Raw genomic sequence first — 122,285 nt, 5'->3', positions numbered from 1 at the left:
TATTGTTCATTATTATCCAGTAATTACTATAAATAATTTGTGCGACCAAATCATGTTTTGCGGCATTAACTGAAAAAGTTAGTAGCGCAAGTGCCACCAGTGGAAAAAGTAAGTGTAGTTCACTGTTAATATAAAAACATTCAGTGTCTGTAGCACCAGTGTGCCCTGTACAGAATATTACTGTAAAAACATTCAGTGTCTGTAGCACCAGTGTGCCCTGTATAGAAAATATTAATGTAAAAACATTCAGTGTCTGTAGCACCAGTGTGCCCTGTACAGAATATTACTGTAAAAACATTCAGTGTCTGTAGCACCAGTGTGCCCTGTATAGAAAATATTAATGTAAAAACATTCAGTGTCTGTAGCACCAGTGTGCCCTGTACAGAATATTACTGTAAAAACATTCAGTTTCTGTAGCACCAGTGTGCCCTGTACAGAATATTATTGTAAAACAATCAGTTTCTGTAGCACCAGTGTGCCCTGTACAGAATATTAATGTAAAAACATTCAGTGTCTGTAGCACCAGTGTGTCCTTTACAGAACATAAATGTAAAAACATTTAGTGTCTGTAGCACCAGTGTGCCCTGTACAGAATATTATTGTAAAACAATCAGTTTCTGTAGCACCAGTGTGCCCTGTACAGAATATTAATGTAAAAACATTCAGTGTCTGTAGCACCAGTGTGGCCTGTACAGAATATTAATGTAAAAACATTCAGTGTCTGTAGCACCAGTGTGTCCTTTACAGAACATAAATGTAAAAACATTTAGTGTCTGTACCACCAGTGTGCCCTGTACAGAATATTACTGTAAAAACATTCAGTGTCTGCAGCAACAGTGCTACAGTCATGCCCAAAAATATGGACACCCTTGGTAAATATGATCAAAAAAGGCTGTGAAAAGTAATCTGCATTGTTAATCCTATTGATCTTTAATTTAAAAACTGGAATGGAAGTCCTATTTGAAGTTCCAGTCATGTCTGATAAATGAATATGCTGGAATTTATTTTTGGATGAGCTAGGATAATTTTTCTTGTAACCCTCCCAAACAACATGTGTTGATTTAGGTGCTATTTGACCATTTTTTTAAGGTTTTCTAACCCGAGACTCAACTATTTTCTGCAGTTCTCCAGCTGTGATCCTTGGAGAGTCTTTAGCCACTCAAACTCTCCTTCTCACCCCATATTAGGACGATATAGACACACGTACTCTTCCAGGCAGACTAGTTTAATAGCGTTTTGTAGGTTTCTCCCTTGAGACGAAGATTTTTTGCTGTAAACAAGCATGCTAACGTGACATGGACGTGTCTTACTGAGTATCTTACTGATAATAATACTAGCCTACTGATGCAAAAGAGGTTCCTGACCCCTGCCAGGGCTGTGCAAAATTCAGAATTTAATTCAGTTCAATTAATGAATTTGAATGGACTTCACCTTACAGGATGTTGAATTGAATTGAAATTGCGAAATTCACTTGAAAAAGTGGAACTGAATTATAACAATTCAGAGAAATTTCTTATCACATATAAGTGAGAATGTGATACGTTACTTTTAACATTGATTTCTCTTTCTAATTGAAGTACAGACACTAACATTAAGCATATATTCACTTAATGTAGAATAATTAGCAATATCTTAATTTCAAAGTAATCAAATTAAACAATTTTTGGTATTACAATTTTAATAATCTGTTTTATAGAGTATGTTTTAATGTTAATTTGTGTGTAAAGTTCATACAATAATAACTTTATGAAATTCATGTTGTAATTATATGTTATATATATTGTAAAGCTTCATTGTTAACTGCACCTTAATTAATTAGTATGAATTTATTTGAATTTCATGGAATTCAAATTCTACTTCGGATTCAGCTTCCTGTTTGCAATCTCAATTCAAATTCAAGGATAATAGCAAGTTAGTTGTGGGTAATTCTTTATTTCAATCTTAACTATTTACTTTCACAGGCATCAGCAAAGACCGTGTGTCCCGGGTGGCTAAATATTATGCTGAGACTGCTGAGGCTCGCCCAGAGAGAAGAGGTGGTGCACGGCACAGTGAGGAGCACAACAGGAGAAGGCAACTCATTGTTGAGCACATCCAGTCTTTTACCTGCAGGGCCAGCCATTATGGTCGGAGAGGAGCACCAGGCCGCAAGTATGTCCCCAGTGACTTGAATGTGCACAAGATGCATGAGCTCTTTGAGGCTCAGAACCATGCTCAGACCAGCTACTCCCTCTATTACTCTGTGTTCTCCAAGGATTTCAATCTTGGCTTCGGTCACCCAGCTACAGATGCATGCTCTGATTGTGTCAAGCACAAGATCAGGATTACAGATCCAAACCTAACTGAGACAGAGAAGAAGATGGAATCTGCATCATTCATCTTGCATCGTCGCAGAGCTCGCATGTTTTATGACCTGTTAGGCAGGGTTGCTGAAGGTCATGTGACCCTCAGTTTTGATATGATGCAAAACATGGTCCTTCCAAAAACCCCAATAGGACAGGCCTATTACTCACGGCAGATGTATCTGTACCTGTTTGGTGTTGTTGTACATCATGGTGAGAACAGCCAACAGGAAAAAGATGATGTCCATCTCTATGTGTGGCAGGAGAATGAGAATAGCAAAGACAGCAATATGATTGCTTCTGCACTGAGTGACTGCCTCAAGGTTCGACTTCAGGACAAAGTCAGCAGATCCAGGGGACTTCGGCTGTTCAGTGACTCTTGTTTTGGGCAAAACAAAAACATGAACATGGTGTCCATGCTCATGGAATTTCGTCAGCTTTTTCCCAACCTTAGCATAGAGCATTCCTTTCCAGTAATGGGCCACAGTTTTCTCCCAGCAGACCGAGTCTTTGGCAGAATTGAGCAGAAGATCAGGAAAATCAACACAATTCTGCTACCACAGGAATACCATGCCATCCTGCAGCAATTCGGCCATGTTCAAGTTTATGGCACAGACTGGGAGGCATTTGATTATAGGTCAGCCTCAAAAGAGTGCGTTAAGGCTCAGAAGAGCTTTAAAATCAGTGAAGCACGCATGCTTGACTTGAGTACCAACAAGGTTGGTGTGAAGACTACTTACAATGGGGAGTATTGTTTTCATAGTGTATTAAAGCGGGGAAAGCGGTGGGCTGACCTTAAACCTGAGTTACTTCCAAAGCGAACCTCTGTGAAAGCAGCAAAGAAGCGCGATGTGCTGGCACTATTAGGAGCAGTAGGTGTGTCTGATGTAGTGAGGGCTTTTTATGATGATGCACTGTATCATGTGACTGACAACGCAGGCCATAGTGATGAAGATGCAGAGAGATCTATACTCACTCACTCACTAACTCTCTGTCATACACACACACACACACTCTCTCTCTCTCTCTCTCTGTCCTCTCACACACTCAAAGCACATTTCACACACTATGTGGTTAGTTTTATGTATAGCGGACAATGGTCCTTCTGTTTACAAGTTTGACACTTTACTGAATACCAATGTATTATTGAATGACTTGCCGATGAATATTGTTATCATTATTAGTCATATATAGTGGACAAATTGTTCTACTTGTTACAGGTTTGACACTTTACAAAAAAAAAGGCTTTGAATGTATTTCTAAATTACTTGCCTATTGAGGATTGTTATCATTACTATCATTACTTTTTACAGGTTCGGCACTGAATTACTATTACAGTTTTTTTCAATCGCTAACAAGCGCTTAACCATACTTCAGATACTTTTTCTAAACTCTTAACACAGACTCACACCTACAAAACACAATTGGCCAAATGGATAATTTTCTTCTCAAAAACACATTTTGTTAAATATATACTAAATCTTCATTTCAAAATAGAACACATCTTTCTCTGCACACACCAACTTTACCAAAACACTGGAAATCTTACTCAAAATTAAATTATTCTGTCAAAGAATAACACTTTCACCTCACAAGGTACATGCAGTCAATCAAAATACTGGCTATTGTTGACATTACAAAAACTGCATAGACTTTTCAGTCTCAGTTTTACAGGTATTTGCATGCAATTGACTGTTTTACACTAAATTTCTTGGTTAGGAACTGTATGTCCAAATGTACAGTAATGTTCACATTCAAAAGCATTCCAGTAAAAAGCTATTTTTTTCCTTTACTGTTTACTGCAGGAGGTACAGTAGAAACACGGTATGATAGAACAGAAAGGTTTGACAGTAGTGCTTACAGTGAACAAAATATCCATGAAACACATAAGAGCACTCTGAACAAAAAAAACAACAACAGCAAAAAGCCCAGATAAAAAAGAGGGGGTGGGGGGTAAAATAAAAACAATCTCTCACTGCTCCTCTGACTAATCCTGCTCCTCTCACTGCTCCTGCTCCTCTCACTGCTCCTCTCACTAATCCTGCTCCTCTCACTAATCCTGCTCCTCTCACTGCTTCTCTCACTGCTCCTGCTCCTCTCACTGCTCCTCTCACAAATCCTGCTCCTCTCACTGCTTCTCTCACTGCTCCTGCTCCTCTCACTGCTCCTCTCACTGCTCCTGCTCCTCTCACTGCTCCTCTCACTAATCCTGCTCCTCTCACTGCTTCTCTCACTGCTCCTGCTCCTCTCACTGCTTCTCTCACTGCTCCTGCTCCTCTCACTAATCCTGCTCCTCTCACTGCTTCTCTCACTGCTCCTGCTCCTCTCACTGCTCCTCTCACTGCTCCTGCTCCTCTCACTGCTCCTGCTCCTCTCACTGCTCCTCTCACTGCTCCTGCTCCTCTCACTGCTCCTCTCACTGCTCCTCTCACTAATCCTGCTCCTCTCACTGCTCCTCTCACTGCTCCTCTCACTAATCCTGCTCCTCTCACTGCTCCTGCTCCTCTCACTGCTCCTCTCACTGCTCCTGCTCCTCTCACTAATCCTGCTCCTCTCACTGCTTCTCTCACTGCTTCTGCTCCTCTCACTGCTCCTCTCACTGCTTCTCTCACTGCTTCTCTCACTAATCCTGCTCCTCTCACTGCTCCTCTCACTGCTCCTGCTCCTCTCACTGCTCCTCTCACTAATCCTGCTCCTCTCACTGCTCCTCTCACTAATCCTGCTCCTCTCACTGCTTCTCTCACTGCTCCTGCTCCTCTCACTGCTCCTCTCACTAATCCTGCTCCTCTCACTGCTTCTCTCACTAATCCTGCTCCTCTCACTGCTCCTCTCACTGCATCTCTCACTGCTCCTCTGACTAATCCTGCTCCTCTCACTGCTTCTCTCACTGCTCCTGCTCCTCTCACTGCTCCTCTGACTAATCCTGCTCCTCTCACTGCTCCTCTGACTAATCCTGCTCCTCTCACTGCTCCTCTCACTGCTCCTGCTCCTCTCACTGCTTCTCTCACTGCTCCTGCTCCTCTCACTGCTCCTCTCACTGCTCCTCTCACTAATCCTGCTCCTCTCACTGCATCTCTCACTGCTCCTGCTCCTCTCACTGCTCCTTTCACTGCTCCTGCTCCTCTCACTGGGCCTGCTCTTCGCCCTGGGCTCCTTGCTCTTACTCTTCCTCGTCCATACATTACAGTGATTGTCTTTTTCTGTTTCTGTTTCCAAAAATACCACTCTTCAAAGTCCTCATTTTATTGTATAAGTGTCAATGTAAAAGAAAAAAATAACCCCTGCCATTGAGTCTAAGCCAGATTGGAATCAGTTGTGGTTGGCCCAATTTACACAACATAAATCATCCAAGATATATTGTTTTTTAACTGATATCATTGCAGAAGCAGAGGTTTTTATACTGTATCTAAGGTTTGGAATATTGTTTTTGCTATTGTGGGATGTTGTGTGTTAACATTTGTAAATGCTACAAAAAAGATCCATAATTTTGTTGGGAGGTATAGTTTGTCTGTTCAGAAAATGTAAGAATTGTGGAAATGTGTTCAATGACTCCATATTGTGTGAAAATGACATGAAATGTGTGAATGGTATGGCCACAGTAGACAGATGCTGTGCTCATTGTGTTTAGAGTTTTGAAAATGTGACAACTGCTTGGACAAATGCTTGTTAGCGACTGAAAAAAACTGTAACCTAAATGTGTTACTAAATTATTTGAATGTAATGTTAACATTGTTGTAGGTTTATTTAATTGGTAGTATATGTATGCGTGTTATTTTTAAATTATTTGTTTTATGTGGTGGACAAATATTTATTTTATTTACATTTTATTATTTATTTGGCTGCTATTTATTTCATGAATTTGCTTTTATTTTATTTATATTAATTTATAGTATGAGTCCCTGTTGTCATATGTTGTGTGTTCTTTTGTTGTTGTTGTTGTTGTTTTTTTATAAAAAAGACATAAAACCAACAATTAAAAAAAAATGGATTTGTAGCATTTTGGAAAAAAATATGGATTTGTAGCGCTCACACATCTCTGCACACACCAACTTTACCAAAACACTGGAAATCTTACTCAAAATTAAATTATTCTGTCAAAGAATAACACTTTCACCTCACAAGGTACATGCAGTCAATCAAAATACTGGCTATTGTTGACATTACAAAAACTGCATAGACTTTTCAGTCTCAGTTTTACAGGTATTTGCATGCAATTGACTGTTTTACACTAAATTTCTTGGTTAGGAACTGTATGTCCAAATGTACAGTAATGTTCACATTCAAAAGCATTCCAGTAAAAAGCTATTTTTTTCCTTTACTGTTTACTGCAGGAGGTACAGTAGAAACACGGTATGATAGAACAGAAAGGTTTGACAGTAGTGCTTACAGTGAACAAAATATCCATGAAACACATAAGAGCACTCTGAACAAAAAAAACAACAACAGCAAAAAGCCCAGATAAAAAAGAGGGGGTGGGGGGTAAAATAAAAACAATCTCTCACTGCTCCTCTGACTAATCCTGCTCCTCTCACTGCTCCTGCTCCTCTCACTGCTCCTCTCACTAATCCTGCTCCTCTCACTGCTCCTCTCACTAATCCTGCTCCTCTCACTGCTTCTCTCACTGCTCCTGCTCCTCTCACTGCTCCTCTCACAAATCCTGCTCCTCTCACTGCTTCTCTCACTGCTCCTGCTCCTCTCACTGCTCCTCTCACTGCTCCTGCTCCTCTCACTGCTCCTCTCACTAATCCTGCTCCTCTCACTGCTTCTCTCACTGCTCCTGCTCCTCTCACTGCTTCTCTCACTGCTCCTGCTCCTCTCACTAATCCTGCTCCTCTCACTGCTTCTCTCACTGCTCCTGCTCCTCTCACTGCTCCTCTCACTGCTCCTGCTCCTCTCACTGCTCCTGCTCCTCTCACTGCTCCTCTCACTGCTCCTGCTCCTCTCACTGCTCCTCTCACTGCTCCTCTCACTAATCCTGCTCCTCTCACTGCTCCTCTCACTGCTCCTCTCACTAATCCTGCTCCTCTCACTGCTCCTGCTCCTCTCACTGCTCCTCTCACTGCTCCTGCTCCTCTCACTGCTCCTCTCACTAATCCTGCTCCTCTCACTGCTTCTCTCACTGCTTCTGCTCCTCTCACTGCTCCTCTCACTAATCCTGCTCCTCTCACTGCTTCTCTCACTAATCCTGCTCCTCTCACTGCTCCTCTCACTGCTCCTGCTCCTCTCACTGCTCCTCTCACTAATCCTGCTCCTCTCACTAATCCTGCTCCTCTCACTGCTTCTCTCACTGCTCCTGCTCCTCTCACTAATCCTGCTCCTCTCACTGCTTCTCTCACTAATCCTGCTCCTCTCACTGCTCCTCTCACTGCATCTCTCACTGCTCCTCTGACTAATCCTGCTCCTCTCACTGCTTCTCTCACTGCTCCTGCTCCTCTCACTGCTCCTCTGACTAATCCTGCTCCTCTCACTGCTCCTCTGACTAATCCTGCTCCTCTCACTGCTCCTCTCACTGCTCCTGCTCCTCTCACTGCTTCTCTCACTGCTCCTGCTCCTCTCACTGCTCCTCTCACTGCTCCTCTCACTAATCCTGCTCCTCTCACTGCATCTCTCACTGCTCCTGCTCCTCTCACTGCTCCTTTCACTGCTCCTGCTCCTCTCACTGGGCCTGCTCTTCGCCCTGGGCTCCTTGCTCTTACTCTTCCTCGTCCATACATTACAGTGATTGTCTTTTTCTGTTTCTGTTTCCAAAAATACCACTCTTCAAAGTCCTCATTTTATTGTATAAGTGTCAATGTAAAAGAAAAAAATAACCCCTGCCATTGAGTCTAAGCCAGATTGGAATCAGTTGTGGTTGGCCCAATTTACACAACATAAATCATCCAAGATATATTGTTTTTTAACTGATATCATTGCAGAAGCAGAGGTTTTTATACTGTATCTAAGGTTTGGAATATTGTTTTTGCTATTGTGGGATGTTGTGTGTTAACATTTGTAAATGCTACAAAAAAGATCCATAATTTTGTTGGGAGGTATAGTTTGTCTGTTCAGAAAATGTAAGAATTGTGGAAATGTGTTCAATGACTCCATATTGTGTGAAAATGACATGAAATGTGTGAATGGTATGGCCACAGTAGACAGATGCTGTGCTCATTGTGTTTAGAGTTTTGAAAATGTGACAACTGCTTGGACAAATGCTTGTTAGCGACTGAAAAAAACTGTAACCTAAATGTGTTACTAAATTATTTGAATGTAATGTTAACATTGTTGTAGGTTTATTTAATTGGTAGTATATGTATGCGTGTTATTTTTAAATTATTTGTTTTATGTGGTGGACAAATATTTATTTTATTTACATTTTATTATTTATTTGGCTGCTATTTATTTCATGAATTTGCTTTTATTTTATTTATATTAATTTATAGTATGAGTCCCTGTTGTCATATGTTGTGTGTTCTTTTGTTGTTGTTGTTGTTGTTTTTTTATAAAAAAGACATAAAACCAACAATTAAAAAAAAATGGATTTGTAGCATTTTGGAAAAAAATATGGATTTGTAGCGCTCACACATCTCTGCACACACCAACTTTACCAAAACACTGGAAATCTTACTCAAAATTAAATTATTCTGTCAAAGAATAACACTTTCACCTCACAAGGTACATGCAGTCAATCAAAATACTGGCTATTGTTGACATTACAAAAACTGCATAGACTTTTCAGTCTCAGTTTTACAGGTATTTGCATGCAATTGACTGTTTTACACTAAATTTCTTGGTTAGGAACTGTATGTCCAAATGTACAGTAATGTTCACATTCAAAAGCATTCCAGTAAAAAGCTATTTTTTTCCTTTACTGTTTACTGCAGGAGGTACAGTAGAAACACGGTATGATAGAACAGAAAGGTTTGACAGTAGTGCTTACAGTGAACAAAATATCCATGAAACACATAAGAGCACTCTGAACAAAAAAAACAACAACAGCAAAAAGCCCAGATAAAAAAGAGGGGGTGGGGGGTAAAATAAAAACAATCTCTCACTGCTCCTCTGACTAATCCTGCTCCTCTCACTGCTTCTCTCACTGCTCCTGCTCCTCTCACTGCTCCTCTCACTAATCCTGCTCCTCTCACTGCTCCTCTCACTAATCCTGCTCCTCTCACTGCTTCTCTCACTGCTCCTGCCCCTCTCACTGCTCCTCTCACAAATCCTGCTCCTCTCACTGCTTCTCTCACTGCTCCTGCTCCTCTCACTGCTCCTCTCACTGCTCCTGCTCCTCTCACTGCTCCTCTCACTAATCCTGCTCCTCTCACTGCTTCTCTCACTGTTCCTGCTCCTCTCACTGCTCCTGCTCCTCTCACTGCTCCTCTCACTAATCCTGCTCCTCTCACTGCTTCTCTCACTGCTCCTGCTCCTCTCACTGCTCCTCTCACTAATCCTGCTCCCCTCACTGCTTCTCTCACTGCTCCTGCTCCTCTCACTAATCCTGCTCCTCTCACTGCTTCTCTCACTGCTCCTGCTCCTCTCACTGCTCCTCTCACTGCTCCTCTCACTAATCCTGCTCCTCTCACTGCTCCTGCTCCTCTCACTAATCCTGCTCCTCTCACTGCTTCTCTCACTGCTCCTGCTCCTCTCACTGCTCCTCTCACTGCTCCTGCTCCTCTCACTGCTCCTCTCACTGCTCCTCTCACTAATCCTGCTCCTCTCACTGCTCCTCTCACTGCTCCTCTCACTGCTCCTGCTCCTCTCACTGCTCCTCTCACTAATCCTGCTCCTCTCACTGCTTCTCTCACTGCTCCTGCTCCTCTCACTGCTCCTCTCACTGCTCCTGCTCCTCTCACTGCTCCTCTCACTAATCCTGCTCCTCTCACTGCTTCTCTCACTGCTTCTGCTCCTCTCACTGCTCCTCTCACTAATCCTGCTCCTCTCACTGCTTCTCTCATTAATCCTGCTCCTCTCACTGCTCCTGCTCCTCTCACTGCTCCTCTCACTAATCCTGCTCCTCTCACTGCTCCTCTCACTAATCCTGCTCCTCTCACTGCTTCTCTCACTGCTCCTGCTCCTCTCACTGCTCCTCTCACTAATCCTGCTCCTCTCACTGCTTCTCTCACTAATCCTGCTCCTCTCACTGCTCCTCTCACTGCATCTCTCACTGCTCCTCTGACTAATCCTGCTCCTCTCACTGCTTCTCTCACTGCTCCTGCTCCTCTCACTGCTCCTCTGACTAATCCTGCTCCTCTCACTGCTCCTCTGACTAATCCTGCTCCTCTCACTGCTCCTCTCACTGCTCCTGCTCCTCTCACTGCTTCTCTCACTGCTCCTGCTCCTCTCACTGCTCCTCTCACTGCTCCTCTCACTAATCCTGCTCCTCTCACTGCATCTCTCACTGCTCCTGCTCCTCTCACTGCTCCTTTCACTGCTCCTGCTCCTCTCACTGGGCCTGCTCTTCGCCCTGGGCTCCTTGCTCTTACTCTTCCTCGTCCATACATTACAGTGTTTGTCTTTTTCTGTTTCTGTTTCCAAAAATACCACTCTTCAAAGTCCTCATTTTATTGTATAAGTGTCAATGTAAAATAAAAAAATAACCCCTGCCATTGAGTCTAAGCCAGATTGGAATCAGTTGTGGTTGGCCCAATTTACACAACATAAATCATCCAAGATATATTGTTTTTTAACTGATATCATTGCAGAAGCAGAGGTTTTCATACTGTATCTAAGGTTTGGAATATTGTTTTTGCTATTGTGGGATGTTGTGTGTTAACATTTGTAAATGCTACAAAAAAGATCCATAATTTTGTTGGGAGGTATAGTTTGTCTGTTCAGAAAATGTAAGAATTGTGGAAATGTGTTCAATGACTCCATATTGTGTGAAAATGACATGAAATGTGTGAATGGTATGGCCACAGTAGACAGATGCTGTGCTCATTGTGTTTAGAGTTTTGAAAATGTGACAACTGCTTGGACAAATGCTTGTTAGCGACTGAAAAAAACTGTAACCTAAATGTGTTACTAAATTATTTGAATGTAATGTTAACATTGTTGTAGGTTTATTTAATTGGTAGTATATGTATGCGTGTTATTTTTAAATTATTTGTTTTATGTGGTGGACAAATATTTATTTTATTTACATTTTATTATTTATTTGGCTGCTATTTATTTCATGAATTTGCTTTTATTTTATTTATATTAATTTATAGTATGAGTCCCTGTTGTCATATGTTGTGTGTTCTTTTGTTGTTGTTGTTGTTTTTTTTAATAAAAAAGACATAAAACCAACAATTAAAAAAAATGGATTTGTAGCATTTTGGAAAAAAATATGGATTTGTAGCGTTTTGAGAAAAAATAAATAAACTTTGAATTTGTAATCAAAAATATTGTTGTTTCATTTAGCAATCTTTTTTTAACATGTTCAGACTGAGCCAATATACCATTTTAAAAGGATGAATTAAATATTAACAAAATGTATGGGTCTAGGTAAAAAAAAAGTCATTTTCATGAAAATGATTAAAATGGATTTATAGCGTTTTGGAATAAGTACTAGTATCTAATGATTAAGTAGTAGTAACTTTACAATGAATAAGCACTAGTACCTAATGAATAAGTACTAGTACTCAATGGCAAAGAGACTAGTGTCTAAAAAATAAGTAGTAGTAACATGAAAAAAAGATACTAGTACAGCTTATAGATAAATGTTACAAAGGCTTGCCATTCTACATCAGTAAAGGTGGTAACAAAGGGTAACTAACGTCATTGACAGGCGACTGCACTGCCCTGTGTTACTGTTTAGAATGGGAATTTTCTCATGATTTACAAGTAGTTGAAAACATTAGAGATATTGTTAGTTATCAGTTGGACAAAATATATAACACTAGCCTAGTTGTTTTTGGATATTTTAATGCAAATATCTTACAAATTGTACCTTTAAGACACCTTACAATTATTCTAATCCTTACAATAACCTGCTATCTAGATAAATATTGTATTTAGGGCTTGACAGAAAAGAGGAAATGTGTAGCAGCAACAACTACAGTTTAGCTCAACGTTACCTGTCCAGAAGAGGTTGTGTAAGATTGTCGTGTTGTTTGAAACCCGTTTACTCCATCTCTTAAACGCACCGCCAATGTTGACCCTTGTTTTACTCTGTTGTCTGTCTAATTGCATTTTGGCAAATCTTTGAATTTTGGCTTCTACTTCTGTAACAGAATCAAGTTGATTTTCAAATGCAATGTACCAGTCAGAGTTACTAGGTAACGTTAGCCCAAGAGCAATTTTTTGTTGTTGTTGTCCATAAAAAAAACAGCTTGTAAAAGTCACCCAATTAGGGTCCCACACACAGACTAAACACCCATTGGCTCAGCCTGCTGTCGTAGCCATGCCCCAAACTCTGCAAGAGACTGATCTGAGCGCAGGGGTGTGTTTAAAGGGGTTGCACATAGCCTAGTGGTGACTACCCTAAAGTCCACTCTGTAAAGATTCAACACTGACTAAAGGTACTTGGAAAATGCATAATCTAATATAATTATGTTTGAAAACAACACTACTGTGATATACACACAGCCTATTTATATGTATTCAAATATATGAGGCTGTACAGCCATCTAGTGGTTAACCATTACACCCAAGTTACAGGTGAAAAGATGTTAAATGCATACTACTGGTAAATAAATATTTCCTTCAAATTAATATTCTAAAATATTTATTATATGACCCCCCCCCCCCCATAAATTCGTATATTTATCAATATATTTTCTCTGTGATTTCTTTGTCAATCGTTTGTCAACTTCTCACATAACTTTCATTCACAGAGACCACATGTTGCTGCAGGAGGTTCAGATAAAAAAAGGCCTAGGCTATATTCACTCTTTTATGTAGGTATATAAGAGGCTGCAGAAACATCCCCCAAACCATGACACTTCCTCTTCTACCTTTCATTGACTTCTTTATGCACTCTGGGTTCTTTCTTTCCCCAGTTTGACGATAAACATTATGTATCCCATTTAACCCAAATAAATGAAACTTTGCCCATTGAGATTCTTCTCATTATCCTGTGCTTCATGGTCCACCAGCCTTTTGGGGGACTCAAATGAATAAGTGACACAAAAAATTCAATATTCTAGAAACCACCGATTTGGAACAGCCAACTTCTCTTGCAATGGCTGCTGTTGCTATCAGTGTTCTTTTTCAAATTTCTCATTTAATTTTTTTAAATACTGTGCTTCAGAATATATTTATCTCATGAAATATGCCTGAAAACCTCTAAATTTAGGAAATTGTTGGTTGTTCTGTAATTTTGATCATACTGTAAAGTTGCTTATAAAATATGAAAGGTTGTGTTTAAAAAAGTCTATTCATAGTAAAATAAATAACTGAATAATCTTGCTCTTTACTTTTCATACAATTCTGAAAGTAAAAAAGCAAATAAAATACACAAATCTCCATTGTACATTGCATTTTTCTATTAGTATAAATGTCTAAATCAGTCAAAATAATCGTGAATAAATAGAATGATGAAACAAATGAATTTTCTTTTCTTGTATAGCTACTGATGAAATGTTACATTAAATCTTTCTACAGCGTTTAACTGAATAAATCCTATATATTTTGTGAGACACACCCTTTTTACTATCACTTTGATACATAACTTATTTGGTATTTTCCGAGCTTTGGCCCAATATATCACCATATAGAGAGACTAACCTTGCAGGAGGGAAAGAGACCAAACAAAGAGCATTTCTTACACGTTAACCGTGTGGATGGCGTGAAAGTGTGAAACAGTGTGTCACGGTAACCCTGTTGTCATTATAAACAAGAGCAAAGCTAATTTCAGAAAACATCTCGGTTACGTATGTAACCTTGGTTCCCTGAATAGGGAACGAGATGCTGCGGTGACGTCACCACGTATGGGAACACCTCCGGTGTGACGAATGTCTGAAGCCCTATACCATCCCGCCAATCCTATTGGCCAAATGGCGCATAGCACCACCCTACGCATGCGCACGCATGATATACCTGGGTGCAGCGCGCCATTTCGCTCAGATTTCATGACTGAAGATGAAGAAGTTATCAAGGTACGGAACGGCCAGAACCGCAGCATCTCGTTCCCTATTCAGGGAACCAAGGTTACATACGTAACCGAGATGTTCCCTATCATAGGTCACTTCGATGCTGCGGTGACGTCACCACGTATGGGAACGATATACCAAAACGCCTGACGTACCTGATAACTGAGATCCGAGGAAGCATCTGCTCAAGCGGAGAGAACCCGGGAGCCAGGAGCCATCCTCACATCCAGACTGTAGGACTTGATAAAAGTGCTCGATGAGGACCATCCTGCCGCAGCACAGATATCATCCATAGAAGATCCACTGAGAAAAGCTTGAGAAGAAGCCACAGCTCAAGTGGAATGAGCCTTATTTCCTAAGGGCGAAGCGAGTCCGCGCGCCTCATAGGCCAAAGAAATTGCCTCCACCAGCCAATGGGACATGCGCTGTTTTGGAACCGCATGGCCCTTACTTTTATGTCCAAGACAGACAAACAGCTGGTCAGATTCACGCCAAGGGGCTGTACGATCCACATAAGTCTTTAAAGCTCTCACAGGGCAAAGACTTAGATCTTCTGATCCAGCCTCAGCAGGTGAAAAAGCTTCCAAGAACACTTGCTGAAAGCGAAAGAGGTTAGATGCGACCTTAGGAACATAGTTAGGCCTGGGCCGCAGCAGCACCTTCACAGAGCCCGGTGCAAATTCCATGCATGAGGGTGAAACAGAAAGAGCCTGTAAATCCCCAACTCTCTTGAGGGATAAAGCCATGAGAAGAAGTGTCTTCAGTGTCAAGAATTTATCCGATACGGTCTCCAAGGGCTCAAACGGATGCCCTGATAAACCTAGCAACACAATGGATAAACCCCATGAAGGAACTCGCACAGGGCGGAAAGGCCTCAGCCGTCGCGCACGCTGTACGAAACGAGAAACTAGTGGATGACGCCTCATAGAGGCACCGCCTATGTATTCGTGGTAAGCTGAAATGGCTGCCACTTAAACCTTAAAAGTGGCTGGTGTTACGCCATCCGAAAAACAATCCTGGAGGAACTCCAGCACTGAAGCCACTGGGCAGTAAACTGGATCCACATACGATTGCCACACCAGGCTGTAATCAGTCTCCACTTGAAAGCATATAAGCGTCTCGTAGAACACTCAAAAAAATAACTCTTTGAACGAACATAAAAAAATCATGGAAAGGATTTCCACATGATTAATTTGCTTTATTTCAGCATTATGCAACTCTGTTACTCCAATTAATGTACTTACGTTGGGTCAACTTAATTTATTAAGGTTGATTCAACTTATTTACTATGGTTGGGCAAAGCTTAATTTAATAGTGTCAGCCCAACTAATCTGCAATTTTTTGGACAATGTTTTTAATAATTAAGTTCATTTTACAAAATAAGTTTAAGTAAACTTAACAAACCTTAATAGAGTCAACAAACAACAAATGAGTTAATTGTACCTGAAAATGTTAAATAATGATGACATAAAATTTGAATAATGCCATTTTAGGAATGCCACCAGCTCAGGAGCAGTTGATTAATGTTACTTTTCATTCAAACCTTTCTATAATTACAGCTTATAAAGCATATCCCAAACATACTTAAATTACAAAGCAACATTTCAAACTGTTTGTTTCTTTGTTTTGTTCTAAAACTTATTAGCACATCTTAATTGCTATAAATTGTATTACTCATCTACCTATCTAATGGTGCTACACTTCTCCAAGAGGGTGACAGAATAACAATTACCCATAATACACTGCAGAAATCCTCAGCCAATGAGATGCAAGTCTGTGTTGGTTTCACTAATATGTTACCTTTACGCAAAAATGTTATGTTGGCTGAACAAATAATTGTTAAGTAAAGCTGACAATACACACTTTTTTGTTGAATGAACTAGATTAAATCAAGTTCACATTGTTAAATAATTTTTTTAATTAATCCTAACATGAACGGATTAAGTAAAATTAGCAAAGGTGAAAGTACATTTTTTTGAGTGAAGCTGCTCTAGAATTCAATATAGTCTCAGTAGTTTCAACAGAAAGACCGGGACATACTAATGCACTCCGCTCAGTGGCCACGCCCACAGTTTCCACAGATCCGGCCTCGGGTGCCAAATCAGCCCCTGTGCTTGTGATAATAAATCCTGTCTGAGGGGAATCTCCAAGGAGAGCCCGCTAGCAGACTGATCAGATCCGCAAACCACGGCTGCGTGTGCCATCTCGGAGCCACCAGCAGCAGCTGTTCCACTCTGTCCCGCCGTATTCTGCATAATACCGCTGGGATCAAACGAATCGGAGGAAAAGCATACAGACTGGTCCTGGGCCAGCTGTGAGCTAATGCATCCACGCCCAAGGGAGATGGGGGGCATAGGGAGAACCATAGCGGGCAATGCGTAGTCATGTTTGACGCGAATAAATCCACTTTCGCTTGCCGAATATCCGCCATAAAAGATTCACCGTCTGGAGGTGTAATCTCCATTCTCCCTGTTCCAGAGCCTGTCTGGATAGCATATCTGCTCCGAAGTTCAAACGTCCGGGGACATGAACAACTCGGATCAACAGAAATTTTCTCTGAGACCAGAGAAGAACATGTCTCGCCAGCCTGCACAGGGGGCGAGAGCGTAATCCTTCCTAATGATTCAGGTATGAGACAAACGCTGTGTTGTCTGATCTGAGCAGCACAAAACGGCCGATCAGCAGTTTCGCGAATTACTGGAGAGCCAGAAAACTGCCAGTAATTCCAACCGGTTTATATACCAACTGCGTTGTGCAGCTGTCCACACTCCATGGGCTGGTAGCCCTTGACAAACAGCTCCCCAACCGGTCAAAGACGCATCCGTCGTGACGGTCTCTGGGAAAGCTCAAATCCCCAGCCGAACCCCGGTAGGAGAAACTCGGTTGGCATCCATAGCTTTAATGACATCACACAACTCCGTGTCACCGAAATCGTCGGATGCGGAAGACAACGGGGTGAAATATTTCGTCTTTCCGCCCACTTTTCCACTGAAAAGGGCGCATGTGAAGTAACCCCAGACAAATTACGGGGAATGCCGCTGCCAATCGTCCAAGTGGTTAACAGACGGACGCCCTGGAGCCGCAACGGGGCCAGAGCTACATCCATGCATTGAGAAGTACGGGGTCTACGACTTCTATAGCCCCTTTGCTCAGCAGAGTTGACATCTCCTGTCACAACACTGCTATTACCATCAGTCTACCACCGTGGAAAGAATTCAGCGGAAAGAGGCGGGCCTCTAAAAAACGAATTGGTGTATCCGTGACAATTGTGCTTAACACCCATTGAGAAATGCCGGGCAAGCGTTCCACGTGACCCAAAACGATACTAGCAGTCTCAAATTTCCGCTTTCTGCAACGCTGTCATACACATAATGTCCGTGCATGGAAAAGCCTGCGGCATTCGTGCACAGGGGAAGTGTATGCATAAGAGCTATTGCGTCCCGTTGTGTATAATCCTGAACGTGTCCACGGCAGGAATTAGACCAACGAATTGAACATCAGGCTCTGCCGCTAACTAAAACGGCGGCTGTGCGAGCCTTCATAAACGGGTCGTCTGTGTAAGACCCTTGAATCGCCCCTCAAGATCTGAAAGCTGGATTGCGCAGTGTCTGAGGGATTATTATTTATTATTTACGCCTGGCGTCACAGCCCGATCCAATGCTGCTCGAAGCGCTGTTTGCTGCGAGACAGTCAATGTTAGAGCGTAGGGACTGCAGTGAGAGTGTTGGATGCGCATTAGCGGTCCAACAGCACTCTATAGTGGAGGGCACAGTCCCTGGCGAACATGAAGTAAAGCGCATGCGTAAACTTGCTGCGTTTCGTTGTGTATAATCCTGAAGCGTATCCACGGCAGGATTTAATTCACCAAGATAAAAATCGGGCCACGTCGCCATTGCGAGAACGTGGCGGCTGTATGAGCAGTCATAAACTGGCCATCTCTGCCAGCCTTTTGTGCCGTCCCTCAAACTCTGAAGGCTGGATTGTGCAGAGTGTCTGAGGGGGCGCTCAAATGATAGCTCAATCCAATGATGCTCGAGGTGGCTTTGCTGCGAGACAGTCAATGTTAGAGCGTGGGGACTGCAGTGAGAGGGTTGGATGTGCATTAGCAGTCCAACAGCACTCTCTAGTGGAGGGCACAGACCCTGGCAAACATAGAAGGAAAGCGCAAGCGTCAAACTCGCCGCGTTTCGTTGTGTATAATCCTGAAGCGTGTCCACGGCAGGATTTAATCCAACAAGATAACATTAGGCCACGCCGCTAGCGAGAACGCGGCAGCTGTGTGAGCCGTCATAAACTGGCCAAATTCGCCAGTCTCTTGTGCCGTCCCTCAAACTCTGAAGACTGAATTGTGCAGTGTCTGAGGGGCGCTCAAATAACAGCTCAGTTCAGTGACGCTCGAAGTGCTTGTGCTGCGAGACGGTCAATGTTAGAGTGTGGGGAAAGAACGAGAGGCTTCTCGTAAAGAACCGTAATAAGAGAATAAAATTTGCCGAAATAGACACGACTCGATACGTCTAGACGAGACTAGGTCGCGGCGGAGTTTGGCGCGATCCGTTCGGCTAGAGAGGTAGTCAAACGGCATCGCTATATAATAGCAGTCCGCCATGTCACTTAATCGTGGCAAAAAACCCGCGCCGTTCGTGATATGCGCTGATAAGGCTGCTTCCAGGACCTCGAAACCTTTTGGTGGAGGTCCGTGAGAAGGGTAATTTATCCACCGCGCGGATAGCCACATAATAGCACACTGAGGAAGGGGAAGCGCGTTTCTCCTGTCCGCTCGGAGGGAGAGAACCGCTTATGCAGGTCAGAGCCTACTCTGAGTAGAAGCTGCGGTTAGACAACATAGTATAAAAGCAAAACTGCTCTGATTAACGCGCTCGAGTAGGGGAGAGCGAGCAAGTGGAAAACTCCAGTGCATCACTGTACTCATAGTCAAGCCGCACATATCGCCCCTAACCAACACCTCGTGCGGGGCCTCGGCGACCGCAGAAGCGAACGGTGGGGGTTAGACGCGAGGCGACTGAAGAAATAGACTCCAGAGCGCGGATACTTTTCTTATTTTACCATAGCCGTAGGCTATCACAGAGAGAACATGAGAGAGGCTGCAAACGAATCTCTCATGAGTGCCTCCCTGTGATAAACCCATATACGGCTCTTACCTTTCGTTGACTCATCGCGTCCGCGAAAGAGGAGTTAACACTGCTCGAAGAAAATCGCTGGAGAACACGAGATGATAGGGCACAGATGATTCGCTATTCCTGAAGGAATGAAATCTGAGCGAAATGGCGCGCTGCACCCAGGTATATCATGCGTGCGCATGCGTAGGGTGGTGCTATGCGCCATTTGGCCAATAGGATTGGCGGGATGGTATAGGGCTTCAGACATTCGTCACACCGGAGGTGTTCCCATACGTGGTGACGTCACCGCAGCATCGAAGTGACCTATGATAGGGAACTTTAAGTTATCTAACGGTAAAAGGTTTTCGTTTAACAGTTTTCCCGGTAAAAAAAAAAATCATTTTTGCTACTCTACATAGTATGTTTTTATATATAATTCCGAGTTCAGAAGTCACGTGGGGATGTAGCTCAGTGGTAGAGCGCATGCTTCGCATGTATGAGGTCCCGGGTTCAATCCCCGGCATCTCCACTTTTTTTCCGACAATAAATGAATCAAAGAAGTCATATGATGCGATTAAAAATAAAATTCTCTTTGGAGTGTCACAAGCTCTTGGTGCATAACAAATCTGTAAAGTTACAAAGACTAAAGTCTCAAATCCAAAGAGATATTCTTAATAAAAGTGAATACTCGTCCGCGCCCTCCTAAAACGCCCGACATGTCTACATCAAAGTGTAGGGAGATATGTTCACGCAAAGAAAGAAGGCATAACTTTTCACATCTGCCTCCACTGCCATGTTGCGGAGATGTGTGTTTCATTGTGAAAGTGAAACTTATTTCCTTGGCCTTACAAAAAAGGACACAATGAATCAGTGGTTAAGTTAAGCATTTACAACACTGTTCAAGAAAAGTTCAACCTAAATATTCAGATGTGTGCAGCGCATTTTACTGAGGACAGGGACTGTTTCCTGGGTGAGTAGACTACAGTGCTGGTGTCTGTTTCTATTAAGTGTGGTAACAAAAATCAGAATGTGATGTAACCTCTGATCGATCGATCGATCGATCTATCTATCTATCTATCTATCTATCTATCTATCTATCTATCTATCTATCTATCTATCTATCTATCTATCTATCTATCTATCTATCTATCTATCTATCTATCGATCTATCTATCTATCTATCTATCTTTCTTTCTTTCTGTCTTTCTGTCTAGATCAGTGGATGAAACGCTACTTGAGTTATTGGAAACATCTTTCTTTATCCGCTACACTTGCAGAATAGCGCTGCCTGTCCAGTTTAAAATAGATTTGTAAAAAATGTCACCAGTGTATGTCATTCAATCGAGAATTGCAATATTGACTCAGATCATCTATCTGAGAGAAAACTGGACAATGCAATAAAGTTTTTCGCCTGTGTAAAAACACCAAGGGAAGGAAGTCGCTGAGAAGACATCTGTTAATGTCACTGATTAAACCCACTGACTGAAAAAAAGACACGTTGCTGTGTGTTTTTCAAAGCGTATACTATGTGCAGATATGCATATAAGCTCAAGATATGAATGCAACTGGTTTATTTACACGTTAAGCATTTTCCTCTCATATAAAGGCAGCTCTTAATGCACAGAGACTTCAGATCATCAGAACCTGAGGATATCCTTGCAAAACATGTTGCAGTGTTTACATAGCCTACAGCTTATCGATTAAATCACTTTAAGATCGCGATCTCAATTCAAACACCGACACGATCTTATTCCTGAATGACAACGATTCAGTTATGTCTACTATGACAGCGTCAGTGGAGTGTGAGAAGCACGGTTTGTCACTGCCCATTAATGCATCATTCAGTCTGCTGCTGATCCAGAAAGAGCAACAATCTTTTCAACCACACATTATTATTTATGTGTTACAGATGCTTCCTTTACGTGCAAGCAGCGCCGACGGCCCCAGTTTATTATTGTTTCATTTTCACAGCACGTTAAACATCACTCTCTTACTTGATCTGGACCAACTGTGCATCAATTGAAAGTTTAAAGACTCTAGCTTCGATATTTGACCAATTTTTTTTGTTAAAACAGTGACACATATTTTGTAATTTATGTCAGGAGTGCAAAATAATAAATCCGTATTATTCCACATTTTGAATAGAAATTCACCACTCATTCATATTCAGTCACGTCAGCAACGGTTTATTTGTTTTGACATAGACTCACTGAACCAAAGATGCATATCTGCGGAGATATATGGATATATTTACTGATGTTTACTTCATATTTCTTCAGACAGAATCGTCATTTCTATTCATTTTCCACTGATTTACGCGATCTGATGATAAATAACCTCTCCCAGCGCTCTCTCTGTGTGTTTGCTTCCATGAACTAGTAGGGATGTGCACATCGATGCTGCAGTATCGATATATCGATACTCAGAAGCTTCTATTTTGGTATCGATATTTTCTGCAAAGTAAGGATACTTAATTATATTTATAATTTCTTTATAATTAAATGTTTTAAGCAGTATGTGCAGGCCAATTGGGACGGTGTGTGTATGATATAAAAAGAAAAGGTCTCGCTGACGTGGTGGTATGACATTAACACAGATCGGTCTGCGGCACAGTGCAATGTACCATTCACCATCACAACACGGCATGCACGGTCGCAATTTGCGTGAAACATGACAGCAGTACCGCCGGTCCCTATACGCAGAATATGCAGTCTGTGTGGGGAACCAAATCCCAGAGGGGGCACCATCCCAGTTGCTCAAAAAAACAAAAACAAAAAAACATCTGCACCATCCTCTCATCCGTGCTCCTGTTCGCTCGCACCAAATGTTTGCGGCTGAATGTTCATAATTGATGGATGGACATCTATGCCTGGGTAAAGGGCTCACATGGGCTCAAACACAAATTTGAAGCTCAATAGCATTTGAGAAGAAAGACTTGCAGTCATAAAACAATTGTAATGTGTTCATTTAGGTGTCTTTTTTTTTTTCAGGTTCCCTTACAAAAATTACTCATGGTTTTTTACAATAACACCACAAATCATGGATCTTGTAGCCATGGTAACTGTAAATTTTATATATATATATATAAAAAATTAAGATTATTTTGAAAAATCACATACACTTTCGATACACAGTATCGATATTGGTATCGGTATCGTTAAAATTTTAACAAAAAGTATCAGTATCATATCGCATGGAAAAAATGTGGTATTGCCCATCGCTACCGTGCACTCGAGCTGTGACCCAGACAGTCTCTGATTGGACCTTCGGCTTGTCAATCTGACAGTCCAAAAACCAGACAGCGTCAGATCGTGTCACATGGTTCGTGAAAACTTCCTGGTTCATATCTGCTCACAACAACACTGAAACACCTCTGTACACACGAAATATCCGAATAATAAACTCACGATTACGATAGAAAAGCTTTGTAGGAGATTTTATTGAGATCTGGGGCATTTTTATAAAAAAAAAAAAAAAAGTAAAATCGTAAATGCTAACTTGTGCAGCGATAAAAAAGGCTATAAATAGCATATTTTTACAATAGTAAACGACCAAATTCCACCCGTGATCGCTAAAGAATAATGATAAAAGAATAATGCGGATGTGTCATACCTTGCGGAGGTGTGAAAGACTCGTTTGGTGAGAACAATAGAACCATGAAACGCGGAGTTTTAAGAGACAAAAAAACACAGACAAAGCACACAGGAGTGTTTACATGTGAGATCTTACAGAGCTAACAAGTGCCATAAATCAATCAGATTAGCCTTCTCTAAAAGCACACATGACCACTGTTGGGTACGTTACTTTAAAAAAGTAATTAGTTATAATTACTCACTACTTGTTCCAAAAAGTAACTGAGTTAGTAACTGAAATACTCTATAATAAAAGTAACTCGTTACCAGGGTATTTGCGTTACTGTAAATAAATAAAAAAATTGCCAAAGAATTTGTATTTTTTTTTTTGCAGTTTTCACAAGTCAGTTGAAATGAGTAGAACAGACAGGTGTTCATACATAACTTTCAATATTTATTGCACGTCAACAGACAGCAAGAGTTTTATCCTGCACTTCAAGTATTATCTTTGTAAGAAAAGTGTTTTTGGCCACTAGCCTTTTATATATGCGTGTGTCACACATTACATGTAGGCTACACATTACATGCACGTTCTTGCCTTTGACCACAATCAATTTTCATCAGATTGCTCCTGACTCGCCATTTATGCTGCTGTTGCGAATCTCTGTTAGCTGTTGCGTGCGTTTGTGTGTGTGTGTGCGTGTGTGTTTGGCACTGCAGGCGCGTGTGCCGGCATGTGTGTAAAAACACTGGCTCTGATTGGCTACCATGAAACACATGACTCTGCCTTAGCCAATCATAATCGCTTATCTCGTTATCAATTAACCCACCTCCTCACTCGCTGTGTGAGCCAGGGGTGCGTTCGGATTACATAGTTTATTAAATCAATTCATAGTAACGCACCGCATTTAACGTCCAGTAATGTCAACGGCGTTGTAACGACGGGAAAAGTAATTAGTTAGATTACCCCGTTACTGAAAAAAAAAACGTCGTTACCTAACGCCGTTTAAAAGAACACTGCACATGACATGGCCTTAGAAAATATTTCATAAAATTCAGTTTTACAGATTCGATTATGAAATTTCTAATGAAGGTTTGGAAGACTTGTGGCTTCAGCTACACTGTATTTCTAATATCATATCTTACATCAATTCTTTTTTTAATACATTTAAAAAATATGTTTTTATGTTTGAGCCTATATATCTCTATTATCATATTATATGATAATAGAGGCGGGCAGAATTCGCGTCTGCCCCCCCAGTTGAAAAATTTGAACTTTGGTGTCAATTAACCAATCAGGAGCCTGCTCAGGAGTCACTCATTCAACATGGAGGAACGACGGATGTTGTCATTGAGCAGTCAACCGGAGCTTTATGACACAAGTATCACACACAAGTTCATATTTCAGGAATAAAAAGGACCTCGCTTGGAAGAGTGTGTTGTAAATATACATTTAACTTTTGAATCACATACATGTTTATCGACCCGCGGCCTTCCCGCTGTTTTTTACAATTATTTTCCCCCTAAAATAGCCTACAGCATTTTTTCGCTAACAAGATAATGCGTTTATTCAGAGGACTTGTGTGGGAAAAAGTGGAAAAGACCAGAGTGCTCGATCAACATCAGCCATCTTGCAAACAGACAACCACTAGCACTTGCCCCTCACACAAGAAGCGTTCATTCAGGAGACTCCAGTAGTGAAATAAGTCTTTATGAAATGGGACAATGACTCCTTCCATGATTTATTTTTTTAAATGTGAATAGAGCGTCAAATTTGCATCTACTGCTTCTAGTTTGCTGCTTGAACATTTTGAATGCATTTGCACGTCTAGAGGGAAATAGATGTGAGTAGAAAGCAAAAGTTTGAAGTGAAATTGACGGGCATCCGAGGCGAAATCCACTTCTTGTGGGAGGGGCAAGTGCTAGGCGGTTGAAGTGTTGCCAGATGTACAATAATTATCGTATTTGTACGATATTTTTTACCTCTGTACGATGTACGATCAATAATGAAAAAAATCCCATAATGTACAATAATTTCAGAATTCTATTAAAGTTTAAATGAGGGTAGTTGCAGTCATAGGCCTTCTTTACTCATACACGAAATCGGCTCATTACAGACACTCTAAATGCGTTCATGTGCACCTCAGGGTGTGTTAAGAATGCAGGAGAGTGCCCTGCTTTAAAGCCAACGAGCACTATGTTGCGGTCCATGACAGCAAGAACCCCTTCAACATCTGGCAACATGCAGGATTCCAATGACAGCGGCTCAGATGTGGAGTTAACTGCACAACGCAGCAACAACTAAATTCCTTCTTCACTGGACGCGACAAAGCAAGTGTTAAAAATCATTTTAATATGTTTTAATATGCACCGCGATGCAGAAAGTCACTGAAAATAATGGGATAGTATTTTGTCTCACTGCTTCCGTCCAACAATACGCCTTGTTATCTATTGTGGTAATTTGCAGGTCGTGTCAAAATGTTGTTGGTTTAGAATAGATAAATAACTCTTTTGACTCGTGTACAATAATTTTGTTCCAGATATGATCATTTTGAACTGGTACGATACTTGGACATTTCCAATCTGGCAACACTGGGTGGTTGTCTGTTTGCAAGATGGCTGATGTTGATCGAGCATTCGGGCCTTTTCCACTTTTTTTTGTATTTACAACACACTCTTCCAAATGAGGTCCTTTTTATTCCTGAAATATTAAATTATATGTGAGATAATTGTGTGTGATAATTGTGTCATATAGCTCCGGATGACTGCTCACTGACAGCATCAGTCGTTCCTCCATGTTGAATGAGTGGCTCCTTGCAGGCTCCTGATTGGTTAACGCAGCGCGAATTGCTGCCAAAGTTACAATTTTTCAACTCGGGCGGTAGATGCTAATTTGCCTCAAACACTTAAATGCACAAAAAGCACCACTCTATTCGCGTTTGGTGTGAACACAGCATAACATCTCCGTTACACGCTTGAGGTAATTCAGCCAATAACAACACAATGGACAGCTGGCCAATCAGAGCCACGTCGCTTTTCAGAACGATTGGCTTTGTAAAAATCGACACGTTTCAGAAAGGCAGGGCTGAGAGGAGAAACAATATTGTACATTATGTGGAAAATAATGTGTTTTTTAATCTTAAACCGCATAAACACATAGCATTGCACCGATATACACAAAATAATGTTCCTTTTACCAATGTCATATGACCCCTTTAACAGGTAGTTTCCACTGGAGACTATAATAAAATCATACCCTATAATAATATTTTAATTTAAACACTAACTTACAATTTTACCCTCTTTGAACACTAACTTCAACTGAAACTACAATAGGTTTTCATTTTACATATTATTTTCAACCAACGGTGATCCTATAACTTCCAAACATCCAAAAATAAGACATTCAAATCCTCGAGCTAGCAGCTGCCACTTTGCAACATGAAGCCTTTTTTGTAGTTAAAATAACTAAAACAGTCATTAATGGCTCTAACACCATCATGGAATGCAGAATAGTAGAATAAAGAAACTATTCTGCAAGTAAAGCTATTTATGCATTCCATAACATATAAAAAAAAAAGAGTAGCACCACACCTGTTTAAAAATCATGGTTCCACTGGGGCTCGAACCCAGGACCTTCTGCGTGTAAAGCAGACGTGATAACCGCTACACTATGGAACCCTTCTGCGTCGTTCTTGAAGAACGCTGAAAATGAAAGATCATTTCGTCAAACGTCACAGACAACATCTACTCTGATATTTTCTATAAATCGTTTACTACTACATAGTTTAACAAAACGATTAACAATGCTACATTGTGCCTAACCGCACGAAATTAAGTCGAAGAAAGGGTACTTTCATATTAAAGGCACTAAGCGCGTTGTTGGTTTCTTTTGCATTTAATTAATTCATTTTACCACACAATGCTACGTGCGCATCTGTTCAAAGTCAGAAGCACAAACAACATCAGCAGAAACTGAGCTGCAGTAAAAAAAAAATCATTGCAGATCCGCAGTCGCATAAAATGCAACCACACAGACAGCATTCTTCCGCTAGAGACACCAGACTGAAAGATCACCGCACCAGCTTTGTCTGTCCATATTATTATGCAGTAACTTATATAAACATGGCGGTTTGTCAGCATGCATCATCGCGATATGATCATCTATATACAGATTTCAAGTCGTAGTTCATCTCTTCGAAAGGGAAAAATCGGGATTTTAGGTTATTATACTAAGGCATTATATATACATTATATATTTTTAGTATAGGTTACAATATAGCTTATTTGAAACGTTATGCATAAAATATCTAAAAAGCCAATATCGGGCACTGAAAGAAACTGACTGAACTAACCAAGAAAAAAGCGTCAGAAAAATATGGGATACAAGGTAGGCATGATTTTTATATTTGTCTCATCCGCGCAGCATCTTTTCTCAATGCATTTGGACCTTTTGGGGATTCGTTATCAAAAATAAAATTAGCGCTTAATGATCTTGACTCTTTAGGCGTTCGGTGCATGCATAAAATAAATATATTAACCTACACGCACATTACTCAGTTCCCTTTTCCTTACGCCCCCGCACCCCCCACCTTTTCCTCTTTTCTTTTCTATTCTATATTTAGGACTGTTCTTCGTGTAATTTGAACAGAATGCGGTTGCAGTAATCAGGCCTGATTTTTTTTTATTACATGAACATCCAAACTTATAAAGTATCATTAACTATTATTTATAGAGTTTGTTTGTAACCATAGCTTTGCATGCATGTTGTCCAATTATTATATATTTGATTAAGGACACGATACAATGCGAACAACACGAACTAAATCTAACAGTTTAGATCATTTCTTGAATAAAAACGGTAACGTTAAATATATTAACTAATCATTCTTTTGTAAATCCATGTACAATTATTTTAGTATGCAAACTCTTGCCTATTAAGCTTATGACAGTATATTTTAGATTAAATATCCTACAACAATCTATAGCATATATATATATATATATATATATATATATATATATATATATATATATATATATATATATATATATATATATATATCTTACAACAATCAATATTATAAGTGTATATATGTATGAATGTATGTTCTCACATCACATGATTGGATCTATAGTTGATCTTTTCAGATGAAGGGTATATTAAAATAACTTGACATTCTCCACCAGAGTAAATACTGTGTTTATAGTATCTCTTATCGATGTAAAATGATGCTTTTTGATGCAACAGTTCAGTCATCTGCCTCCATTCTTCAGATGCATCTAAAGGTTAACTAATCATTGATTGTTTCATGTTTTCAAGAAATAATTATATTTTAATACCCGTTTCAGAAATTGCAAACTTGTTTCTCTATCTATAGTTATCCATAAATGTACCCAAGGATTTATTGCTTGATCATCAAGTTCAGTTGAATTAAAAGACAGAATAACATATTACTGATTTTTGAAAATACTTAGTTTTTTAAACTATGGCTCCATTTCTCAAAACTCCAGACACAAACATAATAATTAGCCACATACACGCCAAACTACACACAGATGTGAAAAATGTAAAACACTCCTGTGTGTTTTTGATTGTTCAGAGTGCAGTGGAGCACAGGAGTTTCTCACAGCAGTCACACTTACGTGCATTTGCACATGTAAACTGAATATACAATACGTACAAATATAGTTTTACAAACTGATGAATTTTACAGTTATGCAACCAAACTGAATCAACACTGAACTGACTTGAGCTGTATAATGACTACTGGTTAGAGCTGTTTTAAAGCAGAATTTGATACAGTCTATATTTTATAAAGCAATTTTCAAATAAAGTTGACTTTCTGAAAGAGGTGTTGTTAGTAGTCGAGATGTAGAGAATGTTCAGTTTTGCAAAAAAGTTTAAAGCTTGTCATGTGCTTGTGGTTTAGCAGACTTGGTCTAAAGATTTAAAGATTAAATGGTTTCATTAAGTGTGCCTCAAGTATCACTTGTAGTGTCGAAACTATAAAAAAAAAAAAAGTAAATATATTTTAGATATTATCAATTTTATAATTTAATTATAAATGTAACCTTTTCTTGACTTTGCTACAGCTTCCGGTTTGAACGAGATGTTTCCTGGAAATCAGCAGCAACATGTACAGTATATAAACCACACGGTATTAAAGAGACACAATGTAATTAACATCAAAATAAATTTACAAGACCAAGTATATTTTTTTTGCACGTTTATTTACATTAAAGGCAAAATAGCTAAAATAATAAGAGCACAATAGATCTGAAACTTTAATCTGTTTAAATATCATTTAGAAATTGCAATGTCTTCTAGTCCTTTACTTAGGAAGGTGTGCTAAATACTGATTAATGCAACATAAAAAATACTATACATATTTATATATGTTACTATTGTATTACGGGGTGTCACTTTAATAAACTTTTACATTCTCCACTGATTATATAATAGTAAATTTTACAATAACATAGCACAACAACAGTAACCAGTCATAATGATAAGCCTATATACTCACAATATAGATCATAACACAGTCTCTGAGGTAAGAAGTGAATTATCCTTCATCTGAAAATGCGAGGCAAATGTTGTATCACAATAATTAGGAACCACAGTTTCCACAAATCCCTTCACTCGATTGGGATGTTCTCTTTTATTCTGGACAGCAAAGGCAGTGGCTGTAACATCGAGCGTATGTTGCAGTATCAAACACATATTTATACTGATTTCATCAGGCTCCGAAAATTTTTCAAAAAGAACACAAAGAATGGCTTTCTCAGTTGCAACTCTTACGTCATCAGAACAGGGTGTTCAACACCACCGTTTCCGTGTAATAAACGTTAATAAATATACCATTTTTGTCAGGCTGAACACGGCCATGGTGTTTTTGTCAGGTGATGGCATCATGTCATGTGATACTGTCACATGATATTAATTAGCTTCTCCTTGTAAGACTAATGAAAGCTGCTTAATGTTTTGTAGTGGCTTTAATTTTTTAAGGTTGAAAGCCATGATTTCATAGACTTACATTTTAAATACTACATTGAATGCCGTGGACTACCCTTTTTGCATTGAGCCGAATATCCCAGGTATTAATTGATAAGCCTTCATACATCATGTTTATATACCATTTGGTTACTGTCAAAATTATTAAATATTCCCTTTATTCAGGAAATACTTATTCAGATGATAATATTCTTTAAATGTTATTTTTTAGGCCAACCCCACTGAAACTACCACCATTTATTAAACTAATTTGTATGATCCCTTTAAGGTTTTGGCTGCAAGAGAATCTAGATATTTCAAGCTGAGCTGCATTACTGAACTCGGTTAGCTTATATGTAGGGCAACTGAAGTTATTTATAACAGCAGTTTACATATTTAACCCAACAGTTTAACATATTAAAACATCACATCAAAAGAAGTCCACTATAATCAGAAATTCTCTTGTTTATTGAACATGCTTTTTCCTTCACACTAATTTAATCACTGACCTGAGCTGACAGGGACTTCAAAATATATATTTGACCATTTTAAACTATTTTCTACAGTCTTCCCTGCAAACGAGCTTACAGTGGCCCTTTACAGGCCCCCCACAGGCTGCACAGGCCCCTTAGCCCTCACTTAGCCTATACTATTAATCTACAACAGGGGAGCCCAACTCTTGACCTGATCAAACACACCTGTATCAACTAATTAGGATCTGAAGGAGCACTTGAAAATTACAGACAGGCTTGTTTAATCAGAGTTGGAACTGAGCTCCGTAGGAAGTTAGATCTCCCGAAACAGGATGCACCCCTGACCTATAACAATACATCTGTTTTCACTTTAGATTATTGTCAGCTACTATGACTAAAGTCATTGGGAAAATCAGTTATCATACATCTGAAATGGATGCAGTCATCACGTAACTAATGTCTATATTGTCAAAAATGTACAGTAGTCAAATCAATGGATTGATTAAAGGGGTCATATGACGTTGCTAAAATTAACATTATGTTATGTATTTGGTGTAATGAATTAATGTGGTTTAAGGTAAAAAAACGCTGTGTGTATCATATTGTGCTGCTTAAACAAAACCATGTATGCATTTGTGATCAGAGGAATGACAAACAAGAAGCGCTACTCTACACTGCTTAAAACTCATGTCCTTGCAAAGTTGGAATTGCCTCACTTTATAGAACAGCCTTTGTGCACAGAAGCATCGTAGGCTACTGGTTCAGGAAACAGTGTCCATAAAATGCGTGTTAGAATGAGTAATTTTAGGAGGGTATTGTTGACTCCTAACTTTTATAAAGAATTTCTCTTTGGATTTGAGACTTTAGTCTTTAACTTCTTTATGCACAAAGAGTATGGAATTACATTTAGTTCAGTAATAATGAACATAACTGAATAAAACTGAAATTAACTTTTTCAGAAACGATCAAACATATGTCATTACAAAAGAAGAAAAACACAATAAAAATTTAAAAAAAAATGAACTCAGTTGCACAAATGTCACAGGCTCTTCAAATATGCTTCATTTTTGTAAACGTTTTTCAAAGATTAGTTTTCGCTGATCGTAGATTCTGAATTCATTGCCACAGATTTCGCTTTTGCTTCGCAGTTTTTCGTTTGGAGTTTTGACACAAACCTCTTGTGGGGGCGGGATTAACAGTGATCTACTCTGATTGGAAAGTGAGCTTTTGATGGACAGGTGCTCTTTGACCGGGAAGTACATACCTCACTCAATGGCATGTGCTGCGCATATTGAAAGCGCTCACGGTGATTAAATCTGGTCTCTACCGCAAAAATTGTTTTTGACAGACAAAGTGAAAGTTTATTTTAAGCTCATACACAGGTTCTACCTTAAAGAAGTTTATTCAAAGATTTAAATCTGACATTGATCTTACATGCTCTTTTTGTTCGAGTTCTGAAGAAACTGTACACTTATTTTGGTCATGTCACTACACTCAGAAACTTTGGGATGACATTGGTGTGTTTGTCAAGTTAAGATTTTGCCAAGCTTCTCAGTAAATATGAAAAACATTATATTTGGGTATTATGACTCTGACCCCACAAATGAAAATATCAGTTTTGTTATTAATTTAATTTCTTTCCTAAACAAATTTCACATTCACAAATGCAAATTCATTGATTTGTATGCAATACGTCGTGCTTTGTATTAATAAATATGTAAATAATATTTGTCCTTTGATCATCTCAGTCTGTAAAGATGAGCCCTCAGGAGACACCTTGAGAGTCCACCCTCCGCTTGTCCTTCAAGGCAGCTTTCTTTTACTGTCTATGTTCAGAGCGCAACAAGACCACGCCTTTTTTACTGTCTATGTTTGGAACGCAACAAGACCACGCCTCTTTTACTATGTTGGGAGCGCAACAAGACCACGCCTCTTTTACTATGTTGGGAGCGCAACAAGACCACGCCTCTTTTACTGTCTATGTTTGGAGCGCAACAAGACCACACCTCTTTTACTGTCTATGTTTGGAACGCAACAAGACCACGCCTCTTTTACTATGTTGGGAGCGCAACAAGACCACGCCTCTTTTACTGTCTATGGACCATTCCAAACATAGACTGTATAAAAACATGGACGTAGTGTCAGTGACGTCACCACTAGACTCCTGAAGAGAGTTTTTGAAGCCTAAAGTGTGTAGAGGGAGCCGTCGCCATCTTGGCAGCGCATCACTGTGCGACTCTCCCGGACAATCGAATATGGGCAAAAGGGCGGGAGCTGGTTGCTGAAGCCATGCCCTCCTAGCGCGACGGCTGTGACAGCAGTGGCAATTCACCTGTCACTCAAGTGGCCACGTCCTTAATTATGCAGAACTTTAAGGCTTAATATAATTTAAACGGATGAGTTATAAAAAAAATTCACCCCCCTCACAGTTGTCACGAAGGGCAAATTTAGCAATATAGACCAAAATCATTTTTGCACCAGGCTGAAAAAATGTTTTTTTTTCTGCTGTAAAGTTGGGCATTTCAAGCGGCCAGTCAATGAATTGCAGTTGTAGTCACTTCCTTATTGGCTTCACTAGAGAAAGCGGGAGGTTGTCGCTCGATTCCAATATGCCTGTCTGTACTTCCCGGTCAGAGAGCACTTGTCCATCAAAAGCTCACTATCCAATCAGAGTAGATCACTGTTAACCCTGTCCACATGAGAAGTTTGTGTCAAAACACCAAACGAAAAACTGCGAAGCAAAAGCGAAATTTGTGGCAATGTGAAAATGAAGCATATTTGAGTTACGTTCAGTTTTATAAAGTTAACGTTAATTTTTATTGAAACAAATGTAATTCCATAAAAGAGCTGGTGCGCTCCAAAGAGAAATTAACAATTGAAACCGCATCATGTTGGGCAACCAAAGTAACTCAATATAGCATTTTAAAGTGAAAGTGAAAGTCTTGACATTTACCAAGTTTGGTAAACCCATACTCAGAATTGGTTCTCTGCATTTAACCCATCAAAGTGCACACTTTGTGTGCAACTTCATATATTTAACCCAACAGTTTAATTCACATCAAAAGGAGGCTACAATGTAATCCACTACAATCAGAAATTCTCTAGTTTATTGAACATGCTTTTTCCTTCACACTAATTTGATTACTGACCTGAGCTGAACAGGACTTCAAAGTAAATATCTGACTGTTTCAAACTATTTTCTAGTCTTCATTCAGCTGAATCAATGTACATCTAAAGTGCATCTAAAAAAAATTAGAATACCATGCAAAAGTTCTTTACTTTTTGTAATTTATTCTAGATTCACTGCACACAAACGGAAATATTTCGGGAGTTTTTTTTTTTTTTGATTACGACTTACAGCTTAGGAAAATAAAAAAATTCAATATCTCAAAAAATTAAGAATATTTTCTCAAAGATCAATAACAAATATTTACAAAACAGAAATGTATAATATCTCCAAAGCAGGTTTAATTACTAAATACTTAGTTTGGGCTCCTTTTGCACAAACTTGATGATTGTCTTCTGGACAACTGTTAAATCAGTAGTCTTTCCCATAATTGCGGTTGCATGTTCTAAACTAGCCCAAGAGGTGCACCTAGTATGTATTTCTACTCAAAATTGATCAACCTAATCAAGCTCAAAATTTAATATTTAAATTTTTTGAGATACGGAATTTTTAATTTTCCTAGGCTCCAAGTCGTAACCATCAGAATTGAAAAAAATAAAGACCTTTTGCATGGTGTTCTGAGATGCACCTGTATATGCTTCTATGTATCTGCCAACTCTTTTTGCAGAGGACATCCTTTTATTTGCTAATATTGTCTGTGATTCATTATCCAGATCCCAGGAGCTGCCATGGATCGAGTTAGCCAACTTTGGCGGTTGAGGCGCCGGGCCCGTCGAGGGGCCCTGTGCATGGCGCTGTTCTGTATGACTATGGCTCTCCTTTACACCTTTTGTGCTGAAAATAGCATACCTGTCACAGATGCCATTTTCGGGGTGAAGGCGAGAACTCGAGCTCAGCCAAGAACGCACACAATTGTTAAGGTACTTCAAAGAGATTTGTTTCCTCACACAGCCTTCTGCTACACTAGAGTGAAGTTGGAATGAGTCCTTAAGCCTGGAAATCAGGGATTTAGCACATCTGGTTCCATTGTCCCAAAGTTAAAGTTTTTTTTTATACATTTTTGGTTAAATGCCTGAACCAGACTTAAGGTCTGTGGTAAAGACAAGCTCAACTTTTGCAGTTTGTTTATAACCTACCGTAAGATTTTTACTACTGGTGATTGATAAACATTGTTTATTTGCTTCAATTATCGTAAACAAACATGTAAGAATCAAACTTTTGTTGGTCACAGAGCTTATTTTATATATTTTTCAGAGTGTAATCCAATAGACACTGGAAAAATGCTATTGGCTTTTTATCAAGGGAATCATGTGTGATGCTAACTTCTGGGCTGGCCTACAAAATTACTTAATTCCTGCAAGACTCTATATAGTCAAATGTAAATTGCATCCTTACTGAAAGTAATGTTGATGTATTGAAGGTATTGCGGGGAACAGGAGGGTCAAAACCCATGTATTCTGACCCTCAAAAGCTTCCAGGTGTTATTCCTGGAGATCCTCAAAAGCCTATTCCCATCCTGTCGTCTTCTAACTACTCAATGGAGAGCGGTACTAAGGAACGCAACCTCAGGGGCAAACGAAGAGAGCATGGGCTATTTTACTGGCTTCTATCACAACCACTGAGGCGTGCTTTAGAGACTATTTTTGGAGGCCGACGGAGAGGAGATTTGGGAGCCACAAGTGTGGATACTGTTATTTTTGGGCCTAATGGAGCACTCGGAAAGGTCTGGAATGAAGAGATGTCAAGTAGCATGCTAGGAAAAAGGCTGAGGAAGGTGGTCCAGAATTATCAGGTGAGGGGAAATCAAAGACACATAAAATCCTTTACTATATAAAAACACAGTAACAAGCGTCAAGGACTGCAACTGCTGTTTTCTCTATTTTACATATATAGTAGAGCTTTATCCTCAGAGTATTGATAAATCTATACCAAAATTGTTAAATCCATTTTACATAATCCTTTGAGGATGAAAATCTTTTGAGTATGTAAAAATACAAAACTGTACCTAATAATAGGTGTTACTTGCAACAAATATGATATCTAACTAATTATAATATTTTTTGTTTTAGGCAATGAATAAATATGGAGTTCGTTACTCTAGACCTGAGAGTGCAGCACGCCGTTCTAAACTCAGTGGCCCTGAACTTCTTTGTCAAATCAAGAATACGGTTCAGATTGCAACTTTAACACCAGATATGGAGCCCTTTTCTGGGTTTCCTTGGGCCTCTCAGTTACCTCCACAGCAAATTACTGCTAATATCGGTCCGTTCAAGACCTGCGCAGTGGTGTCATCTGCAGGTTCTCTCAAAAACTCTGGATTAGGAAAGGAAATAGGTAATACCTAAATTTGCATCCATCAATTTAAAAAAGAGATTAGATTTCTTATGTATTTACATCACCAGACATTACCACAGTTATGTAACAAAGCATTTTGGCTTAAATTCATACACAAAATTAAATCTATTAAAATAAATATATATGTATGTATGTGTGTGTGTATATATACATATATGATTGATTTAATTATTATTTTCACTACAATCAAAATTATCGGATTATTGCTAAAAAAAACCCTCCTGAATTCTAGATGAACATGATGCTGTAATGCGGTTCAATGCTGCACCAACAACAGGCTTTGAAAAAGATGTGGGCTCTAAAACAACAGTGCGTCTGATCAATTCCCAGGTAGATTCTTTGATAACTGTTGAAAAGTTAAAATAACATGCAGTAATAAGCTCCTAAAAAACTAAATGTCTGATTATATTACAGGTAATGTCTTCTGAAGATTACCATTTCCTCTCCAGTAATTTGTACAGTGCTGGGATTTTAGTGAGCTGGGATCCAGCCCCTTTTTCCTCTGATTTACGGGAGGTAAGAACTCACTTTTCCATTTTCTAGCATTTGGGATGTTCACAAACTTCCAAAATTTCATGCTTAATTAGCAAGTTGCAACACAATGGCTGTAGCTTTAGTATGGTTTTTGTATGGTCTGGACTGTGTGGCCAGCCGTGGATAGTTGTAATTCACTGACAGCCAATCAGATCGCACCATTTCAGCTGAAATTATGTCACAGCCAATCAGATTTTTCTTTTTCTTTTTTTTTTTCATCTGGGTTTACAACTAAATAATAAGATTTAACAAAGCATTACAAAGTATTTTAAATGTGTGTCTTGTATTTTTGGATTACAAGACAAAGAATTATGAATAAATTATTGATATAAAAATAAATACAGTAAAATAATAGTAGTGAAACATTACATGGTTGTATTAAAACATGAATGGTTATATTAAATGGCTTTTGAAATGTATATAAGAGGCATTTAAATTTAACTCAAACTGGGTTAATATTCAAGTACTGAATGAAAATTGATTGAGTGATGGAATAATTTAAGTCATACTTAAGATAAATTATCAATTAAGTGTTTCCAAATCCATAGAAGCTGTAAAATATTAGTCCTAAAGGGTAGAACACCGCATTCATGAAGCAATTAATTCTTCATTAATTTTCAGCTGTATTTTTATTAAATGCTTTAAGCACTTTTTAAGATGAGTAAATATAGATCCAAAATAATTAAGTAGAAAGAAAAATAGAATTCTGACAATAAATAGACATTACAATCTCACACAGAAAAATGAAAAATCCAAATATAAAGTATATACATAAGTTAAATATTACTAAGGGGCAAAAGAATATAATTTATTTCTTTTTTTCTGACACCCATCTCTGTCTTTCCATGTCATAAAATGCAGACTCTTTCAACTCTTTCCAGGTCATCTCTCTCTGCATGCCCTGAGGTTGGTTAATGGAAAACACTTTAGCAGGGCAATGAACATATTTCCCTGTTATGCCCGGAAAGCCTGTGTGTATGTGAGGACTGTTTGGACCCAAGAGGGGAGGGGGGCAAGGTCGGGAGGGAGTTCAGTTTCCTGACTGCCTGATGGATGAAGCTAGGGCTGCACGATTAATCGGATTTTAATCTCGATAATGATATCCACCTTTCTCGGTTAATTAAAAATATTCGTCACGATATTGGCCGGCTCGCTTATTTATCCTGAAACGTGTTTTTAATTTGCCATTTGCGTTATCTTGCATTTCTAACAAGTCTTCACTAGCATTCATGCTTGTGGTTGCCAGATGTGTAAGCCCCAAAACTTGCTCACTGATGCCGGAACAAGTGCTGATAATGATGATGATGATGATATGAAAACATACTTAGTTTAGCATTTATTTTGAGCACATAGTTTAGCTTTCTCTAGTTTTTAGTTTCTCTCCACAGCAAAATTGTGCTTGCATGAAAGTGTCATATAGACAATGTGTGTTTTTTCACAAGACATTTTTACTGTTTGTGTTACCAAATGTGCCATGATCAAACTTTCACTGAGAGAGCATGTGAGTGGAGTGGAGCGGGGAACAGAGTGATAATATTTCCTTAAGAGCGCAGAGCACCTTTCTGAAGATTCCGCTCTTCTCGCTCAGCGCTGCTCGCTAAACCCAGAATGGCCTTAGGTGATTTGCTTGTTAGAGAGCGAGAATCTGTAGAGCTTGAGAATAGAAGAGCAGTTATGGAGTTCAGATATTGTTTCAACGAAGTTGCAAGCCTTATACATATTTGTAAAGTAAAAATCAAAGTTAAGAATGAGCAGGGAGAAGAAACTGAGAGGGAGTGTGGGGAGACTGTTAAAAGTTAGTAAAGATTAATATTGGAATCTGAAGCGGCCCATTGCCAGAAAGCACGAGGATGTGCTACGCAAAAAAAAAAGAATAAACAGGTAGGCTAAGGTTAGCTATATTCGGTTGTAGTACGGAGCCCCGATCATAACACGCAGACAAAATCACGGTCACAAATTTAGATTAGGCTATTCTGTTTTATGCTAGGACTAGCCAAATTTTTTTTGTTTAGTCGAAATTGTGGCCACAAATTAAGTATTAAATTACTTAATTAGTTTAAAAGGATTAATCTATGCTTATCATGAAATTTATTTATTTTATTATCATTTAGTTATTTAATTAGTTATGAAAGATAATATATTACCCTCTAGTTAGGCTATTTTAATTAGTTATGAAAGATATGAAGCATAAAAACATACAGGCCTATGTTATAAAAATGTGACCTCTCGAAAAACAAATGTTAGAAATAACGAATTAAGCCCATTTTCTTTTAAAGAGCCACCCAGATGGGAAAGCAAAAATTACCTGTATTACAGTGTATGATGTAGCTGTCCATCAGTGTAAACAATGTGCAAAGTAATTAAACCAAAAAGTACACGATTTATAAAGTTATTGGCTTCTAAAGTAAGGAGTCATCTCTGAATCGCTGAAACAAGTCGTTATAGATTTCAAATCTTTTGCCCATCTCTATGTACGTCACTAGGAACACTTTGCATAATAACCCCCCCCCCCCCCCACACACACACACACAGACGCTCTGGTTGGTGTGAGAGCATCATGTCGAGGAGACAGTGTGTTTTTAATTGTAAAGGCATGTTTATTTTTTTTTCACTGCCAAAGAATGAAGATCAGAAGAACCAATGGCTAAAATTCATTTTTACCACAATACCAGAGCAGTACAACAAATCCCTTTTGTTGTGTTCACAACATTTCACTGATGACTGCTTTTCTAATCTCGGTGAGTACAGCGGGATTTTCAAAGCGTTTGGCCATAAAAGAGGGTTCATTACCAACTTTATTTAGAACAACGAACATCTCCTAATCACAACGCGAAGTATGATTATGAAGTTATGTGTCTGTTTTCTCCCGAGCATCTTATCAGTATAGCCGCGTTTCCACCGCAGGAACTTTACCCAGGAACTAGGGACTTGGTCCGGTACTTGGTGTGTTTCCACCGCAGGAACCAGGAACTAAATAAAAGTTCCGGGTAAAAAAATGCCCCCCAGAAAGTCCCTGCTGGCGAGGTAGTACTTTTTTAAAGTTCCGGAACTTTCGGGGGCGGGACTTTGGCGCTAAACATGCTGATTGGTTGAGTTCACGCAGCATTGGTTGAGTTCAACCACCATTTATTCGGATCAACATTTTCAAAATATTACTGTTATTGTGTCATGAAATGTAATTTTAAAAGTATTTCAGGCGAGAATGTAGTTGTTTCAAACTCAAATCTGTTGTTTATTTATAAAGACAGCGCCTATTTAAAAATGTGTTTCGCCGATCTCGTAGACGGTGAGCTCCACTCGATCAGCGGGAGCTCAGTCCTCATGTATCCGCAGAGAGCAGCCTCTCCTGGGATAGACCTTCTGATATGCGCCGCTGGCTCTGATGTGTCTTTAGTGGTTAAACATAAAATATAATTCAGCTGCGGGGTAAATCTAACAAGTTTTCTTTGGTCTGTATTCAATTTATCTATATGTAAAAATGAAAATAAAAAGGCAAGTCTATATAATATTTCTTTCATTGTAATGGCTGTATATAACGTTACACTTATCCCTGAACTACATTTCTGCAGCTGTTATTATGTTTAAATGAAAATGAAAGGAGGCAGTGGTATTTTATATCCTATTTCGTTTTATTGTAAATATACTGAGGGGAAAATAACAGTAGCCAAAGCGATCTGAGTTCACGCAGCATTGGTTGAGTTCAACCACCATTTATTCGGATAATTTTCAAATATTACTGTTATTGTGTCATGAAATGTAATTTTAAAAGTATTTCAGGCGAGAATGTAGTTGTTTAAAACTCAAATCTATGGTTTATTTATAAAGACAGCGCCTATTTAAAAATGTGTTTCGCCGATCTCGTTGACGGTGAGCTCCACTCGATCAGCGGGAGCTCAGTCCTCGTGTATCCGCAGAGAGCAGCCTCTCCTGGGATAGACCTTCTGATATGTGCCGCTGGCTCTGATGTGTCTTTAGTGGTTAAACATAACATATAATTCAGCTGCGGGGTAAATCTAACAGGTTTCTTTGGTCTGTATTCAATTTATCTATATGTTAAAATGAAAATAAAAAAGGCAAATTTATATAATATTTCGTTTCATTGTAATGGCTGCATATACACATTTCCCTGAACTAAGTACATTTCTGCAGTTGTTATTATGCTTAAATGAAAACGAAAGGAGGCAGTGGTATTTGATATCATATTTCATTTTATTGTAAATATACAGTAAGGAAAATTGGAGTAGCCATGACGAGCAGACTAAAGTTATCAAGTACGCTGCTGTTTATAGATTTACCGGACTTGCGTCGTCGCAGACATCACACTCCCGAGACGAATGCACAAAGTCTGAACCAACTACCGAGGATGCACGTCCAAAATCAGCGTACTTTTTTTTTTTATTTTTTTTTTTTATCAGCGGTACTTTGTTTTGAGAAACGCGCGCAGACCTACGTCACCAGTCTATTTGCCTAATCTACCCGGTACTTTACACCGCGGTGGAAACGCAGAAAGCAACAGGTCTGGGGGGAAAAAAGTTCCTGTGAAAAAAAGTTCCTGGTACAAATGTTCCGGGTAATTTCGGTGGAAACGCGGCATATGTGTGCTGTCTGCAGCCTTTGTTTGTGCTGATCGTCATGTACAAACACGTCATTAAAATGAAGTATAACAAGTGCTGCTAACAGATATTCTGTGATAAAGTAATCCATATGAAAACAATGTGATGTCCGTTTTTCACGTCTCCCTTCATTATATCTAATGTCACCACGCCCCCCCGCTGAACGCGCTATTCAGATTCAAACTGAAGGCCGCGGCTTGAATACACCCACACAGAAGAAAAAGCAGCGAGACTGTTCAAGTTTTTTATTTTACTGTTTGCTTCGCGATGAGAGGAATAAGACATAATTCACCCCAAAAAGATGCTAATGCATTGTTTACCATGGAGGTCTGTGCGGAACAACCAATCAAAACTATGTTAGTTGACCAATCAGAACACAGTATGCTACCGAAAGGTGGGGTTTAAGGAAACTGAATCTTTTGAACAGCTTTGCGCGAACCGTTTGGGAATCTCTGAGAATTGAGGTAATTTTAAATTTATATTTTGACAAAATTACAATGTTTTTTAACCTTGGATGGATTTAAACCTATTGTACAGGACTTATAAACAGTGATAGGAAGCTTAGAATTTTCATCTTACTGGCTCTTTAAATAATTTTATGGCCCGCCGTTTAGACCTAATAGACTGTAAGGTAATAGCCTAATAGTTAAAAATAATTTATAGTAATTTAGTTAGATTGAGTTCTGCTTAACCTAATTAGCTTTTGAGTTCACATCACAAATATATAACTTTTCAAATTGTTGGAGTTAGATTAATTTCATTAAGCGAATTTCAGTTTCTTACAGGTTTTACAGGCTTAGCTGGCACGAATTGGTCAGTTCGTTACCTAGTTTTGGTAGGCCTAAATCATGGAATGAATCCTTTATATTACATAATTATTAAAATCATTATTGCTTAATTAATAAATAATAATAAATTAATACAATAATAAAACCTGGTGAAGTTATAGAAATTAATTTGAATTATATTCGGAGCTCCATAGTTATTAAATAATATCAGTTAAACTGCAGACCTAAACTCACAGCTGTATATAGTAGAGCTGTAGTCAAGTCCGGCTTTGTCGAGTCCAAGTCAAGTCTAAGTCCAGGACTAGTCGAGACCGAGTCAAGACCGAGTCCAAAGAGGTTCGAGTCCAAGTCAAGTCCAAGTCCAAATGTTTCGAGTCCAAGTCCAAGACCGAGTCCAAATGAAAGAAAAAAGGGTCCTCTTCAAGACCACATACTTAACTACTGATAATGTTTGTGATGCGAGAGAAAGCATATCTCCTATTCTAAGAAAATCATTTTACATTATTATTTGTAATGATCAAAAAGCATGTGCAAAGTAACAACTCTGTAGGACAGGGGTCTCCAAACTACATCCTGGATGGCCAATGTCCTGAAAAGTTTAGCTCCAACTGGCCTTAACACACCTGGAAGATTCTAGTGTGTCTAGTAAGAGCTTGATTAGCTGGTTCAAGTGTGTATAATTAGGGTTAAAGCTAACAGGGGCGTTAAACAAGATCCTGGGCCCTATGCATAGGCAGTCCTGATGGGCCCCCATGGCCCCCACCCATGAAAATATCCAGGTAAAAAATGTATATTTCAGATTCATACTTTTCAAGGGCCCTCTCTTCCTTTGGGGCCTTGTTAATGAGTACTGGTTTTACCCCCAGTCCGACCCTGGGAGCTAAACTTGGATAAACAAACAAAGTTTGGAACTGTAAGGTCAAATAATTTGTATGTACTTTATTTTTTGTTGACATTATATCTGTGATCAAAAATGTATATGACTATGCCTAATTGGCACAGTGCACAGACACACGCAAAGCTCGGGATATGACAAATGCGCGCAGCAAGGCTAGAATGGATACGTTTGGGTCTACTGGACAGGCGCACATAAATACAGTGAAATTTTTGTCATACTGTACTAGGGCTTGCATGGACTAGTCGAGCTCTTACGGAAACAATCGACTACTCCAGCATGCATTAACCATAATGCATACAAAGTGTTTGCAAGAACGACGTGAATTTTAGAATTACAATATTGCGTGGAGCTGTTACTATATGACCTTATCTATGTTGCATGTAAAAATAAAATATGTAATGTACTAATTAGGGTTGTGCCTGAAGCCGAATACCTTATTCGGAATGGCACGGATAATGGCTTAAAAAACGAATAACGCTCAAGGAATAATTCTGCCTGAATACTTGGCTAAAGCTGACAGAGTCTGGTGTTTGCTAGATAACAGGTGAGCCAGGGCATCAGCGCCAGAAGTGAATGAATGTAAACTTTATGAGTGAAAAGAGAGCAAATCAAACACCGCATTTTTGTCGCCTCTCTGTGCATCTCTCAGAAATCAGAGCGTTGCAAGAGTAATTTTACCTATAATAATACATCATAGCTACACGTTATATTATTTGTATATATTTAAAAGGCAAATATTGAAAGCTTAGGCTACCATGATACGAATGAATGGAATAAGCATAGCGCGCTCACCAATCAAACAGCAGAGTTGCGCGTCTCAGTCTCTCAAAAACCAAATCAGTTCTCTCTCAAGAGTAGGTTAATAATCAGCTTCGATACGGATACATTGTCTACTTGTCCTACATGTTTGCATCTTTACCTTTTGCTGGTTTGGGCGGAACACACACATCTGTTTAGTGAAGTTCATTAACATTAAGACTTGCTTAAAGTTTTCTGCGTAATGAGAATGTGTGCATTGAATGGATTCAGTCGTGTTCAAATGATCACTAAACGTTTGTCATGACATCTCTCTGCTTGCATGATAAATATTATTTTAGAAATTAATAATTATTTCAGTTTAACACGACATACTTGTTCAGTGATAACTACGAAAAAATATATAAAAAGTCATAACAGTCTTATCAAGTAACTGTACGATGTTGTATCCGAATGCAGATAGGAAATTTTTTTTTGATTTTTACAGATACAAATACTGGCTGTTACATGAAAATGTAAATATGTAATGTCATATATAAAGTTTTTAAAATTTACATATGTAATTGTTGCATAAGGCTATACATTAATACGCGTTTATTGATTAAAAAAAGGCCATCTAGGTGTAGACGTAAATAAAACACAATCTAACAGGTAGAAAATTAAATTAGAAACATCTAAACTTTTCAGGTCGCAGTAAGTGCACCACTGGTCATGCATATCCTTTCCCGGAACAATACTGAAAGCTAAGGCAAGATGGAGAAACAGATGATCATAGTTGTACAAGGATAGCCATTTTTTAAATGAATCTATTAGCAGAGCTACTGCAAGTGATTTTAAGTGCTGGAATTCCATTTATTCTTTGCTGAAACTTCTGCATCATCATGGAGAGCGAGTCATGGTTGCCCAGCTACAGCAGACGCCACTGGAGCGCGAGCGCAGGATACAGAGTGCTTTGGAAATAAGGAGAGCGGCGCGCCTAGCGTTTTCCACACGTTTTCAGTCGCGACATCATGCAAATATGGTTTGGTTTTTTAAGGAGAAATTTTTTATTTTATTTTTTTGCTGGACTCGGTCGAGACCAACTAGAAGACTTGGCGAGTCCAATGGCCAAGTCCGAGACAAGTCCGAGTGCAAATTCAACGAGTCCGAGACAAGTCCGAGACGACAGAAAAATGTCTCGAGTCCGGACTCGAGTCCAAGACCGGACTCGAGTACTACAGCCCAAGTATATAGGCCTTAATACAGAACTACAGAGTACACACTACTTAGGCCTATAAAAATGTTATTGTTAAAAAAATAAAATTAAAAAACTGACCTGAACCAACAGGTAGACCTACAGAATGTAGGCTAGATATAGTCAACAGTAATTTATAATCTAATATAAATGTACGCAAATTTGTTATTTGCAGAAAAAAACTACAAAAGGCCAAAAGGAGATAAATAATTTTTTCCCTCTCCAGCGCCCCCAAAGGTTAAACGAGAGGGTATACGTCATTTTGTCAGCGTTGCCCAGCCCGGATACAACACTCCATGCTACAATACAGTGCGTGATACACTGACGCCAAATGCTCTTAGTAAGATGGAAGGCAGACTTAGGGAGCTGTTGCAGTTAGAAGATGGCTTTGCGCTTACACTAGACATATGGACAAACTGAAGAGGTAACAGCTTTCTAGGTGTTGTGGCAAGTTTCACTGATGAAGTGTTCAATGGTCACAATGTGCTGCTGTTCTGTGAACACCTCAAAGGACACCACACAGCTGAGAGTTTTTTTCCAGAAATATGAAGGTGTTTTACAACGCTGGAATTTACAAAGACGAGTTGTCAGAGTGGTCACCGACAGTGCCAGTAACATGATAAAGGCTTTCAACCTCCCAGGGTTTGAGAAAAGTGCAGTAGAAGAGGAGGAAGAAACATCCTTCAGTGAGCAGAATATTAACGGATCGCTTGCTTGGGCGATTGAGCGACTGAGTGTAGCGCACATCCATAGAGCGGAAAACGTACACTGCTCCGCTTCGCTCACATGCTCTGGTGACAATACAATGGGGAAAAATTAACATAAATTGCAATTGTTGGAATTTATATTAAGAATTTCTAAAGTTTTTATCAGTTTTCATGTTGAAAATGGCATGGCAATGTTAGTTTTCAGTGTGTATTAAGTTTGTATTCAGTGGAGCTGGAAAGGACCAGCTGAGACAAAGGAGACTCAGGAGAGCTTTTGAGAACATATTTTGGGGTGAGGATTGGAGCGTGAACTTCATGGGCAGCACCATATCTAGAAGCGTTAAGTCAGACGTGGTCGGCGGGCTCGAAGTCAGAAGCAGCTGCTGGTTGGCTTGACGGTGAGCTGGTTCTGGGTCGGGGCAGGGCTGTGCACTCTCCAGACACCAGAGGATTCTTTCCCTCCAATCCAATCCTGTGGTGTCTGGGAAGTCCACGGGGCGACAGTAATTGGATAGAATTTTAAATCCAGAACAGAGTGTTGAGCACCACGTCATCTAGCACCGTAAACAAACCCCACAGAACTCCCTTGCATACTCCACAAACGGGAGGTCTCTGCAGGCTAGGGATGAAAACAATGCAATTTCATTGTTGAAGGGAGAAAAACAACAACAACAAAATGATAAATAAAAAAAATAAATAAAAAAAACTCAAGTAGGACCCTGGATTCTGTCAGGCAGTCGTGGTTTTCGTAAAACCGCACGAAGGAGTGGAGACAAAGGAATCTTTTAATAAACATAAACCACTAAAACCATTCCGAAATAACATCAATCCAAGACAAAGACGATAAAGAAACTGAGGGATTATAAAGGGACAGACGAGAAACAAACAGAAACCAACATGTGACAGTTACCATAATTATTTTAAATAAATAGCTTGTTCCTTTTTTTACAGTGTTGTATTAACTTCAGAGTTTAACTTCCAACAGATATTAATTTTTTTTTTATTAATTTGACAAAAACACTAAAACCCTCTGCTCTCAGACACTAGAATATGGAAATACAGCATATTTTACTGTACGTTCTGTTGCAGAATGATCTAAGTTATGTTCTTCCTCCGTATTTTTGACTTGTTTTTTCAGTACAAATGCCTAAAGATTCTTAAATAAAGATACATTTATACAAAATTACATGAGATAAGAAGTATTGTGTGAAGTGAGTTTGTGATTAAAACAAGAACTAATATCTGCCATTTGGCAAAATAATCACCTTAATGTAATTAAAAAATTAATAAAAGGGAAGTTTTAATAACTCTTTGATAAATACTTGTTATTGTTTTAAGTATAAACTCATTTAAAGGCTTCCTTCATCGAAAAATCATAATTATGTTATTAATAACTCACCCTCATGTCGTTCCAAACACGTGAGACCTCACTTCGGAAACACAGTTTAAGATACTTTAGATTTTGTGCGAGAGCTCTCTGTCCCTCCATTGAAACTGTGTGTATGGTATACTGTCCATGTCCAGAAAGGTAAGAAAAACATCATCAAAGTAGTCCATGTGACATCAGAGGGTCAGTTTTTGAAGCATTTTTTGAAGCATCGAAAATACATTTTGGTCCAAAAATAGCAAAAACTACGACTTTATTCAGCATTGTCTTCTCTGCTGTGTCTGTTGTGAGAGAGTTCAAAACAAAGCAGTTTGTCATATCCGGTTCGCGAACGAATCATTCAATGTAACCGTATCTTTTTGAACCAGTTCACCAAATCGAACTGAATCGTTTTAAACGGTTCGCGTCTCCAATACGCATTATTCCACAAATGACTTAAGCTGTTAACTTTTTTAATGAGGCTGACACTCCCTATTACATTTTACAAGACTTAATTTTACATTTGCATCATAAATATATCTTGATTGAAAGATGTTTGATGTTTGTATTGGAAAAAATGACAAAACAGAGGAAGATATTCATTTACTTCTTTTGCTATGCATTCAACTTTTAAAGCTTTGTGCTCTAATTTAAAACTTTCTTAAGGCATCAATTTGTATAAAGGTCAATGAAGAAATTTGTAAGACCTGTAAAATCTGCAGAAACCCTTTTGTGTATGGTGTTTGTAACGCTACAAAACTTCATATTCACGGTAAGGAGGAGGCAGGAACCGGCGGACAATCAAAATGAGAGCTTTAATACCGTATTTTCCGGACTATAAGTCACACTTTGGCTGGTCCTGTGACTTATAGTTAGGTGCGACTTATTTATCAAAATTTATTTGACATGATCCAAGAGAAATTAACCAAGAGAAATTAACTAACAGAAAACATTACCATCTACAGCCGCGAGAGGGCGCTCTATGCGGTAATGACGGTAATGTTTTCTCTTGGTTCTAAATAAATGCGACTTATAGTCCAGTGCAACTTATATATGTTTTTTTCCTCATCATGACATATTTTTGGACTGATGCGACTTCTACTCAGGTGCGACTTATAGTCCGAAAAATAAGGTAATAAAATAAACACAAATCAGAACGGCAGCCCCTCGCGGACAACTGCCATGCACAAACAAAATCAAAACACAAACTAAAGCCCAGGCCTGGTCCTCTCTGGTCCTTTACTGTCGTCGCTCCTGTTTTAGATCTCCTCGTGGGACTCGAGACCGATGGGTCGAGCAGGTGTCGCTCATTTCTCAATCACTCCACCGCCCTCGCTCCGTTCCCACGGCTCTCGGCCCTGCCCCACTCATCACATACCCCCATCGACCCTCGCAGGCCGGGGGATACTCCCGAGACTGCGCTCTACTCATCCGCCCCCCACCCCCCATCCCCCGGGGTTGACCGCTTACAGTGACCTGTGGGGACCTGGGGGTAGGACAGACGGGGCGAAAGAAAAGGAGATGGAAGGATGAGGAGCGACAGAGACGAGAGAGAATAAAAAATAAAAATTCTGGTTCCCAGACGCACTGCCGCTCGGCCCTCCACCAGCTGGGTGATCTCCTCTGAGGTGCCTGGTGGGGCACTGGACAGTGACGGCTCCTCTGGTTTTGGGCAGCCAGCAGGAGTCCCCCGTTCCCTGCTCCTCCCGATTCCATCAGGGATGGCAGCAGGCTCCGGCCCCTGGGCGAACGGCGGCGACTCCTCCGCTCCCTCACGGATGGCAGCCGCCCCTCCACATCACGGGCAGCTGGCAGTGAGCTCGCCCATCCCCGGCAACTCACTCCAGCCCACCGCCTCGAGCGTCCATGGCGGCACACTTCCTCACCTGCTCAATGGCACCGCGGATTCACTACAGCGGCAAGGGATCTTCAGCAGCGCATCGCTCCTTCTCCCGGGCTTCGGCACCAATGTAGCGCTACAATACTTCATATTCACGGGAAGAAAGAGACGGGAACCGGCGGACAATCAAAATGAGAGCTTTAATAATAAAATAAACACAAAACAGTCCAGCAGCCCCTCACGGACGACTGCCACGCACAAACAAAATCAAAACACAAACTAAAGCCCAGGCCTAGTCCTCTCTCGTCCTTCACTGTGGTCGCTCCTGTTTTAGATCCTTCCATCTCCTCCGTGGGACTCGAGACCGGTGGGTCGAGCAGGTATCGCTCATTTCCAATCACTCTACCGGCCTGGATCTGTTCCCACGACTTTCGGCCCCGCCCCACTCGTCACGGTGTTGTTAATGTGTCAAATATTTACCTGTATCTGACTGAGGATCTTCTTGGGTACCAAGGCAAGGGCACAAACAGTGTAGAAACAGTGGTCTCTACAAGAACAACAAAATAGCAAATATTACAAAAAAACACAAATCAACACACACACACACACACACACACACGCATATATATATATATATATATAACAACTATGATGTTCCTATTGTAAAACTGTAGTAATCTTGCTGTTCTTGGCAGATTGATTTTAATTTATAGAGTGATATTCATTCCCATTACAGTAACAATGGATATTTAAGTTTTGTGACATTTTTTAAAAGGTCCTATGACTTGAAAATTTCACTTTCTGAGGTTTTTTAACATTAATATGAGTTCCCCTAGCCTGTATATGGTCCCCAAGTTTCTAGAAATTTGAATCGGTGTAAATTCAGATTTTTCTATCTTTCTCTGCCTTTGAGAAAATGGAAGCTCAAACAGGCTGATCTTGAATCTCCTCGTTGTGACGTTGTAACGAGAATTGTTACCTCCCCTTTCTCTGCTTTGCCCGCCCAAATATTTACATATAATTCAGTCACAATGTCAGCACAGGCGTTTCTAACAGACTTTTATGATATGGATTCGACGGCACCGCCGCAAACAGTGAGTAACAGTGTTCATTAATGCCTGATCTGTGATCAGTGATTTCTGATGGGTAGCTAATCATTCAAGTTCACACAGACTTTCTTTCTAAATCGTTTAATACTGTTAATGCATCAGTGAATCAAGCCAGTGACTAAACGATCAACTTCACGTTGTTTCTCTTAGTAGCATGAAACAAATCTGTTATTTAAATTGTGATTTAACTACAGAGAACGATCAAAGAACGCTCGCTTTTTTCCGGAGCTGTTACACATCGCGAGTATATCTGCACACTTGCCCAAACTGACGTTACAATGAATGACGCTGTTATGCTGCACAACGGAGCTCTTACTGTATTCATGTATTTGCTATTAGCTGTGTTGAAAGCATTTTGTGAGATTAGGTGTTGCAATAATGACGAGATCACTGCATCCACGCGATAAACAGACTCGGTCTACTCAATGCTCATCACTGCAACCTTTCATGTGATGGGGAAAAGATCGAAAAAATTATTATATAATCAACACTTCCACGATTCGTTAATCTCGACAGCTGTAATAGTAATATATATATATATATATATATATATATATATATATATATTTGAGAGGGCTTTCACATGTAATATGTATTTCGAATGCAAAGATGTCAGCCAATCACAACAGTTGTCGTTTACTCAGAGTCTCACAGCAGACACACCCCTTCAAACAGAGCATTCAAGCCAGAGGGCTAATGTCAGGATATAAAAATGCTTTTTATTTCTAAATTTTAAATGTAAAAATCATACTAACAATATAAATACACCTAAGGAAACATTAAAAAGCATTTAAAGAAAAGGAAATAATCCATGTCATGGGACCTTTAACTATGGAATACATGTAATCTCTTTACAAAATTGAAAATAATGGTTACACCCATTCATAATTTCGCTTATAATCAACAGATTATGTCAATGATGACAAACAATACATAGTAAATTACAAAACGAAAGTTACAGCTATGTTCATTCACAATTTGGCGTGCAAACAGATCAGTCTACGATGAATTATAGCAAATAAAACCTGACAGAGTATAGCTTGGAAACTATCAACGTTTACTGATGTGCTGGGAATTAGTTGAATTTAACAACCGAGGCAGATCGCAGCTGTGTTTTATTCTTTAATTATTAATTAAAAAAAAAAAAAATTTGGGGGGGGGGATGGAGAGAGGATAAAAATAGTGAATTCCAATTTCCCGGGGTGCTGAAACATGGAAGAGTGCCACGAGGGGGTTAGTGGCCAAAATAATATTGCATCCATAGGGGGTTAGTGCTACTTTAGGGCTGTTTAACTGGGGTTCAATTCGCCAGAGATGCAATGTTTTTTTCAATGTGTTTTTCTTGGTTTTACCAGCATCTCATTCCAGTACACAGCCATTTATTTAGAAAGTACAAATGTTGTAGCTGGACAAAATAAATATTGGAACATCACTTAGAAACAGTTAATTTCGTAAAAATATATTTTAAGAAATAATTATAATAAATACCTATAATTTATAAGATTGTATATATTTTTTTAAATATCAATTCTAAATTAGAATTCAAATGTAAAATTATAAAATACACACATTCTAAAATACTGTTAAAAATGTTGGCTTAGAGAAATACATTTATTTAAATAAAATAGATTAAAGAATTATTGTGTACATGTGATTGATCACTGAGATACTACTATAGTTTTTTTTAATAGATTTGGTTAAGTTTTTTTTCTGCTTTTTATGTCAATTTTAATTAAAGATTTTGTAATTTTTATTACTTTTTGTTGTTCTTAAAATTTATATTACTTTTTTTACTATTTACTTCAAGTAATGAAAATGTTTTAAATGGTTTTAGTTGAACATGATAACCCTGATTGTAATATACAATAACCATAATTTAATTTCTTCAACTTTATTCAAAACTATTTCATGTTGATCCTAAAATAACATTTTAAATTGTGAAATTTGAAAAAAAGAAATTATATTTAAAAGAATAGTTACATTATACACAATAACTGAAGTTTTGTAAACATTCCAGATTTTTGATCATTTTGATTTATGTATTTGTCCTTTTATTTTTCCTTTCAGTGGTTCAACAAGACAGATTACCCTATATTTAAACAGTATCAGCGATATCGACGCTTACACCCTCAACAGCCATTTTATATTCTGCACCCACGAATGGAATGGCAGCTGTGGCAGCGAATACAAGACAATATGGTGGAGACGATACAAAAAAACCCACCCTCATCAGGCTTGTTGGGTAAGTTATATGGAGTTAGAAAACACCAAAAATTTAACAACAACAAGAAGTTTAAAATCCTATCTCTGTAGGCACAGTTTTAATGATGTCCCTGTGTGAAGTGGTACATGTTTACGAGTTCCTGCCTTCGCGAAGGAAAACCGAGCTGTGCCACTACTACCAGCGATTCAGTGATGCAGCCTGCACCCTAGGTGCCTACCACCCTTTACTCTACGAGAAGAACCTGGTAAAGAGGATGAACAAGGGGTCTGACCATGACATTTACACTCATGGCAAGGTCACTCTCCCTGGGTTCATGACCTTTGACTGCACCAACAGTTCCAATTCCAGCTCTCTGTCAAAGAAATAATCTGAGGGTAAAGTGTTTTACTTGGTGCACTTTCAGAACAGTGCATAACTTAGTCTACAACTGTAACAAGTAAAGTCTGGTTTTTGAGTGAGATCAAGAGTTGGTTCACTGGTGGAAAATAACAACATAACACACTAACGATTGCTTCCTGAAGGGAACTGAATTCACACTGACACAAAATGCTGAAAATAGTGGCAAGTTCTGTATATGTGTAAACTACTCTCCATCATTCGTTAACTTATCCCATAGTAGTAAATTCACACTGTTTGCTGTTAACTTACAGAAAAAGATCTCAATGCCACTTCTCTGCCTCTCATTTGAGATGCAACCACTGAAAATGACTTTCAAGCACTGGCTGACACATTACAGCACTGATATCAAAAGAACTGGAATTTACAATCTAACAAACATACAGATTATTAGACAAGAACGTAGCCAATATTCTGTCCATAAACATGTAGCGTGCAAAACTCTTGTCCAAAGCTGGCCTGCTGATTCCATAATGTGCAGGTTTTCAATTTATGCAACGCAATCCTAACACATCATTCATGCAATATTGTTAATGATTTGCCAGCAGACACATGCCATTAGCAAAATAATGCTTTAAATGTATGTATTTTATGAAAGCTGTATTTCAAGGCCTGGAGATCTGTATGCATTCAGTATTTACACTGTGACGCCTTTCCTCTCACAGCACTCTGTAACCAGTTGTAGGGCCGTGGAGAACGTCCTCGCATGCTTTACTGAAATTGCACTATATCATACCTTTGGTAAACCTGTATTTAGTTGTATTTATGAACTTACCGAGAAGAAAACACAGAATGTGCATGTTTGTCCTGTTTTATACAGATCTGAATTCAGTTTAGGTTCTTAAAACATGAAAGCTAACACCCTTATGCATTTCGAAGAGAAAAAGGTGTTTATTTTTCATAGTATTATTTGATTCTGTTCAGATGAATCCTGAATGATGCGAGACAGGGTCTTTCAATATTCATATATTAATTAGTCTAAAGGTTAACATGAAATTGCTTGTAAAATCATACCTTTGTACACTTCTAAAACAACTTTTTGGTCAGCACAAATGGTTTGATGTTGGCATTACAGTAGAATTGTGAATCTTAAATGTGAATTGAGTAAAAACGTATTATTTTACATTTCAACATTTTAAAGCTTATATTCTCTTTCATGTAAATGGGTAATTTGTAGCATACAGCAGATTAATATTATGAATATATATATATATATATATATATATATATATATATATATATATATATATATATATATATATATATATATATATATAAAAGAGTTATCAACTTAGCATAGAATGTATTTTTGCTCTGACTACAAATAACTGTTTGTAATTTATAAAACTATGCTACTGTCCGCAAACTGGACTGCTTCAAGTATAATTCATCATGTAAAATAACTTTTGTCATGTTTTACATGGGTAAACCAATTCAGACTGATCAAACTAATCTGGGCTATGCACATGTAAACAAATGTTATATGTATAGATGTTTTAAATGTTTCTCTGATGCAATGGTTTTTCAAGAATCTTCCCTTTAAGCATTCTGATTTACTCTCTGTTGAAATTTAAATGCCAAAGTTGTTGTGTACACATACTAATGATTCAAATGAACTGTTGGACTCGATAGACTGTGATAAGATTGTAAAATGAAGCATAATTTAGCAGAACCTTTGTGCTTTTTTGGATAATATGTTACTTGGATGACATCTGATGTCCTTGTTTTACAGCATGATGGGAACAACCACTTATTTATTATATGTTACTGGAACACATACAAATTTATCTTAGTCTGGCTTAAAGGGAAACTCCACCCAAAAATGAAAACTTTGTCAATAATCACTTACCACCATGTTGTTCCAAACCTGTAAAAGCTTTTTTCATCTTCAGAACACAATTTAAGATATTTCGGATGAAAACCGGGAGGCTTGTGACTGTCCCATAAACTGCCAAGTAAAATACAGGTTCAAGGTTTAGAAAAGTCAATCTGCCATCAGTGTTTCCACCCTAACGTTATGAAGTGACGAGAATACTTTTTGTAGGTGAAATTTTTATTTTATTTATTTATTCAACAATTTGTATCCTCTGTGTGTCTCCGCATCACCGTAGAGCCATTTTGGAGAATATCTGCTGAATGCAAGCAGCTTATGCTATTCTGTGTCAAGGATACATTTCTATGTATATTTACACTTTGATTTGAACGAAAACAGAGCATCTGTGCAACTCGACTGACTCAAAATAGCATACGCTGCTTGTGTTCAGCGGATATTCTCCAAAATGGCGCTACAATGATGCGGAGACAGAGGATACAAATTGTTGAATAAAGTCATTATTTTAGTTTTATTCACGTACAAAAAGTATTCTCGTCCCAATCATTATGTTACAATTTAAACACTGATGACAGATGGACTATTCTGTCGATGTCTTTCTTACTTTTCTGGACCTTGATAGTGTAATTTACTTGTGTACTAGTGTAATGGGACTTTCAAAAACCTCCCGGTTTTAATTGAAAAAATCTTAAATTGTGTTGTGAAGACGAACTAAGCTTTAATGGGTTTGGAACTAAATGGAGGTAGGTGATTAATGATAAAATTTTCATTTTGGGATGGGGCATCCTGTTAATGCATGGTTCACAAGGCTATTACTGGCTAAACAAGTTGGACATTGTGTGCTCTTTAAAGGCGAACATGGATATCTAGCTCTGTTGACTTGCTGGTGTAACCTGAGATCTGACTAACAAATCTCATTACGAATGGCACTGATGTATTAAAAAAAAAATCAGTTTGGCTGGTTCACAATTACAAGTGTCTGGAAATACCTGTGTGCCACCATAACTTTGTCAAGCATCACTGTTTCAATTTATATGCTCTATGCAGTTCTGCACAGTAGCATCTTCTAAGTGTAATGTGATCAATTCTATAAGCTGGCAAAGACAAACTTGTTTCCCAAAACAAGAATTAATTTATAAAATAGGCACTTCTGCAACTGGTATCATGAACATACAATGTCAATTATTGTACTGCTTTGACCTTAATTATATTAAATTTGTAAATTAATTTGAAGTATTATTACAATTCAACATGTACATATTCTTAAGCAACATTATATGGCTCCTGGCAAACTTACTGTAATAACCCTGCTTGTCATATTGGCACTTCACTGATACAATTAAAAGACTTACAAACCAACTACTGCTTACACTGTAGATTTTTCTCTTTCTTCCAAGGGTTTCAATATGGTGTAATACGACAAAAACGAATAAATCCTCTCAAAATTCATGGCTACTTTACAGATAGAAAATGAAAAAAACGATTTGGTCTCCCCGTCGGGGAATTGAACCCCGGTCAGCGCATGACAACTATTCGCCCGCGGGGGGCCAGCCGCGAATAGTTGTCATGCGCTGACAGCCAATCAGACTGCAGCAGCTGGCCAAAGAGCGGAAATTACGTCACAGCCAATCAGATTTTTTCATGCATTTATTTGGACCGGGGTTCGAATCCCACTCACACAGGTCTAAACCATTATTTCACTCAGCTTTGTACTTTTTAATCAAACAAAATTATAATATTAAACAATACATTACAGCTGCAAAGTATTTTAAATCTATGTATTTTTTTTTTTTTTGGTTTACAAAGCAAAGGATTATGAATAAATGATTAGTATTAAAATAATAATAGTACACATAACATGTTTATATGGAAACATGAATAAATATAATAATTGTTATATTACACATGAATGGTTTCTATTAAATGGCTTTTGAAATGTAAAGAAGAATAATTTTAATTTAGTACAAACTGAGTAATATTCAAGTACTGTATGACAAGTGATTTATGGAATAATTCGTTACATTTTAGATAATCTTTTGTGTTTCCAACACCACAGAATCTGAAATATTTTAACATATTACTCAAATGAAGTAGAACACTGCATCCTTGAAACAATTTGTAATTTTAAATTGCATTTTCTATAAATGCTTTAAGCACTTTCTAAGTTAAGTAAAAAAGAAAGAAAAACAGAATTCTGACAATATAGAGACATTATAATCTCACACTAAAAAATAAACTGTATATACATGAGTTAAATATTACCAAGTGGCCGATCTCTGGGTTTCCATCTTGTCAAATGTAGACTTTTTAAACTCTTTTGAGGTCATCTCTTTCTGCATGCCTTGAGGTTTTAGGACAACTTTGATGAAAGGTTTTGATTCAAATGTTGACTACTGTACTATGTTACTCTGCATAAATCATGTATAAATCAAGAGTTATACTTGCATTCAAAGTTGATGAAGACGAATGAAAAACAACCTGTTTATAATTAATCAATTAGTGTTTATAATTAAAAATAAGTTTTTCAAGATGAAATCACCTGAAACAAGTTCTTTACTTAAATTCTGTGTTTTATTAAATCAACTCAAACATGTGAAAAAAGTATCTATACATATATACATAAACAAGTATAAGGAAAAGCAAAGCAATGGGATGGGGCTGGGTAGAAGTAGAACAATAGTGACTTAACACAAGTATGAAAATAAATGTATAATGGGTAATAACTATCAGTTCTGATATACATATCCTTTGCAAGAAAAAAAAGAACAAGATCAATTAGACACATGAACACAAGGAAATAATAAAATAAATTAGATTAAACATCACAATTTACAAACAGCTGAAATCTACCAGAATATGCTCCATTTAGAGCACATGTGCTCTAAATGTTAAGGGAAGGATATGAATAACATAAAAACAATGACTGATTAAAAATGTGTATGTAATTGAAAGCAATGGAGCAACATAAAAAAACAACAGATGATTAAAATATGAATTTCTATTTATTTCTCTCTGCTGCCCACCTCTCCTTTTCCATTCCATAAAATGATGAAGCTTGAAATTCCTTCCATGTCATTTCCTGTGTCATGCCTCTGTCTTTGTATAAGGCGAGGACTTTAGCTGGACAGTAAATGTATTTTCCTGCCACTCCTGGAAACCCTGTGTGAATGTGCTTGCTGTTTGGGCCCTGCCTTAGCTCTGTGCGACAGAAACGGCACATTCTTCCCTGAGGTTGAGGATCCGAGAGTTTCCTCTTCTTTTCAGCTTTTTCCTCTACTCTTTGCTTTGTAAGATGCAGTTCACGCTGAAAGAAGTCAGTCTGGGCAAACTCTTCAAAGGCCATTCTTGGATTTGTCAGTCCCTCTGCAGCATAGGCTTTAAACACCTTTGTGGAGCAATAGTGATACCTAACAGGCCCTTGCTGATAAAAGTGATGAACTGATGATCCATCACTTTGGTAGCGGGATTTTGGCTGCCCACATGCGAGACATTTTTTCGTCTGTCTGGGTTTTTGTTGCTGCTGCTGCTGCTGCTGCTCCTGTTGATGTAGCAGTATTTCCTGTACTATTTTCTGTACATTCTCTTTTGATACTTGCTTTTCAGATGCTGGCTGAGAGACCGGAACTGCTGGATTCACAATGGCTGGTGGCAGTTCTACAACTGGAACATGGACAGTCTCGCTTTCCTCAGTTAAACTTTGCCACAGTTTTTGTGTCTCCAAAAGTTTTTCTTGACTTGTGTTCATTGATGAACTTGTGTTCAGCTGTTTAGCCAGGTTTTTCATGTACTGTGCTATGTGGTACTTGGTTGTGGGGTGAAGCAGACTGTTTGGATCTGTGGCAGACCGATGGACCATAGCAGCATAGTCTTGATCCACAAGCTTTAACATGTCTTTCTGTCCATGGTACTTGTCTAGGAGGCTGTCAATAGCCTCCTTCATTGGTGATGTCCAGCGTTTATGGTCCAAGACGAACACTCGTCCACCAGTCTTGATTGGTCCAGTGCGGGCACTCCTTGGTGAGGATTGCAAAGGTATGGGTGGAGTATTTAAGGTTTCTAGAACAGAGGAAAAAGTTGTTATTTTACTCATTTACTAAGATGATGTTGAGGAGAACAAAGTGTAATTTACACTGATATTTAAAATTGTACTCTTAAAAAGTGGTATTAATTTACCCCTTTTAACTGGAGGTCCCATGCTTCCTTGTGACAACATCTGTACCATATGGATTGCAGCAGGTTTAGCATGTGAGATTTCTGGAACACAAAGCAATAATAGTTCCTCAGTTGTTCATGTTATTACATTAAAAAGTGTATGTCTAAAAAAAGATTGTTAACTTACCCATCACTGCAGGAGGTTCACCAGCAGAGAGCAAATGACTGATGGATGATGCTGGTCCAGGGGATGCTGTGTCAGAGAGCTGTGTCCGGCTGGAGGAAGGTGCTGTGTCTGGAGGTTGAGCTTGGACTTGGGTAGGAGTGGGTGTCTGCACAGGAGGAAGAGGCAAAAGAGCAGCTGGTTCACCTCTCTTTTGGGTTCGGTGTTTGTCCCAATCCAGAGGGACTGGACGGCAGCCTGGCTCTGTGTACTCTAGGCCAAACCTCTCTCCAGTGTCTCTGTCAGAGAGATGAAGTGTAGGATACTTCTCCTCCCCAGTCACTTTCTTGGAGGTAGAATTTAACTCAACCATTAGAGCTGGATCAAACACAGCAGGAAGGATGACACCTGGCTGCTTAAGATCCAGCATACGTTGGTGGTTCCACCGTGCCACCCCTGTCATGCCCTGGGCCTGGAACAATTCAGTGGAGACATGAGTCCCTGTGATCCATTGGGCCTGGTGAAAGTGGTACCCTTCTTGCTGTGATGTACCTCTGACAGGAATCCAGATGGGGACTTTGGCGCCTTCACCGGGTACATGATTAAGTTGAAGTGTTCCACCATACCGGTACATTATGCCCTCTGAGAGTTCAGGGTCACTGAGGCAACCACGGAGAATGTGCACTCTCTGTATGCGCCACGTCTTCAGCATGGATGATTTGAAGAGTGGAACATTGTTGGGGTCCATGGCCAGGTGAAAATGCTTTAGGACTTTCTCCACTCTGTCTAGCAGCTCTGTGGGTTGTGGTACTTTGGTCCTGCAGTGCTCCCGTATGTGCTGTTTGGTGGGATTGGCTGGATGGATACCGCAGAAACGATAGGCATCCTGGAGCCTCCCTAGGTCCTCCTGATCCACCACAGAGAAGGCTGCAGAGAGGAGCTGGCAGAAAGTGCTAAACAGAGGGTGATGCTCAGAGGTGCTCTCCCGTGAAAAACGCCTCAGGCAGTGGAACAAGTCCAGCTTCACCACAATGTTATTATTGAAATATGACCGTGAGGCACAGGTGTTCTCCAGCGGTCCAGAGGTGGCCCCAGCAACAATGGAAGGGGTAGTCTTCCAGGCATCCCAGTTTAGATGTTCAGCAGGGATGCAGTCTGGGATCTTAAATGGAGCACAGCAATCCCTAAATGCAAGGCACAAAGATGAAGAACAATGAAATTTATTTGAATGTTTTTGTTTATTTTTAAAAGAAACTGATTTTTCATAAAGCAAAGAATGCAAAAAGCTACCAAGGGTGTAAAGTTTATGCATAATATATAAAAAGCTTTTATTCAATCATGGCTTAAGTATTTATCTAAAAACAAAAAACTACACACTAACGTGTTATGGCCAGTGAGCCTTCATCAGGGTGGGAACAACAAAAACACTCAAGAGTCCTTTCATACAACTATCAATTATTGATGTGACAGTCACCTGATTATGTATTATGGACTGATAACAAGAGAGCAAATTTAAATAATTAATATACAGGTGATGTCACATCAAAATATATTGCATTGTTTAATTACAATTTGATGACATGTTTTCTATAATAATTATTTACATTTTCTCTCTTGTGATTATTAATTGTTTTTTTATACCAATTTTTTTTTTTTATTAGACATGAAGTTGGTGTTCTGCATGGCAGTGATGAAAGAAGATGGCTGTCCGCACCTGTCCATCCAGTGGAAGCCTGCCTTTTCCACTCCAGCATCGTTGTACCTCTTGGCCAATCCCTGGTACATCGGCTCCAAGGACCTCTGAGTCTCAGACTGAACCATCACCCAGGAAACAATCAGCCAGTTCTCATTCATTATTGCATAACTTGACATGACCCCAGATGCCAGCGTTACTTTTCTTGCAACTTTCCTGGTGTGGTCAGACCTGAAGACCCTCCCAAATGTGCCCTGGAGGAGTTTGGACATGGCTGGCTCTTGACGTTTGTACTCATCTAGAAGGCAGTCAGTCAGGTAGAAGCTGGACACGGAGACTCCATACCAGCCATCTTGATCATCATATGACCCGAATGCACGGGTTCCTCAAGAACTGCCCAATGGTCCTCTGTCCATATGTGCCAGCCTCAGCATCCCTGATGCTTTCTATGGCATGCAGGTATGCCAGATGTGCTCGCTCGTACTTGAGGTGCAGTAGCTCATTCACCTGGTTTGCCATATCGGTTGGTGACTTGCCAGTGCGCCTCAGCTCATCCATCACAGATTTGCAGATGGCCTTCTTGTACGTCAGGAATGCAGGCAGAATGTTGGTAAACCGCTTGGGCAGCTTCTCAAGCCATCGTGGATTGTCAGCAAACCAGTACTTCTGACAGGCCTTGCAACAGAGTCGTGAGGACAAGATGTAATACTGACCACTGGTGCCAACAATCACCCGAGGCCTACCCACTCCTGCAGAGACCACCTGTGGATGAGGACATCCATGCAGACATGGCAGGATGTAAGTGTTTCTCAACCTGACCATAATGTGAGCCTCCGGCTTCCAGATGAAAAATGGGTGTAGCTGGAAGAAGTTAGGGGATGGGAGTTCAGACGCCATATCAACAAGCTCAGGTTGTGGAGGAAGACGCCATAGTGAAATTGAGTTCCCTGGGTTACGCACTGGACGAGACCCAGGCCACAGCCCGAGATCCTGAAGCTCCATCCTCATCCACAGCTTCTGGTGTTGAGAACAGCTCCAGCTGCTCATGTCATGGTCATGCACAGGCAGGAGAACAGTAACAGGTGGCTGAGCTGAAGGAACTAGGATTTAAAAAGAAAAATGTATAGGCAAAAATAATGTAATGCCCAGATTATTCTTATAGATTGCATAGTTAATATGGAAATAATGTAAATAAATTACATGATTAAAGCAGAGTTAAGACAACATCATAGTTATAGTTCACAAAATAGAGGGGTTGTCTACATGCTGTTAATTCTTACCATTTTCACTACGGTCCTCAAATGCAAGCACTTTGCTTGCAGAGGTGACAGCAGCACTTTTGCAGAGTTCTGAAACAAAGTGCAGTCTATGTTTTGCATTTGTACAAACTACTAGCATCATGATATGATGGCAAATCTAGGATGTGTTTGTGAAAATGATCCTGACCTAAATCTGCTACGCACTGAGCAGATGTGCAACTGAGCATCAGCCCTACCCTAAAATGGAAACATACCTGGCGTTGACTTATGCCTTACACCCGTTTTCTCCTTTACTAGGAACGTCAGTTCTGCTGGAAGGGGCACAGGTGTCTTCCTCTTTATGCTTGGAGAGGTTGGAGCTACAAGAACACAAATAGACCAATTATTATATTTATGTAACCACACAAAAAAAACAGAATTTGGTAACATGACCTTGATTGGTGTTTTTACCATCAACTGGTGATGCCTGCAATTCAGCACTTGTATAAGGAGTTGGGTTGGACAATGATGGAACTATAAGAGACAAAATCATCAGTCACTTCAAAATTCGCAATATATGTTAGTAGTATAGTAGTAGTACAGTAGGAATTCAAACAGCCATATGTCTCTTTCTCCTGCTTATCATAATTTCACAAATGTTTATGGTACAATTATATACTGTGTAACAAACCTATGTACCTGTAATATAAATGTATGCCATTATTGACATTGCCATATTATTTTTCTCTACCTATCCCTCAATATATGTTATGTATATGAATTAATCTAATGTTAAGAGGGATTCACTCTGTAATGTGCCTTGACACCATCTTAATTGTTAATAAATTATTTAAAATGTAATTGAATTCCTGCAGATATACCATTCTAAACACTACTCACTAGTCTAAGCAGGAGGAGCAATATGACAATGAACAAGCATGCATTCAAGTGTTAGTACCTTAAAACAACATGAATGCAGAAGAAAAATGCACACTTACCATCATCGTGGTTGGAATTCATAGTCCTTAGGACAGTTAGTATAATGCCAGCATACAACCATATTGTTGGAGGAACATGGCCGGAGCATGGCCAGAACGCAAACAACATAACAGTTTAAGTCGAGTTTCAGTTTTGGAGGGCAATTCATCTTACTCCAGTCCTGAAACCTCTTATTTAAAAACCTGTCTTTGCTCCTGGTGACACTCTGGGTATGGCAGCTGCTGCTACTGCTGCTGGCACAGCAACTGGTTACACACAAACACAGAGATATGAATTGAGAGACAGGTAAATAAAAACAAAAGTTAGACCATAGGTCATCATCAATACTGACATTTGGTTTGTGTAATAACAGTATACTTACAGCTCTGCACTTGTAGCTTAGAGGGTGAGATGCTCAACATCGCTCTCTCCAGCTCTTCATCATCATCCATCACTGTTGCACAGACAATCGTTTATTTGCCCAATTTTTTATGAATTAAAAGCATGAAAGACTATTACTGGTCATACATAAATGTAAATTTTTATGTAAAAAACAAAAAAAAAGATTATAAATCTTAATAGAATAACCAACCAATAGGTTTTGCTGGGGCCCTTGGGGTATGTTTAGCAGGTATGGAAGCAGTGGCAGATTGCTGCTTCTTCTGCAGGTATTGCTGGAGCTTGTACATGCGTGTCCCTTGGACACAGCTCTTCTTCATGATGAAGTCTGCGTAGCCATCAGCTCTGCTATCCCAAATCTCCTTCCAGGTGCTCTTGGCCCGGGAACCAAAGCCAACCAGCTGGTCATCTTCTGATGAGGCTGCCACAACACCCACTCCACTGGCCTCATAGGTGAGAAGAGACTGGATCTCTTCAAAACTTAGGGCATAATTAACAAATGACAGTAGACTGTCCTTGCCATGCCCCTCAGCCACAGGGATGCCGGATGCCTCCTCCTTCTGAAGGTTCTTGATGAGATACATAGTGTACCCTACATCATTCTCTAAAAGCCATCTAAAGGACTTCCCTTTATACTTTCCAAATTGCAGTATGTATTCTCCCAGGACCTCCTTCCTGTCAGAGACATCCCCTCCTCTCTGACTGACCAAAGACCGAGCATTCTGCCGCACAAGGTCCTCTCTCATGGGCGCAGACTTGTCCTGCAGAGTGGGGTCATCCTTAATACGTCTGGCTTCTTTAGATGGCTCCTGGAGGAGAAACCCGAGTGGTCCCTTGCGGAACACAACACAGATTCTCCCTGGGAAGAACAGCACTTTCTTCTGCATCTTGATCTACCATGAAATAAAAAAGTAGAATTTTAGGCTTCATTTAATAAGATACTTATACTTTTCAGTACCTAAAAATATCACTACTGGTTTCATTACATTTAATTGTCTGAACAAATCTGAGGTGAAGAGTGAGTGGGGCAGGAACAGTGTTCTATAGATCTCTGAAGACCAGTGTTGGGCAGTAACTAAGTTACTGTTACATTACTTTTTTTTCAGTAACTAGTAGTGTAACTACTTACTAATAATGTTTTGTAATAGTTACCATCCATAAAACAGCTTAGTTACTTTTGATGCCTCAATGCCGTTGATTTAAAATCCAACAATCAAATAATTCCTATCTTTATTTTCATAATGCATGTAATGTCCCCAGTGCAGCAGGTGAGCTTGGAGTATGGAAAAGTTTACATTTAGCAGATATATAGATATATATATATATATATATATATATATATATATATATTGCATTAAAATTATTTTGTAAGGAAAAAATATGTGGCTTTATTTTACTCTGGCATTACATCCCACCAACATCCCTCTGATCAGCATGTGGAGCGTTATATTTCTATAATTAAAAATCTTTTGGAAAAATAAACAGTTTCTTATAAACGTATGTGATTTGATAAAACAAATAAACTATAATCGTATATGTATAGGTAACAGAAAAAATACAATTAGCTTCCAGATGTACATGACAATTAATGAGATTAATACAACACTTCTATTTGAATGTCACTATCAATCACTATTGTGTGTTTTTAATAACTTCTGACTGTGATCCAGTGTGGATTTTGGTCAAATGATAAGGCAGAAAAATGTTGTTAGCAACATTCTAGAAGAATTTTATGGGGGAAAAAGTAATGTAACTAATTACTGTTACCAGAAAGTAATAAATAACAATATTACTAGTGAAATGTATGCTGCACATTGCTTTACATGGAAACCATTCACATGAAATGTAAAAAAACAAAGATAAAAAATAAAAATAAAATCATGCTCATTCATTATTTAGCTTGTTTTTTTACCACAAACTCGAAGACCGATGCTGCTAAGTAATGTATCAGCATAACATAGTAATAAACTGACTGTCAATATTTTTAAACCCAGTAACACAAAATCTACACACATGAATATATAAAATGATCATGTTCTTTCATAACTTCGCTTGCAAATCACCCTTTGATGATTTAACGTTAATAGTAAATAAAATCTGATGGGGTAAAGTTTGCTTATAATCAATAACTAACGTTACATCGCTCAACAAGTAATGGGGTTTAATTATAAAGCATTAATCACAAGCTTTAAAGTATTATACACACATGAAACATGAAGTAACTTACCTTTGATAGATGTGCTGATTAAAACGAGCGAGGCAGATCTTTGTATTTCACTCTCCGAGGCGGAATGAAAATGGCGATTTCAAACTCCGCGCTTGTGCACAAACACGGAAGAGCGCCACGAGAGCGCCAGCGGCCGAAAGTATATTACATCCGTAGTGGTTTAGCACTGATCAGCGTGACAGGCGGGGATACTTACCACTATACTAACGAGGAGTGGCTTAGTGGTCACATGGTCCAGGCCGTAAAATACCCACAGGTATGACAACTGTATTATATTTGTGAATGTATAATGTTTCCTTAGTGAACTATCAGAAGGATGATAATTACCTTTTCTACACCATACAAAGAACTGAAGAGGAAATGGTGGTCTTCTGATGTCATTTCCTGTAAAATAAACATGACATTTTGTTACTGCTTGTCATTACTAGCAAGTCTTCCAGTCAAAATATTTCATTTGGTTTACTAACAGCACAAAAATAGGGCTGAACAAACTATTCATGATCACTTATTAATAATGTAATTATTAACTGTTGCAAGTTTTAATTTAATAAGTTAAAGTGCAGTCACTTTAGCAATATTTCAGCATAATTTTACAGGGGATAAGGGCCCAATGTTAACAGTTTCTTGATGTAAGAAGCACATCTCACACAGAAGTCACTTTCAAAGCAAGCAGCCTTCTACAACTAGAACTAGAAGATGAGGGAAATCTATCTGTTTGAGGACATCTTTGCCCTCACGCTACACCCCCCAAACACATGGATTCGTATTTCATTTCAAGAAAAGAAAATGAAAACACATGCATTCAATGTAATTAAAGTATTTAAAAAAAATTTTTTTTTTAACTGTTTATTATATTTTAATGTAACTTAATCTAAAAGGCATTATCTCCAAGATGATAATCTGTTGAATGATCATGTTCATGCCATACACACTTTATAAATGTTGTTAATTCACCTTTCAAGAGTCTTATTATTTTTATTATTATTATTATTATTAATAATGTTATTATAGATTACAAACCGTATTTCTCACTAGAATGGTAATGCGTCTTGTTACATGGACAAGTGCGACACCCAATGGCAAAACAGTGCTTTAAAAAAGCAGTAGTTTTTAACTTTTAAACTGTCTGGAGAGGACAAAAGAATACTTTAAATGTATGAAATAGCCTCCCCACCACCTTATTGTGCGTTACATGTTTAAAATGTAATTTGACAGCTTACCCTTTCGTAAAAAAAAACTAAAAAAACTAAACATAACTCCCCAGCGATGACGCACTGCAAATGCAACCGATTCAATCTGTAGATCTTACAATATGACTTGCACACAGTAATAACTGACTTATATCGTAAATTCTAACAATATTAGCATTAAATTGGAGTTTATTTACTACACACGTAACAATATTTCGAAGCAAGTGCTTTGAAAGCTAGCTAGCTTGAGTGTCGAGACCTTACTACAAATATGAATTATTTATAGAAATAATTTCTCCTGTCATAAGCGTTATAATTATTTTAGATATACAAACAGGTGTCAACAGTTAGGTTGGATGAAGGTTGGAAACAGGAAGACTAGGCGTTTCTCAATGTCAAGGATACTTCCTTGGTAGGACTGATCCTTCCAAGTCACTTTCTTCAGAGGCTAGGTGAGATTCCTCTTTAGCATACGGAGAACACGTAAATGGAACAGGCTAGCAAGTGCACGTAATTGCGTCATTACGTCAGTGAAAAGGTCCGTTTAAATAAAGCTGTGAATGGTATCATTAAATTACTTTGGACAACTTAACTAGTTATTTCTAAAAGAAATGCCGTTGATGCAACCAATTGTTAAAGGGGGGGTGAAATGCTCGTTTTCACTCAATATCCTGTTAATCTTGAGTACCTATAGAGTATTATTGCATCCTTCATAACTCCAAAAAGTCTTTAGTTTTATTATATTCATAAGAGAAAAATAGTCTGTACCGATTTTTCCCGGAAAAACACGAGCGCCTAGAGGCGTGACGTGTGGGCGGAGCTAAAGAATCACGAGCGCCAGTAGGCTTTTGCATTGAGAGCGTTTGGAAGCTGTGACATTACCTTGAGGAAAAAACCATCATCCAAAACAAACCATGGTTAACAGACAGATTCAGCCGTTTATTTATGATCCAGAATCAGATCCCGAGGCTGAAACTGAACGAGAGCAGCAGCAGCAACGACTCGCTCCGAGCGGGGCTCGAACCCGGGTCTCCGGAATGGGAGGCGGACGCACTAACAAGGAGGCAGAGATATTTTAAGCAGTTTTACTCACCGCCTGCGGTTCCAACACACGATCGTGACCCTTTTTCGTTGGGATTGCATCATCCTTAAGAAATAAACAATACGCAAATCCGTCGTCAAATTGGGCCTTGTTTGTAAAACAAGCATTTTCGAAATGCAGGGAACAAACACTTTCGCAACTCCGTTGATGCTCTGTAAAAATAAACTCCATCCACTGGTCCCTTAATGCTCTTTTTTCTTTGGTAATCTGTGCAGGGTTGTCTTGCCCTGGCAACCAAAAACACACTCCTTTTGTGACATTTCGCGATGCTCTCGCTCTGATCAGTGAAGTCTGTTGTGCTCTAAGTGCTCTACTATACGGGAGCGCGCACTCTTCAGGGAGAAGTGCCCTTAAGACCCATATAAGGAAATTCCGCTCCATCTAACGTCACACAGAGCCATACTCGAAAAAAACTTTCCGAAACTTGTGACAAACCGGAAGGAGTATTTTTGGAACAGAAATACTCCTTCAAACGTACAACTTAATTTTTGAAACTTTGTCCATGTTTAGCATGGGAATCCAAATCTTTAACAGTGTAAAAAACTCAGTATGCATGAAATAGCATTTCACCCCCCCTTTAAATGACAGGTCCGGTTCAGTTAACCATTTGTATTTGTATAATTTACAATATGAACAAAGTAGTTATTTGTACTGGCATTTAAACGTCAAACTTTACTTATATTTACTTCAATTATAACAAATGTTTGGTAAAGTAAATAAAAACCGTTAACGTTCGACATTTTTGAATTTTTGAACTAACGTTAGATAGCAAAGCTGCGCGCATAGGATTGTGGGTGATTTGAAAGCGCGAAGGATACACATATGCATCCTTTCCTGTGTATGGGATATTCTTCGAACGAAGGACTCAGTCCTTGGTTGAAATTCCGAGGATCCTCGACATTGGAACAGTCCTTTGACGGATGTCGATGACGTAGCATCCTCGAAATACTGGCTTCCGAGGATCCTTCCTTGACATTGAGAAACACCTCTAGTGTGCAGGGGCCCGTTCTTCGTACGTCGCTTATTACATCCGAGATCAAATGACACATTTTATTAGAATTTTTTTCATGATTCCCAATTAATTAGATTCACAATTTATAATAGTTGTGCAGTCTTTACATTTTTATTTCAATGTAGAAATTATCTATTCATTTCATTTTATATTGGGACAGATTTGTTACATGAATTTACATTAATGAAAGTTTCTTAAGGGTCAATATCATGTTATCTGCATCTCCTGCGCTCCATCAAGCCCCGCCCATAATATCATCATCACTCAAAATAATGCACGACTCTATTAACTTATCTGTATAGCATGTGTGTAAGACTCTAATACAATTATGAAGTAATAATTTTATGACAAATAAATATTTCAATGAGTAAAACTGGCTGTCTAGTAGGCTGTTATGGAATACACAGCATTTTTATATTAATTTTAAATATATTTTTTTAATGATTATTATTTTAAATTATTGTCCCTGGATCAGTACGATACTCTTGTAATAAAGAAGCGGTGGTAGCAGACATATTTTGAGTATCAGTTCTGGTTGAAACGAAGTGATCTAATCCTGTTTACATGAAATAAGCCTGCTCCTGAGCAGGTTTAAGCTAATGGACATGTTGCTATGACAGCAGCTCAGGGATGAGCTTCGAAGAACCAAACGATCCAAGATCACGCCAAATCGTCAACAATCAAATCCAGCTGTGTTTAAAGAGCACCAATAGGGCTTGGGCGTCGTGACGTCATTACTTGGCGTGGCCGCCACGTTGAATGCTTCCTTTACTGCCACTCGGACTACTGCCATAGACAGTAAAAGAAATGGACACAGCGACCCCATTGGAACTCAATTGAGACAAATGAAGCCCAGTTTTAGCGTTTTTTAGCACTTCCGTTTCTAATGCGCAGACTCAAACGAAGCTTGACGACGTCAGCAACCTGTCTGACAGATGTAAATCTTCTAAGTGGCTGTGCGTGCAAACTGCCATCGTTAATCTTGCAGAGACGGCGAGCTTGAGCGGGGAGTTTTTTGTTGTGAGTGAGCAGGAGTAAGTATTCTGATTAATTGTTTTGTATAATATTTTAAAATGTAACGCCAGTACGCCATATTAAGTTAATTTCCTGCGAGCTTCTCCACCTGTCTGTACGGTAATGCGACAGAGAGCCGAGTGGTTATGACGCAATCGTTAGCCTATTTTTTACAAAAACTGTTTATACGGGGCCATAATGTAACATAGAAGGTAATGGAGCCCTTTATACATTGTCGTGTATCTTTAGAAATAAATAATGGACAAACAGAGTCTTTAAACGCCTCAGATGTAAAGTTATTCGCTGTCAAAGTGACGCCAAAATGAATGGGAGTCAATGGGAATGCTAACGCAAGTGAAGTTCTGCTAAAAGATGGCAGCCCCCACCCGACTTCAACGTCCGGCCGAGTTCCTTGCCCCTTGACTACTGCGCAGTGTTTAGACATACTCCCTCTCATCCGTGTGTCTTAATTTGATGAATTAAAAATCTATTTTAACCAGTTTCAACCGTTGCTGTATTGTGGGGTGTAATAGCGGAACACATAATAGCCATGGGGAAAATAAAATGAGAATTGATTAACTTTACACCGCTTTCCTGCTTGGAGGCGCGACTACGGAGACCATAACATCTGAATATTAATTTATATAGCTTAAGTCAACATTGAAAATAAGGGAAATTTCTCGAGTTACTCATCCAAAATACGGGAAATTACAACATTCATCTTTTTGTTGTTATCCCTCTGCTGACAGCAAAAATTCGTACTATAAAACTGCTGCATTAACTAAAGTTAAGCGATTTGTGAAGCTAGGTCTAACATTACTTTAGTTACAGATTGGCTTGAAATCGTGCTCTCACAACAACCACGCTATCTTAAAAAGCCCAACATCACGCTTAGGTTGCTTTCAAGTAATCAAAACGATGCTTTGAAAACATCTGTTTCGCTGGAAGGACAAGGAGTAGCAACAGGACAACAACATAGAGACTTGACAGGTCTGATGGAGGGGCTAACGGGATATTTTACAGGAAAATACTAAAACCGGAAGACAGCGGGAAAACAGCTCAAATACTTGAGAACCCCGGAAAGACGGGAGGGCGGACAGCTACTAACTACACTTTTGAAACACATTGTTAAAAGTCCATGTGTGAATGGTTGTTAGCACTAAGGGTTACTAAACTAGCAGCTAGGTAACGTTAGAGCGCAGCTTACCGGATTACCGTATACTGTTTTGCCGCTGTTCCGTTTCTATGATTTGCAGCTCCTGAACCCATCCATTTGTGAACTGTACATGAGACTTGACTTGTAGCTTTGGAACTATTTTGAAGTGTAGGCGCTCACAAAACAAACAAGGTAAGTTAGCCGAAGATATCTGTAATGCGTCGGTACTCCACTATTTGTTGGGAATTTCATATGGATCCAAACCGTTAATAGAGCCGATTTTGTCCACATACCGGTCCCTGGCACCCCCATTTAGCGTATCCCAATAAATCCCACAACCTTTTCGCGGTTTTGACATCTTTTTTTCTTTCTACCAACTCTGCTGTTCTCGTTCAACTGGCTGTATGTTTACATTCGCGAAGCTGGCAACATGGCCGCCACGTCCCAGAATGCAACTTGGCGCCCAAGCCCTATTATGGCATTTAAAATGTTCCAAATATTGTTTTAGAAGTCCCCAACAACAGTTCTGCATGCATGTAATGACAAAGAAGACTTTAGTTTTCTTATAATATGCATTTATTTTTTACCTGCTTTGACAGCGATTCTCAAATGATTCGTTTAGTGATTCACTTTTCAAAACCCCGCCTTTACGTGACGTTAGCGAGTATAGTTCATATTGTAAAAGCACAATCAGTCTTTGTTTTCGTTAACTCGATGCAAATGCTCATCCTTGGGCAGATGAAAAAAGTTTGCTTTTGAGTCGCACTTCAGAACACAGCGTCTCGTTGCCATGATGTTTTCTAGTTTTCACTGGCGTCTTGGAGCGCAATAAGTGGGCGTATCATATTCAAATAACTTGACAAGTTGACGTCATCTAGTCAGAGAAAAAGCTTCGGTCTCACTGATCTATAATAAAGATCAGTGTTCGGTCTTCTGACGACTCATAAAAATGACTGAGTCGACTCTTACTTTTGAAAGACAATAACTTTATATACGGTGGACCGTCATATTTCAAACTTTGCAGGATGTTTTTGTTCACTTGGGTCATTGTTACACACTACATGAAAGGTAAATTTCAAAATTCCATGATGGGTGCTCTTTATAAATGACAGAAATATACGTCTATGTGTCGGTTATGCATGGCCTAATTACCCTTAGGAAAATAGTATTTTGGGACAAAATATTACTATAAAAGTACTATAAGACTACTATAGAAATACTATAGCAGCTCTAGGATATTATAGAGGTATTACAGAACATAACATACTTCTGTGATGTTCTGTAATACCTCTATAATATTTTTAAGCTGCTATAGTATTTCTATAGTAGTCTTATCGTACTTCTGTAGTATGTTCCAAATTACTATAGGCCTAGTATTCCTATAAGATTACTATAATATTTTGTCCCAAAATACTATAAGATTCCTATAGTACTTTGTCGTCATGTCCACCACCGAATCGGCTTCATTAGCCTACAACTTACGGTTTGCAAAGATACAATTATTAAATTACTGCAAACCTTTAATCCATCAATATTTATGTTCTATGATGCATTTTCCTTGTTATATGAATAACATAATTCATTAAATAATATATATAGGCAGACACACAGTAATAAGATTTATTCAAATGTTGATTTCGACATTAGTGAACATCACCATATATATGATTTGGAAAAATAAATAAATAAAATTATAAATGAGCATTTCTAAAGACAGTTCATCTTTTACCTAGAATTTCACAAAATTATTAACAACTTGTTTTTCAACATCTTAGTGAAAGTGCACACAGTGAACGTTTCAATGGCAAGAACAAAAACAATGTCCTATTACAGATGGAAAGGTAAAAAAAAAAAAAAAAAAAAGATGTGCAATCTAGCAAGTGCACACATGAACTATAAACAGTACTAAAATGGAAGTGGTGCCATAACATCTCAGTAATTAATCAGACACCACCATCTTTTGTGTGTGCATTTGAGTATGAGAAGTTTGTTTGCATTTTTTTTTTCTTTTTGTGAGAGAAGAGGCATTGACATAGAATGGAAGTGTTAATGTAACACGAAAGGAGTAGATGTGGAAAAGGATGATTTTGACATTAAAGAGTCTGTGAGGAGCCAATAATTTACTGATGAGTTAACTTTAAGAATTTTCTGTCGCGTTTCTGATTAGGCTGAGAGATGCACCGATTTTGGGTGCGCAATACATGATGAATTCTTATCCTGTTAAATAATTTCACCATGTACACAAGTGATTTCTTGCACTCTTCCCTGCTACGCACTACTTCCCGGCACTCACTGACAGCCTCCATGCTGCTAGTAAATAATTTCTCTCCCAGGCCAACACTGTGAATAACACTGCTGATGTATTTCTGGAAGATAGACTCCAGGGCTGTGAATAAGTCCACCAGGGCAGTGCTGGGCACTTTCAGACCCTTCTCTCCTAAGACGAGGTCAGTGTACTGTTTGTCTTTAAGGAAAGTATATCTACTATCAGTAGGAACACGTGTGCTAAGAATTGTGCACTCCTTACAGGGACCTTCAGGATCAGTAAATTTTCCCAGAACCTTGTCAGCGATGTATCCAGCGATGTAGACCAACACATATTCATCATGGTCAAAGACTGGAGATGATCGTGCTGAAGGCTTAGTCAGTAGATCCAGGACAACTTCAGGTGGGCCGATGTCAGACCTCAGGACAGCATCACTGCTCTAGAAATGAAAACAACAAAATATAACAATGACAAATGCACTGACAAAAAAAAAAAACGGTCAAAAATACAAGTTATGATTAGGTCATTATTACGGTCACAAAATCGTTCAAAGACAATACTGTCAATAATTATGTTGTGTGCTAGATTGAAAATCCTCAGTTCTGTCTTTTGGTCTAGACCTGATGTTCTTGGAGAGAGTTGGTACTGGCTGAGCACTCTCCCTCAGAGTTTCCAGCAGTAGACAGCTGGTCCCTGCTGACTCCTCTCCCTGACTTCTCTGACTCACACAAGAGATTCTCTCTCTCCCTGACCTCAGTGCAGTCCATTGAAACTTCTTAAAGGTGGGGTGAAATGCTATTTCATGCATACTGAGTTTTTTACACTGTTAAAGAGTTGGATTCCCATGGTAAACATGGACAAAGTTTCAAAAATTAAGTTGTACGTTTGAAGGAGTATTTCTGTTCCAAAAATACTCCTTCCGGTTTGTCACAAGTTTCGGAAAGTTTTTTTCGAGTATGGCTCTGTGTGACGTTAGATGGAGTGGAATTTCCTTATATGTGTCCTAAGGGCACTTCTGCCGGAAGAGTGCTCGCTCCCGTATAGCAGAGCAATGAGAGCACAGACATTCACTGATCAGAGCGAGAGCGTCGCGAAAAGTCACAAAAGGAAGTGTGTTTTTGGTTGCCAGGGCAAGAAGACCCTGCACAGATTACCAAAAAAAAAAAAACAGCATTAAGGGACCAGTGGATGGAGTTTATTTTTACAGAGCATCAACGGAGTTGTGCAAGTGTTTTTGTTTGTTCCCTGCATTTCGAAGAAGCTTGTTTTACAAACAAGACCCAGTTTGACGCTGGATTTGCACATCGTTTATTTCTTAAGGATAATGCAGTCCCAACGAAAAAGCGTCACGATCGTGTGTTGGAACCGCAGGCGGTGAGTAAAACTGCTTCAAATATCTCTGTGTTGTTAACTGAGCTATCGGTGCGTAAGCACATCAAGTAAACAACATGCGATGTTCTCATCAAACTGCACTTTCCACATGTACAACTTAAAAAAAAAAAAAAAAAAAAAAAAAGAGATGACAAAGTGGAACTTAGTCATTTTCCAAAACCGCTAAGCAAATATATACAGTTTCAGTACATACCACATAGAGACGTTGTTGCTGATGCTGCTCTTGTTAAATTTCAGTCTCTGGATCTGATTCTGGATCATAAATATACGCTGAATCTGACTGTTAGCCATGGTTTGTTTTTCCCCACGGTAAAGTCACAGCTTCCAAGCGCTCTCAATGCAAACCCTACTCGCGCTCGTGATTCTTTAGCTCCGCCCACACGTCACGCCTCCAGCCGGTCGTGTTTTTCCGGGAAAAATCGGTACAGACTATCTTTCTCTTATGAATATAATAAAACTAAAGACTTTTTGGAGTTATGAAGGATGCAGTACTACTCTATAGGTACTCAAGATTAACAGGATATTGAGTGAAAGCGAGCATTTCACCCCCCCTTTAATGAAAGATAGAAGATAATTAAGCGTTATTAGTTCAAATGTAATTGGAAAGAAGGGAGTGCAATAAAGCATTAACGATAATTATCGCGATATAATTTTTCTCGATAAAACGATATCAAGAGTTCAATAAATGTTCGATGTTTATGTGCCAAAAGCGGAACGACTCGAAATGTTCACCTTTATCATGATATGTTCTGACAATAAAGAGTAGTTTAAAACCACAATTAATGCTCTGCTTTCTACAACTTTCACTTAGGAGCAAAAATCTGCCTTTAAACTTGAAAGAAATAAAGATTTGACATTCATCACGATAATTATCGATATTGACTAATATAAAAAAATTTATTGTGATAATTTTTTTTGCCCATATCGCCCAGCCCTATTGGAAAGTAAAACATATTCAACATAATTAATAATTACTCACCACAATCAGTGGCCACTCTACAGTAGCCATGTTCTTCCATAATGCTCTCAGGGTCAACATTGACCAGGGGACTCTCTTGAGAGGCATATGCACTGAGCTGCAACAGAAACATGTCAAGATCTTGTTCACAACTGGTCTTTTCGGAGTTGCTGAACATCAGTCCTGTGGCCACAGCTCGGTATTCACATTCAAACTGAACGCAGTCTGGGTTGTCACGATTGCCCGCACGGGCTGAAACACACACCAACATCGGTTTTCAAAGTAAGGAAATTAGACTTGAGCCAGACTTGGCAATTACTATATATGGATAACATTGAATAAATCACATGTATGTATTATGAATATAAAGTGTATTTAACATACCTCTGATACTTGAGTAGGCCTTTTCCAGGCAGTCTTGATTAAGACGATTTGTTAAGAGGAAGGACACTGGATGACGTCACGCCAATTGTTCCGGATGTTTTTTATGAGGTGAGGTGGATCCCAAAGGCAAAACACTCTGATGCCATCAACACTGAAGAATGGCTGTTCCTTGGTCACTCCAAGGCGATTAAGCATGGCACGGTTCCCGTAGTTGGCCACATAAGGGGTGGGCTGACCTCTGCCCGAAGTCCTCAAAGCCCTCAACCCTGTCAGCAGCTTTGTCATAGTGCAATGCTTCTTTTAATGACATCTCGTCTGTGATGATGGCACACAGCTTCTCGATGGGCTTGGTGGTCTCCATGGCCTACTTCATGGTGGCTAAAACAGTGTTATTGAAACCAGTTTTGAAGTCAACAGCCTGGATGGTTTTTTGCAAAGTGCAGACAGAGGGCATAGAAAACACACAGGGACAGGAAGAAAGCTTTATCCTGATGTCTCCCTCTTCCATTGTTGAAGGCCCCGCTACAGCTTCCTCAGTGCACTGCGCCCATGATGAAGGCCCCGCTACAGCTTCCCCCGTGTGCTGGTCTTTGGAGGGAGGAGGAACATGACTCTGCTTGCCTGACACACACACGCACACACACACAAACTAATTAAATATAATTTCACTGCAGAACAACATTAATAAAATTTCTGATATTATTGCTGTAAAACATAAGAGAAGTCTGAACTTCCATCTTTTAGAAATAGAATCAGTCTACCTGACTATATATATATATATATATATATATATATAATATATATATATATATATATATATATATATATATATATATATATGAAACAGAAATAAATGAGCATCTTACGTTTTTTACGTGGCAACTCCTGGCGTGTCTTCAGAGGTTTACGCTTCCTCTCGACATCTAGTGGGGGAGGTAGGTTAGGGGCCTCTATTTTTGTGGGCACAGCATCCCATTTCAGCCCACCATGGCTGTAAGACAATGACATGATTTGTAATCCTCAACCTAGTAAACTATTTTTAACTACATCAGGACACTGTCAGAGGATGAGGGTCCAGTCATTTTGAATAATGTACTCCCAAATGCTGTACAGGTATGTCAAGTGTAGTAGATGGGAGTAGGAGTTTAGAAAAAGGAGAAAAGGAAGTAAAGTAAACTGCAGTTTAGAATGAGATGAGATGTTAGAAGGTACTTTAAGATGAGCGAGACATTATAGATAGAAGAGCTACATATTTAAACATATTTTCAAAAAAAATTACAGTTTTATATTACACATACACATCAGATGGTCTTTTGAACTGGCTGCTGTGGAAATGGGCACTGCACACCCTGTAGGTCCGATGCAGCTGATCCAAAGGTATGACATGAAGGGATGCATTCCTTAGATTTTGGACCCACCTGGCACACCTGCAATGTATATATATGAAACGTGATGAATTCATTCACGTTCAACATTCAAGTTAAATCACGACATCATTCAAATATTTCCACTTAAATGAGTTATACCTTTGTGCATCCTTTGGAAATCGATGAAATGCCAAATCGCTTCTGGTGGACTGGTAATTTTTGCAATTTATTGCAGAACACTGCTTGCGTTTTGACCACTTGCTCATCTTCTTCACGGTTGTGACGTTCGCGAACGAGCCGATTCTTTTGAACGGCTCATAAACATCAACGATGGGAGCCGTTCTTTCTGTCGTTCTTTTTTCCTATACGTGTTTCACACACAGATGCACACAAATGAGCTCCTCCGCGAGACAGAACAGTTATAGGGGCAGGTGCGCACCCAGCGTGTGATATTAGTTATTAGTTGTGCACGCATATCAGTTTTGCACAGACATTCATTGCAGCCCACTTTGTTATTGTTCATTGACTTGAAGGGGCTGATGTCCTATTTGCAAAGTTGACAGTAGTAATAGTATGTAGACATTTACATTTTATTTATTCTAATTTTATCTACTTTAAATATTATATGTTTTCTATCAAAATGTTCTTGTGTGATAACAATGTTCTTGTGTGGAAGTGTTTGTAGTAAAAGCTGTTTTGCACAGAAATTCATTGCAGCCGGCTTGTTTTTAATGTTTATTTGTGAGTAGGTATTGTATGAATAACATAAGTCAACGTAGCTTTACACACACACTTTGTACTAAAGGTAAATCCAAAATAGTGATGTCACTGTCTAAGCAGAGGCATTTGTGCAACCCTATGGAATATAGTCCACACATAACAAACGAGGTAATAATCAATATTTCAGAATAATTCAAACTCAGATATTGGTGTGTGATATCTGAGTTTTAATTATTTGACTACAAATCTCACCTCATCATTCCTCCCAGTGATTATTTCCAGGATAAACTGAGATGCCCCCAAGCTGGCTTCTTAAAACTGACTAAATATTTAAAATTCTTAATTTTTTTTGAGGGTCTTATAAAACGATTTGAACATAACTTCATTAATTATTTATTTAGTTATAAAAATAACCACACACACACTTGTCCCATTCCCTAGTTTCATGGTTTCGACCTATGGTTTCGACAACGAACTGGCTTGAGATGACATGTGATGAAAACAAAGAAAAATCAAATCTCTCTTGTGAACAGAATCATTTTTATTGTGCCTCATTTCCAAAAACATGTGGTAAATTTTGTCAAATCATGCAAAAAAAAAAAAAAAAACAGTTGATGTATATGTGCTATCAGGATGATAAACAGGTTAAAACCTTCTTTTGCCATTATCATTTTGAGTTAAACTGAGTGATGCAGTTATTCATTATATGAACCTGTAAAAAAAGAAAGAAAAAAGACAAGTTGATTCTTAATCAACAGTATAGCCTGCTGTAAAACCAAGCAATGAATATCAAACTTGAAATGCTTAAAGATGTAAATGTATTTATAGTTTAAACTGAGACAAAAGAACTGACTTAAGATGCATGCATATAAAATGCAGACTCAAGTGTAATACAAGTTATTGAGTATACAAAATAAAAGCAAATTAACACCAAGTTGTAGTTCTGCAAAAAAGTGACTTTACAGATACAATAAATGACTTAATTCGATACTGAACTCAAATAGTCACACTGTTCTCAATACGGTCTGGAGACAGGTAAGGATAGGGCAACTCCAGCTGGCTGTTCCTGTCTGCGATGTCTTTTGCAATCATTTTCAGCTCTCTCTGGACCTCCTCCACAAGCTTGGCAATTGCACCACTGCTGAAGTACCACTCATTATAATGGCACAAGGGCACCTAAAGAGAAATGAATGGCTTGATGAACATCATGCCTGCATCCTATAGTAAATATTCAGTGTAAATTCCATGCAGCGTTACTCTGGAGATTGTGTTATCACTTACAAAGTCAATGGCAGGTTGTGAAAGTAGAGACAGGATACTAAGGACATTGCAAGAGGAGTTCACTTCAGGCAGGAAGGACAAAATATCCTCCTCAGACACTGAGCCTTTGGTCTGAGAAGGTGGACGTGACATGGCCGATGGACTGTTTGGTATCCAGATGTTATAATCCAGCTAAATGTGGAGATGAGGGTTGAGATGAGTTTAGTGAATTTGAATGAGCTAAGCAGCAGGGACGTGCACAGACATTTTGAGGGGCAGGGGCTCAAGTGAAATAAAGGGCACTTCTCATAATTACGTTTTTTTTTTTACTTTTTTTTAAAACAAAAAAGTATATATATTAACACAACACTGACTTCCTTTTAAAAAAAAATAATAAAATAATAAAGTTAATTAATTTTATCTTCCTCAAACTCTAATTTTCAAAAGATGTCTACAAAATAATCAGTTCACACAGAAACCCTGTCTCCTTAGTATTGACTAGGTTCATAGAGCAGCAAAGGAAACCATCCCACAATGTGCATGTTTTGAAAACATTTTCTAAGCTACTAGTTTCAAGTATATATTTAGAATAACCAAAATAACTGCATCAAGCAGAGGGGTGTGTTTTACTAATAATTTGTTTATTTTTTTGCACAAGGCACTACATCATTTTAATTATTTTGGTGTTATCAGAACACATAACACTTTTAAATCAACACAAATATTCACTCTAAACTGAAGAAGGTTGTTGCTGCTATTTTGTTAACTTTGCATTTTGCTGCCTGCCTGGCCCTTAACTGCAAGCATGATTAAAGTTAATTGTTTAAATACTTTTTGTTTCACAAGCAAAATAACTTTTTAGCTTCACACAACTAAGCATCAGAATACTGAATTGCCTTAATGTTTTAATCAAATACATTAATATTATTATTGCTATGCATGTACACATACACAATAACTGATGGTGACTGACAAGGACTTAGTTTCACATTTGAGGGAGGACTGTATCATCACCATCATCAAATAAAACCTTCAAAATCCACATTTAGATGGAGTTTGTTTTAAACCTACTACACTCAAAAAATATCTGTGGCTTAGTAAATATTTAACTTAATTAACTTAATAAAATCTCTAAAAATCTTACTTGATTGTTTGAATTAAGCTTTCCAAAATAATTGAGTAAAAATTCAATAAAAGCCAATGTCATGTATGTATTTGTGTTTGTATGGGATACTATTTTATAAAGGTTTAGAGGAAATAAAAGAAATTTCATAAATAAAAAGTTAATTTATAAATATTGTTATTTTTAATGTTTAATGTTAACTTATTTCTACTCAGTTTTATTTATTAATGTACAGATGCAGTCTCAAAATTCACACACAAATGCAGTGAAGTTCACAGACCGCAAGCCGTTTGTAAATCAAGATATATTTGTGTGTGCATCAGAAATACATTTCTGAATCTTGTCCTGTGCATTTGTGAATCTTGAGTGCATTTGTAAATGTTGTTTGCATTTCTGAATTGTGTGTGTATTTCTGAATTTTGTGTGCATTTGTAAATTTTGTGCACATTTGTGTATCCTGTGTGTGCATTTAAGAATCATGTGTGTGCATGTATGAATCCTGTGTGTGCATATGTGAATGTAGTGTGTGCATTTATCTTTATTGATACTCTTTTGGCTCCATATTACACAGCTCTAGGCTAGTAGCTCATGAGGCATGCATGCTAGCAAAACACAAGTTAACTAAGTTATATTTGCCTTTGCCTAATCAGCAGTAAATTCGAGCATTATTCGAGGCACTGGTATTTTAATCTTTTGTTCATCACCAGCTCCACTCACCTCAGCACAAACCTAGAAAAACACTGTTTGGAGTGTGTCTGTGTATCGGATGTGTGTCGATGTGCGTCGATGTGTGTCGATGTGCGTCGATGTGCGTCGATGTGCGCCGCTGCGTGCAAGGGGGGAAGGGGGGGGGGTGTCAATGAGCGCTTCAGAACTCCTGACCTGATATTTAGATATACTATTCTTCAATAAATATATTTGTTTGACAGGGAAGCTGTGCGCAAACAGGAATATATATTATTTTTTCATAAAAAAAAAAAAAAAAGCACCCCAGAAAAAAGGGCACTTTCTCTCCAGGAATAAAAAGGGCAGGTGCTCAAGCCCCCTTTGATGTCTATGTGTGCACGTGCCTGCTAAGCAGACGCAATAAGCTGTTTAGATAATCTTGTTCAGATTATTAATAACTGAACAAACCTGAGAGAAGTTCACAGCTGCATGAAGTGCTGAGCAGGAAAAGATCACCATGGTAACAAACTTGCACATCTCAGCCGCGGTCTGAAATGACTGTGGAGCTCCTGGAGAACATGTGAAGGGAAAACAAAAATCAATTTAAGCATTTTTGTTTCTCTATGAAGAAGAAAGTAAGTAGATGAGACAGAAATTGTCTCAAAAAACTATAAAACCATTTTATATATATATATATATATATATATATATATATATATATATATATATATATATATATATATATATATATATATATATATATATATATATATCTTATGTTATTGATTCATAATGTTTATTCACCACATGACATTTATAACCTGAACTAACCTTTCCTTGTCATAAAAAAAAAAAAATTCACAATTATTTTGAATTCAGAAATTTTTAAACAGGTGTATTTTTGAATAAATTAAAAGACATGACAAAAATGTGTACATGTGGTTGACCCTTATGCATGAGAACAAAATTCGTAACAGTTCTCTTCTTGAACCTATGTGACTGAGGCCGAGGAATCCCTCTGTGAAAATCTCCCAAATCCAGTTCTGTAGTTCACAGTCATTCTGGATGTCCTCATCATTGCAGTAATACAAACGAATCCAACCTGCAACAAACCTGCATGGAAAATGCAAATCATGTGCTTACTTCAAACCTTAAGAGGACTCTGATTCAGATAATGCAGAAGTACATACCTATGTAGAGCTTCCCAGACCCTGAGTGCATCTTGTGCATAGTAGCAGATAGGTAGTGCATCCAGTCCTCGTGCTCTTATGTCTTCTGGCACACACATTGAGCTGTAGCGGAGACGTTGAGTTGCTCGTGCCATCAGCATTGGTATTGCCTCCAGACCACAGGCAATTGACTATAGAGAAAAGAAACAAAAAAACATGAAAAAATAGGTTAGTTCGTACTGAAAAATAAAATAGATTCTGTCTTTCACTTCCTTTACAGAGTATACAGACAAAAATAAACAAACCAACCTTGTCAAAAACCCCTTTAGTGGTCAGAAGAGTGAATCTAGCCTGAATGTTAATCTGAAGAGTGCTCCGTAAATGAGGCATCAGGAGCTGAAAAACAGAAGCACAATTCATAAGTTTAGCAGCTAAAGCATTTAACCATCTACTAAATGAGACTCAACTCCTTAAAAGTATCAAAATGATCAAAATCAATGAACCATGGAAGCCCTTAAAGCAAACTAAATAAGAATGAGTGTAAAAAAAAATATTTCTTTTTTTAACTGTAGTACCTTTCTAATATTTTATATTGCATGTCTATAATGACAAAAAAAAAATTTGTTTTATTAACATTATTAAGTTATACGCTGTTTATTATTACTTATAAAGCACATATTCTAAGCGACCATATTCTACACCTCTAATCCTACCCAATACTTAACAACTACCTTACTATTATTAATCCAGAGCAAATTAGGAGTTATTGAAGCAAAATTCATAGTTGATAGTTTGTTAATGGTGAGAGTCAGATCTTAAAATAAAGTGTGACCATAATTACTATTTACCAAAGCAAGTAAATAGCTATTTTTTGGGGGGGCTTCCATATTTTAATTCTCAAATAATTAAGAAATCACCCTTGTCCTTCAGGACCGTTTGCACAGGAAAACCAACAACAAGTAAATGGTGTCCCCTAATGGTCAAAGTCATGGCTGCGTGGTTCTGTCTCTGAGCTGCTTTGTACCTGGTGAAGAGGATGAATCTCGGGAAGCTGTCTGAACGTTGCAGTACAGCACACCTCACCAAAAAGATGAGTGCGCAAGAAATGGGTAAGTAGCTGATGGACCTGGAAATCTGAATTACGAACCCACATCTTCGCTAACAACCAATCCGGTGCAGAATCAGAGGGCAAGAAAACAGGATTCTGTGGACCAGGAGCCTGTTGAAGCTAAAATATGGAGATCAGGGTCTTGAATTCAGCATTCAGTTGGTCAATAAAATTCAGACAAAATCTATTTTGAGAAGACATCACATAACTACTCGGAGATTGGTGACAATTATAATAACAAAGTGGTTAAAATTTTTACTTGTATGGCAATGGGCTTTAGTTCTCCTTGTCGGGTGTAATACAGCAGACATAAAGGAGCAGCCAAGTAGGTCTGTTTGTCATTGATAATATTAGCAGGCAGCTGATCCAGTACTTCATAATCCAAAAGAAACACATGTCCTCTCTGTGCAAAATGCATCATGTAGTTACATAACTATAATGTTCTGTTAAAAATGTCAAAATGCTCTGTAATCTTACACTTGGACTCTTGTTCACACCTCCATCTCCTGTCCCAGTGATGAGTCCTCTGGTAAAAAAGGCCTGACCATCTCTGAAGTAACAGACAGGTTAGGTGGCAGGTTATGGATCTGTCTGATCAACAGAGGATTGCAACCATTGAGGCACTGATATCCGAAGAATGCATCGTCTTTCCAATGAGCCTGAACATATTCTATGAAAGAAAAAATAATTAAATTAAAATATAACAAATAATAATCAAATATTCCTACTACTACTACTACTACTAATTCATTGTAAAATAAATTCTATTTGTTTAGCATACTGGCAATTTTGTTCTCCCTTCCATTGAAAAGGAAGAATGTCTCAAGTTCCTGTAGGCTTCTCCAAGATGTTCTTCTTTCAGTTAAACTCTTTATGTAGTGCACATTGTAAACTGGGCTAAAAGACAAGCAGGGTGTCAACATTTCATTGTCAAATTAAGTTCATATGACATAAGATAATAAATGAATATCAGTCTAGCTTGTAATGAGAGCTAAAGCCCTACCGTTGACGGACGTAACTCAAGTTTGGTCCTAGAGCTGTAACACTGGTCATATCTACACAGTGAGGACCACCTTCAACAAATGTGCCCCACCTACAGAAAAAAAATTACATCTTTGTTAACTGTGAAAAAAAGATGGGAGGACAAAAACAATAAACTACATTGAACAAAATTATAAACGCAACACTTGTTTTTGACCCAATTTTTCATGAGCTGAACTAAGATCTAAGACTTATTCTATGTACATAAAAGGCCAATTTCTCTCAAATATTGTTTACAAATCTGTCTAAATCTGTGTTAGTAAGCACTTCTCCTATGCCGAGATAATCCATCCACCTCACAAGTGTGGCGTATCAAGATGCGGATTAGACAGCATGATTATTGCACAGGTGTGTCTTAGGCTGGCCACAATAAAAGGCCTCTCTAAAATGTGCAGTTTTATCCCACAGCACAATGCCACAGATATCAATTAACAAGATAGAGAATTGTTGGGGTTTTGTTAAATGTGAGCTAAAATCATCAAATGATGATTGGATGACAGGGGAGCTCTACAGACTCCTGAAGACATGGAATGCTGCCTTCAGAGCTGGAGATGAGGTGGGCCTGAGAACAGCCAAAAGGACTTATAAATCAGAATGCTGTTCATAGACTTCAGTTCAGCATTCAACACAATCATCCCTAAACAGCTCATTTACAAACTGGTCCAGCTGGGGCTCAACACTTCACTGTGCAACTGGCTATTGGACTTTCTGACTGGAAGACCTCAGGTAGTACGGGTCGGCAGCAACACATCACACTGAACACTGGGCCCCCCAGTGTGCTGAACCCCCTCCTCTTCACTCTGCTGACCCATGACTGCACACCATCACACAACTCCAACCTCTTCATTAACCCTTATGCGTTGTTGGGGACGTTTTCATCCACTAGGGGGTAAAGTTGAGTCTTATTTTGGCCCCAACTTTCTCTGTGTTTGAGCTATTGGAATGATTTTTGGTGACCAATCTTATGTTGAACCATATTTTGGGACAATGCTTTGAAATTTTTCAAAAACTTAATGGTACACTCTGGGCAAATTCACTACCCTTTCGTTATGTTCGTGGATGAAAACATCCACTAAATTAAACTGCTGTAAAAATGTATCAGATAAATATTTTTTGAACATTTTTTTTTGCATAGATTTATTAATCAACCTCAGTCCTGGGGCCTGTTCTTCGTACGTCGCTTATTACATCCAAGATCAAATGACACATCCAAGATGTCATCGTGCTAATCATGATCCGGCTAATTGGGTTCTTCGAACACACCTGTTGTGTATGATTAGTATCGCTGGATTGAGTTATCTGAGATAATTGCGCGTTCATGTAGACAACACATGAATAAAAGGGGATATGTATCGTTACTCGAAACTATGATTTGCAGTGCAGCGATTGGCATGTGGCAAGACGGCAATGTAATGACGTCATATAATTTAAAACGACACCTGACGAAAATCTTGACAAATTTCTGGTCTTTTAAGGAAACAGCCAAGCAAACAAAACTACATAAATGTTAGAATAGATACATGAAACAGATAACAGATACATGTTTTTATTTTATTAGAATTTTTTTCATGATTCCAATTATTTAGATTCGCAATTTATAATAGTTGTGCAGTCTTTACATTTTTATTTCAGTGTAGAAATTATCTATTCATTTCATTTTATATTTGGACAGATTTGTAACGTGACAGCATTAATGAAAGTTTCTCAGTATCATGTTATCTGCATCTCCTGCGCTCCATCAAGCTACTCTTATAATAGCAGTCATCACTCAAAATAATGCACGACTCTATTATCTGTATAGCATGTGTGTACGACTCTAATACAATTATGAAGTAATAATTTTATGACATAAATATTTCAGTGAGTAAAACTAGCTGTGTCTATAGTAGGCTGTTATCTACTACACAGCATTTTTATATTATACTTAATTAATTTTTTTAATGATTATTATTTTAAATTATTGTCCGTTTAAAATTAAAGTATGATACTCTTGTAATAAAGTAGCGGTGGTAGCAGGCATATTTTGAGTATCAGTTCTGGTTGAAAAGAAGCGATCTAATCCTGTTTACATGAAATAAGCCTGCTCCCGAGCAGGTTTAAGCCAGAGCCATATATTGTCGCAACTCTCACTCTGTATGGCTCTGGTTTAAGCTAACGGACCTGTTGCTATGACAGCAGCTCAGGGATGAGCTTCGAAGAACCAAACGATCCAAGATCACGCCAAATCGACAACATTCAAATCCAGCTAACTGAGTTAGCGACATACGAAGAACAGGCCCCTGATCACAACTACCAAATATTGTTTTTTTTTAATCCAAGATTTTAACTCTTTAATTACCAAGTTCATAAATGATGTCACTTATTAGGGTAAAAAAAAAAACACACAAAATTACATATTTTCAATTTAAAAAGTGATTGTGGACTGGATACTTTTTTACCTTTTATTACAGTCTTGGGCATGTCAAAGATTAGTAACAAGATTGACTTTAATGCATTGTTAGTTGTTGTGCAGCATTACATTTTAATATTTTCTCCCTAATTTGTCGTTGGTGGCTGTTTTTGCCCCATTGACTTCCATTATAACAACATTTTTTGATTGCAAAGCCATGACACCATATAATCAAGTATTCTTGATTGTTTGTGGTTGTCCCTTTTGGGAACAGGTAACATTTGTTATTTTTTACAGTTGATCACTAGGTGGGACCATTAACCCTTTAGATAGGCCTGTGCGAAAAAAAGGCTTAGTTTCTGGCTTGTATATGGAGTTATATGGAGTATAACAGCAAATTATAGTGTTTGTGTGTGTGTGTGTGAGATTCTGTATTGTTGGTGGTTTTCCCTGTTGGGGAAATTTCGATTGTCTGTATGTATGTGCTGTACATGTGGAAGAATTGACAATAAAGCAGACTTGACTTGACAAGTTTCACAATTTGAGTTGAATTACTGAAATAAATTAACTTTTCCATGATATTCTAATTTATTGAGATGCACATGTATTTATAATTAAATTTTTTTGATAATAAATTTATATAGAATTCACTTTCAAGTACTAAGATTTGTGTATATAAATCTTTCCCAGGAGAAGCATGTTGCTAACAAGGAGGTCACCTATGTTATTGTGTGTTCGGGGAAGACATTATAGATCACATATAAGTCTTATCTTGCATTATTTCCTGGTCACTTCTTGGTTAGTTGTGAAACAAAGTCTGTGGTCCAGCCAGAGTCGTCACCAATTCTTCTTATTGTAAATTCTTGCTGTGTGAAACCTCCTGTCACTGATTCATCATGCAATGTGAACACAGCAGTAACCGAATGCTACCCCAGATAGTCGTGCCATGTGAAAACAATGGTGATCAGTGTGAACTTAGCCAGCATGTTAAGACTGTATCTTAAGAACTAGTTTGACAAACCAGCAGTTGCCAAGGGGTAATCAGTCCTACTTTTCAATAAAAATAAGAACAATCTACCTTTTCATAACTGAATTAAAGTTATGACCAGTCTTGAAGAAAAACAAAATAAGGAAACTAAATTTAGCCTAAACTTGTCTAAACAGTTCATGCAACCAGCCCGAGGTTTTAAACAGAAATGTCAGTTTTTAAATATCCTTTGACTAGAAGGTGGCGCTGTGCCGAAACTACTCATGTGTCCTCAGGTCATGCTTGTTACAACATATAGCAAGTTTGGTCAGAATCCACTTAGTCTTTGCAGAGATACAGCCTCATATTCAATTTGTGCACTCACTTTAAACTTGTTAACATGCTTTACGAAAACAAACTGACATATCAAAAAGCCTTTCATTACTTTTTTGCCCAAATGCACTTTAGATGATCCTACCCAATTTTAGTGAAAACTGGACAAACTGTCTAGGACAAGTTCGAATAAGTAGATTTTTTTGGGAAAACGCGAAATTGCAAAAAATATGTTACTACAAATTTCTAAATGATCCACGCTCAAAATGGCTGACATGAGAAATTCGGCAAGCCGCTCCAAATCTAACAAGATAAATCTCATGATTTTTGGTCAAACTGTTAAAAAATTATAAACAAAAATGTCAATTATTTATATCTTTTGAACAGTAGATGGCAGTTTGCCAAAACTACTCATGTGCCGTCGACACTGATACTCTTGTGGGCAGTATGTTTTGATGTAAATCAGACAAACTGTATATGACGATTTCGAAAAAAAAATATTTTTTGCATAATTTAATATCGAGAAACCTCTTGACCCATGTGCAGTTTAAATAAGAGACTCCAAATTTGCTATGGTTAATATTGAGACAGTCCTCTTTCTGTGAGCCAAATTTCATAACTTTCCCTCACACGGTTCTATGGGCTGCCATAGACTTCCAGAGTAAAAGAAAAAGAAGAACTAAGGGATTCGATAGGAGTAAAAATGAGTAAATAATTATTTTTAATAAGTAAAAAGTCAGGTTTTACCTCAGAAACTGTTGTTTTTGTTGGAGATCCTTCTCCCTGTGATTGATAAGGATATCTAATGTTTCCTTCTTTTTCAGACATGCTAGAGAAGGGAAACATCACTAAATTTAGATATTAAGTCAAGGAAATTAAAAGGATATTATTACCTAATTAACAAGTGTGAAAGAATGGTGAAAACAGAAACAGCTCACCTTTCTCGTTCCGAAGCTCGATGTAACCATCTGCTGTCCGGATCCATTTATAACAAGGGAAAACCTCCACCTCGGGTTCCTCAGGACTCCGTCTCACCTGCACATCATGACAGTGCCAATCCAGGTCCGGAAAGCCAGGCTGAGGCTCAAGACGGAGTCTTAACAGAACCACTATGCCAATTTCCTCTTTAGGATTGATGACAACTGTGTAGGCCTGTCCCAAAAAGAAAAACACCACGTTTGCATGTGTATCTGTGAGATGGTGTCATTGTCAATGCTGCCATGGTGAATGACTCAGTTTTTTCTCTTATCTAACAGTTATTTGCTATGTTATATCCTAGGCAGGTTTAGAATGGGTTAAAGTGCCTCAGCAGACACTCTAGTGTACTGTAGCTGTTAGAGTATGCTATTTGCTGTTCTGATTATAAAAAGCAAAGTAGACAGGAAGTGAAATGCAGTGAATACAATTAAGTTGTTTTCTCATCTCTTTGTCTCTCTCTGTGTGTGTGTGTGTATAAGTGCATTGGTTGGAGGGTGTGATGTTGTTAAGTGCTTGCTGAACATTGTCACACATTGTCTTTGTAAAGTACACTACTGTTTTCGTAAATATGTTAAAACACTTTTTTAAAGACTCGTTAAATTGGTCAAAAGTGATGGTGACATTTATAATGTAACAAAAAATTATTAAATGCTGTTCTATTGAACTTTCTTTTCACCAAAACAATTAGAAAAAAATGAATGTATCATGATTAGCACAAAAATATTAAGCAGCACAACTGTTTTGACTATTAATGATAATTAAAGATTATATATATATACTTTTTTTATGTGGTTAAAAAATTTACCTTTATAAATTTAAAGGCAAATATCGTGCCTTAATAAAAAGTTATTTTTTAAAACAGTATGGGCTTCTGTTCTTACAGTTGCATTTTATTTGGAAACTTTAAAACATTTATTGAAACTAATTTCATCATGTGATGTCTTCTCAAAATAGGCGATTGTCTTACTGAGTCTGGCAAGAGAACGTGCTCCACTCTGACCGGAGGACTTTCACACAGAGTACCAATCAAAGAGATCCAAACCCTGCTATACGTTCCTGACAGCGGAGATGCAGAGGTTCGAATGGTCACATGAAAGCCATCCATTTCTCAAGCCAGAGTTCCCAAGCATTAAAAGAGGTGACCTATAAATGAAAATTGTATTGTGAACTGGAAACAGCCAGACCTTTACGATATACACACTCACAAAACTGCTGAAAAGAATACATGGCATGGCAGGCCAGTTCAGCTAAAAACAGGAAAGTGACATGGAAAACAATTAGCAAATGAACACACAAACAAAAAAAAACCTAAATAAATAGAAAGCAAAGGCAGAGGCGTGAATATAAAACAACAGAAAAATTATAATTTTGTGGAGGTACTAGGAATATTCAAATGTTATCAACTGATAGCATGTAAACAACCGGTTCAAATTTGCTCCATTGCTGTTCATGCAAGTGCATGAATCAAAAACCCAGAGTGTAGCATATTTACTATTTATTTGTGTATATGCTACATTAAATTAATGCATTACATTTTCTCGTTTCTCTAAATGCTATATTTTTTTTTGGAATGTTCTCCTTTCCTTTTAATTCCTAATTGTGTTCTTTATAAAATGTTAACACTCTTATGTCGTAATTTGCAAATGTTTGCATATTGAAGTGACAAAAACGACATTCCATATTTGAATTGTAAATGCTATAGCCTATCATTTGCCAAAATACACAACTACTTTACATCAAAAAACTAAAGGAACATTACAACAAAATAATTCACACATTTTCTTTGTTTAAATGTTTAAACTTATTTGAAATGCACTTAATAGCTACGCGTAAGTTACTCACCAAAACAAGATCTCATTGGATTATTACAAATGTTAGTACTTTTTCTTCTAACCAGTGCATTATTTTTGAAAATATATCTGGAAGCGGTTAAATGATACGTTCGGTAAAAACAACAACGCAAAAGACAATTAAAGTTGAAGTACAAGTGCATACTTACCTTCCCAGTTTCCACTGAAGACTTGAGTCTAGCGTACTTATGGCACGCGGTTTATCACTTTATCTCACTTCAGCCAATCGCGTGTGTGAGTGGGCTAGTCGCGCTGTCTTCCGCATATATTTGGTGCTTATGGTTATTGGTATTTTTGGTGTATGTCTTTTCTGAAGTGGCGTGCGTAGCCTATGTGCTGTACTTATTCTGGCTTTTCATTTAAATACACTTTAAAGTGTACAGTGGATCACCAAATAATTATGTACCAAATATTTTTGACAAATGTTAAATGTTAAAGGTTTTTTTTTTTTTTTTTTACAGAAATCAGTTAATTGTAAATATAAACGTAAAATAATTTGAGGAGCGGAGATAAAAAACGACGTTCCCTGACCGGGAATCGAACCCGGGCCGCGGCGGTGAGAGCGCCGAATCCTAACCACTAGACCACCAGGGACTCGAGCGGAGCTTAAAACAGTGGAAATTTTCTATGTACAGATAGACAATGTATTTTATTTTCAGTCTTACGCGTTTCGATAGCTATTTGTTTCTTTTTTTCACATATAAAGTAGCAGGTTTTAACAACTAAAACCACATAGAAGTTACCCCTTTAAATTATATACTGTAATGTACATCAGGAAACGGTATGTGTTTTTTTTGTATTTTCTTTTTTTCGAGATTAAGTAAGAATGTTTGCGATTACATTTCAATAGCATTCAAACGCACAGACTAATGTACGTGGCGCAAAGTTTAGCACGTTTTGTACACGTAATCCTGTTCTCCTAAACTATCAGTGAAATGCCACTGGCGAGCCTATTATCGCCTCATTGTTTGAGTTGTGACGCTAGAGAAATGTTTTAGTAACAGGATATAACCATGAATTAACCACGACAATAGTAATATAGTCATATATATAATTCAAGACAAGCTTCTATAAGACCTCGTGGCGCAACGGTAGCGCGTCTGACTCCAGATCAGAAGGTTGCGTGTTCAAATCACGTCGGGGTCAAAATCTTTTTATTCCCCCACTTTTCATGCAATTATAACTCAACGCAATCAAGGAAATCGAATAGCATTTTTTTTTATTGTCCTCTCTTTGTTTTGTTACACCATATAATAATCTGAGCATCTGTTTTTTTTTTTTTTTTTTTTTTTTTTAGAAATAACCAACATTTAATGTTTTTTTTCCCTGTATCAAAACGTGTTACAACAAGCCTTGCAATCTTATGCAGGGAGATAGATTGGTTTAATGTTACTGGACTTTAAGGTATGTGAAGGAAATCTTTAGGAATGAGTTCATCCACAGCAGAGACCCTGTCCGAAGTCCTTCATATTTGCACCACATTTGACAAATGCAATTCATAAACTCCCAATAAAAGGCCTACAATTAAATTAGATGTGTTTTTAAAAGTTCAGCGATTAAAGACAATCTAAACTTCCTTTATACTCTTGCAGTAAAGGAGAACGAAGCAAAAAGTGGTCATTCTGTGCAGATGTTGACTTCCTCTTTCAACAAACATAGTTTCCTGTGTAATAGTCACTCATTATGACACATCTACGACAACACACATGCATTTACACACATACACAAAAGTAAGCAAAAGACAATAAAGTACAGTTATTAGACTGACATTATAAGCAACACCAAAGCATACAAGTAACAAAGCATTTAAATCCAATTTAATTGAAAAATGACTTCACAATACAACAATAAAACTGTATGAAACTGTTGCCACAAGCAACAATGGTCCTACATAAGATGAATTTCTTTTCCAACAAAACTGCTGAAGTTATGAATTCAAGTAAAGGCTTGATGTGCTAAAAAAATGCACATTGTTTATTGCTTCAAAGTTATCACAGGTTGAGAGGATCTTTCAGTTTTGGATTGACCTCACACTACTTTCTGTTGTTCAGAGATAAGAGATCAGGCTTGCTGTAGTTTGGCGGGTTGGCAAGAGGGTCATAACCTAAGCGACTTAACATTGGAGCAAGGCTGGCCATTTCATTCACCACATCAGCAGGGATCTTGCCCACCCATTTAGACAGAGCCTCGGTGTTCACTGGCTTGACTACTTGATCCGTTGACAGTTCCACCCTGCAGGAGAGACAATAAATAATCATACATCCAACGCTGTAGTTAGGAATATGGCAGACAAGGCCTGAGTGCTTGTCTAATATATCACAAAATTAAATTAATCTGCCTTCTAGAGAGAAAGTCTGTAAAATGACCACATCACAAACTGCAGTAAGATCAGACAATTAAAATGTACTTATTCCAGCGGGAGATGTTTTAATGTCTAACACTGGTTCCATTATTATGCTTGCAGATCAAACAAACGAATTCTAATTTATTTGTCGTAACGCTCATATTACCGAGTAGTGAAATATTTACATAGAGAGCACTGAGCCAACTCTTGACAAGGAAATGCATGTACACTCCATTATCTGGAAAAGCTGTAGATGTAAAAGGAAATGGTGAATGAAAATTATTAGCGGGGCTGGACTTGATGGGAACAAAGATGCTTTTCTTTTATATTTTTTTTTTAAGGCTGTATCGATATCGGCTTAAAAATGTATGGAATTACACATGACATGTTGGGTGTAGCAAGATATCATGGTCATAACTTAAAAATTTGTTTTCTTGTTTTAGGTACATTTTTACTTCATGGCTCTAATTTGTTTTAAGACTGGAATTTAACAAATTATGCCTAGAATTTTCTTTCTATTTACAGTCTGGAAGAGTGAATGCTAGATGCCAAAAGTAAGACCCAGATTTTGTTTCTCTCATATTTTGATTTTCTAGCCTCAGACTATGATTGAATCCAGTCAGAGAGTATCGAACATGTATGATATAATAAAATTTTGTATTAAATTACAAAAAACAGTATTAATTACAAAGATCATGAAACTGAAAACAGCAATTATTGTCCCTGTTTTCCCAGATTTCACCAAATGAGTTATTATGCAGATGTGATTAATATCCATGAACCCAGCAGATAATTACTCCCTTTTATATTGTCTTTAGTAGTAGAATTTTTACTATTTTTATTATTATTATCTTATCTTTGTTAGCTCCCCACCCCCTTTTAAAGAAACTCTGAATGACCAAAATTATCTTAAGCACCACCACCAGTAAGTTCAGTTAAATAAAAGTTAAGTAAAATATTGCTTGACTGACTGATGTTAATAGCGTACTTTCTCACACACACACACACACACACACACACACACACAGGAATGCATATTTGTAATTTTCGAAGAACTTCGAAAGTTGCACATGAACCATGTTGCACGAAAAATTAAGAAAACTTGCTTCAGCATGTGTGCAGCTTGTAACTAAGTTCTGATTGGCCAACTGCCATTATTTAGTAAATGAATTATCATACAAAGGCTAGATAATTTTAATACTGAATTTGAATGATAGCTTTTACATAATAAATTATTAATCTAAAGGGGATGGTGATTTAACTGAGGGTATGCTATTTGTATTTATTTTTTTCAACCAGAGGGATGCCATCCCACCACAGCCCCCCTCAATTCACACCCTGGCTTTAGCATTTGATCACTTCAGGTTTAAGAAGTGTTTAAACATTGCAACTACTGATGAACATATTCATTTTTATTTGAATTTTTACTTAGTGGCTTATTTGAAGGGTAAGTTTATCCAAAAATGAAAATTAGCTTAATTTACTCACCCTCAAGTCATCCTAGGTGTATATGACTTTCTTCTTTCAGAAGAATCCAGTCATAGTTTTACACATGATAAAAATGTGCTTAATTCGCTTAGAAAATACTTGTGAATATGGCAGCCATACTACAGAAATGAAAGTAATCAAATGTATATTTTTATCAAAAGGTAAATTCTGTAGTCTTCATTGTAAAGATTAAATACAAATTAATGCTCACCATTAAAGATATAAAAGGTACTTAGTAAAGAGTAGAAACTGTTTTTCTTTGTCTTTTGTTCTTTGATCAACATTACAGACATCAGCAGGAATATTTGACAGGCAGTGCCTTTAAGAGTTTATCTTCAGACCCAATATACTGTTACACAACCTGCGTTCTCTTTCTCAACTATTTAACATTCCAAAACTTACTGTGTTTAACTGGATACTCGCCAAGATGGGTATTTTGACATAATTTTGTATGTATTTTAATGGTTTAGCACAGTTAGCCACTTATTTTGATATTTGTGGCTCACAAGCTGTTTAAGACTGAATACGGCTTGTGCGCTCCACTAATATAGATCAGTGTTAGTCCACACGCTTTTGGTGTAAGCACAAAACCTGCCATGATGTTATTACCTGTGCCGCTGTTAACAAAACGGATCAGCTCAAAACCAGAAAGAAGTCACAGATCCTGGCCGATCATGAGGAAAATCGTCTTATTCTGATCCCTGGCTGACTGATCAGTGCATCTCTAGTTTTTGTGATAAAAATATCCATATCCAAAACTAGCGGTCGACCGATATATCGGCAAGGCCGATGTGTTTGACACGGGACTTTTATTTTGACAGCACTGAGGCTCACATATATTTAATATTTGTATTAAGTACTTATTTATTCGTGAAAAATATTGTCATCTAAAGTATAAGCATGTTTATTTTAGACATTTACTTTTCAGCCCATTGTCAAATGATTTCAAATTTCTTAAATATTAATAATAATAATTTTAAAAATCATATCTGCTTTATATCGGCTATAGGCCCCCCCTGCTTTCCAAGATATTGGAATCCATTATCAAAAAACACGTTGGTCACGTTGGTTTAATCTTGCTTGCACCAACAGTTGTATATGGAAGCAGTTCCAGGAGAAGTACTGAAATCCTCTGACATTCTTCCTTACAAATCCTGATTTTTTGTACTTCTAATTAGTGACCGTAGTTTTGTTTTGATCTCCCCCCTGAGTTTCCACGTTCATCACTATTGAGCGGCAGATGCATAAAACCAACCTCCAAACATCATCTGCCTGGAACTGCTTCCGTGTACAACAGTGAGTGCGAGCTACATTAAAGGGATTATTACGTTTAAAATATGAATATTTTCTTCCTTCTACAAAAATTAATTGATTTACTACAGGAGGCCTTTGTTCACCTCCTGGAGCCGTGTGAGACACTTTTTTTTTATGGATGGGCCCTTTATATTCAACTACATTTGATTGATGCATGCAACACCCGCTGAGTCGCATTAAACATCTTGAAAGATAAAAGCCAATTTTTAATGTAACTCTGACTGGATTTGTCTGAAGGAAGAAAGTCATATACACCTAGGATGACTTGAGGGTGCGTAATTTATGGGCTAATTTTCATTTTTGGGTGCACTAACCCTTTAAGCATACAACATAGTCTATTTTTTTTTTCTTTCAAAAACTTAAAAACACACAAATCCACGTTACCTTTATTTACATGTAAAAGCAGAGACTTTTTTTCTCATCTGAATCTCTTCCACCTTATATATTTACTTCAAGTACCCATGAGATTTTAAAATAAATTGCAATGTTTGAATAATAATTATCATATTTGCACGTTCACGGTTCTCTGACATTGATTTATGGTCACATGATATGCAAGTAAATCAATATGGTACAATTTTATTCTATTCAAATCAATGTGAAAAAGGAATTAGGCCAAAAGTAACCCAAAAGTAGTCTAATTATATTACATAATATATCAAGTGGTATCAATTCAGTGGGTAAATTAAAAAAAAAAAAAAAAAAGTACTAGCCAATGGCAATTCTATGGCCAAGGTTTGCTTAGAAGGTTGCATTCAAAACTTATTTGAGCGTTTAATTTTCAATTAATTTTTTTAATTGTAATATTGACTTTATCCGATATCATCAAGGATTTAATATATTACAAAAAGTGTGACAAATAAAGCAAATAGCTGAAAGCATCAAACTCACTTTGACAGTGAAACTCCACCAGCTTTCCCAATAAGCTGTTCATGGTGAAGTACGGAAGTGTCCCACGGCACATCCAGGAACCGAAGGAGCTTGCGCATCATCTGCTCAGGGTACAGGACCAGCTGTTCATAATGCACAGGCAGACAGTTGCCATTCGCTGCAGCCAGGCACTGGTCATACATCACCTCCACTGCCCGGTTCCACTTCACCAAACAGTCCCGGTAACTCGTCAAGTCAAACCCGGTGATAGTCACCTTGCGGGAAATCATAGAGTGTACGGTGGCCCTGCCATCGCGGAGCATAAGAACAAACTTCGCTTTTGGGAAGAGCTTGGAGAGGTAGGAAAGGGACTTTAGAGTGAAAGGGTCCTTATTGCAGAGCCTCGGAGCGGGCTCGCCATGCCCCACTATGATCTCCAACAGGAAGGCACGTACAGCTGAATCCAGGACCTCATCGGTGATGCCAGCCTCTTCCAGACGGACACGTTCACGTGCGGAGTGACTCCACGTGGCCTGCATGGCTAACAGCCGGGGGATGACGCGGGTCTCTTCTCCACACCGAACGAGAGGGTGAGCATCCAACATAACCCGCATCAGTGTGGTGCCACTACGAGGGACTCCCCCAACAAAAATGAGAGGGGTTTCCTCATTGTATTCTTCAGGGATTTGTAACAGGTCACTTAGGTTTTGGCCAGCATGTAGATTAACCGCCCACCTGTGCTGTGCAGCACGAGAACGAGCAGTTGGACATTCTATCGAGCTGAGGCCAAAATAAAATACTGTGACGGAGCTGATGACCCCGCAGACCAGAAGAACATTGCACGTTTGTTTCCTCATGACTTACAGTTAGAGGAGTTTGTGGTTTGTGGTTATAAAAAAGCAGAATGAGAAAAAAAAAATTGGTAAAACAGACTTAGCAGAAAGGTGAAGAGGGATTTTGGAAATTAGACAGCGAATGCTTTCCAGAAAGGTTCAGGGTGAAAGAATGTTGAAAGGCTTTCTTAGGTAAAGGTTTTTTGGGGGAGGGAAGGGAAGGGCAAATGTTTTCTTTTCTTTCTCTTCAGACCTTTGCTTGGAGCTTCAATAAAATCAGACTTGGTAAGTAAAGTCTTGTGTTCTCTGTCAGCACCATTGTGCCTGTAAAAAGGGGAAGGAAAAACACTTTCAAAAAAATATTTTGTCGGTTCTGTATCAGCATTGGCTACTAGGGTGCATCTCATGTTACATTAAAGGTCAACATTACTGTAAAGCCTCTTTCAAACTGCACATCGGACCCAGCAAATTGCTGGAACATTGCCGGGTCACCTTCTGTGTGAAAGCAAACACTTCCCGGGATTGATTCCGGCATTGAACCCGGGTCGGGGACCTAATAATATTGCTGGGTTCAGTCCCGGAATGAGCACTGTGTGAACAAAAGGCAGATCTAATGCCGTGTCATGGTGATGACGCACGTTATCGCGCGACTCTTTTACCGGCTGTTCTGAAGGAAGATCAACGTTTGCGACAAAAAAATATGTTCAAACTGTAATGAAGCAGAGATCAGTTAGTTCCTTACTTTCCGTGCTGAAGCTGAGATCGTTCGCTTGCATCAGTGAAAGTACAACGTGCCTAGCGTTTTCGACTCATACATCACACGCCCTGATGTCACGTGTCGTTATGGGATCTTTACGGGTTGTGTGTGAAAGCACGCACATATCCCGGGTAATCACTGGCAGTGTGAAAGTGCAAAATCTAGCAACCTGGGAACAATTGGCGAAACACTTTACCCGTGTATTTGCCGTAATCGCAGTGTGAAAGGGGCTTAATAGTATTAGACAATTACAGTTTGCCAATTTGTGTGTTGTAACTCGCTTGAATTGCAAGCCCAAACACAAAGGAAAATGTCCTGTAAATTGTAATTACCGTATTTTCTGGACTATAAGTTGCACTTTTTTTCATAGTTTGGCTGGTCCTGCGACTTATAGTCAGGTGCGACTTATTTATCAAAATTAATTTGACATGAACCGAGAGAAATGAACCAAGAGAAAACATTACCGTCTACAGCCGCGAGAGGGCGCTCTATGCTGCTCAGTGCTCCTGTAGTCTACACTGAGCAGTATAGAGCGCCCTCTCGCAGCTGTAGACGGTAATGTTTTCTCTTAGTTCTTGGTTCTAAATAAATGCCACTTACAGTCCAGTGCGACTTATATATTTTTTTTTCCTCGTCATGACGTAGTTTTGGACTGATGCGACTTATACTCAGGTGCGACTTATAGTCCGAAAAATACGGTAGACAAACAATGTAATACTATGGAAATTATGTTGTATCTTGTAGGTGTCATATCTAGTTTAGGATTGTGTAGATTCTTAATTATACAGGTCAAAGCAGAAAAATCTAGTATAGTGTATCTCAATCTTTTAGAATCAATATCCAAGACGATATAATTATCAGAATGCATATTCTACAATGATGACAAAGCAATTTATTTTTCTTATTTCATTTACAGACAATAATAAAATAAGTTGTTTTTGTTTAAATTAAAACAAGAAATAATGTCAGTTTAGATGATGTTTACCTTGATTTTTAGTGGTTGGCCTACTAATCTACTGGAACATCTAGTTTCCCCTTAACACACAAACAGGTACATATTGGTTACACTGCTACCTCCATGTGTGCAGGTTACACTTCCTACCTCTGTTTGAGTGTCAAAAGCATATTTTTAAAGGGGTCAACTTCAAACTTTGGCAAAACATGCACGTTAACAACAACTTTAAGCAGTAAAGCATCCTGTTGTGGCAAGTATCTGTGGTTACTTTTGTTCTGAAATGCACATGAGGTGTTATTTGTGACACATGCAATGCATGAAAATTTAACACCTCATAATTTTGCACATATGTAAATTACTTAGCTTATTAAATGTATGCATTAAGCAGATGCTTTTATCCAAAGTGATTTACAGTGCATTCAGGCTAACAATTTTTACCTAACCTGTTCCCTGGGAATCGAAACCCACAACCTTGTGCCACTTACGCAATGCTCTACCACTTGAGCCACAGGAATACTACAACTGTAGTAACATTAGAACTACGTTAAGATCAAATTAATGTCTGTATGTACGTGTTGGGAATTAGGAGGAAATTGTAATCAATGTATTAATAATCCCCCTATTAATAGTGAATAAGAACTAATGACTAGTGATGGGCACGTTCGAAACTCTGCTTCACAAAGCTTCGAAACATTTGCAAATCTCAGAAACTCCGATTGTTTACCACTAGGGGTGTTGATCTTCAAAGTGTAACCATGAACTACTTCTGGTTGCCCAGTTAATCATGCGACTTGAATTTACACTAAATTTTACTATAAAAAAAAAAGAAAGAATTCAGGGCCAGATGTTGTTGTTGCTGGTTAAACAAAAGATAACCTCCCTTCTACAAAGATTGCTATTTAGTTTTAAAAACATTTAAAAACATTCAGTACTTTCAACCTACAAATGACATTGTGCATTAAAAAAAACAAAATGAGCTTAAATCCACCTTCTTCTCCTGACTGGTAACACTACTCTTGCCTGTTGGTTTTTATAGACAGCTCTAATGGAAAAATTTAATTAATAAAATAATAACATTAATTATTTAATGAATTAATTGATTTATTAGTTCATTGGGTGTTGAGATTTTGATTATACTTAAATAGAACACAACACAAGCACTAATATTTTATAGTATTTAAGTGTTTATTTACTATATTTAAATTTCTTAAAAAAAGAAAAAAAAAAACATTTGCATTTGTTTTATAAGTTTGGACTGAGTTCTTGATGCTTTTACAATGTTTTCACGCAAGACTGTCCAGATCTTAAAAATGCCAAAGCGCAGTGCCCTTTTTGCCAAGATTGCGTTAGATGTCACGGAAACCTTTGCAATGGAAGTTAAATACAAATAATAATAATAATAATAAAATATTACATATAATTTGGTAGTAAAACAAAGTGCTACACATTTTATTGCTGCAAAGATTAGTACATTTATTTTGAAAAAAAAGTATTGAAAATAAAAATAAACTCTGTAAACATTTGCATTCAGGTAATGAAAAGTTCAACACACACTTGTGGTCTTCATGCTCACTTAAACACTTGGACCAAATACAGGAAATACGTCATAGAAGTAGTCAAGTTCAAAGACCACAAGTGTGTATATTTGGACAAGGTAAATGACTGTTCCTAAACAGGTTTCCACTGAACATGTATCTGTCTTCAACTGGTCCAATAAAAATTTAATCCCACTCCGACTCACGCCATTTGTTGAGCCAGGTAAAACTAATCAAATTACTGCTAAAAATCTAGAAGTACCTTCTCTCTGCATATTAATCAGGAATAGAAGAAATTTGACATAAAAAGGATGTTTTCTTGCGACTTTGGACTTTGTTGCTTACTGGTGGTTTCCCTTTTTTATTGATGTCTAAAAAAATGTATCCTCCCTAGACTTATTTAATTGTGTTCAACACTGGACCACTATTTTTGGTGTCACAACAGAGAGTTTGAATTCCCAAAATGCTCGTGCAGAAAGAATATGTTCTGTGACATCAGATCGCTGCCGTGTTTTTTGTGTGTAACGTGTATGTACTGCAATAATGCAACAAGTCGACAGATTCGTTATTCTGTGTGTTCGGCTCGACGATCATCGCTGTGTATAGGTAAAACAAAGCTTGAACGCGTTTGTAGGTCATATGCATAAATTTGCGCAGGAGTATTTGTCGGAATTCACTGTGAAGCATTAGCTGCGTGGCACGAAAACACGTTTTTAATGGTTGTAGGGGAAATAAGAGGACTGACTCTACCTGACATCAAAGTTATTCGCCAGCACGACTGGCGGCCTGCGACAAGCAAACTATGTGAGAGAAACACGCTCACGACACGTACAAATCCCAAACAACAGATAGTTTGAATAGTTCAGCAAGAAAAGCGAGTGTGTTGTCTCTTACCGTACAGAAAGAACAACTCCTCGAAATCCTTCATTCTCCAGAACCACGTCTGTCTGGTGAAATGCAGACGTGAAGATCGTTTAAACGGAGCTATGAAGCTCTGACTTTGAGAACGAGAGTCTTACACCGCGAGCACATTTCTCGTGAACCTTCGGTGTGTACGCGAGGAATCGGTCATACAATTTCGATACTAGCGAAAAACTAAATTACGGGCAGAGGTCTTAAAATCATACCAGTTACCACAGCGCTGAAGAGGAACGCTCAAATTTCATTGGCTACAGCAAACGTCTGTTGCCAATCAGATGGTTTTCATTGGTTTACTCTTTAATACACGGCATTGCTGTCATAAATCAAACTCGTGTTGAATAAATAATCCGTCTCTATTCTCATCAGAAAAACTGTCAATGAGAATACATTATTATTCAATATATCCATAAATATCTTATGAGATTTACTATAAAATTAAGAATTAAGTTTTGTGGAGGGCCGGAATGAGAAAATCATCAAGTGACACATTACAAATAAATTCACATTGAACTGCTTTATGGATGAGTCTCAGTAAACTTAGTTGTTAAAAGAGCTCAGTGTTGCAGCCACGTACTTATATTCAGACAGTTGGGTCACTAGAGACTGTTTGACAAATGATAAATGGCCATAGTTAACACTAAACGACCAGGTTTGCTTTTCTCAATCTCTCTCAAATCAAACCCTAAAACGGTCACTGATCAAACAGTATGTGCTTAATTAAAGAGAATGATATACATATAAATATCTATTTATATATACAGGAAGGATGCCAGGGAAGAAGTCAGTTTGTCTTAACTACCAAGAATTACCAGGAATACCCCCCGCCCCTCAAATAAATAAATAAATGATCAATTTAACTCCAAAAAATTGATTTAAAAAGCAGACAAAGTCACATATGGTATTTCCTTATCATATTATTGTGCAAAATATATACTATGAAAAATAAATACACTAACACTTTGCTTACAGATCACTTTATAGTTGCAAATATTAGCATTAGCACTGTTAACAAAACTGAGGAAATGTTTTGTTTGAAAAAAAAAAAACTTATACTAAAACTATATATATATATATATATATATAGTTGAGTGTCCAGGGGTGATGCTACTGGTCTGTCTCCATCTCAGGGTCCGCAGATGCATCACCTTCCTTCTGAGGGTCACCAGGCAGGACATCTGTGACTTTCTGTATAAGTTCATCAATCTGTTCTTCTGTCAGTCTTTCTTCGCTCTCCTCTACCATCTATAAGGTTAGGACATATATAGGTTATACATATATTATCCAGTGCTGGCCATTCAAAAACTATCCTTTTCTTTTGTCAGTCCCTTCAACAAACTTATACATGTGCACAGATAAAGCCTGGGGCTTTAAGGTACCAAATTGATCATTTTTTTTTCTTGTAATAATATTGTTAATATTATATAAAATCAGGTAATAAGATCAGGGCCTTTCTTTCGGAACATGCTACACAACTCCTTGTTCAACCTCTTGGACTATTGCAATGCCCTCTTGGCAGGTCTTCCAGCCAGTTCTATCAAACCTTTACAATTAATCAAAAACGCGACAGCAAGATTAATTTTTAATGAGCCTAAAAGAATACATGTCACACCTCTGTTTATCAATTTGCACTGCTACCAATAGCTGCTCGCATAAAATTCAAGGCATTGATGTTTGCCTACAAAACTACCACTGGTTCTTCACCCCTTTATCTAAATGTAATACTTCAGACTTATGTGCCCTCTAGAAGCTTACATTCTGCCAGTGAACGTCGCTTGATTGTGCCATCCCAAAGAAGCACAAAGTCACTTTTACAGACTTTTAAATTAAATGTTCCCTCCTTGTGGAATGACCTTCCCAACTCAATCCGAGCAGCTGAGACCTTAGCCATCTTCAAGAATCGTCTTAAAACCCATCTCTTCCATCTTTATTTGAACCTCTAACTCTAGAACTCTCTATTCTAATTGTAGTATTTAAAAAAGTTTTTTTTCCCATTTATTATACAATTATACAAAAAAAGAGACCTCTAACATTAGCTTGCTCAATCCTTTTCTATTCGATCTGTTTTCTTTATTATATTATTTAAAAGCCCTTGCTATGTGTACTGCATTTAAGCTAACTGAGACTCGTTACAGCACTTATATATCATTGCTCTTTTGTTGATTTTTGATTGCTTCCATTGTCCTCATTTGTAAGTCGTTTTGGATAAAAGCGTCTGCTAAATGACTAAATGTAATAAAATACTCCCGTCAAGTATAAATATTTTTTTTATCTGAAACTAGATTATAATGTAGCAAACATATATATATATATATATAGAGAGAGAGAGAGAGAGAGAGAGAGAGAGAGAGAGAGAGAGAGAGAAGGGGGGGCAAAAGTATAGTGTGACGCAATGTAGTACATATATATAACTATCAATGAAAAATATTTTTAAAACATTTATTAATATGAGTTAATGTTCCTTCAAGTCTAGTTTCTAAACAACAATCTGAATATGCCTTTTGCCATTTAGGGTGTATTTTTATTTTTCAAATATAACATTGCAAGGTTACTGTAAGCCCAAAGTGGGCTGTAGGTCAAAGCAGAATGTTGTAAGACCACTATTGCTCAATGTTTATACATGTAACATTCTGTCAGATTGCACAAAGATATAACATCATTTTTCCTGAGAACATTATTATTATTATTATTTTTTTTAAATAAGTGTTCCTGTGGCTCAGTGGTAGAGCACTGCATTAGCAGTGCTAACTGGTAACTGGTAAAATGTATAGCATGAATGTACTGTAAGTCGCTTTGGATAAAAGAGTCTGCTAAATGCATAAATGTAAATAAGCTGACTGGCAGAATGCAACTATTAAAAATAAGCTAGAAGATTGAAGAAATAACTTGGCAGGAGTATGGACAAAATTCCAAATGGAAAAAAGGAGATATCATCCATAATAACTAAGATTATTGGTTGTGTGAGCTACAAATGATATGGCCAGATGTTCTGCAAGCATCTCAGCTTTGTTGTCTAGACCAATAAAGTCTGATTTTGGCTTCTTGACTCAAGATTTCTTAAGAGAGAAAGAAAAGACTTTCTACAACATTATACACTACCATTAATAATGTAGGGGTTTAAGATTTTCTTCATGATTTTTAAATTAGTCTCTTATGCTCTCTGCATTTATTTGATCAAAAATACCTTTAAAACAGAAATAGTGTTATACTTTCACAATTTTAAATAACTGTTTTCTATTTGAATATCTCAAAATGTAATTTATTCTTGTAATGGCAAAGCTGTATTTTCAGAAGCAATTAGTCCAGTCTTCAGATATCATTCTAATTTGCTACTCAAGAAACAATTTTATCAGTGCAGCTTTATGTATTTTGTGGAATCAGTAAAATAGTTTCAGGTTTATGGTTACTTTTCATCAATTTAATGCATCATTGTTGGGTGTGTGTGTGGGGGGGGGGGGGGGTTTACGTACTGACCCCAAACTTAGTGTGCATTATATCTTATTACTCTCTTAGAAATAGGCAAAGACGTATAGAAGGAGAAAGGTCTCACCAGCTGGATTTCAACAGCAGTCTGAGGTCTGTGGTTAAGGAGCTGCAACTTCTCAGCTCTTCAAAGAGGAACAGTTAAAAAGAACCAGCAGTTTGTCAACTTTTGTAACAGTCTAAAAAAACAGGTGCATTGATACTAGACTCACTATTAAATGCAAAACATCAATTGCAAAACTGCACTGTAGTCTCAAACATCACATGAAACAAATGTTCATAATGCTACATTTCAAACTTAGAATTATAAAGTGGTTGTAATACACTGTATTTATTGTGACACAGAATGTTTGTGACAGGTCTGTAAGTTTTCCAATGCTTGTGTTTTCCACAATAAAACAAGGCATTTCAGTGAAAAAAAGGACGTTTTTTGTAACTCACTTAGTGAGCTTGTGAGGCAGCATAGTGGTGAGAAACTCCTTCACAGTGTCTGGATTCTGATGAGCACACGGCGTCTTGGAGAGGTACTTCAGGGTCTACTGAGGCAGACACACCAAATGTTAAAGGGCATGAGTGATCAACCCTGTCTGAAGATCATGAAGAAAACAACCACTCCTAGACAGAAAATCTCGGTTTGCAAAATGCTTCAAAGCACATCAAAAACAGGCACCTCATACATGATGGTGTTGAGATTCTGCTGTCCAGTGCTGTGCTTATTTTTAACCATCTCCTTTCTTTTTTCTTTCAGGTCTGTCAGCAACTGATAGACCTGGAGGAATAGAGTGCATTTGTACAGTCACAAATAAACTTAACCACAGATGCATTTCTGATAACAAACCCATTGAATTGTACAACATACAAATGAACCAAATTTATCGAAAAAGGTTTCAAATGCATACTGACCTCATAATTGCTTAGCATAGCAGCATTGGCGTCCTTTCTGCAAAACAAAATGTTATTTTGATTTTATTTGAGATTAATGTGCAAGAGTAACAACGTGAGCCGCATATCCTCATCATTTCAGTGTTTTTTGTTTTTTTTTATCACAGCGCCATATACTCTGTATTTTCAACAACAACAAAAAATATTATTTGTTGTTGTTGTTCTTCTTCTGTTGTTTTAATAACAGTTGGTAAACCAACTAAATGTGCATTGTCCACCACCTACTGGACTGGAGTATGGAGCACTACTTGGTTGAATATACTTGGTGCAAAATAAATAAAATAAATAAATAATAATAATATTAATTTATATTTATATATTTTCTCTATATTTTCTAAACTTTGATTTAGTGTTGTATGCTCAATACATAATCTTGTCATCTAACCCTTTTCCTGTTATCTACAGTTGTCCTTTACTATACAGATATTGTATTTATACTATAAAGATATCTTCATCTTATTACATTGTCCCATATCCTCTGCCACCTCCTTTTCACTTCAGTCCCAATCAGCCCCTTAATTTCAGCTTTACTCATCTGTACTTATATTGATCTCAGGATCTTTCAACAACTCCTTTGTCAGTTTGTCAGCTTCCTCATAGCCCCCTTACCTCTGACATGGGCTGGAACCAACAAAAAACTCACCTTTACGACTAAGTGCTTTATGCTATATAACATCTGTTAAGTTTCATTTAAAATATCTTGTCTTGCTAAAGATGTTCCACTTTCTAAACTTTGCTGATAATGAGTCTGTACATATTACACTACTGTTAGGCTGCTTTTCTTCTATCCGTTGTAAGGCCAATTATATAGCTATCAGTTCTGTGGTAAAAACAAATATATGATCTGTTGCTCTTTTTAGTATTTGAATATTGAACTGAGGAATATACACTACTGCAGCAGCTGCTCTACTTGTTTTTGGATCTTTTGACCCATCTGTGAATATTTGAGTCATTTCACTGTATGCAAATCTAGTTCGTTCTTATGTATCTCCTTATGTATGAATGTGTCTATTTCTGGCATTGGGAACAGATGGTATTATTATTATATTATTTAAGTTGGACCTCAAATGAATAAAAATAAAGTAAATCGCTTACACTTCCATCCCGCTTGCCTTGTTGGTTCGACGACGAACAACGATCCGATGAGAAAACGAAGCCTGCTGTTAAACGTTCCGTTGTCGCGTTCACATAAATATATATTTATGTATAACGTTAAACGTTAATCACTGTAAAAATTATTAAATGTTATAGAAAGGTTTATATAAAAATATAATAATATATTACAATATATCTATATAAAATATATTATGTTATGTTTATATAACCTTACAGTATATACAAGTAATATTATGAAATAATATGAAATAATATTAAGTAATTAAATATTAAATAATTAATAATATGAAATAACATTAAGCCTATAACTGTACAGGAGGTATCAAAAGAATATCTGATAAGTAAAATTACCCAAATATTGAAAAGGGAGAAAGAGATGCAAGAGCGAACATACAAATCTCAATATTTCGCAAGCAATTAAGGCGAAAAATAAATAACACATAAGGTTGTAATGTATTATTGTTTTTCAAATTGGGAAATATTACACGTAGTACTTTCAGTGGTGTTAACCTCACGACAACCTTTCCCCTAAATACTCTGTTGATTCGATACATTTACACAGGTATATGATATAATCAAAAAAGACATAAAAGTGAAATACAATACATGAAAGTACAGCTAGATTAATTCTTTCTTTTTTTTGTGGAACTTATCGGACACAGCGCCATCCACCATTTTAAACTGTAACTGCAAAATGTATTCTCTCTTCAGGGAGGCGGTTCTTTAGGCTTCAAAACAGTAAAGGTGATTTGTTCTCTAAAATGATTGACAGCTCCCGATAAATGGCGCTTTAGATTTTGGTTGGTTCGCGAGCATCTAATTAGCATTTTATGGGCGGGGCTTTTGCGTTCCCAAAACAAGCGAGGAAGAAAATCATGTCACAATCAACTGGATGTGCAGCTTTTATGAGTAATTCACTCTCATGAATCGGTGAAAGCACACGGCACTGAATCGGTCCTTTAAATACCCGACATCTCCCGTTTCAGTTTTATTCATAAGCTTTAGTTTTCGGTTTGTTCGTTGCACATAAAGACTACTTGAGACTGTTACAATGTCAAGTTCAGAGGTAAAGATCGCTCGTCTTTTGGAAGTCAGCCTGATTTACTGCATTGTTTGTGTGTGTCACATGCTTTCCAAACCTGTCAGACACAACGAGCGACGATTTACCGTAATTTTTATGTTTATTATTTTGTGTTAAACAGGGAAATAAACTATGGGGTGGTCGCTTTGTGGGAAACGCCGACCCTATATTGGAACAGTTCAACGCGTCAATTTCGTTCGACAAGCGCTTGTGGGAAGCTGATATTAAAGGGAGTAAAGCATATGTCAAAGCTTTACAGAAAGCAGGTCTGGTCACGCAAAACGAGATGGAACAGATTCTTACAGGACTTGACAAGGTGATTATATTATTTACCACATGACCTGACTCATAAACCTGTCTGGTGGCGTCCAGGTTAAATGTTTGTTCATTTACAGTGTCATCTTTCTCATCAAACTTAATTTCTTTACCCTTGAACTGTGATGCTGGTTTGTAAATATTTACCAGGATACTGTACCATAATCTATTACCCCTTTGACAGCAAAACTTAATACATCACAGACAAATATATTCCCTGACACAGACCCCTCAATGTGCACAAAACAATAGCCATGTGACAATGCTATTGTAAACTTCCCTGAAGCTACTGCCATTCAGCATGGCATTCTGACAACATAACTGGCCAAATAGAGGGCACCGGGGCTAGTTGTCACACTTTGAATATTTCATTTCTTACAGTTATTGTCTAAGGAAAAAGATACCGTTCATTCACCAAACATTGGCCATGCAAAATGGCCCAATATTTAAATGATAAAACTGGTATGAAACTGCAGAAATGGTAATGTAAAAAAAAAAAATTTACTTGTTAACTCAAAAAATAGTATTTATTGTGCAAAAAATACGAATGAAAAATGTTATCTAATGTAACATAATATATAACACAATATATACGAATGAAAAATGTAATCTAATGCGAAACTGACACTTTCACCTTAAAAAAAAAGAGCTGTTAAAGTTTATTTATTTATTTTTTTTAAGTTTGGAGTATAACATTCACAAAATGTACTTCTACTTATACATTATTGTATTATTTTTGTTATAAATGTCCTAATGAATTCTAATTTAAGACAGCATTTGAAACCAACAGACATCTTCTAGAGAAAACCCAAATTTGGACTATTAATATAAAACCTTTATACTTTAAACATTAATATAACTACTCCAGTGTTAATTTATCAATGAGATAATATTATAGTTTTTCTAAATATTTAGAATTTTTTAAATCTTTAGTTTTCATGTTATTAATTAAAGTTTTTAGTTATTTGGTTATATTTTTGTCTATGTATCTGTATAAATTTTATTGTTTTTTTTTTCAGGTTTTGTTGTTTTAGTACCATTTTTGTATCGAGTTAAACTAAATGAAAAATGTTTCCTTGGCAGCTAGTTGAAATAAACTACGTTTTTTTAAATAAAATGTATTATTTCATTTTAATATGGCTGTAAATATTGCACAAAAAATGATCAGACATTTTAATTCATTGTCACAGTATAAATGACTGAGGTATTTAAAAATATCTTCACCAGGTCTTTGATGAATGGTCCAAGGGCGAGTTCAAGATCAAACCAGGAGACGAGGATATCCACACGGCCAATGAACGCAGGCTGAAGGTCAAAAGAAAACAGTTTCCTCATTAGTTCTAACATTTACTTTTATTGAATAAGACAATATTTTATCAATACAAGTGCTGTAGCTTATAGTTCCATAAAATACAGAGTAATATTCCAGGAACCAAAATTCAGTCAGTGTTCATGTCTTCCTTTAAAGGAACTTATTGGTGATCCGGCTGGAAAGCTTCACACAGGCAGGAGCAGAAATGATCAGGTTTAAATGTAATAATTTGTCACACGATATTTACAGGCATACACGCCTTTGACTGAACTCTTTCTATTTGTTGAATAGGTTGCAACAGATACACGGCTCTGGCTACGGGACGCTATAACCACTCTGAAAGAACTAGCTTTGCAGCTCATCAGCACAATGGTGGAAAGAGCTGCAGTGTAAGAATGCTCAATTATCAAGATTCCTGTAGAGATCTGACTAATGTAGAATTATCAGTCACACATCCAATCCATCCTTCGTCCATCCAGAGAGATTGAAATCCTGTGCCCTGGATACACTCACATGCAGAGGGCCCAGCCAATCAGATGGAGTCACTGGATTCTCAGGTGCATTTCAGTAGAAGAATCCGGTCTTAATTATGTTTTATTCAAGTTCTTGTATATTTGGACTTGTTGGTGCATATGTGTGATCATAACTGTTCATTGTTTTAATTTCAGTCATGCAGTGGCACTAAGCCGAGATGTTGAACGACTGGAGGACATCAGGAAACGTGTTAATGTGATGCCCCTAGGAAGGTGTATATTCAATACTGTAATCTCTGTAAAATAATTTTCTTATTTCTTTTCATTCTCTAATTAAAGTTGAGTTTATTAGATTACAAATTCAGTAAAACAGTAATATTCTGAAATATTATCATAATAAAAAATAACAGTTTTCTATTTTAATATACTTTAAAATGTAATTTATTCCTGTGATGCAAAGTTTAATTTTCAGCATCATTACTCCAGTCTTCAGCGTCACACGATCCTTCAGAAATCATTCTAATATTCTGATTTCTTATTATTTTCAGATTTGAGAAAACTTGTGCTGCTTAATACTTTTGTGAAAGCCATGATACATGGTTAATTGATTATTTAATAATAGAAAGGAAAAAAAAAATCATTTGAAATATAGATATTAGTTAATTTACCATTATAGATTTTAATGTCCTTTTCTAATGCATCCTGTCTAAATAGCAGTTTTAGGTTTACGAAACAAATCTTACTGACCCAGAGCTTTTCGACTGTTACTGCACACTCTTTAAATGTATTAAATGAATCTATCTGAGATATGTTGATATGCTATTGATATATTTGCCTTGCAGCGGAGCCATTGCTGGGAATCCCTTCAACATTGATAGAGAACTTCTACGTCAAGGTTGACGTCATTATTATTCCCATTTAATTAATGATTCGTGAAGTTTGTTCATGTGATATATGTTTGTAATTAATACAAACTGGTCACCTATTATAATTCTTTTCATCTGATGTATTTTTTTTTAATCACTCTCCAGAACTAAACTTTGATAGAATCAGCATTAACAGCATGGATGCTACTGGACAGAGGGATTTTATTGGTATGTATATTCATGCTGCAGAAATCATTTCTCTCTCTCTCTCTCTCTCTCTCTCTCTCTCTCTGTCTCTTTCGGCTTGATCAGGAGTCACCACAGTGGAGTGATCAGCACAACTGATTTGGCACATGTTTGATGCAGAAATCATCTAAGAGTATGATAATAAAGTGCACAGGTCATCAGGATCCTTTATATTAAAGGGACATTTCATACAAAAATTAAAATTCTGTCATAATTTACTTACCCTCAAGTTGTTCCAAACCTGTATGTCTTTAATTCTTCTGTGGGAAACAAAAGAACATCTTTTTTGTCACATTGCTTTTTTGGTCTTCAGTAACCAAAACAGTTTAGTTACCAACATTGTTTAAAATAACTTCCTTTATGTGTCACAGAATAAAGCTCAGATTTCGATCAACGTGATGGAGAGTAAATGATCACAGAAATCCCATTTTTGGCCAATGTTCTGTTTAACTCTTTAATGTGTTTGTGTATGTTTTTGGACAGCTGAATTTCTCTTCTGGGGATCAATGTGTCTCACACACCTTAGCAAGATGGCAGAGGATCTGATTTTATACAGTACAAAGGAGTTCTCCTTCATCACTCTGACTGATGCATACAGGTGAGGACAGCATATTATCCATAATAGGAATATCATTCAGAATTTCAAAATATGTGCCCATGACACATCAAAGTTCTGGGTCTGGGTCATGTTCCAATCCCATTTATATCATTGCTTTACTTTTTGCAAAAAGCACCGAAATAAAAGACATCAGAGAATCCTGAAACCAGCACAGCTGTTTTCAACATTGATACAAATAAAAAAACATTACTTGAGCACCAGTTATGCATATGAGAATGATTTCTGAAGGATCATGTGACACTGGAGTAAAATTCAGCTTTGCATCCCAGGAATAAATTACATTTTTAAATATATTCACATTTCACATTTATTTTAAATTGTAATAATATTTCCCATTATTAGTGTTTTTACTGTATTTTTAATCAAATAAATTAAGCCTTGAACTTAAGAACATGTCTTGTGTGTAGGCCCTGAAATAAAGTCATGACAAAGTCACAGCAGACAGAAATCGTTCATTTAAAGCCCTTGGGTTAAGAGTATTTTCTTACATTACTACCATGTTCTGAATTATTTTCACCCCATCTGTCACGTATGCACATTTCCATCAAGAAACTAGGAGCTGCTGGCTTGAGCTTTAGGCAGAATTGCAAATTAATTGGTTCAAATGACTTTTATGGTAGAGTTGACCAGAAATGTCAGTGAGTACCCATGTACCTGCTCACGTCATAACACATTCTCCATCGTCAGAGCAAATCAATTTTCTTCACATACTTGAAGTCTTTATAGCCTGTGAAATGTTCGGCCCTGTTAACATTAACCGATTTATCTTTATTAACCACAAACTGATTGCTGCACAGCCCGTACTGACCTTAGTTAAATAGTAAATGTTCACTCAGAAATAATTATTGCCTGTTTATTAACATTCTTGTGTTCGGGAAAAGCTGACTATCTGCCACGAAGTGCAGGATTCAGTGTATTGTCTTAATTGGTGGATGATATTCAACAGATACTGTGAACACAAGCTGGCTGATGTGTGAGGGATTCATTCCACTTCTGCTTTATATGTGTGGCTAGTGTGTGTAGTTATTTAGAGCTGTTGTGTTTCTGTTTGTGAGAGCAGCACTGGGAGTAGTTTAATGCCTCAGAAGAAGAACGCAGACAGCCTGGAGCTCATCCGCAGCAAAGCAGGACGAGTGTTTGGCAGAGTAAGATACAGCACTGATTAATGAAGCCAACCTGAGACACCAGCCCTGGCCTACAGAGAGTCCCCTGTCATTTAAATAATTAGCATTATGATTCAGGTCAATCTATGGGAAATGTAGTCATTAGTATTAAGGCTGTTTAGTTGCTATTCATTTAAGGCTGCACAATATAATGTTACCTTATCAGTTATCAGATATTGGATGTTTAATAGCATGCTTATTTCTCCTATTTTTAAAATGAGATTACCTTCACTGTCATCCAACTCTCACCTTAAATGAATCTTTGAAAACATTAATAAACTAATAATGCTTTAAAATATTTTTTTTTAAGCAAATCTCCAAATAATTATACATTTTTCAGACTGTGCTTAATGTTATGATGTCTAAATTTACTTTTAAAATTACTGACTTCAGTTTTTAATGTTTTATTTTTTTATGTGTTTTTAGACCAAATAGTGTAATATTTTAATATAGACTATTTATCGATTATCTGTAATAACACTTAAATAATTATCAGAATATTTTAAATAAAAACAATATTAAAAATATTTAAAAAATATATATATATAAATTATTTTAAAAAAGAATACAAATTAACATACTTAACAGACAAAATATTATTATATTTAAATTTTGTCCATATATCGGTTATAACAAAATATTTATTTTAATTTTCATATGTATCAGTATTAAAAAAAATATTTATTACAACAAAATGAACATAATTTGAATATTGCCATAACATGAAATTAGTTATTGACTTATTAACCATAAGATTAATTATAAAAAATAATATATAATATTAAAATATATTTTTTTATATAATTAACTTACTTTTAAATAATTAACATACTTAATCATACCCCTTGAAGGTAAGATAACAGTTTTTACAACAAAAGAAAATGTAGGGTTTTGTTAAGGCTTTATCTAATTAAAATTTCATTGTAATACAGTGTGCAGGGTTTCTGATGACTCTCAAGGGCTTACCCAGCACATACAACAAAGACCTACAGGTATGTCCAAGAAAGACAGAAAATACAATCATTTTATTAAAAACAAAAAAAATCTGAATATGTTTTGTCACTGCAGGAGGATAAGGAGGCCATGTTTGACACATACGATACAGTACACGCTGTGCTGCTGGTGGCAACAGGTGTCATTTCAACTCTAAAGGTGAGAGATGGGTTAGAACACAACATAGTTTTGTCATGAACAATGGCAACCAAAAAAAAAACTGTTACTTCAGGTTAAATAGTAATTAGGTGAAATGCTGAATGAGAGGCAGAAGTGTTTTGAGTATGTCGTAATCCATTGTCAGTCTAAAATGTGAGCGGTATGAATTTTTTTTTGTTTCATTTCCTTTTTTATTCATTGTTGAGCAGTAGATCTGAAGCACTTGTACTTTTCCATTCCTCAGGTCAACCAACTAGCGATGGAAAGGGCCCTCAGCCCAGATATGCTGGCCACTGATCTTGCCTACCATCTGGTCAGAAAGGGAGTAAGTCCATCAATCCATCAATTTACAGATTTTGCATGTCATTAGAACTGAATGAAATCTGACATATATACACATATATCAAAGATGCCTTTCAGAGAGGCCCACAGTTGTGCTGGGAAAGCCGTTTATATCGCTGAATCTAAGAACATCCATCTGTCCAAACTCACTGTAGAGGACCTTCAAACTGTCAGGTCAGCAGTCACATTCAAACTAAAATACATGACACTGTATGAAATATTTCATTTATTTTTTTTATTTCTTAATCTCCAGCCCTTTGTTTGACAAGGATGTTTCTTCAGTGTGGGACTACATCAAAAGTGTTGAACAGTACAGTGCCCCCGGTGGCACGGCCAGGAGCAGCGTCTCGGCTCAAATTGAGCACTTTAGAACCTGGTTACAATCACAAAAACAATAACCATAATCTCATTTCTACAAAGATCAGCAGTAGGTGTGCTTTCATAGATGAATTTGGCATTTTATGCCTGCATGTTACATATAAGTAAACTACAATTGGTTGCAAAATGTGAATCTTTATATGACAAATGATATGTACAATGAAATATAGTTCCAGCTAAATAAAGAATTTATGTTGGCACTTCATTTGAACTTTTATCTTTGGAAAGATTATGTTATAACTTACACTTCACATGCGCTGCATATTTACACAATTTGTGGTACATATGTGTCAAGTTGAATCATCGTACCAAAGCCATATGAAACGTTCATCGTTGTAAGTAATGGAAAAGTAATTGAAATTTACATAGTGAAATAATCTTAATGGAGGATCAGGAAGCTTCAAATGGATTACATTAAAATCTGAAGCTGTTTTGTATTTTTGAAGAATAAACTTATAATTATTGTATAAACTTATAATTATTGGCACATATAAATGGAAATATATAGCAATATATAAACATATATATAAGATATTTTAAAGTGAAGTAACCATAAACAACCAAACAAGTTATGGAAAACAGATGAGAATCCAGAAATGATCAAAGTCAGATAAAGCTGCCACAACTAAAAGAGAATATTGGAGGACATGATAAGCGTTACCAATGAGACAATTAATAATTGTGAACACAGAAAGTAACCAAGATATCGCTTCTCCATTGTCAAGTTTCTCCACTTTAGCACAGTGGCAGAGATCCATTCCAGTACTTTCAGAGCAGTGCTCAGTTGATTAGGTATACTTTGTTTCTGGAAGTTCAATATGGAACATCATTTGTTAAAAGAGATGTGGTCTCTAGCATTCAATGAAAACACTTTTGTTGTCCAAAAACACAAAAGAGGCACAGAAACAGGGTGATCAGACTGGGCAGGACACACAGACTGTGAGCTGGCACTGATGTGTACACAACTCGTCCATTCAGATTCTGCACAGGACGGAATACTCCAGTCATTGGTTTTTCTGTTCCGAATAACAGCTGTTTATCCATTGACATCAGCTAAAGCAGGAAAAGAAAGATGCGTTTGAATTTAAATCTACCTTTCCATAATCAGGTGAAAACTACTTTCCATAGCTGTTTAATCCAAGAAAACAAGCTTGTTTTGTAATTGAAATTTACAGATAAAGTGATAAGAGAAAAAGTTTCATAAAATAACAATGTAATGGAAGAAAAATGGTTTTGACTGTAGCGTCTTGCTTTAATTCTCTTGAGATACTATTGATTGTAATCAGTATCGACTAATATGTAGAACTCAATCTGGTTTATGCATAAAAGAAAAAGAAAAAAATCTCTCAGTACCTGATTTTTGCTTATGGGCAGAGTCTTTTGGAAAACCGTCCACACAACGGCCTGCTCACAGCCCGGTGTGGTCAAGGAACCCAAGTACCGATAGTAGCTCAGTTTATTGGCTTGTGGGAGGATGTCGGTCAATTTAAAGTCTTTAATTTCACTGCTGTTTCCTATTGATCATATTGGGTCATGTAGAACCACAATACAGACAAACAAAACAAAGTTGAATAGACAGACTAATCAAAAATAATATGTAATATTAAATAATAACTCACCTTCATATCTGACTTTTCCTAAAGCGTCTATGACTCTGTCCAGTTGTTTGTTTGGGAAAGAAGTCACCTAAAGGGGGATGGCAAAAATCAGGTATAGACCTCAAGCTATCGACATGGTTCATTTAAGGGTTATTTCTCTATAAATGGCTTCAGTATGAATGAGGACTGGGGCTCTTAAACCCAAAAGGATGAAATGGTCATTTAAAATGACATAAAAGTAATCCATATGACTCCTGCATGTTCTATATTTAACATTGTATTAAGTTGAACTGAAAATTATTAAGTGTTAATCTTTATATCTCCAATCTTTATAGCTCTTTGTTTGATTTTTGAATGAACGATGATGGATCTTTTCAGCTGATGAAGTTCACTAAACCAAAATGTATGATTTATTCGTGTACTGGCCCTCATTCACTTTTTGTAAAAAATGTATGGAAGAATGTCAGTCATCTGGATTTGGCTTGATAAAAGAAACTCTTAACTGAAATAACACACGTTGATTTAAGGTAGTTGCAGAGGCAACATTTTTCATTTAGTTTGCCTTAATGCGCTATAATAACTAAAACTAAAATAAAAATGAATGAGAATTATATCATATAACATGTCTTTAAAAATCAAATAAAAATGAACAAATCCACAACAAAACTACTAAATCTTTAACTAAAATAAAAACTAAACTAAAATTAATTCAAAATATGAATAAAATGTATAATAGTAGCGCACTAAAATAACACTGTGTGGGTGATCATTTTCTCTCAAAAAGTATAGTTAGGTATGAGACATATGAAATATCACAAAGGAATGAGTACCTCGAAAAAGAAGGCAAGTGCTGCCACCCCTTCAGAGTCACTTAGAGCATCTCCCAAGCTAGCATATTTTTCTTTAATGTGAACAATATGGAGCTGGGGGACAAAATGCATCATTATCATAAAGGAATTGATGAAAACAATAGCCTTTGTAGTGTTTTATTGTCCATGCATTTCTGATAGTGACATGGACTCTCACCTCCATGGGATACTGCTCCCCGTCCACAGAGTGCTCTGAGCCCTGGCCTCCGTCCTCTCCCCAGTGCAGGTGGAACTGGACCGCCTTGTAAGTATCTTGCAGACCCCCTCCACGGAGACGCACGAACTGAGGGAGAGTGAAGTGAGCTGAGAAGAAGCACAGAGCTAGTTATAATACTTAACTCTTACAGTTACAAGATCCCAAAGATGATAGAATACTATGTAAATCAGGTAAACTCTACTGAATTAAACTGAATGTAATTTTGTGAACTCGAGTTCAAATGACAATTCTGTCGTTAGTGTCTCACGCTCATGTCATTCCATGTTTTAAAGTTCATAATATGGCAAAAGTAGTCCATAAGAATTTAGCCTTCTGAAAAAACACATTTGCTTTACTGAATATGAGGAAAAGATGCTTTTATATGCATATAAACACTGATAGATGCACATACATAGTGTTCATAAATAATGGTAAACAAGTGTCATCGCACTTGCTTGATGCACAAGGTTTGTTCATTGATTACTTTTACAATCTCTTGTGCTTTTTGATGCTTTATCATTTTGGTTGAGTGAATTTTCAATGGATGGACAAAGTCTTAAAATACCTTCATTTGTGTTTATTTAGAATTCAAATTTTTAGGCCTTTCAATTTCTGTTAATTTACCTGAATGTCCATGGTTTTCCACACTCATATTGAAAACTTTCTCATGGCCATCAAAGATGAAACTGGTCAGTTTTGGCTCATGCTTCACTTTGCGTGTGACGATATTGATGGGCGATTGTCTCTGACCTCCACAATTAGGAAACTGACTCTTCCACTCTGAAGGCCCTGGGTGACACAATTGGAAAGCACATTTCTTTCAGCACAAATATTCAACTATGAGAAACTGTGAACAAGGACTTTGCTTTGGAGATGATGACTATGCAAAATCCTGAGAGGTCGAGTCCAGGTACAAACTTGTGCGTTTGTTCTCACCTCTACATGTGTCTTGACAGGATAACTGGCTCTGGTAGCACCACTCACCTGGAACAGAGACAACAACCTGATGTAACTGGTTCAACGGACCACTACTGGAAAGTATTTCGATCTGTGACTTGAAGCCAAGGTTCAGAGCGGTCTTAAGAACCAGTTATGATGGTGGTCATTAACTAACAAATTTGTTTATTTTGCGGCCATATAAAGCTATGCTTTGATTCACAAAGTTGTTCCTGATAATCAGTGAGCCATCTAACTGAGTCCCCCTCCTGATCACCAGGTTTGATTGAGTTCAGAACATGTGCTTGAATGCAAGGGCACCTTAAGTGTTTTTACATTACCCACTGTCCACTTGTGCACTTTCATCCCATTCAGATTAGTTTGCAGAGTAAAAAAAAGGAAGAAAATTCATCATTTACTCACCCTTATGTTGTTCCAGCTTGTATGATTTTATTTCTTTATGAAACACAAAAGACAATGAGTCAATAAGGGACCAATACTGTTGTTTCTTTGGACGCCAGTGACTTTCAATATCAGGGACAAAAACACTGATACATAAAAAAAAAAAAAAAAAAGATTTGTATTTTGTAAACAATACAAATATTATTGGAGTTATACACTGTACCTTTTTTAATTGCCATTCCTTTATAAATAAGTAATTGTTTTTTTTCTATTCAGTGTACAGATTGGAATGAGGGTGAATAAATGATAACATTTCTTATTCTGGAGCAAACTATCGGTGATTTTAAACTTGGCATTAGTTTTTCTTTACTGCAGTGAACAATGTTATGAATAAAACTATACTGTTGCACAAGAAAGACTTAAGGCATTACAAGAATTGTTAATAAAAATAAAAAAGAAGAAAAGATGCACTGAAGCTGATGTTATGGACACCTATTTGTATAACAGCAGCATGTGTCTTGCAAGGACAAAACAAGTGAAAGAAGACAGTGAACTTTAAAAAGGTCAGACAATATAAAAGATACAAGGTGACCCTCTGTTAAAAAATAACCTGTCTGGATTCAATAACCCAAGATGCACTGCGTTACAGGCTAGATTAACTAATGACAGAGTAAAATCACTGACTGTCAGAGAAAATGTGCAGTAAAATATTACAACTCAAACTTCATCATACTGAAGTCTCTCATTTACAGTTCTCTCATTATGCATAGGGACTGCTGATTATTGAGTTGTACCAACAATACAAACATTTACAACAATTTTCCCATAGTGAAGTCAAAAGCTTTCAGTTAGTGGACAGGACATTAATGCCATCATAATTTTGTACAACATAATGTCTAAAAATAAATTCTTTTTTAGTAATGTTTGTAAGCATGTGACTTTATTCAGTGGAGTCCAAAGTTTAAAGATTCTTTTCTCAACTTGGGCTCTGTTGTTTATAGCCAAACAACATGTCACTATTCAAAAGTATGCAACTATTTGGGGCTATTAATGTGTAGGATATAAGCTACACTGAGTGCAGCGGGAACGCGCCCATAGAAACACAAAGTCCAGCGTGGCGCGCACAGACGTACACTGTCTTTTTTATTTTTATAGCAGCTTCCTGTGCTTAACTTCGCCATATTCTTTCACTTTTGCGGATACATCTTTCTGTTTGCTCATGGGAAATGTCTGTTCCCCTGATAGGAGCAATGGCGAAGGAAAGAAGGTTATTTTAGCGTCGTACAGGTATGAATCACAACATTAAACGAATGTAGATTTTTTATGGGGACTCGATCTTCTGCCTACTTCTATACCGATGTAATTTATACCCGTTGATAACTTACCGATTTCTACATTTAGTTGATTATGATTTATTTTCATTGCTAGGCAAATATTTACAGAACCATAATTCTTTAATTAAATGGTGGGAAATGGAACTATGGGTTGAATGATTTACTTTATTATTTATTTGTATGTTTTTGCGTTTATTCATCATTTATTCAGTTCAATTAAATTCAGGTATATTTGTATAGCGCTTCTTACCATACAAATGTCTATGGGCTGATTAGCCTAGCTCAAAATTTGTGGTGACAATATAGGCTTCTCTCCACTTGATAAACTCAAAATGAAAGCATTTTCACTAGTGGTCACTTTTGGACTCCTCTGTTTGTCCTATATTAAACTATATTAGGCTATAATGCCTATATATTAAACTCTATTATAGATCAGTTGTATTATGTGGATTAACAGAGTTAATATCGTTCCAGTTCATTCATTGTATTGGAGACAATTATGCGAATTCAGCAACGACTGTGAACGATTCACTGATTCAAACTACTTCATGGGCTCAAAAAAATAAAATAAATAAATAAACAAACAAACAAATAAATAAAAAGTATAATAAAAGAAATAAAAAATCCATAAGTCTTTTGAACATGGGTGTATACAAAAAAGTGTCTAACTTGTCGTACATTTTTTATTTTTGTTGCATTGTGGAGCCCTAAATATATAGCCTATCATTTTATGGAATATAGTAACTCAATACAGTACTTAAAATTAAAGTTATTGAAAATCGAAGTTTTAGGGTTACTTTCAGCTTTAGCAACATTATAGAAGATTGACTTTATAAAATAGATGTTTCTGTGCATGACATACTGTACAAGAATGTATGCTATTATTTTGTCATGTCAAAATTCAGCCTCTTCTATTTTGCTTAGAGCAGTCATTCATTGAACTGCATACTGCAAGACAGCCAGAGAGAGATTCACAGCCAGACAGATAGACAGCTGAAATAGCCAGACAGACAGACAGACCACCAAGCCAGCCAGATAGATAGATAGATAGATAGACTGACTGACTGATCTTCTACCTTACCTGAGCAGAGCTCTAGGACCAACAGAAGAGATGAGATCAAGAGAATGGATGCCATGTCTACAATGCCAATATAAATCTCTCTGCCTTGTGTGGCAGGAACCAATTTTATACAGTAGAGGAAAGGAAGGAGGGGAGAGGGGGAGAGAGAGTTTACAGGTAAGAGTTGAAATGACAGGTGTAGGGCAGCAAAGTAGGGCATTTGAGGTCATTGATGAGGACATTTAACTCTCAAAGTACAACCTACTACCAGTTGATCCTAGTACATATGTGAAGTGTTCCCTGAACTCTGGCTTAATGAGTTTGCTTTATCAAGCAGCCTGCAGAGGGCACTATTCTACAGGGCTAGAGTTCAAAACAAAACCTGTTTATTATTCCTCTTGTAGGGAATGTGGTTTTAAGCACACTGTAAAGTTGGTCTTCGAGGACACACACATGATTTAAACCCTTTGCATCACACACATGAGGAATGCTGAAACGAATGCTGGTTGTCAGTGAGCTGCATATATCCATGGAGGAAATCATTTCAGTCCCTCCAGGTGACTCTGAGACTAATTAAGCAATGTGGGGTGTCAGGGCATGTTTGGACGTTTTGACTCAAGTGACTGTTTTGAGAATGATGAATGATGTAGAACAAGTCTTGTTAACCATGTCTTGTTGCTTTGACACTGAAATCAGTTAGCACGACAAAAGCGTCTAATTAGAGATAAGGGAAAACAACAACGCTGCTATCATAAATCACC

The 122,285-nt window shown here is 37.6% G+C and overlaps 8 protein-coding genes, 1 long non-coding RNA gene and 4 other non-coding genes across 18 annotated transcripts; 4 read left to right on the top strand and 9 right to left on the bottom strand.

The window, feature by feature from the left end:
• Positions 1 to 19,969: 19,969 nt before the first annotated feature.
• Positions 19,970 to 20,041, top strand: trnaa-cgc (transfer RNA alanine (anticodon CGC)). The gene has a single exon. It is a non-coding gene; the product is annotated as a tRNA-Ala (tRNA).
• A 316-nt stretch (positions 20,042 to 20,357) lies between these two features.
• On the top strand, positions 20,358 to 53,684 carry LOC113038435 (beta-galactoside alpha-2,6-sialyltransferase 1). 2 transcript variants are annotated; one of them, XM_026195835.1, is made up of 8 exons: positions 20,358 to 20,482; positions 34,395 to 34,601; positions 35,102 to 35,473; positions 35,751 to 36,015; positions 36,269 to 36,366; positions 36,451 to 36,552; positions 51,949 to 52,123; positions 52,195 to 53,684. In XM_026195835.1, exons 2-8 carry the CDS (start codon positions 34,410 to 34,412, stop codon positions 52,470 to 52,472), a joined length of 1,482 nt encoding a protein of 493 aa, XP_026051620.1. In that variant the 5' UTR covers positions 20,358 to 20,482; positions 34,395 to 34,409; the 3' UTR covers positions 52,473 to 53,684. The 2 variants fall into 2 exon arrangements, with proteins under 2 accessions (XP_026051620.1, XP_026051619.1); XM_026195834.1 differs by lacking the exon at positions 20,358 to 20,482 and adding an exon at positions 27,111 to 27,474.
• On the bottom strand, positions 26,693 to 26,765 carry trnav-uac (transfer RNA valine (anticodon UAC)). Its single transcript has one exon. It is a non-coding gene; the product is annotated as a tRNA-Val (tRNA).
• A 3,218-nt stretch (positions 53,685 to 56,902) lies between the features above and the next one.
• Positions 56,903 to 60,647, bottom strand: LOC113038433 (uncharacterized). The gene is made up of 4 exons (XM_026195831.1): positions 60,362 to 60,647; positions 58,672 to 59,831; positions 58,506 to 58,586; positions 56,903 to 58,388 (listed from the first exon to the last, which is right to left on the bottom strand). The coding sequence occupies exons 1-4, from the start codon at positions 60,610 to 60,612 to the stop codon at positions 57,331 to 57,333; spliced, it is 2,550 nt and encodes an 849-aa protein (XP_026051616.1). The 5' UTR covers positions 60,613 to 60,647; the 3' UTR covers positions 56,903 to 57,330.
• Positions 60,648 to 60,675: 28 nt separating this feature from the next.
• LOC113038434 (uncharacterized) lies at positions 60,676 to 65,618 on the bottom strand. Of its 2 annotated transcripts, none has more exons than XM_026195832.1 (5): positions 62,577 to 62,753; positions 62,050 to 62,112; positions 61,854 to 61,958; positions 61,621 to 61,689; positions 60,676 to 61,440 (listed from the first exon to the last, which is right to left on the bottom strand). In XM_026195832.1, exons 1-5 carry the CDS (start codon positions 62,683 to 62,685, stop codon positions 60,701 to 60,703), a joined length of 1,086 nt encoding a protein of 361 aa, XP_026051617.1. In that variant the 5' UTR covers positions 62,686 to 62,753; the 3' UTR covers positions 60,676 to 60,700. The 2 variants fall into 2 exon arrangements, 1 of the variants encoding a protein (XP_026051617.1); XR_003274789.1 differs by lacking the exons at positions 60,676 to 61,440; positions 61,621 to 61,689 and adding exons at positions 62,939 to 63,010; positions 63,149 to 63,848; positions 65,183 to 65,618 and having other exon boundaries at positions 61,877 to 61,958; positions 62,050 to 62,822.
• A 6,690-nt stretch (positions 65,619 to 72,308) lies between these two features.
• On the bottom strand, positions 72,309 to 77,504 carry LOC113039178 (uncharacterized). The gene is made up of 6 exons (XR_003274893.1): positions 77,183 to 77,504; positions 76,955 to 77,083; positions 76,523 to 76,647; positions 75,657 to 76,277; positions 75,294 to 75,524; positions 72,309 to 73,361 (listed from the first exon to the last, which is right to left on the bottom strand). It is a non-coding gene; the product is annotated as an uncharacterized LOC113039178 (long non-coding RNA).
• A 760-nt stretch (positions 77,505 to 78,264) lies between these two features.
• Positions 78,265 to 90,847, bottom strand: LOC113038431 (arachidonate 15-lipoxygenase B-like). Of its 3 annotated transcripts, XM_026195830.1 has the most exons (16): positions 90,777 to 90,847; positions 89,745 to 89,920; positions 88,738 to 88,951; positions 88,547 to 88,628; positions 84,073 to 84,162; positions 83,851 to 83,966; positions 83,567 to 83,739; positions 83,329 to 83,472; positions 82,986 to 83,189; positions 82,271 to 82,357; positions 81,983 to 82,152; positions 81,784 to 81,905; positions 81,261 to 81,361; positions 79,025 to 79,195; positions 78,740 to 78,919; positions 78,265 to 78,455 (listed from the first exon to the last, which is right to left on the bottom strand). In XM_026195830.1, the coding sequence occupies exons 2-15, from the start codon at positions 89,880 to 89,882 to the stop codon at positions 78,740 to 78,742; spliced, it is 1,992 nt and encodes a 663-aa protein (XP_026051615.1). In that variant the 5' UTR covers positions 89,883 to 89,920; positions 90,777 to 90,847; the 3' UTR covers positions 78,265 to 78,455. The 3 variants fall into 3 exon arrangements, with proteins under 3 accessions (XP_026051615.1, XP_026051613.1, XP_026051614.1); XM_026195828.1 differs by having other exon boundaries at positions 78,383 to 78,919; XM_026195829.1 differs by lacking the exon at positions 90,777 to 90,847 and adding an exon at positions 90,620 to 90,737 and having other exon boundaries at positions 78,383 to 78,919.
• Positions 90,848 to 91,149: 302 nt separating this feature from the next.
• trnae-cuc (transfer RNA glutamic acid (anticodon CUC)) lies at positions 91,150 to 91,221 on the bottom strand. Its single transcript has one exon. It is a non-coding gene; the product is annotated as a tRNA-Glu (tRNA).
• A 480-nt stretch (positions 91,222 to 91,701) lies between these two features.
• trnaw-cca (transfer RNA tryptophan (anticodon CCA)) lies at positions 91,702 to 91,773 on the top strand. Its single transcript has one exon. It is a non-coding gene; the product is annotated as a tRNA-Trp (tRNA).
• Positions 91,774 to 92,427: 654 nt separating this feature from the next.
• LOC113038429 (protein-tyrosine sulfotransferase 1-like) lies at positions 92,428 to 101,897 on the bottom strand. Its single transcript, XM_026195826.1, has 3 exons — positions 101,618 to 101,897; positions 96,665 to 97,800; positions 92,428 to 92,859 (listed from the first exon to the last, which is right to left on the bottom strand). The coding sequence occupies exons 2-3, from the start codon at positions 97,498 to 97,500 to the stop codon at positions 92,661 to 92,663; spliced, it is 1,035 nt and encodes a 344-aa protein (XP_026051611.1). The 5' UTR covers positions 97,501 to 97,800; positions 101,618 to 101,897; the 3' UTR covers positions 92,428 to 92,660.
• A 728-nt stretch (positions 101,898 to 102,625) lies between these two features.
• On the bottom strand, positions 102,626 to 107,228 carry LOC113038430 (DNA-directed RNA polymerase III subunit RPC9-like). Its single transcript, XM_026195827.1, has 6 exons — positions 107,162 to 107,228; positions 106,028 to 106,064; positions 105,795 to 105,893; positions 105,566 to 105,660; positions 105,192 to 105,249; positions 102,626 to 102,886 (listed from the first exon to the last, which is right to left on the bottom strand). Exons 1-6 carry the CDS (start codon positions 107,167 to 107,169, stop codon positions 102,749 to 102,751), a joined length of 435 nt encoding a protein of 144 aa, XP_026051612.1. The 5' UTR covers positions 107,170 to 107,228; the 3' UTR covers positions 102,626 to 102,748.
• Positions 107,229 to 108,023: 795 nt separating this feature from the next.
• Positions 108,024 to 115,333, top strand: LOC113038427 (argininosuccinate lyase-like). The gene is made up of 16 exons (XM_026195823.1): positions 108,024 to 108,248; positions 108,385 to 108,579; positions 109,806 to 109,889; positions 110,047 to 110,103; positions 110,182 to 110,279; positions 110,370 to 110,447; positions 110,559 to 110,636; positions 111,206 to 111,258; positions 111,395 to 111,457; positions 111,959 to 112,073; positions 113,155 to 113,239; positions 114,190 to 114,249; positions 114,326 to 114,409; positions 114,654 to 114,734; positions 114,819 to 114,925; positions 115,005 to 115,333. Exons 1-16 carry the CDS (start codon positions 108,234 to 108,236, stop codon positions 115,147 to 115,149), a joined length of 1,398 nt encoding a protein of 465 aa, XP_026051608.1. The 5' UTR covers positions 108,024 to 108,233; the 3' UTR covers positions 115,150 to 115,333.
• LOC113038428 (carbonic anhydrase 4-like) lies at positions 115,245 to 121,795 on the bottom strand. Of its 2 annotated transcripts, XM_026195824.1 has the most exons (9): positions 121,546 to 121,795; positions 119,152 to 119,184; positions 118,729 to 118,776; positions 118,417 to 118,581; positions 117,754 to 117,899; positions 117,558 to 117,650; positions 116,749 to 116,815; positions 116,483 to 116,643; positions 115,245 to 116,182 (listed from the first exon to the last, which is right to left on the bottom strand). In XM_026195824.1, the coding sequence occupies exons 1-9, from the start codon at positions 121,742 to 121,744 to the stop codon at positions 115,988 to 115,990; spliced, it is 1,107 nt and encodes a 368-aa protein (XP_026051609.1). In that variant the 5' UTR covers positions 121,745 to 121,795; the 3' UTR covers positions 115,245 to 115,987. The 2 variants fall into 2 exon arrangements, with proteins under 2 accessions (XP_026051609.1, XP_026051610.1); XM_026195825.1 differs by lacking the exon at positions 119,152 to 119,184 and having other exon boundaries at positions 121,546 to 121,779.
• Positions 121,796 to 122,285: the final 490 nt, after the last annotated feature.

Source organism: Carassius auratus, chromosome 21, assembly GCF_003368295.1.
Source record: "Carassius auratus strain Wakin chromosome 21, ASM336829v1, whole genome shotgun sequence".
In the NCBI taxonomy this organism is placed as follows: Eukaryota; Metazoa; Chordata; class Actinopteri; order Cypriniformes; family Cyprinidae; genus Carassius; species Carassius auratus.
Note: the sequence above shows the minus strand (reverse complement) of the source record. Positions and strands in the feature narration are given on the sequence as shown.

Coding starts and splice junctions, on each gene's coding strand:
- LOC113038435 (XM_026195834.1), top strand. Junction 34,602..35,101: donor GAACGCACACAATTGTTAAG/GTACTTCAAAGA, acceptor GATGTATTGAAG/GTATTGCGGGGAACAGGAGG. Junction 35,474..35,750: donor AGGTGGTCCAGAATTATCAG/GTGAGGGGAAAT, acceptor TTTTTGTTTTAG/GCAATGAATAAATATGGAGT.
- LOC113038433 (XM_026195831.1), bottom strand. CDS start 60,612: ATGTCCAAACTCCTCCAGGGCACATTTGGGAGGGTCTTCAGGTCTGAC. Junction 59,832..60,361: donor GGCTTCCACTGGATGGACAG/GTGCGGACAGCC, acceptor CCTTGCATTTAG/GGATTGCTGTGCTCCATTTA. Junction 58,587..58,671: donor TGAACCTCCTGCAGTGATGG/GTAAGTTAACAA, acceptor TTTGTGTTCCAG/AAATCTCACATGCTAAACCT.
- LOC113038434 (XM_026195832.1), bottom strand. CDS start 62,685: ATGTTGTTTGCGTTCTGGCCATGCTCCGGCCATGTTCCTCCAACAATA. Junction 62,113..62,576: donor GAATTCCAACCACGATGATG/GTAAGTGTGCAT, acceptor TGTCTCTTATAG/TTCCATCATTGTCCAACCCA. Junction 61,959..62,049: donor GCAGGCATCACCAGTTGATG/GTAAAAACACCA, acceptor GTGTTCTTGTAG/CTCCAACCTCTCCAAGCATA.
- LOC113038431 (XM_026195830.1), bottom strand. CDS start 89,882: ATGGATGGCTTTCATGTGACCATTCGAACCTCTGCATCTCCGCTGTCA. Junction 83,190..83,328: donor TAAAGCCCATTGCCATACAA/GTAAAAATTTTA, acceptor TCCATATTTTAG/CTTCAACAGGCTCCTGGTCC. Junction 81,906..81,982: donor GTCTGGGAAGCTCTACATAG/GTATGTACTTCT, acceptor TTTTCCATGCAG/GTTTGTTGCAGGTTGGATTC.
- LOC113038429 (XM_026195826.1), bottom strand. CDS start 97,500: ATGAGGAAACAAACGTGCAATGTTCTTCTGGTCTGCGGGGTCATCAGC. Junction 92,860..96,664: donor GGTGGAGTTTCACTGTCAAA/GTGAGTTTGATG, acceptor TCTCTCCTGCAG/GGTGGAACTGTCAACGGATC.
- LOC113038430 (XM_026195827.1), bottom strand. Junction 105,661..105,794: donor TCAACACCATCATGTATGAG/GTGCCTGTTTTT, acceptor CTGCCTCAGTAG/ACCCTGAAGTACCTCTCCAA. Junction 105,250..105,565: donor CTGCCTCACAAGCTCACTAA/GTGAGTTACAAA, acceptor TCCTCTTTGAAG/AGCTGAGAAGTTGCAGCTCC.
- LOC113038427 (XM_026195823.1), top strand. Junction 111,458..111,958: donor TGGACAGAGGGATTTTATTG/GTATGTATATTC, acceptor GTTTTTGGACAG/CTGAATTTCTCTTCTGGGGA. Junction 112,074..113,154: donor ACTCTGACTGATGCATACAG/GTGAGGACAGCA, acceptor TTGTGAGAGCAG/CACTGGGAGTAGTTTAATGC.
- LOC113038428 (XM_026195824.1), bottom strand. CDS start 121,744: ATGCCCTACTTTGCTGCCCTACACCTGTCATTTCAACTCTTACCTGTA. Junction 119,185..121,545: donor GGTCCTAGAGCTCTGCTCAG/GTAAGGTAGAAG, acceptor TGTTTCATAAAG/AAATAAAATCATACAAGCTG. Junction 116,183..116,482: donor TGCCCATAAGCAAAAATCAG/GTACTGAGAGAT, acceptor TTCCTGCTTTAG/CTGATGTCAATGGATAAACA.